The sequence below is a fragment of the Anas acuta genome, chromosome 13, assembly GCF_963932015.1.
Source record: "Anas acuta chromosome 13, bAnaAcu1.1, whole genome shotgun sequence".
Classification (NCBI taxonomy): Eukaryota; Metazoa; Chordata; class Aves; order Anseriformes; family Anatidae; genus Anas; species Anas acuta.
In genome coordinates this window covers 4,136,195-4,248,418 of record NC_088991.1, presented here as the reverse complement: position 1 = coordinate 4,248,418, position 112,224 = coordinate 4,136,195, and the positions used below count along the sequence as shown (strand labels likewise).

Below are 112,224 nucleotides of genomic sequence, written 5' to 3'. Positions count from 1 at the left end.
TGGATCACTCAGGCCAGAGTCCCATAAATACCGCTCTTCATGGGACCCCAATTCATCTTTGCCTCACATTGAGCTGGTCTCACATGGAGACAGGAGGTTTGGTGGGCAGATCCTGCTGCACTGGGGAACAGCGTGGGAAGGGGCCGTAAGATGGTACTTCTAGCCTAAAGGAGCAAGATGTAAGAGATCCTTTGTGCTGTACAGACATGTCCATTGACCACTAAATTTAGGCATAATCAGTCTTTGTCTCTGCTGGGTCTGTTGTCATGTAGAAAGCTGAGTTTGGATCCCAGTCTTTCCATGACTGAAAATTTTGCTTTCAATTAAGATCCAACACTGTAATTTAGTCATCTTGGACTGGCTCCTGTTGGCCTAATACTCTCCGGCAGGTGTGGAAGCCTCCAGGTTTTTCGCCCCTGTGGTTTTGAAAATACATGCTTGTTGCACAGAAATAGTAACCAAAACATTTAGGTCTGTTTTATTTACATCTGCAGTTATTTTGGGTAAGAGAGCATGTGAATTTTCCTGTTTCAATTTGAACAACCTTTTTTTTTTAGCTATGGCTGAATTTATTTATGCATTTTAAGAAAAGATTAACAAGGCCACTTTCTTTGGCACTTATGTCCAGCTGCTGTTTTGCAGCAAATTGTTTAGTGAAGTGGATCAAAAGCACCTCAGTCCGCATCCTCAGGCTTCTGTCCCTGTGCCCAGGATGGATACAACACCACATCACTGGTGTGGGAGTGTTTGACTAAAGCCACAGCCAGTCTCCCAAGGTATAAAACATATCTCAACTGCATTTAGGGTAAGATCAAACATTTTTTTACCACTTTTTGTCATTCAGGAGGTTTTACAGACAAAGCCAAAAGGGAATAACATAAGCTATATTGGTGAAATTGTGTCTTGAAGTCTGGAAAATCTTAATCTTTCCAATCCCACAGAAACAATCTCATTCTCATGAGCCAGTCCAGCTTCACTGTACAGACCACCCTAGCTACAGTATCACCATAAGAGGATCACATCAGTAAAATCACCCTTTATACCTGCTGCAAAATTTGAACTTGCCTACAACCATATATCCACATTGCCCCATGTCTCTGTAAGCGCTAAATATCTTGGACAATTAAGTTTTAAATTAGCTCCTACAACTGTTTGCTGCAGCAGCTTCTTACCTGCCTCACACCTGCAGGTGCTTGCTGCCACCATGGGGAGCGAGTGGTAAGGAAAACCCTGATATTCAGGATTGCTGCTTTATTGAAAACAGGCAATTTATTTGGATCAAATGTTGTTTTGTTTTACCCTGTATGAAATCAGTGGAACAAATATCCATTTGTAGAGCTCTGATGGGAAAAAATATATAATAAATAGCACTAGGAGTAATATTCTTCTAAAGCTTTGTTGTTTGGCATTACAGAGATGTGCAGAAATACTGTACTTCGGCAGCCTGCCATCGTCGGGTAGTCCACTGGTAAATTCCGGATCCTATGCAGCTGCTGCCTGAAACATCATATTTTCAGGTTTGATGGAGTCCATTTTACCAGCACACAGTTCCTGCATAGATTTTTTTATTAACCCCTGCTTAGGTACTTTCAATATGGATAAATATTCTTTAAATATGTTCTTCCCACCACCCCTTTTTTTTAATTAATGTGTTTAGGAAGCGTTCCTCGCTGAGTGCCACAAAGAGCTCGTCATTGTCCCATGCAGGAAGGCGGAAAGCCTGGCAAGGTATTGGCAGATCATTTCCCAGTGAGCTCTCGCCCACCTTCCCCTAGAGGGCCCTGTTTCGTAAAAAGTCAGGAAACTGCATCTGCTTCGGAAAAAGTATGGGTGCTCGGATCACTTCCTGGGCTTGGGCAAGAGCCTGGGAGGCTCCTGCTGCTGCTGCTTTATTCTGGCTGCTGGGTCACTGGGTTTGGTTATGTTCGTCCACTGTGGTCAGTGACAAGCCTATGGGGAAGGATGTAACTGGGGATTTGTCTTTTTATTTAGTGACTGTTAAGTTAAACTCATTTGTTACACACACACAATTTTTGTTGTTGTGTTTTTTTTGTTGTTGTTGTTTTGTTTAGTAGTAATGGTCTAGAGCAAAAGATAGCAGCTGGTTGAATTAAAATAGATAAATGTGTAGTTAAGATTGATGAGGGCAGTATGTCTGTTATTTAGGTTGTACATAAAAATACATGCCCAGACACCATCAGCATTGAGAATCCAAGAAATTCTGCTTTAAATCAATTAAAGAGGTTTCAAAACTTAAATAAATAAATAATGTTATTAAACTGGTATTGAAGGTTAAAACCACAAAGCAAGCTACACGCTACACGTGTAAAAGCCTTTCAGTATAAGTGATCTTTCTTCACATTTCTTCTGTGATGCTTCATGTCTAAAACCTAGGCTGAAACCAAGCTTAATGTTTGAAAGCCAGTATTATTTAGAAAGGAAGGATTTTCTGTTTTTTTCCTGTCTCCTTTCATCTTCCATTTCAAGGACAGAGAGATAGAGAAAAACAAAAATACCATCATCACATTCTTTAAAAATATATATGCTTTTGAATATTGCACTACTGCAAGCGGGGGGGAACAAAAAAAAAAAAAAAAAAAAAAAAAAAAAAAAAAACCACTTTGTAGACTGTGCCAAAGCTTGTTTTTAAGTAGAAACTTAGAATGCAGACAGCAGTTATAAAAGCAGGAAGTTTTTGAAGACTGGATCATGTGATCCAGATGAAGATGCAGATTATTGGTCTCCAAGCCACAACCCTTCAGTTTATTTAATATAAATATGTAGGCCAGTGTACCAAAGCCCGTGATCTGTGATCTGTCTAAACTTGCCACAGTCTTATTCCTTTTTGCCAGGCAGAGCAGGAAGGATCATGCAGATGATGGCTGTGTCAGTCTAAAGTACAGCTTCTGTTTTGTATTTCTAGAAATTAGTTCCTAGGTGGTCACAGTCTAATACCAGGGTTTTTTTCTTCATTTATCAGTCCTTTGCCCTCCTGTCTTTGTTGTATTGGTTAATGTAAAAGTGCAGGTTTTGAACTGTTTGCATGGGCTTTTTTTCTTTAAATATTTGCAGTATATTCGAGATATTTCACAACAGGCAGGAAGGACAGAAAGGTGACTCAAACGTGGAAATGAGCTTTGAGTCTCCAACACGTGTCTGCAGTACTTTTCCTTTCTTTATATTTTAAATTATATTCTGTCACTCCCACATTCTTGTGTGACTTTCTCTCTCTTCTCCTACCTTCTTCTTAAAAACCAGAGAAAAAACAAGCAAACATAAAACCTGAGTACACCTCACAAACTAAGGCTGCTGTTACGCCCCAAATTATAGATCCCTAAAGCTGTACTAAGCTTCCAATTTTGAATTATTAAAGACATATCACAGTACTAGCCTGTTATATGCATATATTTTTCTGTGGAGTTATTCCTATTGAGTGGCATGTTGCTGGTTATTTTTAAATATAAACCCTTTGGGGGTTTGATTATGCCCGACCTCGTAGGACTGGAAGTGCATGGGCAGTACCCCGCAAGTTCCTGTATCTCAGGTATTTTTACAATTTGATTATTTATGAATTCATTCAGAATGACTTGTGTAGTCCTGAGCACCTTCTACTGACTGCGGATTAGTGCGTGTCCCCCTGTCCCCTCTCCTCGAGCAGCCCTGGTGTGGGAGTGCCGGGCATCTTGTGTTACTCTGGGTGCTCGGGTTACCGGCTGCCTGCCGCGCTCCGTGACATTTCTCCTCCAGCCTTTTTTACCTCGAGGAGATGGCACGCAAGCTTTTTAAAAGAAACTCTTGTACTACTGAATGACTCCATTTACAGGGGAAAGCAACTCCAGGCTCTGAGAAGGCTGTGTTTGTGACCAGTTTAGGATTTGATGCTGATATTTTTTTATTCGGGCAGTGGGAGGAGGCCAGCGGCATCCCAGTTTGTGTCAGGAATAGTGATAGGATCCGCAGCTAGTGATAGGACTGGAGGGAATGGCCTCAAGTTGTGCCAGGAGAGGTTCAGGTTGGAAATGAGGAGAAATTTCTATCAGAAAGTGTGGTTAGGCGTGGGGACGGGTTGCCCAGGGAGGTGGTGGCGCCACCGTCCCTGGGGGTGTTCAAGGAGAGGTTGGTGCTCGGGGACATGGCTCTTAGTGGGTGACACTGGTGGTAGGGGATGGTTGGACCAGGTGATCTTGGAGGGCTTTTCCAGCCCTAATGATTCCGTGATTCCAGCTTAACTTTTAGCAAATATCAAGACCAGCACCAGCTGTATTTAATATAAACCCTGACCACAGGATTTGCAGCCACGTGCGGACAAACTGAGGCAATGTGCGTGCCTGCCCTTCTCCATCCTAAGGGGGGATTTCAGGACCGAGCTTTTTACAGCCTCACGGATGTCAGCGGGAGCTGTGAGGCTGAGGGGAGCGGGGGCAGAGCGGCCCCACACCCCAACGGCCCCATAGCGGCCCCATAGCGGCGGCCTTGGCTGCCCTCAGGCGGCCCCGCCCCCGCCGGCTCCGTGCGGGACGTGACCAGGCCCTGCCGCAGCCAGGCCTGACGGCGGGGCTGAACGGCTCGGCTGACGGGCGGGCGGCTCGTCCAATGGGAGCGCGCGGCGGGCGGCGCGGCCCAATGGGGCGCGGGCAGGGGCGGGCCGAGCGTGAGGCCGGCGGGGCGGGCCGGGCAGCGCCTCAGAAGGCGGGTGGCAGGCGGAGGGTGCGGATCGCAGCGGCTGCAGCCATGTCTCTCTCCAACAAACTCACCCTGGATAAGGTGGACGTGAAGGGGAAGAGGGTTGTTATGAGGTGAGGAGCTGGGCGGGGGGGAGCGGCTCTCCCCAGGCCCTGCCCGCGGCTCTCAGCGCCGTCAGGGGGCTGTGTGTGTGTGGGGGGGGTGCACCCGCTGCTGTGGGCTCCTTGTGGGAGAGGGCTCCAGAAAAGGCCCTTCCAGAAGAATCTCTCCCCCAGCTCCATTTCCCTTAGCGCAGAGCTGAAATGAGTGAGGGTAAGGTGAGAGCACAGCCGGGAATGGCTCTGCTCCTCGGGCCGGGGGCCGGGCTGCAGGCATCCCCTGCTTCCTGAGGCAGAATTGGCTGCAACACTGCGGCTGTGCTCAAAGCCTGGGCGGAACGGCGGCCAGGTGCTGGCAGGTGAGGTATGGAGTTCCTCTAACCCTGGGTTTCTTTCTCCAAGGTCACCTTACTGCCACCCGTTTGTATCAGCCGCCCTGTGTGGTGAGGAGGCTGCAGCTTGCCTCCCCCGTCTCGTTATTTTGTCTCTCTTGTCTTATTTTGATGTAGTTCCCTCAAAGTTAGGTGGCTAAAAATCAGCTCCCATAGCGAGAAGCTAGCTTGGGATTTGCACGTGTTTCCTAAATCTGGTACAAAAAAAAAGACCTTTATCTCTATAACAACATACTTTTTTTTTTTTTTTTTTTTTAATCAGGGGATGGGTTAGCCAGCTTGTGGGGGCGCAGATAGTGGGCATAACCCGCCTGCAGGCCCGTGCCTGGCTGCAAAGGCGGAGTGAAGCAGCAGTTGGTGCTAATTCGTGAGTTTCCTGCCTGCACCTCATCTCCCCCTAAAGTCGCCACGTGCTCTCAGTGCTACTAAAATCGATACCCTTCTTCTTTCTCTTCATGTTCATTGTACTTTTGGTATGTTCATGACGTTACCTTCCAGGCCTAGTGCCCAAGGCAGAACAAGGTAGATGTTAGGACTGGGGCAGAGAAAAGGTTCAGGGAGAGCTCAGATTTCACTGGCCATAGCTGTGGTGGGGAGAAAGGGTGAGCCTGGTCTTTTGTAGCTCTGATGGCTCTGTAAAGCAAACTGTTCTCTTATTCCCCCATTTTCAGAAAAGCAGCACGATGATGATGCTTTCCTGTCCCCTTTATGGAATTAGTCCACTGTACCATGGGCTGCCAGTTCAATTTTTTCCGCTCAGTTACTCCTGCTTTGCTGGCAGCTTTTGCCAGCCTTCCCATATGGTTCTAGTGCTGAGCAGGCTACAAGGAAACTCGAGCAACTTCCAGAATTTCAGTGTTGTGTGTATAGACGTGGAGTGATGAAGGATAAAGGTGAACAGAGCACTTCACATTCCTCATTCTGATGCGCTGTTACAGTCAGTTAGACGCTCCCTTCCTCCCCGGAAGAAAAAGATCTTGCTCATCCATGGTCACGCCGTGGCCACGCTTTCTCTGAGCGAGACAGGGAGGAAGAAGGCGGCTGGGTGAGTAATTTCTGCCCGTGGCTGTTACGAAACAGCCTCCTGCTGCAGCTGGTCACCACGTGGGCACAAGGTGTGCTAGAGAAACTGATAAAATTCCTCCCTGCCATCCCTTCCTCTGGTGTGTGAGGGAAGTGACCCTTGGATCTAGTCAGGTCTTCCCACGGGCATGTGGTAGCTGCAGTATTCGGCTCTGGAGAGATCAGAGCTGCTGAGAGCAGAAGCTCAGAGCTGTAAGCAGTAATTGGGCAGCTTCTGTGAGCTTGCTTGCCTGCCATAGTAGTCCAGCTGGGTATTTCAGAAGCCTCTTTGGAGAGCACGGTGTTGCCTTTCATTATTTGCTTCCTTTCCCTTGGAACCTGGTAGGCAGTGATCTGGGAGCATGGCTTTAAAAATGGAAAAATCAAGCAGGAGCTTGTTCAATCCCAGCTTTGTTTTCTGTTTCAGCATCATCACTCCTACGGCCACGGGAGTTGGGTTGGATTGACAGTGTAGCTTCATAAAGTCACACAACCTGATGTTTTTCTCCAGTTGTATTCATCACAAGCACAAACGGCTGAGAAGATACCGATTTGAAATGCACAAGACAGCTAAAAATCTTACCCTAACCTTAACTGCAACATGGCTTTTCTAGGCAGCTCCCTTCCTGCAGGTTACCTTGCTCTTTGTAAAAACAACTTTTAAGTATTTAAACTTTTTCTGCTTTTTTTTAGGGTTGACTTCAATGTTCCAATGAAGGATCACAAAATAACCAACAACCAAAGGTGAGCCTTTGATTTCTGTTTTTTGATTTGAGGCCTGGTTCTCTTAGCAGTACCTGCAGTGCTGCTGTGGTTAAGCTGTCCCTGCCTAATCGCTGAGTATTAGGTGTCTCAGAGAAGGTCTGACAGCTGATAGTTAAAACTCCTGCAGCTATTTGCAAACTGTAGTTACTACGAGAGTTGCTACTAGCTTACTCTCACTGTAGCTGCTGTGGAAAGCATGTAGAAAACAAGACTGAACTGTACAGATCCTGAAACTTCATTCCTTAAACACGGTTGCAGCATTACGGCTGTGTCACAACCACGCGTTTGTTCAGCTGTGTTTGCTGTTCTTGATGGTAGCACCAGAAGATGTCCTGGCTCCTTACCCTGGGGCTGTGTTCACTTGTCTAACATTAACACACTCAAGCAGCATGCAGAGACAGAGGGTTTAGGAGCAACGATACCAGATGTCTCATTTAGCTTCTCCAGCGTTTGTGGGCGGGTGCCAGTTTTGTTCACCACTGGTCATCCCTTTTTTTGGCTCAGGATCGCTAAATAAGGAAGCCTGGTTATGTTCAGATGTTTCCTGGCATTTCATAGCTACAAACAATCAGCAGAATTTGGATGACAAGATAAATTGTACTTTTCTCTCCTACATATTGCAGAAGATAATAGTAGAACACGTGAAAACATGCCGGGACAGAGGACTTAGCTGATGCATGGTGTGTGATGGCTGTGCTTTGGGGATTGTCACAGTCCTTGGGAAAGAAATAGGCTGAGTTAGCTCTGCAGGGAAAGATGCCCTCTGTGGGGTGTGATTAGGCTTCGAGGTGTTTATCCTAGACTAAGTTTTGAAGTCCAGTGTCCCTTTTAGGGGGTCCTGGTGGCAGTGCCCTGCTGTCTGTGAGGGGGAGGCTGAGCAGTGTGGAACCATTAATGACAGTTAAACAATCATTCTGCCCAGCTCTGTGCTTTCTCTGTCCCTTTTTGAGGGACAACTTCCCTCCCTTTGAGGGGCTCTTGTGTAAGTGCTCGGACAGCCTGCTTCTATAGCAAACACTCCTTGAATCCTTTTTCACTAGCTTTTTCCTTGTCCCTACAGAATCAAGGCGGCCGTTCCTACCATCAAGCACTGCCTGGACCATGGAGCCAAGTCCGTGGTCTTGATGAGTCACCTGGGTCGCCCCGACGGTGTCCCCATGCCTGACAAGTTCTCCTTGGCCCCGGTTGCTGTGGAGCTTAAAGCGCTCATGGGCAGGTGAAGTAGAAGAGCAGCTCAGCGTGCGTCAGGCCCGCCCTGTGCGTGGACCTGGGTGCTCTCCTTTCAGAAAGGAAGAGTCAGTTGTAGGGTAACGGGGTGTGTGTCTTCTGTTTGCAGAGAGGTGACTTTCCTGAAGGACTGTGTTGGTCCTGATGTGGAGAAGGCCTGCGCTAATCCTGCAACTGGCTCCATCATCCTGCTGGAGAACCTCCGCTTCCACGTAGAAGAAGAAGGGAAGGGGAAGGATGCTTCAGGGAACAAGGTGAAGCATCAAGTCTAGTTTTGTGTGTGCCTAATGCTTTAAACTGATGCTTACGTGTTCTGCAGTGCTGAGATTGTCAAACCCATTAGAAGCCTGCCTGCTCTCAGAGCAGCCGTCGAGAGCCAGGCTGCCTTGCACCTCTGACATTTTCTTGAAGGTCATGAAGAAGGCTTGCTCCAGACAGCTGCTTTTCTTAGCCATGGTGACCTGGTGACTTTCTGCAGGCCTTGGCTCCTCACAGATTTGGTGCGTGGAGGGGAATGCTGACATCGTGCGCTGCCCTTTAGGGGCTGACACAGGACTCCTGGCGCTTAGGAAAATGGCCCAGAGAACCAGTGAGCCTTTGCAGCTCCAGGTGACAATGAGAAATTGAGCTGGTCTGGAATTACCACAGCCTCATGCCACTGAAAGCCAATGTGGTGGCTGGGGGAAGAGTGGGATGAGAATTAAATTGGCTTTGGGAACTGATTTTATGCGCTTGTATGCGTACAGAAGCATGCAAAGCAGTTGGGCACGACAGGAGAGCTGCAGCTGGCAGACCAGCTTCTCATCTTACCAGGTGAAAGTCAGTGCAGTGGGAATGGAGATACAGTGCAAGACCGTGGGTTGTTAGCTGGTGCTTGAGAGGGGTCTTTCCAAGGCAAATCAGGTGGTAGGGGAGATCTTCATTCAGAGCCTCTGCGTTCAGCTTCCAGATGTTCCGGGATTTGATCGGAGCACTTCATCTCTTTGTGTAAAGCCAGGACATTTAGCAAGTGAAGGAGGAGTTGACAGCATTATTTTAGAGTCTGTGTAGTCCCTTTGGCTAGGCTGTGTGAATAAAAGGGCCCCCAAAGCTGTGCTGAACCTGTCTGGCCTGTCTTAGAGTGCCTTGCTGCCATCGTCCCTGAATTAGAATTAGAGCTGTGTGCTAGCAGAGGCAGCAGCAGAGCCCTCGTTCGGGGGGGAGCTGATAAAGCTGTAAGGCAGTCAGTCAGGGATCGCCCAACTGCCAGTCCAGGAGGTTCTTTAACAGCAAGAGGCAGTGAACTCGCTCTGAGCAGTCGCTGTTAGAGAGCTCTGCTGTTTTTCTCAAGGTGGGAAGAAAAATGGAACAACTTGAGCCATCCCGTGAGGACTTGGAGGGTGGAGAAGGCCTCTCAGCAGAAACGCTTCTGGTTTTGCCCACTGCCCGCTCAACCTGTCCCCAGCTTTCCTTTGCTGGCTGTTAAGGCTGTGGCCTGTAGTAGCGTGCGGGCTATTTATAAGTTAATCCTCAGAGCAGACACTAAATGAATCCCTCAGGAGCTTAGATACCACGCTTTCTCTGGTCAGTAGGTGGGCATGAGCAAGTTTGCTTTCATCTCATTAGCACCTTGTCTCTGCACACCCTTCCTGTGTTACCTGGGATCGCCCCACAAACAGAGATCTGTTAGCAGACCAAGAGGTTGGTTGTGGTGCAGCTCCTTCGTACCTTGTTGGTGTACCAAGATCCTGCAACGGGAACAGTCCTCAGGGATGTAGGAGCAGGCTCGGAGGGATTAAAGTGGAGTTTAAACCATTTAAACGTTTTTGTGGCTTCTGCTGGACTGGAAAAGAGCATATGAAATGCAGTGACGCCCAGGATAAACAGATGAATTTCTCCAGCTGATTTTTCTTTGCTTTGGGGTTATGAATCAATTGCTTGTTAATTGCTGAATTTGACTTCAGCTTCAGTATCTACTCTGTGACTTGAATAGCGCAAGCTTGTCATTTTTTCCCTTTAGATCAAGGCTGATTCTGCGAAAGTGGATGCTTTCAGAGCCTCTCTTTCTAAACTGGGAGATGTTTATGTTAACGATGCTTTTGGAACTGCCCATCGCGCTCACAGGTATGTATCCCTTTTCTGTCCACAGGCAGAACTGCAGAATGATGCCGAGGTTTGCTCCCAGTTAAAAATACACACAGTTAAAAGCCCTTAGTTAAAATTAACTTATTTTGGAGCTTATCCCATTATTGTTCTGCTGTGTTTATTCCTGAGTGACATATTTAGTGAAGACAGTTCTCTATAGCATATGCTATCTAATGCTTACCTCTGAGAACAGGCAACAGTTGAAGCTCTTAGGACTTGAATTAACATTTTAGGCTTTGAAGATACAAAATTACTTGCTTAGGACTCTTATTAATTGTCCTGCAATTCCAGCAGACTTATTTTCCTGAAGATGAATAGCTCCAGATGGGTTATTCTCATGGAGCATGGTTAGATATATGTGTTTGAGACTCTGCAGTGCTCATCTCGGAGCTCGATTCCCTAATCAGTGTTACTGGAGGAAGACGTGTCTGTTCCTCCTACGCTTTTGTCCCTCATCGCTTTGGGTTACTAATTGATGCTATAAACATATCACATAGCAAAAAGGCTGTGCAAAAGCAATGCTGGAAAGTCAACTTTACAGCTGGCTTATCAAACCAGGAAAAGAAAATCCCCATGTTTGTTTCCATGCAGGTAGGAGCTGCGTTCCTTGCTGTAGCTGACTAAAGAATTTTAGTGCTGTGAGACACATGGGAGACACATGGATGTTTGGACCTTCACTGATAGAACATTTTTCCTTTCCTCACTCTTATCTTCATTCTACAGTTCCATGGTAGGTGTCAATCTTCCTCAGAAGGCTGCAGGATTCCTGATGAAGAAAGAACTGGATTATTTTGCGAAGGCCCTTGAGAGCCCAGAGAGACCCTTCTTAGCAATTCTGGGAGGGTAAGACTCAAGAGCATACCAACTTCTTATTCCTCTTCACCGCCTCTGTCATAACTGAAGGGTTGTTTTGGCTTGCTTCAAACAAGTGCTTTCCTTTGAGCTGTACCTGCAGTTCAGATTTGCAGATAATTCTTGAGATCTCTGTAAGATGTGGGTTAGGTGGGAGCTACCTTACCCCGTCCAGGCCTGTGGTGATACTGTCGGGGTCTGCTCATACCTCGTGGCCTCTCGCATCCCCCTGAGACAGCCCAGGGCAGCTCGCTGGGCGGCTGACCCAGAACTGACACACATGCTGGCCCTGAAATGTTGTCAGTGACCTTTCCTCTGTGGTTCAGAGTACAAGCATCCTGCAAGCTCAGCGCTGTGTAAGTTGACACGGTCGGTCATTATGCAACCGTGGCCTACTGTAGTTGCCTGGGTCTCCGTTCTCCAGCAGCAGCTAGCGTGCAAAGAGGTGCAAAAGCAAATGACTGCTTGTGTGTAGAAATAAATTCTCATTGCTGCCAGTTTTTGTCACATGCACACTTCTATGGAAGTGTTTCAGTTTGTCAGGTGAATTAAAATACGTCATAAAATACAGTGACACAGAGCTTGGACATGGCAACGTCCCCGTGCTGATAAAATTATGTGGCTTATTCCTGTTCTTTGAACCCAAAAACATTCTCTGCAAGAAGTAGTACTCAGTTCTCATTTTATACTTTTTCTGTGATCTTGATTATAATGAGCAGTGCTTTCTTTTTATTAGCACCCTTCCAAGATTTAGAGCTGCAGGTGACCCACACTTGCAGGCTGTGTGGTTCAGCTGCAGGCTGGCTATTGCTTATCTGTAACGAAACTGGACCAGGAATCTGTACTGAGAACAACTGTACTAAGGAGGTGGAAATAAAATGTGTTGGCAAAGAAAGACCACGTGCAGGAAAGTAACTTCAGTGCCAGGAGCAGGATGTGCATAGAAGAAAGAAACAAAAATCTTAATTTACCTTGAGGCTGGTGGCTGGTTTGCACCAGAGCTCTCTGCAATCACTGAGGCTGGAATTGTAGAGGCATTGCCTATTTATTCAGATGAGGTCTGAAAGCATTTCATTAATGAGATCTGTATCATTATCACTGTTTTAGAGATAAGGTAACTGAAGGAAGAAAAGGAAAGGGTCTTATCTAACGTCTTGAAGCAGGGCATAGCCATACAGATACCAATGCAAGTCTCTGGAGTGTCAGCCTAGGTAATTTTCTAGGGTCTTTATGAAGCTCTTTAAGTAACAACCACACGGGGCGTAGAGGGGGAGGGTGAAAGATTTGTCTATTTACTGTTACTTCCTGCCATTCCCATATGAAGTAATTTTGGCATTGTTATCCCAGATGGTGGGATGCTGGGGCTACGAGCGTGATGGGGTGCTGGGCCTGGGCTGGTTACAGGAGCTGGGCGTATGGAAGCTGGTGCAGTGGATCTGGGGTCAGGCCATGGTTGTGAGTGGTGGAGGTCTGAGATCTGATCTCTGCTCTGCTTGGATGGGCAGTCAGGGGAACCAGCCTTTAAAGTGCCTAATTAATTTTATATTTCAGTAGGTGAAAAACAGAGGGCTAATAACGCTCTTGTAAGTTGCTGTTTAATACTGACCTGCTGATTTCCCAAATTCCATTTCTGCCCATTCCCCATAACTTTTCTGTTAAACTATTCTCTCAGAAAAACCTTGAGGTATCAGAGAATTGCCAGTACTGACTAGCAGTTGGATAGTTCTGCTTCAAACTCTTATCCAAGAAGTCCTTGTTGAGGCTTCCTGCTTAGTTCAAGATAGTGAAGTCTGTCTGAGAATTCTGGGCAGTGACTGCACTGTTCATTCTCTTTCCTTCTCTCCTTCACCAGAGCGAAAGTTCAGGATAAGATCCAGCTGATCAATAACATGTTGGATAAGGTCAATGAGATGATCATCGGTGGTGGAATGGCATTCACCTTCCTTAAAGTGCTCAACAACATGCAGGTATGAAAAGAGCAAGTCTGCTCCTAAGAAAAAAAATATGGTCAGTATATATGGTGGGATTGGAAATGAGGTGTGTCAGCTCCCCGCGAGAGCAGGGAGCACTCAGAACTGATTGCTTGACAATCAGCTTGCAAAAATTGGATTGCAGAATGTGTCTTAGTGCTCTAAGAAAACTTCCCAGAACTGCTGAATGGTGTGGCCTGACTGCTGCTGTGCTTTGCTGTCCCAACCAGTAGCTAAACAAATGCCTTTCATTTTTTCCAAATAACTTCTGCAGATTGGCAACTCTTTGTTTGATGAAGAGGGATCAAAAATTGTCAAGGACCTGATGGCCAAGGCAGAGAAGAACGGTGTGAAGATTACTCTGCCTGTTGACTTCATCACTGCAGACAAATTCGATGAGCATGCACAGACTGGGGAAGCCACGGTGGCTTCGGGCATTCCTGCTGGCTGGATGGTAGGTTTCGATGGGCTAGGGAGAACAACAGGGAGCACTGGGGTGGGAAAGGCATGCCTTAAAGGAATAAAAAGAGTAATTGAGATCCATTGCTATTGTTTCTGAAGGCAGCCTAGCTGCGTGGAGTTCTTGGGCTTAATAAAAAGAAAGCCCTGTGGCTTGTCCTGATTTTTTTTTTAAGTGTAAAATAGCTTTTGTAGAGATTTGGATTAAAACAGCAAAAATCCTCTAAAACCTTCAGATCTGAATGCAGTAGGAGTCCCTTTTATTTGACTCGAATTTAATTAGTTGGCAAAAGCTTCTAACTAAGACTTTATGCTTCTGACATTGATTTTAAAAATGAGTTCTTCATACTAGGAATACAAATACCACTCCAGACTCCATCCTGCAGCAGCAGCTGCTGGCAAGTCACTTTGTTCCTTAGCATTCAGTCCATACAGAGAAACTCTTGCTTCATGTCTGGTCTGCTGTATCTAAGTCAGTGGCAAGTTTGATGCCATGAAAACAGCACCACCAAGCCCTGCAAGGCCTGTGGCTATAGGCTTTGGACTTGTCAGGTGTTTGACATGTGGCGTGAATAGCAGGGTTGTTAGCTTGGACCTTTAATGAAAGGGGGGGGAGCTTTTGAGGATCCCACCAAAAAGGCATTGGTGATTTAAGCTGAGGCTTGGCAGGAGGTATATCTGAATTCTCTTGTTTGTTTTAGGGCTTGGACTGTGGCCCTGAAAGCGTGAAGAAGTTTGTTGAAGTTGTGGGAAGGGCCAAGCAAATAGTGTGGAACGGTCCCGTGGGTGTCTTCGAGTGGGACAAGTTTTCCAAAGGAACCAAAGCTCTGATGGACAAAGTGGTGGAAGTCACTGGCAAGGGCTGCATCACCATTATTGGTAAGGAGTTGCACATGTTCTTGTTTTTCTAAATGTGACAAAGAGGTTTGTTTCCTAGCACCACATTAAAAATGTGGTCAAATTATTTCTCTTCATAATGCTTTCAGTTTTCCTTCAGTGTGCAGATGTGACTTTAAAAATTGCTGTATGTACTGAGGATCTGGGAACAGAACCAGCCTGCAGCAAGGCTTTTGTGCCTTAAGCTGAAGAAAATCTTAATTTCTTCTGTCTCATTGCATTTTCTTGTGCTACAGGTGGTGGGGATACAGCTACTTGCTGTGCCAAGTGGAATACTGAGGATAAAGTTAGCCATGTCAGCACTGGAGGTGGCGCCAGCCTGGAACTGCTGGAGGGTAATTGTTCTTTTCTCTTGTTTGAGCAAATCGGGCAGTTCTGGGTGCTCTGCCTTGCTTTGATAGTCAGAAAAGCACAACAACAGGGTGCATGTCTTCTCTGTTTCACCAAGTGGAGTTGCAGGTAGCTTTTGAACAATGAGAGCAATGAGATCCTCATAGCTCTTTTTGTCTTCCTCCTAGAGGAAGAGGAAAGAAAATGGAGTATTCCTGCAAATAGCATAGACTGCCACTCCCAGGCAGCAAAAATGCTGGAATAGAAAGTAAAACAGCCTTGAGAGCGGGCTCTTTATTTATAGATGATTCCCTGAGACACGTTAACCAGGCTGTTCATAGTTTCCAGTTTCTGTTAGGGAAATCTCATCAGAATAGTCCGGAATTCTGGTTTACAAGCTTCCTTTTGGGAGCATTGTTTAAAATCTCCTGGTTTTGGGGAGCCCTCTAGTGATCACTTCACAAATCTGCACAAGAATACTCGGAATCCAAAATGGTGAGAATTTACAGGATTCTTCTAATGAGTCGCATTGTACTCTAAATGAGTTTTTATTTCCTCTGGTAATTAGCTGTTTCCCAATATGTGTAAATTATCTAATGCTGTCAGCTTCTCTGTAGAAGAGAAACTGCAATAAACTGCATTGCAGCTGTTGGTTTCCAGCAGTTCTGTGTGAGACAGAGCTTTTGTTTCTGTTGCCTAGGGAGTGATGGGAAAGGGAAAGAATGCAGATGGCTAGAATGAAACTGTGCAACTGATTTATTCGCAAGGACAAAGTTGGCTAAGTTTTGGCCCAAAATGTGGGTTTGTGTGTGTGATCTTTTAAATGTAACGGAAGTCTAGCTAATTAGAAAAGCCTCTGAAGATTATTTAAAAAAGAAAAAATAGTTGGTTGGTTGTGAACAGTGTTAAAATTCAGTGCTGCCACACAGCTTGTGCAGTCGAAGGTAGGTTGGGGGGGAGCAGAAAGCTCTCCATTATTAAAGTAAGACAATAAGCTAAGAAGATGCTTTCAAAAGTGTTGCACTTAAAAATAAAATAAAAATGCGGGGCCCCCCGTACCCAAAAAGGAGCGTGTTCCTTACTCCCCTCCATTGGAATGAGGTGTGCAGATATCTGGACCTGGGTGTTTCAGTCCCAAGAAAAGACTCAAGTCTTATAGCAGGCTCCGTTCCTTTTTCTTAATTCATTCTTAAAATTTCCACAACACGCTCCAAAATACTCTTTACATGCCATTAGGGATTGAAGAAAGTATGCAGCAACTCCCTAGGTCCGATCAAAAAATCTGTTTGCCATCAAGCTGCATGGAAAAATATCTTAGGTGTTTGGATCTGCCCCTAGCAGGAACTTGGATAGAAACTCAACATTATTGTTAATTGAGCATTGACAACTGTGGGCCGTTAATCTGCTGCTGACACACGAGTGCAGCTGTGCTCTGGATACTCACCACAGCCCCAAAATGTATTTGGTGCATGGAGCAGTTTAAATGTAACCCATATGCCTTCATAGCCACAGATGTCAATGGGAATGCACGTAGAGCCATCTTTAACCTCTAGTTTGTTTTTTTTTTTTTATCTGTGTAAATGTTGCAGTTGTAAGCTTAAAGCAAAGTACAGTTGGAGGGTCCTTAACTTCATTGGGATTTTTTTTCCCCTAACAGGTAAAGTTCTTCCTGGCGTGGATGCCTTGAGCAACGTGTAGAGAACGGTGTATCACCCCAGCTCCTGGTCCCGTGCACAGCCCCTGAGATTCAACACTTCAGCGCTTCTGTATTTCATCTCTGCGATAGGCAGATCACAGAATGTAAACCGAAACTGGGCAGGGTTGGAGGAGAAGACAGGAGAGAGACGATGTGACTGCAGTTTACATGATGTGGATTTGTCCACTCTTATCCCACTTGAATTAATGTAGTACATTTAAACCGTTGTTGTGGATTTAGAGTGTATATATTTATATTTTGCCTTTTCAAAGAGATTAAACCCTAGTAGCCATGTCTGTTTCTCAGAAAGGAGTGCACTGTGTAGCTTCTTCAATGTTCCTAGCAGGCATTTTCATCACTTGCCACAGTTCAGAAACAAGAGGGGACTCCAGTTTTTTGGAGGCTGATTGTAATAGCTGCTGAATAAACATATTTAAAATGCCAACAACTTGTATGTGGTCCTTCTTTCACATTTTTTGGAACAGGTTATGTTACAATACCATTGTCCTAAGCGTCAGGAGTCAGATCTCTTTTCTTTTTGTGCTAATTGCAGTATTTGTAAATATCCTTTTGTTTTTATCTATGGATTTGTAATCATCCAGTCATCAACAAAGTGAACTTTGTTAGTAAGGAAGTTGTTGCAGATACACTGTTATGTCAAAACTTTCATACCATCAAGTAAGAAAGATGAATTTTTGAATGTGCAATAATAGTTAAATTTGCAGTTTTTTTTTTTTTTAAAGCATGGTTCTCTCCAGAGAACTTGCTGTGTAGTAGGCATCTAACGTATGTAATCTGAGAACTCGAACCTCTGAAGACATGGGTAAAAAAGAAGATTCTTACCTCTTTTATATGCAAGGAGAACCACAGCACTCCTTTGCTTGGCACTACTTTGCTTAGCAAAGCACCCGCTTTGGACAATCGGGCTTGTGTTTGGGGACTAAGCACACTGCAGACTCACAAGGACTGTTAGTGGAGGAGCACCAGCACAGGATGCAGGTGGAATTCCCATTTTGGCTGTCAGGGGTTGGCTCCTATCCTTGCTCCAGAACACAAATGAAAGCACAGGGTGGCTCTAAACCAAAACCAGGGCTGTGCTGAACTTTAGATTGGTTTGAAGTCAGCCAGAAGTGTGGTTTGGATTGAGCCATAGCTCTGCTCACAAGAACTGCAAGAGAACTCTGGTCCAGCTGAACTGCCTGTGCATCTTCTATCTGGATCACAACAGAAACTACTGTAAAGCAGCACTGCCTGCTCTGTCAGGGCGCCATCTGGGGTGTTCTGCGTGGTCTGAGTTGAACAAAGCAGCTGGGATGAACCATGGAGAGAGTCTTTGAGGTAAGCAGCAAGCCACAACAGAGCATGCTTTTCTCTTAATTGGTGTATACATGCACAGTATTACCAAGACAAAATGAAGGTATGTGCTGGAAACAGACACGGCCAATCTGCCAAATTTTGCTAGGTCTCAGTGGGATGTGAATCAAAGCCCAAGAAAGTTAAAGCACATATAAAGTTGCATATGAAACTTCATGCATTTTATACCTAAAAGTAGCTCTTGCAAAGAAACTAGAAATCACGCAAATGTCTGCAGCGCTGTGGTTTTCTCCTCCTCCCTTCCTTTGTAAGTCTCCCAAGCATTGTCTGATTACGCATGAATGATGCAGATTTTTGCTAGGATTGCTTTCTAGCTGTTACTCATGTTTTCCAGGCAGGGGTGCAGACCTCCGACAGCTGCGGTAACGAGGCAAAGAAAAGAGTGAGCTTGTCGGCCACAAAAAGACTATGGATTTTGGAAATCCAGTACTACAAAAACAAACATTCCACCATGTTTTATAACAGACCATTCTTGTCTGGCTCTGGCAAACAAGGCCTCATGACAGCACGGCCCATTTTAGTGTCACTCTTATACCCGTGTTGCTGGATTCCCATGGAGCAAAAACAAGACTTTCCCTCCATAGTTCCTTTCTTGGTGTTTACAGTGAAGGTCGGTGTGTGGCCACTACCTCACTTTTTTCCCCCTCCCCTCCTTCATCACAAGCAACAAAACAAAGCTGTCTGTAATCGAATATAGCAAGGAGTCACAAGGCTCCACAAACACAGACATCTGCGCTTAAAAACATCTTTTCACCTGACTTTGGATGCTTGCTATTTCGTGTTTAAAATGGTGGTGGTGGTGGTGTTTGTTTTCGTGTGTTTATTTTAACTATTACAACTTTCAGGTCTGTGTGCTCACCCTGACAGACGCTTGGTTTTAAGGGTTTTAAAGTGAAGGGGATGAAGCATAGACTGCGGGAGCTGTACACTTGATGACCAGCAGTTGATTAAAGACAACTTCGTTATGTAAGCTTTACCTATTAAGTGTTTGTTTTAGTAACCACTACTGAAATTATAAAATATTTTGAGGCACCTAGAGGTGCTTCCATTGTTACATTTTACCTCCTCTGGAGTCACACTGTTCTTTCTGGATTCTTTTTGTGTATGTTTGGAGATAATTCTAGACACACATCCCCGACAGTTCTGCCTTTGGGTGCCTTTTGTTGCGAGTGGTTTGAGGGCAATGATGCTAGTTAGAAATGTGGAAGAGAGGTTAAAAGATGAAGCAGTTGCAGAAAGCTTGCCAGGTGCAGATTTAGCTTTTCAATGGGCTGATAACCAAGTGAGATAAAAAAAAATAAATAAATTGTGAAGAACTTAGGTCCTCATAGCTGAGATCATAAAATGTTGATGTGAAAGCATAAGTTTGCAGTCAGGAAAGTAAAATAAGCTTCTCTTAGGCAGAAAATACATGGGCTTTCTTAGGGGTGTCTCCTTGTATAAATTACAGTCTACTGTAAACGGCAGGAGGTAGAGAAAGTGTTTCCACGTAGTAAAAAGCGTAATTGATGGCAGTTTTTCAAGTTACTCAGTACTGAAAATTGCAGTCACAGGTAGCACTGGTGACTCAAGGCCACAGGCAGAGCCATCAGCCTTGGTGTGCCGGAGGCAGGGCAAAATATCTTTAATAATTGCAGATTTGGCCAGCCAGGAGGCCAACTGCGGTGCAAATGTGCCTTTGTACATCGGAAACATCAAAACTTTACGCTCCAGCGCTGCCTTTCCACAGAGGGGGCCTCGGGTGGGCAGCAGCCATTTTGTGAGGCGCATCCCGCTCCCTCGGCGGTAAAACCACCTCCGTCTTTTGATTTTATTTTTGGACACCGGGCTCTGTTGCGTAGTGCACAGCCTGGAGGGTGTTTCTGAAAAGGACTTGAGCGCTTTTAGCCCCTCAGTTGCCTGCTGCCGAGGAGCTGCGGGGGGACCCAGCAGAGCCTGACCGGGCAGCTCCGTCCCGCCCATTGCCGCCTCCCCTCAGCCGGGCGAGGCGGAGCCGGCCGTGAGGAGGAGAAGGAGGAGGAGGAAGAGGAGGGCGGACTACGCCTCCCGGCAGTCTCCACAGCGCCCGACCCAACGAGGGATGCCGGGTGCCGTAGTCGGGGCCGCCTGGTGAAAGTTAATAACCGAAGGCGCCTCCCCGAGCTCCGCGGCGCCTCTCGTTGCCATGCCGGCTTTGTCGCCTCGGCGGGGGCAGCGGCACGATGGATGAACGGGCGGCCGCCGGGGCAGGCGCCCGCCGGGTAAGAAGCGGGAGGGGAGGAGAAGGGGAGGCTCTGGCCGCCGCTCTGAGGCCGGCTCCGGGAGGGGAAGGCGGCTTCGTGGTGCCCCGGGTAGGGCCCTGCCCGCCGGGCTCGGGGGCAGGTGCGGCGGGGAGCGGGGGGACGCGGCCCCGGCCCTCCCCTCGGAGCCCCCCGGCCGCTCGCCCAGCCTGAGGGAAAAGCCGGCCTCGGACACGAACTCCAGCTGCCCCCCGGCTCCCCGCTGCCCCCGCAGAGAGGGAAAAGTCCCTTCGTGGGAGGGGAGAGGGCTGCGAGGGTTTGCTGTGGGTATCTGCCGCAGAGGAGAGAGCGGAGCTGTCCCGACCCTCCCCGGCTCCGTTTCCCAGCCCGGGGGTGTTTGTGCTGCCCGCAGCCCTGCAGGACAGGTCCCTGCCCTGCCTGCTGCCTCCCGACCCTGCTGGCCCCCAGCACCCGCAGCAGCCCAGTCCCCAGGTGGAGCGGAGGTGACTCCAAGTCCTCCAGCTCTGCGAGGGGAAAGCCTCAGCGTGTGGGTGATAAGCCCACAGTGCTGAAAAGCTCTGCTTTTGGGGCCTTGCCCTGTACAGAATGGGGTCCCACCAGCCCCCTCAGGGCTGGGTTTAGCTGTCCATGCTGCTGCTTGGCGGTCTGCCCTCAGGTGCGAAGATTGTGCCTTTTGTTGGCAGACCGATTCAGGTAGGCCTGTAAATAAATGTTCGCCATCGGACTTGCCATATGGTTGAGGCAGAACCACAGTTCCATCTGTCTCTCTCCCAGGATATCTTTTTGATAAAGGTAAGGGCTGGAAGGCTGAATCTTTGGTCAAACAAGAACCTGGTAGGTGACCTTAAACGTCTACTGCTTTTGCTTGGTGCTGTAAATAGCCCGAAATAATGAAATAATCACCAGCATATGGTAGGACGCCCTAGCATTTCCATGGCACAGGCTCCTGGGGAGCTGCTCTCACTTTTCACAACGCTTGGGCACAGGTTCCTTGCCTGGGATCCTCCCCTGTGCAAAGCATACAGATCCCCATTCGATATTCAGGTTAAAAGTTTCTGCGTGTCACCTCTAATAAATGATCTTCAGTTCAGCCCTAATGCGATAGAAAATAACAAGTTCCATTTTAATTCTCTCCTCATCTTTATTCCACTTTTTAATAATATTTTTTCATTAAGCCACTAATCCTGTCCTAGCACTTCTAATCAGGAAGGCTCAAGGTGCTTTACAAAAGAAGTAAGAATATAATTATTCCAATTATCCTCATTAAGGCCGATATTCTTAACTTTTCAGCAGCTTCCACAGATAATATAGGCCATAAATAATTAAGAGTACAATCTAATTAAAAGAAATCCCCAGTTGTAAACCAGAGGGCTGCACTGAAGTAGCCAGCCTTCAAAGGCATGGCCTTGTAACCTAATCTCCCTGATCAGAACAGCAGCTCATTAACCTGCGACTCCTCACTCTCCTGACCTCGCTGCCCCCGCAGCAGGTACATCCAGGTGCCTGTGCAGGACCCCACAGAGGGAGAGGGTTGTGACAGAAGGCATTCTTGAGAGCCTCCTCCTATAGGAGCCCCTTATCTGGTCGTTTGAATAAAGGTCTGGTGTTCAGAGGGTTATCAAAACCTACAGTCGGAACTGAGCGGAGGTAGGCATGGAACTAGTTCAGTTTGTTAGCGGAAGAGAACTAGTTACTGCAAACTAGAAATGTTGCTCAAACTGGATTCCAGAAGATACAGAGAAGGTTGTGTCCTGGGTCAAGTTCCTATGCGACCTAAATAATGTTCTGACCCACAAAACACAAAACTCCCCACACGCCAACTTCCTCAAAGTCAGTGCGAACTGTCACGGCTGGGAGCTCGGGCTCTAAACTGCTCCTACTGCAGTGGGTCTCTGTATTGTAACACCCGGGTGTCCCCGCTGGAAGCTGACTGTCTCAGGACTGCTGTTTATCTACAGAATTCACCAGCAGGGCTGCATGGGTGAAATCCTTGCTCTCATTCCAAATACCTGCTGTCACACATTAGTTACTCCGTGGGAATGTTTGTGCTCTGATTTGTGGTTACGCAGCGTTCGGTGATGACCTAATTGCAACATTCTCGTTAGGCAGAGAAATTTGAGTTTGGCTTTATGGTTCGCCTCACTAAGGCAGCCAGTGCTCTCGAATATGTCTACATCAGTACTGCCACTTCAGCCCCATGTTTTGTGGGGGATCACAAGGCTGAAATGTGTGCATCTAACAGCATCTCACACTGCCATTGTAATGTGTAACAGCAAGCACGGACCATCTTGTAGGTAGAAATGGCTGGATCTGATGAGCTTCAGCAGCTTTCTTACCACTGAGGAAACCACCTGTGTTAGTGTGGCATTGGGAAATTTCCTTGGAAGTTGGCAATACGCGAAAAGAGCTGCGAACAAAGCTGGGAATGGCCAGCATGCCTTTCTGACCCTCTCGTGAAGAGGCTTAGTCTTGGTTCCGGGATGTCAGTGTAGTTTTCAGAGGTAACTTGAAGGGATGCTGACTGCATGTCCTATTAAAACAAGTCCCTGAGACCCATGGGGTCTGGCAGAGGCCTGATTTTGATCCATCTGTGCTGTAATTTCTTCATTTGTGAAACTCAAATGTATTGCGTTAAACTGTAATTGGCTGGTGTGCTGGGGTATCTGAATAGCAAGGCACGACTTGGGGTGCCAAGAAATGCTGGTGGCACTGGAAATGTGCTGTGAGTGAGCGGGGAACCCGTGGAAGTGAGGCGGCAGGGAGTGCAGACACCTTGAGCTGCAGAAAGAGGGTGAGAATGGGAGAAAGGGCCAAAGAACTTAAAATAGAAAAGAAAAAATAGTGTGTGGGGCAGACGGCGCACGGAGAAACATGGAAGAGCAGGTCTGGAAGGACATGGGGACAGAAGGAAACCACCGGTGTTCACAAGCAAATTGGTGTGGTGTGGACGAGGCTTTGCAGTTGCGTATTGTAATGGTCTCAGGGAAACGTGGTGCCGCTTCTGGGAGGGAGGAGGGAAGAGGATTCCTGGAAAAGTGCGCGCACACACAAAGAAGCCTTTGGTTTCTTCCCTTGCACATTTGTAGAGAGCTCACGTCTTTCCCTTACCCCAGGAGACATTCCCATTTCCTTTCATTTACCGGTGTTTGGAAGGCGGAAGGAGATCAGGCACTGTTGGGCTCCCTTATTAACTTAATCTGTGGGAAGCCCTACATAAATCACTGAATTTCCTCGTCTTGATAGGACGAGATATTTGTACAGTGAAGTCAAACAGAAGATGGAGGTTCCTGCGCAGGGAGGCTTTGACACTGTTCCAGTCCTGTGCCTGTGACTCTTACGCGTGTGTTTCTTTGAAGTCTGAAGCTTAGGAGTCTGCATTAATGATCAAGGGACTGAGCTGAATATGGAATTCGAATGGTACGAAGGTAAAGGTGTGGGCATGAATGTGGGAAGAGAATGTTTAAGAGTAGTCTGGCATGTATAGTTAATAATAATATTACAAAAAAAGAAGTCAGCGTGTTAATTTCCTACAGTTCTTCAAGTTCTCAGGGCTTCCAGCATCTTCGTGTTTCATGCAGATCAGTGATCTTCTATCATGTCTGAAATTCTAACTTCCTTAACCAGTGGAAAACTCAAAGTTTGAAGCCTTTTGCTGTTTCTTATGATGGGAAACTCGCTCTGATCCCTTAGGCAGGAATCTCTGTTCCCCACATAGTGTTTTAGAGCCCCGTGCTTGGCACTTGGCTGTTGCTCTCCGTCCCACTCTGCCAAGTGTCAGTGATCCCTGGATGCTTACCGAGTTCCTTAGGGCTCCCAGCAGATGCGAAGCGCTTCTGAAGTTGAGATTTGTCAGGAACAGAATGCATTAGAACATTTATTTCTGACTTTGACTTACGACTAGGGTAAAACTTACCTATTTTTACCACTGTGTTTTTTCTCTGTAGGGCTCTCAGCTGTTTCTCTAATTCAGGAGCTCTTCTTCCTGTTTTTTTTCACTTCATAAGTAAAATAGTTAAAGGAAAATGCGGCACGTCTGGCTAAACTTAATATACAACTTTCTCCCGACTGAAACAGTGAGATAGGCCCTTGGGTTCAATTTTTGACCCCCCAGTTTTAACCGATTTTTCCAGAGCTCCACCCTAACTGCTGCTTTTTCTTAGTTGAAAATAATTCCCCTATAAGGATCACTTGAATTCAGCTTTCTGGGAGAGCCTGAGCACAGATTTCTAGGCTTGATTTTCAATTCTCGTGTTATGTAGGGCTCTTATCGGGCAGACTGCAAGGTGAGGTGGTATTGATGTCCTTCGGGACATGGAGCAGCTCCCTGGGGGACCTGCAGAGCAGGGCAGCTCGGAGCTTGGCAGCCGCTCTCCAAAACTGGCTTTACCCTGACAGGACTGCATTATAAATCCTCATTTTTTTTTTTTGTGCACGAGATTTCTTTATGTGGGTATTTAATACCATAAATGAATATTTATGGCGGTGCTTGAGGTCTTTGGATTAGGTATGTCATACAAAGCTCTGACCCAAAGCCCACTGTCGCCCAGCAGAAAACCTCATCTCTCACATTGCTCTCCCCTCGCGCCCCCAGGGATTTAAAAATACAAATTATTTTAAGCAGTTCAACATGTACGGAGCCTTAGTTTGTTAGCTTGAGCAGAATGTCTTTCCACAGCGATGTTCAAAATGAAAGAACAAAAAGCTACCTTGAAAAATAGCCATTGGGAAGCAGAGCAGCAAAAGCCAAGAAACTTGAGCCCTTTGCTAATGAATGCTCTGTCCTTAACTCACATTGTCTCTTTTGTTTCCCACACTTTCATGAGCTGCACATGGATTCAATTTGCCAGTCTTTAACCCTTCTTGCCAATGCCTGATCTGTGTGTAGTTTGGAAACTGGGACAGCTGTCACTTAGGTACTTGGCTTTGGGTTCATTTTATTTTATTTTGCTGCCGATCTGTTTGTCCCTGCTCTGTCTGCGGCATGGATGCAGTGAAATAACCCACAGGGGTGTGGACGAGGCTTGGGTACAGGCTGGACAGAAGGAGACGAGGCTTTGGCAGCCTCCTGGGAAAGGGTGTAACAGAGAGGGCTGGGGGCAGGTTGGCTTTGATGAAAGCATCGCAGCGTTTCCACCGCGACTGCCGTCGGGGAAGATGTTGGTGCTGCACTAAGACTTTTTGATGAAGAGCTGTTTTTCTTGGCGTAGCTCTAAAATTGATGGAAAGTCAGAGTGGAGCCAAGGGATTTGGCATCACGGGAACTTCTCACACCAGCTTGCCTTTGTGCTGCAGCACAGCAGAAGTGCTTTCTGCAGAGCGAAGCATTAAACATCAGATGTTTATTTGCACCAGTGAATGATGATTGCCTGTAGTAAATACACTTCTTAGCGATGACTGTATTGTTTCCAAAAACATAACTAGCTCTTAGTTGCTGTTTGCTAAATTGACAGGGTTCTAATTAATCATCCCTTTAAAACAAAAACGGCATTGCATGTTAAAAAACATAATGCATTTTCTTTTTTCCTCTAGATAACTCCTGAACAAAGATCACCAGCAGAGAGTGCTGGTGCTCTTCCAGAATCTGCAGCAGATTCTGAAGTAGATTGTAAAATCAAATCCGACTTTGTTCCGTAATTCTATTTTTAGTTTTTCTTTTATTTTTTTTTAAATAAAATGTTAATCAGCTATCTGTTACTTGATTATCTTGCTGCCTCTAATTATCAATCTTTGCAGCTCACTACAGGAGAAAGACAGCTTTTAGGAGAACAACTATGTACACAGAAAATCCCTAATTGCCACTTTTTCAAGCAATTACAACAGAATTTCATATATCTTGTTCTAATGCATTTGCTCTTTTTTATGCATAACATCTCTCCTTTCATTCCTCCTCTTTAATTTCATGTTAATGAAATTAAGTAATCTGTTTACTATTCAGTACAGCTCCTCTCTAGTGGGAGAAGGTGGCTGTGCTCCTACAATCTGTAGAGCTCTAGCATCTGTGTGGTGCTCGCTCTATCACCAAGATCCTTTTTTGACCTGCTGAGGCAGTGGGAGATGGCTTTTGGTTGGGCCTCTCCCAGATCTCAGTCTGATTTTGACATTAGGATCAAAAAAGAGCTGCAGAAGCTTTACATCAAAAAGGAGCGCTGGCCCTGTCCCCGTGGTGTTTGTCAGTGTGTTGGCACCATTACTAGTCCTGGAGACATGATGGTGGTGAAGCTTTTTGGTGTTAAATCAGACGTGTTTTTCCCCTCATAGTATTTGTGGTCGGATCAGGGTCATTAAATCTGTTTTTGCTGCAGAACCTGCTGTAATCTCACTCTCATGTGATTTCATACATTCTTTAGTCATCGAGAGCAAACAAAGGCTGAGTTGAAGTGTAGGGCCTTTGTGCCGTGCTTCGCTCTGATCCAGACCTGTTGGGAGCTTAGGGAATCTCCTAGTTCATTTCAGCAAAATCTGAAGGGAGATCTTAGAAAAAAGAGGTGTGAGAAGCAACGAGTGCAGAGGGCCGAGGGAAATGGTCAACTTTCACACGTTAAGGACCTTACTATACAGTAGACATCAGTTAAAGGCTTACAGCCCTTCTGAGGGAGAACAAGCATCTTGTAAGGAAATCTCTGTGTCCAAACTGACCCCGCTGGCCTTATTTTGCCAAAACTGCATTTAAGTACAGGACTGGGCTGTGAATTCACGTAGAGCTAAGCTGAAACGTCTCGTTTGTTTTTTACAAAGTTGGCAGTTGTTTACCACTCTTCCAGCGACACCGCCTGCTTCCAAAATGCTTCATAAAAAGGGGGGCAAGGTTCACCGGTTAGAATAATTCTCTTTACAGGTGGTACCTGATCAATCAACTCACGGCTGACACATCTCTGCTGACCTCTGCATTGCTTCTCTCTGCAGTGAGCTGTCCCTTTTCTCCCCCTTCCTGTGCAGGCCCTTTCTTCACCCGAGGAACCATGCCGAACTTGAGTTACACTCCTTGAGAGGTACCGGCCCGACTGAAATAATTTAAGAAATCTTCACACGCAGCAGCACGCACAGCCCTAGATGAGCAGAGCTGTGGGATGGTGCAAAGCTCAGCAGAGACGTGGGGTTGTCCGTGCAAAAGCCTCTGTATCAGCTGCTTCCCTCCCAGGAGTTATGTGGTTGTTACAGTTTCATTATATAGAATCGGTAGAATAATTAACTTATATAGAAGGACACAGTAAGTGCTTAGAGAAGGACGGAAGAATAGGTAGTGAGTCACTATTCCTGCTGCTCTTGTGTTTTGAAGAGTATTTTTCTAGCATCTTTTCTATTTTTTTTTCCTAGCAATTCTACAAATGTTGTTTTATGGTGGTAATTTCTAGTGGTGTTGGCATATGAATGTTTGTCATTGCCATCTGTTGGTGAACGTTAACTGGTTTTACATATAATTCATGCCTCAGTCTCATCTCTGCCAGATTGATTTCTGTGTTTCTTCCTCTTCAGAAGACGTAGCTGGTCTCCAGCTGCACCCAGTGGCAGGACCTGAGGGAATTTTTCAGGGTTAGTTACAGCTCAGGCCTGACAGCAGCAATGTCAGATCCTCTGAACATGACTTAAAGCTGGCTGTGCCTGCCCTGGTGCTGGCTAAACGGCAGCAAAAGCTGTGACGCTGCAGCAGAGCCGTGTGTCCGAGGTCACTGCGTGTGCAGGTCCAGTGGCCTCCAAAAACCCCACATCTAAACTGAACGCCCAGCCCAACCGCTTCACCCTCCTCTTCTTTGATGCCTTCTCCACATGTTCCTTGTGATTATGTGATTTTGGAGTCTTCTGATTTTACTTTAATCTGTACGCCCTGGCATATTTGTTCACTTTTTTTTTTTCGTATTTGTTCGTTTACCTGCTTTTCTTCTTCCTTATCTGCCAAACTATTTGACTTCCGTGGCAGGAGAGAGAAAGAAATCTCCCTTGTCACAGTTACCCGTTCATAGCTCCTGCTCACCTAATAAACTTAGCCTCATCTCCTCTTCTGAGTCTTTTTTACTGTCGCTTGCATTGCTGTTTGTTTACTGTGAGGCCATTATTTCACTTAGCAGTGTATTTACAGACTAGACAAAGAATTCCCAGCCTGGAGGGGTGTGGGGGGAGTACTGTCTGGCCCCACGAGCTAAATGGCACTTCTGAGCCCTGTGAAGGGTTTATTTTTTTACATGCCAGAAGAAAAGCGCTGTTAAACTGGCGCGGGATCAGAGATGTACCGAAATTAATTTCCCCCCCTCTCAGGCGCGCTGAATGGACGCAGGAGCGAGTGGCGATTCCTCCCCGTACATGAGGGATAATATCAGCAGCTTCCTGAGCTCCAGCTGCTGAGGACAAAGGACGGCAGAGCTGCAGCGATTCCTGGAGGGAGGAACTTTAAGATGGAGGAATTTTAAAGAATGCCAAGGACAACCTCTTAAAAAAAAAAAAAAAAAAAAAAATTGTAGGTGGAGCAATTCCAGGTCATCCGAATGCTTTGTAAGCTCAGGATTTATTTTCCTCCTTTGAAATAGTTGCCGTTGTGGCATTTATCTTTTGCGCTTTTTAACACACCGCCTGTGACCTTTGTATGATTGCATAAATTGGCCCGAGGACGCTGGAACAGTTATTAGGAACCCCTTTCTTATGTTGTTTCCTGAATTCCCACATTGTGGCGTGATGTGTGTATGGAAACTGCTCGCTTCCTCCCCTGGCAGCTGTTCAGACAGCCCTTGTGTGCTGCAGCTCCTGAGTGCTGGGCTGGGCGCGAGCTGGGTGCAGGGGGGAGAGCATTTGAAGAGAGAGAATTTGGATTTCGTGCATCTTTGTTCTTTTCCAGTTCCGATAAAGCTGTTATCTCAATTGTGTGGGTTAAACACGAGCAGCGCTAGCCTTCTGTAGAATAAACAGCGGCAGATGACTTGAGGTTAATGTGCCTCGGGCACGGCTAGCTGCTTTTCAGAGTCTGAATGAAGCAATATTTTCACTTTCCGTATGACTCTACCTTCTTCTCTCTTTACTCCCCACTCTATTTTCTTACAGCATGTGGGAGGGAGACGGGATGTGTGATTGAAGCTTGCTTTCTAACTCTTTAATTCACTGTAGCTATATATTTCCCTTACAACTCCACCCCACAGCATCTAGGAAATATGTGCTTCATTAACTTGTTCTGTCGTCTTTTTTTTTTTTTTTTTACATTTGCAAACTGTAAGGTTATGGGATGTTAATGAATTGTTTACATGTGCTTCTACATTTGTTCCACTGAATAGTTCCAATGCATGAATATCAATTACAGGGGAAAAAATAGATGTTTATATACGCTGCGTTTGGGATTTCTGAAGTTTGACTTCCTGAAATCTTTTCCAGATCCTTCTTTTAAATGGGAAGAGCTGCGAGTGTTGGAAAGGAGTCATTTCCTCAGAGCAGCTGAGGGGTAGATGGCTGAATCAAATTCTCTCATCTCGCACGAGGAGCCCAAAGGCACTCAAGTCAGTGGGCCAGGTCCCACCGTGCGAGGATTTGATGTGTGGCCAGTTGTGGCACTTCTCATTCTTTCGGAAATGGATGTTGAATCTTACCAAGCGTGTACCACTTAATGGGCTTAATATTTACGTGGTCAGGCCATAGTACTGTACTCAGCCTGCTGGTGACTGCTTCTTGTTCACTCTTCTGTCTCGAAGCCGCCCGTCGGTGCTCGTCCTGCAGCACGGGCAGCAGTGGCCCCAGCGGGAGGGCTCAGGCACGTTGTGTGACAATGTGGCGGTGAGTTGTGAGCGAGGCAGGGGACCGAGGTTTGTACACAAATTCTCCCCTGTTGAAGGACCAGCTTGTTACCTGGGGCCTTGTTTAGGCTGGGGACTTGCCCTGGTTGTGGCGTGGGTCTGGGAGAGGTGAGAGCCGCCTACCCCATCTCGCAAGCAGGGTGCTGCCCCTTGTAAGCTGAGGTTTGCAGCCTGCTGGTGCCCCACTTGCTGCCATTACCCTGCTGCTTGCGTGTTCCGAAGCAGGGAGACCGGACCGAGGCTCTTTTATGGATGCAGCATTTTGGGATCCTTTGTGGGGAGATGGGTGCAGAGGACGTGCGTGTTTTTTGTTGTTGTGTGGAGGTTATTACATGTTTAAGGCCAAACTGCTTTTCAAGTTGAAATTCCGTGGTGGCTGCGTGATCCCAGGCGCTGAATCCTTCATCAGAAACCCCTCTGAGTGCAGTTACTGCCTCTTAGCAAGTGACAAAGTGCCAAAAAAACAAAACATTGCCCACAGGGCGGCAGGCAGCGCCCGCTCCCCCTGACGGGGCGGCGGGACCCGCGCCTCAGGGGCGCGTCATGGCGGGGCCGGCGGCTGTGGGGCTGCGGCTGTGGGGCTGGGGCTGGGCTTGGGGTTGGGGTGGTTGGGGTTGGGTTTGGGGCTGGCGTTGGGGCTGGAGCCGGGGGCGGGGGCGCTTCCTGCCCGCCCTGGCGGAGCCCCGGCCCGCGGGGCGCCTCAGAGGGAGGCGGAAGGAGGCGGAGGAGCGGAGCAGCCCGGCCCCGGCTCTCTGTCTGTCTGTCCGTCCTTCTGGCCGTCTGTCCGGCCGGCCCCGCGGCTCCTCCGTGCTCAGGTACCGGCGGGGAAGGAGGCGAGGAGCGGCCGCAGCCCGGCTGCCAGCCCCGGCCGCGATGCTGAGGGCTGCTGCCCGCTGCTGACAGCGCCAGGCTCCGCTCCCTGCCGCCCCCCTTCCCCTTCCCTGCCCGCCTCGGGTTCCCACCCAGCACAAGGCGGATTTTTTTTTATTTTTTTTTAATAAAAGTCGAGCCGCTCATCCGGCCCTCGCAGAGCGCGGCTTGGTGCTGCGGTTGACAAAGTTTGTGCCCTCCCCTCCGCTGGCGTTGACACTGAGGATGAAGAAGGATTTGCAAGCGAAAGCGCCCTGAAACGCCACATCTTGTGCGGGGAGCCCTGCCGCTGGCTGCTCGGGTCCCAACCTCCACCCTTTGCCCCCGCGGCACCCACCGCTGCCCTTTGGTCCCGGGGGTAAAAAACCCCAACGGCAACAGCAAAAAACCCGAGGAGAAGAACCGCCTCTGGCAGCAGGGAAGCTTTGTGTGACCGACCCAAGGAGCTGCCGGTGTCCAGTTGCTGAAAGGCAGAAACCCCTTTTGTCTGCAGCGGATCTGGAGGTAAGAGCCCTGCTCGTGGCGCGAGGCTCTCGGCGTGCCTTCCCGCAGCCCCGGGCGTTTGGCCATCCTTGCCGGCTCCGTCCTGCAAAGATTGCTCGCCACCTTGCAACACCGACACAGGGAAACTACGCTCACCTGCCCGTTCCACCACTAGCAGCGAATATTAGCTAAAATTAATACTTGTGTGTAATCAGTGTAAAATCGGGTGCAAGTCAGGGAGTGGGTTTGCGTCGGGCTGTGTTTGAAAGCAGAAGTGTTTCTCGCGATGCTCTTTTCAGAAAATAATCGCAGGCATTGTGCTTGTAATCCACGTGTCAAGGTTGTCTTCGCTCGTCATGCTTCACGGAGAAGTATGCATGTGTGTTTACATATGCGTGCGTGCACATAGGGCTCCCACGACCAGCTGAGACTCCCTGCTTCAGACTGGAGTTTGTTTTACATTAAGTGCTTTATTCCTGGTGTCACAAGGTGTAGAAGCGTTGAGCCCGTAATTAAGGTGTATGCACGTCTTAGCAGATTATCAAAGGTGGCTGGTAACATGCTTGGTGCTGTGCAGTGAATGTGAAGATGTGTTTTCTTTGGGTTTTGTGTTTTTAAAGTAAGGCTGGGAACGCAGCAAGGACATGTGCACATAATAATTGGATGGAGGCCCGAGCTCTGTGCAGGGAAACACATTTTGCAGCATACTCCTTTCTCAAGGGGCCAAGTGCTGGATGTGTTCTGCTTTATAAATGATAATACCACTGTGAATTTCTGATTTTTTTCCTTCTCTCCCAGCTCTGTGTCCATACCCACTTCCTCTAGGCCAACATTTCATCACCACCAGGCTTTTGTGCAAGCGAAGGACCTGTGGAATTTCGTGTGGCTCGTAGCCGGACTCCTCCTTTGCAGGGAGGATTACATTGTTCCCTGTGGAAACACACAGCATCCATCCCCCAGCAGGAGGATCTGGCTGTTTGTGTAGTGGAACCAGCCTTGACATCACGCTCTTCCCCACTGCGTGGGTTTTTCCTGTGGATGATACAGGAAATGCTAAATACTGCTCCGTCGCAGTCCCTGTGCCTCTTTCTTTTTTTTTCTTTTTTTTTTCTTTTTTCTTTCCCTCCTCTTCCTCTCCCCTTGGAGGGATTTCTTTGGGGAAAAGTAAGTGGAAAAGGTGTTCTGTTCCCCCTGCAGAGGGAGGGCAGAAAGTCAGCAGGTGCTCAGCTGAGGGACCCTCGGCTCGGCTCGGCTCTGAGGGTCTGAGCAGGATCTGACAGAGGACGTGATACAGGTTTTTGGCTGCTGTCTCACCACCTTTGGCTGCCCGTGACCAGGTCTCCCCACCAAATCAAGGGTGGGAATGCAAGAACCATCTTCTTGAGCTTGTGCTGCAGCTGTGGAGTGCTGGCAACGCTGCACTGGTTCAGGACTGATACAGAACTATGAACCCTATCGTCAAGACCATGCTCTGTTAAATCTTTGGGTCAGATTTGCTCCAGGGCTGTCTCGCTGCCTTCTCCTAGCAGTAGGGTCATGAGCTGACCTTGGAGAAATCAGTCCCCTGGGAGAAGTCTCAGTTGCAGGTTCATCTTGGGCACTTGGTCTTCCCTCTCTTTTTCTCCAGGACGCTGGTTTGCAGCATAACCTCAGCCCTTAAAACATTCCTGGGAGCCACAAGCACAAGGCAGAATGATTTGTTTCCTCTTCACTGAGGAAAGGGGAGGATTTTCAGGAGGGAAAGGGGTGCCAGCTCTCCTCACGAGCTCTCTGTTTCTGCGGGCAGCGCTGCCTGCCCTATTGAGCTGGGCAGTGCAGGTAGGCAGAACGGGCCATACGGGGGGACACGGGGTTGTAAATCCCTCGGTGGTGCCGGCACCTCATCACTTTGGACATGTCTGATCCAACACATATTTGAGTTTTGCTGGCTGGGCCATACACTGATAGCAGGGCTGATTATTCTACCTGCTTACGGTGACGCATGGCATCGGCTTGTGCTGTGAGCGTTGCAGAGTCAGTGTTGCTCTTTCGCAAGGCAGGCTTGAGCGCCTCTGGACTAATGTATGGCCCGCTTTGTGCTGCAGAGCGCCGCAGCGGGGCCACAAGGTTTTCATATGCCTGCAATAAGAATGTATAAAAAATCCCTGCAGTCTGTAATACAGCTCAAAGGGCAGCTGATTTAGATGTGCTTGAGTGTTAAGGTCAGGAGATCACATTCCACAGGTTGCTAGATGAAAGTTCTTGAAGAGGGTAGAGCATAAATATTTGATTCGTGTAGAAGGGATTGGTGCAAATCCTTTTGTCCCTGCTCCAAAGATATTTTATAGGCAAAGCACAGGGCAAAAAAAAAAAAAAGAACCAAGAAAAACTTACAGCTGCTTTGTGCTGGAGGAAGTGGAATGGTAACACAGAGGATTGTTGTTGAATTCCACTGAAATTCCTCTCGGATACCCCATCTTCAATAACAGTGAAGAGAACCGATGTTTTTAAACTTAAAATGACTCATAATGCATGGGCTCTCGAAGTTGGGTTTAACATTGTATGCAAACATTGCCAGCTGGTGGGGATCTTTCTGGATAAATAAGAACTATATTTGTACAAGAAGGCTTGAAGGATATATTTCAGATGCATCCTGATTAGCATAAGCCATTCACTTTGTAGAAGAATAGCAAGAATCTCAGAAGTGGCGATAATTTAATAGTCCACTGTTCTCTTTCTTCTGTCCTTCATTGGCAAACTGACCGATTTTTTTATTTGGGAAGAAGGTTGCGTTGCCTAACCGCCACATTTTCCCAATTGTGACGGTGAAACTGAGCACTTGCAACCCCCAAGTTCTCAAAACACAAACCCTTCTCCCTCTTTTATCCCTTCATCTCCAGCTGAGTATAATGTAGGGCTGGTTTTGTGTGTGGTTGGTTTTATTTTGGAAGGAACACCTTGCACTATTTAACTGTACAGCATCCAGCACAATGCTGTCTTGGTCCGTGGCTTGGACTCACTGTCACTGTAATGAATGACAAGCCAAAGTGCAATTTCAGCTCATTAAAGGCTTTCTGTTATTAACGTAGAGCGAAATCTGGTGTAGCTGTAGGTTGTTGCCCTGTCGGTGTATATCCAGAATTAAGTCTTTAATTCCAGAATTACCAACAGTCCCAGTGTATGTTAATGTGAAATCCTTTTAGCTGTGAATGAATCTATCTGCTCGTACCTCTCCTGGGGCAGGACTCCAGTCTGCAGTTCCTGCTTCATTCATCCTGACAGCTCCTAAAGAGCTGCAGAGCCGTAACCCTTTGCAAAGACAAAGCCCACGACGAGAAAGTCCCTACGTGGTAAGATTCACATTAAACTCACTAAAGCCTGGCTCCAAACACCTGTACATTATGAGACTGAGCAGGGCAAAATAGGGCGTACATGAGGCTCTGTGCTGAATTAGAAAACCGACCTTGTTCTTGGCAGAGGCTTCTTGGCTTATTAGACGTTCCCACGTTGGGGTGAAGTGCAAACGCTTTCTGAATTCAGGAAGATGCCTGTCTTTTCCCATCCAACTTTTGTTGCGCAGTCCCATATTTCAAGGTATTTCCAGACACTTGCTTTTGAAGAAGTCTCCTGAAAGGTTTCCGAACTGCGACAGCCTTGTGGATTTTTTTTTTCCCCTGCTATTGTGGGCGATACAGTGGAGTGGAATGTCCTTGGTTGCCAATGTTTGCTGCTAGGTATCCCCCTTCCATGGAGACCAAATGTTTATAATAGGGTGAGAACAGCCATTTGTGGGGGTTGGCAATACGGCTGAAGGCTCTCTTTCTCCTCTTCTCTCCACTGAAACACGAGGGAGGACTTGGATCTCTCGGGCCTTCAGAGCAGTGTTCCAAGTGCCCATTGTAAAGGTTCAGGAAGCACCCGAGGATTTGTCAAAATGCTTTAGCCCGTTGTGTTGAATCTGGGCCACAACTGAGTTCTGTAAGCTCGTTTTCTGCTTTTGGGAACCCGTTGCTCGTCTTGCTCTTTGATGTGTGTTTGTTTTCTAGATTGGACTTTTGTCTACCTGCTCTGCTCAATCTTCTCTTTGTACATGCCCATTTATCACATCGTAGGCTTTAAATCATTGTATGAGCGAGCAGGCACACAGCTGCCCTCGGAGTCCAGCGTGGCTGCAGGAGCTTCTCAGCTGTTAAACCCTGTTGGACAGGAGAGCAGATTCCCAACACCTGCAAGGCGGTGCCAGCCGCAGGAAGTCGCCGTACCGCAGCCTCCGCACCATGGCTGCGTCTTCAGCTCCTGCAAAAGTTTTTGGCTCGTGCTTGGACCAGATCTGAAGTTGTGTCCACGTGAAAGCATTGTACTGCATGGCAGGAGAGCTCCAAGTCAGCAAATATCCAGCTCTTGCATGTTGCTCGGCTCTCCTGAGTAGTCTTGAAATGTAATCTTCAAGGCAAAAGGAAATAAATCACAACAGCTTTGGAGAATGCTGGTGTGAAGGAGGCCCTAGGAGCGATGCATTTCTAAATATGCAGCATAATGCTTGTCTGCCTTGCCTATTACGCCTTCAGGTGAAAGGAGTTTTTCAGGGTTGCTGTAATTTGTATTTACCTAGACACTCAGACATAATTTTCTAGCTAATGTAGCTAATGATATATTTGAAACTTATCTGTGTATAAATGGGCATGCAGGGCAAACCAGCCACCTGATTTCAGTGGGAGATGGAGTGAGGAATGAATGGGCGAGTGAACAGGAATAGGAGGATGAGAAGAAAGTCCTGAACAAAACAGAAAACTGAGCCCAAATTAAAAAAACAATGTGGAAGTTCTTAGAGCCCTCTGACCCTGTCCTAGGAGAGCAGCGGTTCCGTGCGAGTGCTCAGCTTAAGCAAGGGAAGGACGAGTGTTGGAGCCTCCTGCAAGGCTCAGGGGTCCTGGGTTGTGCTCGTGGATTTTAAGGGTGTCCGACGTGCTGTGCCTTGCTGGGAGCAGCTCCGCTACTGCTGGCCTAGTGCTGGGAAAGCAGGGGCTCTCCCCTCTCCCCACGAGCTGAAGCCTTAGTTCAAATGAAGAGAAGCGCCCTGATCTGATTAAATTGGTCTGATACACATAAAAGCAAGGCCTTCAGTACAGCCCTTATATATCCGGTTGTAGATGGAGATTTTGCTGAGCAATTCTATTCTACGAATGCCTATGAATTATGCCAATTTAAGTTTTAGTTTAATTAATTAGCTTTCGTAAGGCTCTCGTCTGCGTAGGAGCTGTGTCGCAGGAACTGTTGTTTGCTTTAAAAAGCTTTGTTTTTCTACACAACTTGGTTTTTTAACAGATTGCTTAACCTTTTAGGATTATTTACTGCAACCCCCAAGGAAAGTAATTCCACATTTCAGTGACTTTGTTCTCTTCAGGCTTTGGTGAACGTTTCTTCCTCTTCTAATTTGGGCAGTTGTGTGTCCAGCTGAAGCGAATTGCACAGCTCCATGCTAGGACGAGCCTGTGCTGTCGTAGGGCTTGGGAAAAACAGGGTGGGAAAACAGCTCCCTGGTTTGGCTTTTTTTTTTTTTTCTTAGAAAAGAAACAAAACTAAAACCTCTTGCATATTTCTGGAGACACGGAACATAAAAGCAGTGTGAGACAGCTCGCGGCGCTGTACGAGGATTTGGTAATCTGAAGTTTACCGAAATCATCACAGCCAAATGCTCACATGGGCTGCACCTAATCGCTGTTAGGTTAAAAAAAACACCACTCTTTTACTGCAGAATGACAAAAGTTTAAGAGACCAAGAGCGATCACAGAGTCTATTCCACCCTTCCCTTGGGTAAGAGCAGGGGACTGTGGAGGGCAGGCGGAAAAACCCTCCCAAGGTGCCTGAAAATACCTGGCTTCTCCTGGTGGTGGCTGTGGGTTGGGCATGGAGCACTCGGATCTTGTTTAAAAAGGAGCAAAATAATAAAAAAAACGCTGGCATCCATGGGGAGGAGAATAGATTTACCACCTGGAGAACAACCAGTGCCTTTCTGGTTTGGGAAGCAGGAGACAAGAGAACAAGTGGTGTGGGAAGCCCTGGGCCCCGTCCCAACCTGCTCCCATGGCATTTTGGAGGGATGGTGCCGTGGAGCATCACAGAAGGCTGAAGGGGCGACCCAAGGCTCACAAGACATCGCTTGTGGGAGGCAGCCAGCCCCGAGGCAGCAGCCCAGCTTCCCCTTGTCTCAAGAGGTCGGGGTGCCAGCTTTTCCAGGCTCCGCGAGGCCCTGCGTCACGTCCCCTGCCCGTGAAAACAGGAGAGCTCCGCGTGCGGCCTGCTGCTGCCATCGCCTGCAGCCTGGAGTGGTGCCAGGGACACCCCGAGTTGTTTTGGGGTGGCTTCTGCACCTTCAGCAAGGTTAATTGCAGCACATCTCTGCTTCTGTGGCATAAGATCCTGGTGTGCTCTTCGTTCCTAGCCCTGCACCATCAAAACCCAAACGTGCAGATGTCCTCCAGCGGGGGAATATGACAGCTCCAGCTTCTTGTTACCCCAGCTGCTGGGGATACCTCGCAGGAGCATCTCCTCCAGCTGCACAAGATATTTAGAAAACTGCCCTGCCTCCTGCTTGCAGAGGTGCTGGGATGCCTGCACCCTCAGTCAAAGCCGTTTCGGCAGAATCTGTGCTTAAAAATACTTGCTGCTTCAGTCATTATGGAAACTCCTCCTAGTCGTGATGAAGTTTATATTAGCAAGGACATAGTTTTGCTGGTATGGTTTACACAAGGCTTCCTGAGTAATATACCTAAACCCAATTATTTCCTGGTGTAGCCGCTTTAGAGTGGTTGCTGGAATAGTTGCAGTGAAAAAAATCAATTCCCCGAATGACATAGTTGTGGCAGCAGGAACATGGACGGAGCTGCGTTGAAACGAGCATCCTAATGCCTTCCTCCCAGTGTGGGGCTGAGGCTTAATTAATCATCTTACAAGTAATTAAAGGTTTTTTACAAGGTGCACGTGAAAAACCCAGGTGGTTATGATAAAGAATGACACCAAAACCACTTGGAAAACATCCTTGCCTTCTAAAAATTTGGTGGTCTGGATCTCCTCTTGGGTTTTACTTTAAAAAAAAATAATGCAGATCCATCTTTTTAACCTGTGCTGCCCGACTTGGATCACAAAATGGGCTCGGGTTGTCCAAGCCCTGCAGTGGGGTTTGTTCCCTTTCTTGGGCTGTGGCATCTCTGAAAGAGCACTGCCAGGTCTGCGGGGATGAGTTCGCTGTTTTAGCTGGTTCCCTTTACAAAGAAAGGAAAAAAAAAGGAGCCTTGTGGAAAAGGAGGGCCCGTGGCCGACTGCTTGCCTTGCTCTGTGACTAGTCCCATTGAATTCTGTGCGACTGCTCTGTGCAACGAGAAGAGCTCCTCCTTATGAAAAAGGGCTTAAAATAGTTTAGATTGTGGTAATGCTGGAAAAAGCCAGAAAATTCCCTGCTAGCGTTAGGCCGTAGCGATTGCTTCCCTACACCCATCTCTGCCTGCAAGTTTTATTTGTGTCAACTTCTTATGCACATTTTCAGGACGCCGGGGCTGGCGGCGCGCTGCCTTAAGGTTTCAGCAGACCCCTCCAGCTGCCTGGGGAGTGGATCGCCCTTGTTTTTAGGACTTCAGCTTTTGGGCTCGGATTTTGACTTTATTTTTAATGCAGATGCCGATTGTAATCTTTTTTTTTTTTTTTATCTCCTCAGCAATTAAAAGAGCCCGATGCTATCAGTAGGGACAAATGATGCACTGTCAACGTTCTGCTCCCTTCTGATAATGCACATGAAACTGGTTTGCATGTTTGAAGATTACATTTTCCTCTCACATGGTTTTCATTATCTGAGAGCCCCGAGGAGAGGCCTGGATTAAATCAGTGGAGGAATGGCGAAACCACACAATGCAATGAAAATGGTGCTGAGGCATACTTGGGATACTTGCGGGACAGGGGCTGCTGACGACAGAAGCAGGGCGCTGCCTGAGTGCTAGCAGCAGCAAGAAGCCGAGCTCTCTGAAAAGACAAAACAAAGCCCTATGCCGAATTCACGTTGCGGCTTGGGCTTACAGCAATTCCTGAATTCTGCGAGGATAATTACTGGAAATCTGTGAAGCTTGGAGCAGATGAATCTCGCTCGGTACGCACTGGGAGGCAACCCTCCGCAATGAGCCGTGGGGTGACTCGAACCGGATCGAGCTCACGCGGGTTTCTCGAGGCGGCGTCTGAGAGGTGAGAGCTGGGCCTTCGGGAGTGCAGAGCGCTCCTCTGGCTCGTGTTGGAGCCGGGGCTCTGTGAAACGTGCAGAAATCGCAGCACAGGCCCCAGAGCTGTCTCTGCACAGATCTGTGCGTGTGCCTGCTGGTGCTGCCTAAAGCGAGCGGTGCGGTGCATTGGGAGCAATGTCCCTCAGAGTAACGCTTTGGGGCTCGGTTCTGAGATGCTGTGGAGGAGCTTGAAATTCCAGAGCTTTCTCCCCAAAACGCCTGAAGTCCGGAAGCATTCCTGTTTATACCAGCCTCTGCAGGGCTGTCTTCTTTTCCTTTTTTCTTCTTTTTTTTTTAATGCACAATCTAAATTACGTTGGGTAAGCTTATAGGTACCTCCCTGGGAAGAACTTGGCACTTAGCAAGGGAACAGGAATTCTGAGGTCTTCTGAGCTTTCCCTCGGAGCTGTTATTCAGAGGGCTGGGTTCTTCCCATGTTGCTGTCTTGACTTCTTGTTCGAAGCCGAGCAACTTGCTGCTTTTTCGTGCAGCCTGCCAGGCTTCCTCGGGCTTCTCTGTGCCCCATTCCTGGTACTGGGAGCACTGGAGGATGGTCGGTGGCTCGTGGCACAGCTTCTTGGCCAAGGGGGGCTCGCTCAGAGCCATGCTGGATCCGCGGGTGTTGCGCTGGCCTCCCGCTGTGATTGCCAGGTGATGTCATCTCAGGGCTATGCGTATTATTTGCACCCCTCCGGGTGACATTGTTCTTGTTTTTAGTGAAAAGGAGGAAGTTTTTCTTGTTTGCCCGGTGACTCTGTCCCTCTGGTATGAAGATGAGTAACGCTGGCGCCGCTCCATGCACCTGCTCGGTGCCACCCTCCACGATCACCTGAGCCAGTCAGCAGATCCAGGCGAGCAGGGCCGGGATGCTTGAGCCAGGGGAGTGCTTATGGCTGGAGGCTGAAACCCACTTTGGTTGGGAGCAGGTGCCGGGGCGCTGTCAGGATGCCGTGTGCCTCATGTGCCGCCTTGTGGCTTTGGGAGCTGGCGCCAGAGCTTGGGAACCTTTATCCTCACGGGCTGTTGCAGCGCCTGCTTCTCCTTCCCTCCTCCTTGGGTAGGGCTGGAAGGAATGGAGAGCGCTCGGCGATAGCCTGCAAGACGCATTAAAGAATTTTTGGACCCCACCCTCGTGAGCCCAGTGCTCGCAGCCACTTCAAAGCCAGCGTGTGTGCAGAGCAGCTGTTTCTAGCCCTTTCACCGGTGCTCACGCGGAGCCAATGGTGCAGGATCAGGCAGAGTGCAGGCTGGGCTCTGCACAGGCCATGTAGCAGCGGCGTGTTTCCATGAAGCTCCGGGTGACTCAGCATGTGAGCTGGGCTCTGCGATAGCCCCGGGGGTTCCCAGCCTGTCCTCGCTGTGCTGTCTCTGTTCTGTGCTCCCCTGCTCTACCCCAGCGCGCAGGTATGTCTGAAGGTAACTCTGCACCTAAAAACCAACCTGAGACTTCAGCCAGCTGATAAGCATCCCGTCACCTGTTGCCAACCAGGCTAAGTAGTAATAGATATGTGTGTTTTAAAAAAAAAACAAAAACAAAACACAGAATTACTTGGCACAACCTTCAGGTCACTGCCTGACGAAGCTGCGTTTACCGAGCTTTGGCAACCTGTCTCTGGATTGCTCTGTGTGCGACCGACCCAAAACTTGGTAGCAAAACTGAAAGTGCTTAACTGTACTCCAGCCCTTCGGAGGCGGTGAACCTGTTCCCATCCCACCTGATGCGTAAGCTAATTAGCTTCTTGACTAAGCACTCATCCTGGGCAAGTATGCACAGGCTGCCCTCGCAGGGACTCTTGCATTCCTCCCGGTTTCACAAGCTGAAGAAAGATGCTTCTCTTCACTTGTGAAGTCGTTATTGCTCCACGCAGGTTAATTGAGCCCTAGCGTTATAGCCACTCATCAAGCAGTGGTGAGTAGCTCACTTGTCTAAGCTTGTTTATTTTTATAATGCTGCAAAATATTTGCATGCTGCACAGAAATGTGCTGCTTTAGTTCCTTGCAGCCTGGCGGTATTATCATTTTAAATTCTTCATGAATCTCTCTTCCTCATGAGGGGCTGGCGAGGCTCCAGCGCATAATTGCACGGTGTTGGAGACAGGAGCCTTGCTTGCTGCAGCTTTACACAATGCCCTGCAAACACGGCCCTTGTCTTCCTTACGTAGCGCTGGAGCTCCCTCCCCTTTACGTCCACCTGATCTCAGCATGGCTGCGTGCAGCACCTTGCAGTTCCTGGGTTAGTTCTGCCAGCTCTGGACTCGGGAACGTACAGGTACGATCTTACGAGAGACAATTTCAGGCTGGAGGTTAGGCTAAGGCGGTGAGATGATAGAGCCATGATGCCTGGGAACAATCTGCCGCATCTGTTCCGCCTGGGAAACGTACCTCACGGTGCTTCCTTGGGGCAGAATTGTTCTGAAGCTGTTTTCCACTCGGAAAGCAGGGTTTTTTGCTAGGCTTTGTGGTTACGAAGAATGCACTGTGCAGTGCAAAAGCCAGGACAGTTTCACAGAGTTTTTGGTAGTCTGAAATGAACCGAGTGCAGTTAACTATCCGTCTTAATAGATTTAGGCTAAACCCCAAAAGATGTCTGTTTAAAATGTTTACAGAACCTGTTCCAATTTCCTTCCAGCTCTATCATAACAACTTTTCCAGTGCACCTCACTAATTTCAGTCTTTGGCACGCTGGAAACTGAAATTGCTGGAAGAGCCTAACACAAACAGAATTTGGTGTCCAAATAAATAACACATGGGCTACAGTACCGATTGTACTGTTCATTTTTTTGTCTTTCATTGCATAAAATAGTTCGACTAACTGGTTCTGCCATGAGTTCCCAGCTTGCCCAGAAAGCAGATTCCAGGAATGCTGCCACCCAAGTTAGTTGCACAAGATTTTCTTTGTTAATTAAAAAAAAAAAAAAAAAAAAGGATAGAATAGGGGAAAAAAAAAAAAAAAAAAAGGCTTAATGGGTTTAATGCTAACAGATTTCCAGTTGGGACAAAAGTCATCTTTGGGTGGAAAGGCAGCATCGTACTGAATATTTAAAGAAACTGGATTTGTTGCCCAGACTATCTCCATGTTGGACCTCCATCCACCTCTTGTTCTGGATTTCCAGGCTGATTCCTAGTTTGCACCCCCACTCAGATGAATTTATTCAGCCCCAGCAGATCCTTTCAGCGTGCCCCCCTGTCTTTAGATGGCAATGTGAGCGTGTGGGGCTGCGCAGTGGAGCTGGGTGTGTGAAATGGTTGCACGCAGCGTTGCCTCCTTGAACGTTTCAAGGAGTCAGGCGTGCACAGATTGAATTTGTCTGCGGAGAAAATCTTCGAGGCAGGATCTCAAGCTGGGATGTATCTTTGTATTAAAAAAAAAATAAACACACACACACCCCTTGCATTTTTCCAGTTGAGACAAAAGAAATCTTTGGGTGGAAAGGCAGCACCATATTGCATAATAAAAGCCTTTTTATGCTCTAATAAAAAGGGTTGCTCAGGGCAACTTTGTTTAAAAAAGAAAAGAAAAAGCGGAGTGGATGATAGCGGTGTGAGGGGTACGAGGAGTCCTCCTCTGCTGTTGTGCAACACTGGGGAAAGAAGCTAGAAACTGCTCTGGTTATCTGCTATCTTAATGCCTGCTTTAAAGGTTCTTTGCTGCATATTTGCTGGCAGCTGTTTTCAATATATCCCGCTCCAGCTAAGTCACCAGTTAAGAATTTGACATTAGATGTTTTTTTCAACCACCATCTTGAAGTACCACACCACACAACACAGCCTTGTTCCCTGCTCAAATATTGTTCATGTGCCTTGAAATTGCTGTTGACACCTCCGGTATTTAACGTGCAGATCGGAGATAACGTGTGCTGGGTGTGGATATGTGCCCTAACGAGGCAGAGACCAGCATCCCCGGCTGCGTTCCTTTGCCACATCTGCTCGTTTTGTTTTCTGCTACATTCCAGGAAAGTAACCTAAATGATCCATCCCAATCACTAGTTGTAATTTCACTATTTTTGTGCTTTTTACCCTTAAAACACAAGCGCACCATGGGCACACACAAGCACGCTCCCCTTCTTTTGCGTCGTTTGCCTTTTTCTTACACCTCCAGCAGTAGATTTAAGCTCTCGAATAACACACCGAACTGCACGTTTCCCTGTGTTCTCCTCATTCTCCCCTCAATGGTTAAAGTTTCTTTAGTGCTTTCTATTCTGAAAGGGAAAAGTAGCGTAATTAAAGAATGTTTGGGGAATTGGAGCTGGGCTCTGCAGTATGTTTCTGGCATATACTTTGGCAGTGTCCTTTTCTTTCCCTCGCTTTCCCAGTCAGTAAAATAAAGCTAATGCTCATATACTGATCATTCTCACAGTCATTTCCGAGGCATGATTCGTGGAAGTTAATAAAGTGCTTAACCATAGCACCTTTCAGCAAGGACTTTCTGCTGATACAATTTGCGATATACATATACAGTACCCCTGAAAAGGGAGCTGGAAGCACAGGGTATCATCATCTGTGCTGCAGCTTTCATTCTTAGCAAAAACAACCCCCAAAAAATCAACAACAAAAAAAAAAACAACGACAATGGAGTTAAAGAATTAGAATTCACGGGTTTTAATCACTGTTTCACTAGGAGGCACAGATGGGACAGAGCATTACTTGGCAACATTTAATCTTGGAGCAGAAATTGTCATGATTAAAGCAGCAGCTGGAGTAGATTGTTAGGGACAGGGGAGTTCATTCATCCTAAAGGGATCAGAATTGCTGGGCTCTGGGAGAAAACAAGAAGCTACAAAAGGAATATGTGAAATACGGGCCAAGGTTTGTTATTTCTAGGGTCTCGTCAGCCAATTAAAACGATGTTTTCAATGCTTTCCTCAGAATTACTTTGGAAGCGAGGAGAGCATCAAGTGATCTGGCCTGCTGAAGAGGACACTGAAGCCATCTCTGAGCGGAGATCTTGGACTTGCAGGAGGAAGGCTGTGTCCCCCCATGAGCCAGAACTGCTCCTCCTTACCAAGGAAGTCCAAGTGAAGGACATAGGTACGTGCTGCTTCGCCTGGGGGTTCAGAAGTATCACATTGCAGGGCCTGAATTCCAGGCTTGGTGAGGCAGCCTGGGAAGAGGGGGATTTTAATGTTCTCTTCATTAACGTTTGCAGAAGGTTTGTCTGCCTGACACATCAAGGCCTTGTGGTACAGGGGTAGGCTCGTGGGGCAGGCTGTCCTGGTGGAGGAAACGGGGTGGCTGTGCAGACATGGAACAAAGCAGACCCTCCAGGTCTCCAGACCCCAGCGGTCAGTCCCTGGTTCTGCCACAGCACAAGCTGGTGTGAGCAAGCTGCCTCTTCCTAGGGGACAGAAAAATGGTGTCAGAATGAAGTGCTGGAATGCCAGCAGGAGCTTGTAAAGCATACTCTGTCCTGCGCTGTTCTAGCTCAAAAGTAGCTCTGCTTTTACTTAAGCGTCTCGGAGGTGTCATTCAATTCGAATATTTTGGCTCATGCAAGGCCAACGGGTATGAGTTTCCTCATCAAATTCCTGCCTCCACTGGGAGACGGAGTGAGGTATAATTGCTGTTGGTCACTGGTTGTTGAGTCTTTTCGTAAGATGTGCTTGGCACTGGCTCTTTGTGTTTCTCTCCTTGGTACGCCGTGTTTTTCCCTGTCACTTCCAAGTCTTTGCCTTAGATCAGACAACTCTTTTTCCTCCTCTCACATTTGCATGCATTCAGGTGATGACATATGTGTGAGGATTTGGTTGCCTTTGTGTAGTAGGAAGTCAGGCGTCCTCACTTGCACCAGTGCGTGGTATTTTCTGCAGCAGGGAGACGAGGAACTAATCTCTCCCTGGGTATTTATTAACTCTAAAAATCTGCTGGCTAACCAGGTATTCATACTTGCTTAAAATGTTCTAAACTGAGAGATTTCTTTGCTTCTGCGAACCATATCTCAGCAGAACTCTTCTTTTCCCCTGCTCTTCCTTAAAGCTGACAAATTGCTGATTTCACCCTTTTATCCTTGTCTGCCTTTAAATATGGGAAACATATTTCACTGTTGGTAGCCCTAAGTGTAAAACAAACAGGGCTCAGGCATTTTTACCATCATCCTGTGAATTATAGGTCTCCTTTCAGCCTGAAAGCAGCCTTGCTGTCTGAGGTATTCAGCACGTATCTCTTCAGCTTGCAGTCGATTGATATTCCTATAAACTTGCGAGTCACCTTTCATCACCTTTTGAGGCTTTGCCCCCTAGCATGCAAGTCCTTCTTAGGTCGAAGGGCCTTGACGACCCCCATTGTTATGGGAACCTTTGGTAATCTAACCTGCCTTCTTTCTGTATTTCCAGCCATTGCTCTTAAACGTTGTCTGCTTGATCCACTCAGGCGCTAATAGCCGTGTCTCCTTTCCTTAGGTCAAGGGCAGCTTTTACATTCCACCCAAAAGGCACCACGGTTTGAGATGAGGAATTCAGAAGAGCAAGCAGCTACGACAGTTTTACAGCGCCTGCTGCAGGAGCAGCTCAGATACGGAAACCCAAATGACAACCGTAACCTCCTCGCCTTACACCAGCAAGCCACGGGAAATGCCCCCCCTTTCAACAGCAGCGGGAACCCAGCGCCGCAGAACGAGGGGCTGAGCTCCCAGGACCACCAGCTCGTGACTCATGCTGCCCGGCAGGAGCCCCAGGGCCAGGAGATCCAGGTGGACAACAGCATCATGGAGAAGCAGCTCTCCCCGCGGCTCCAGAACAGCGAAGACCTCCCCACCTACGAGGAAGCCAAAGTCCAGTCGCAGTACTTCAGGGGCCAGCCGCACGCCAGCGTCGGGGCAGCGTTTTACGTGACGGGGGTGACCAACCAAAAGATGAGGACTGAAGGGCGGCCCACGGTTCAGCGGGTGAGCCCGGGGAAGGTCCACCAGGACGAAGGACTGAAGGACCTCAAGCAAGGCCACGTCCGCTCCCTGAGCGAGAGGCTGATGCAGCTGTCCCTGGCCACCAGCGGTGTCAAGGCGCACGCGCCTGTCACGAGCGCGCCGCTCTCCCCCCTCTCCCCGCTCTCCCCTCAGCAGTCGAGCGACCCTTACAAAAATTCGGGCTCCAATGAGTTCTACAAGAACTCGGTGCAGCCCCCTTCCCAGCCCAGCATGAAGGGGATGGAGCAGCGGGGGCCTCCTCCGGAGTATCCCTACAAAAACGTGTCCACCCCATCCATGAACTGCAAAGCTCAGGACTCGGGGCATTTCTATAGCGAGCACCGCGTCAGCCAGCAGGGGAGATCCGACGGGCCTATGATGAGGTATCAGCATCCCCCTGAGTATGGGTCGGTCAGGTAAGCATGGTCCTAAAATGACAGCCCGATAAGGAAAGAACCTATAAAACAGCCCCCTGGCACTCCCGAGGCAGGTTATCTTTCAGCAAAAATCCCCTCTCTATTGTGTGAGACTGCATCTTGTGTTCAGCTGCAGACGGTGTCTAGAAGGCCCGTGAGCTGTTTCACTGGCTTACCTAGAGAGGCCTGACACATTTCAGAGAAGAAAAAAACACAAAACCAAAGCAGAAAAAAGGCCAGTTCAGGTTTTCTGGCACAAGGAAGTTCAGTGCAGCTCCAGAGCCTTGCAGAAGGTTTGTAAAGGAAAAAAAAAAAAAAAAAAAAAAAAAAGCCAAAGTTGCAGTGCAATTCGTTTTAGGAGCTTGCAGTTACTTATTGCAATACTTGTGCTTTAATTATATCTGCCAAGAAAAAAGATATTTTGTTTTAGGTTTAAGCTGCACCCGAATGCCCTGTGGGAAAGGAGAAAGTGAACGAAAGCAGTAATGGTGAGGGGAATAAACATCACTGGAGCTTTTTTTAGGGTTTTCCAGAGTTTTCAGTGGACCGAAGCATGGGAGTGGAGAGCGGTGTGTGCTTTGTGCCTCATCCCAGGCTTGCTGGCTTAGCTTTTGTTAATTTTCCTTGCATCATTTGAAATCCCAGCCTGTTCTGGTTTCCTCCAGATTAGAAGCTAGATTTGGCTAGAGCCGATGTCCACGTGGGTGAAGATGAAGCTTTATCCAGGTGGGCTGAAAATCTTGGCTCTGCCTTCCTTGTTTCCTTATCTCAGCCCTGTCCTAGACCCAGGGGGGGCTTTGGTGTGATGATTTTGGCCTGGCTTTGAAGCTGAAAGGGTAACACCGAGCAGCAACAGGAGGGCATCGCTGCGTGAGTAAACGGTGAGCTCTGTGTGCGGTGCTGTGTGCGCTGGCTTGAGGGGAGCGGGAGGAAGAAACCAGGCTGCAGTTGGGCACGGAGGCTGAGCCGGGGGGGAATTTGAGTCTGCTCAGAGCCGTCTTAGGCCTATGGGGAGCTATTTTCAGAGTTTGTCCACCATTGTTTGTGATCTGAAATGACTTCAGCAGCATACAAGCCTGATGAAAAGGCCCTTTGATCTGGCTAAATAAATAATAAAGAGGCCAGGAAGAGGGGAAGTAAAGGGTTTGTGGGGGGGTGGCAATGATTGTCGAGGCTCGTTGCAAATCTTTTTGAGAATTCAAAGGCCTCAAATCTTCTGCATGCAGGAAAGGAAACAGATCCTTAATGGTGCTGCTGCATCAGAAATACTCGGGGCATTAAATATAGCGAGGCTGAGACACAGCCTGCTTGCTGTGTAAGGGAGAGGTATTTGAAAACATGCCAGCAGCCAGCTCCTCTAGACAGGGTGATTTTTGTCTGTATGGGATGGATCCTGGCTGCCTCGAAAGAAAAGCGGGGGGAGGAGGAGAAAGGTTCAGCTGGCAAGGTTTCCAGTAGGGGAAGCAACCGAAATTTGTCTTCAAAGCACTGGGAATCTAATGAGGTTACTTTTTAACCTAAATAGCTGCGCCGAGAAGAGGTTTCCTTTGCAAGCAAATGCTGAAGCAGGGGAACAATTGCAAGGCTAATCCATAAATTACAGAGCAGCGGAGCAAGGGAAAGCAGCGAGTCCTCTATTCCCCTCCCTCTCCCACGGGCTCGGAGAGGAGCTGTCATCTGGACAAGAAACCTTCTGTGCTACCAAAGGTGCAGCTGGGTGATGGGGCAGGACTTTGAAGCCATCCAGCTTGCAGGAGGGCATTTGCCTCGCGCCGGGCCGTGTGAGGGAGCCTCTTTGCAGCCTCTCCGGGGCGATGAAGCATTTTCAGGCACTGAAGCTGCCCTGCGCTGCGGCCCTGGCCCTGCGTTTATCGGGATTAATTTGGATTGGGAAACGTGCGCGCATTTTTCCAAGCGTGTGTCAAGGAAACAAAGCCCCTTCTTTCTGCTGGGGAAGCCCCACCCTTCTCTGCGGGTTTTTCCCCTCATTGTTCGGGGGAATTTGAGGGTGACCTAACGATGCGGTTAAATAAAAACTCGTTGAGCAAGATAAACATTGGGGAATTCACAGCATTCTCATGCTTCACCCTCCCCGGGCTGGGAAAGGAATGGGCCGGGTGGTAAGTCTAAACCAGTCGGCAAACATTTTGCCTCACCTGCTCCTGGGCGGTGTAAGTTTGGGAACACATACATGTTCCTAACCAGGTTGGTTTAATGTAAATACCAGGCATGCCGGAGGCGTCTGCGCTCTTTGGAAATTGTACAGTTCAGAAGAGGGCTGGCTGCGTGCGGAGCTCCAAAGCCCCTGCTCGCTGCCTAAAATCTGCCCCGCAGCACCGGCGATGGAAGCAAACCTTCGGGTGGCAGAGGAAGAGCTGGGGAGAAGGGGCTGCCACGGCGCAGAGGGAGCTGCCGGTGTCGGATCCCAGCACCATCCTGTGCTCAGAGCCCAAATCACCGAGCGCTTGCTGCAGGGATAAATCCCATGTTCGACAGGGAGGCCTGCAGAATGTGCCCCGTAATTAGTAAATCACCCGCGTGCCTCCGGGCTCCCGATGGCTGGGTTTGCTCACGGGGCTGCCCTTACGCCATATCCCCTTCCCAAAAGCTGACGTGACCCCGGGAGCTGTGGAGCCATAAATCCCCGCTTGTGCTCGGCCCCGGCGCTGCGCTGCGTGCCGGGGGCCGTCAGGGAAGCGGAGATTCTTGTGTGATGCTCTTCAGAATGAAGTGGCCCTTAAAGCTGTGCTATCAAGCTTAAACATTTCTAGGAATTATTGCAGGGGTGTGTTTTTTTTTCTTTTTCTGTTTTTGAGATTTTTACGTCTTTACAACGCTGAGGCAAATTGAAAGATATTGAGTAATTTTATCTTCCACGTATTTTAAGAGTCTGTCTGCATTCTTGCCTGAAGTGGTTAGTTGGAAATAATTGGAATTACTGCTGCAGGGTTACCTGAGGACTGAGCTCACAGGGAGGAAAGCTCCTATCACCATTCTGTCAGCGGTTCTGGTAGGTGACCCCAACATACCTGAACATTTCGGAGCTTTAAAGCCCTCCAGTAGTACAGTTGGGTTCCTCTAGCTTTCTAAAGCCTCTGGGTCCCAGATCAGGTTACCAGAGAAATAAACTCCACGATTCTCTTGTTAATCTGAGGGATCTCTGAGCCAGCTCATGTGAGCCCATGAAATACATGTAGGTATTTTGGGAGACAAAACTGAAAGTCGTGGGGGTGCTGAAAAGTCCTTTGAACATGCATGGGGAAGTTTGCATACAGGATCCGAAAAGGTTTAGATGGCACCGAGGTTACTAGGAAATACCTATCTCGTATTCTTATTATATTTTTATTATTTTTCTTTCTATTATATTGATTTTCCAGCAAAACACGATCCCCAGTTGGATGACCTTGTGTCACAGGGAATGCAGCAGCATATGTGAGGCTTGTGAGGCTGCAGCGCAGCAGCACGAGAGGCTCCAGCCTCGTGTTGCAGCCTGAGCCCCCCCGCTGGTGGATTTTCAAGATGTGCGAGGCTTTGGGGGTGCGTGCCAAAATGCTGGGGCTCTTGGAAATGGATCCGGGTTAGCAGTACTCGGCCATGACTTCCTAGAGCGCTCCTTTACAATAAGTCTTAAAAAATGTAAGTATCGGGCATCTGCTGCTTTTCTTTGCCTGTTTTGGCATTCTCTTCACTGGGGCTCAAGTCCTGGGGGAACAGCAAGGTTCTGCCCGTGGGTCTCTGATGATAACGGGGTGCCTTGAGTCAAACAGCTCGAGCTGGTAACGTCGGCACCCAAATAGGCCTTGTGAGGCTTCCAGTATTAGCACATGGCCATCAGTGGAGTTGGTTCTCTCTGAATCACTGCTTCAGGTTGTTTCCAGACTCGGAGGGGGTATTTTGCGCGTTCAGGAGGGGGAAGGGTTGGGGTGATGTTTGTTTTGAGCTAGGAGGCAGACTGGCACCGTAACTATTTTGGTCTGACCTCTGCAGGTCATCGGAAATTAATTGTCACAGCAGAGTTGTTCCTTAATTGATTACAACAGCCAACACAGGAGCGTGACAGCCTGTAAAGAAAAAGCTTGAGGAGCTGGGGGGCTTCTGAAGATGCAGGGTTTCAACTTTGTGTGTACCCCGGGTGAGCTGGGGAGGTTTATCTCGGGTAGTTTCCAGCCCCTAGGTGATGCTGGGCAGGTCCTGTGGTGCCTTCCCTTCGCTGTGAGAACTGGCACAGAGAAGTAAGGAGCTCGGTGCAGTGATGAGTGGAGCTGACCTCCCAGGGAAGGGAGAACCAGGCTGCTAAGCTGAACGTGCCTGAGGAAATCAGTTGCACGTCTCTCTTCTGCATGACCCTCGGGATCCCCACCCTGCATACAGTCGTTCCTGGGGAAACAGCTCCTGAAATGCTGCTGCTGACAGGGACCGCAGCAACTAGCTGTGTTTCCCCTAAGTGGAGGCTAGATTTGTTTCCCCGTTAAGGAACCCGAGCGTCAGCTGGGAGGTTTCCAAGCACCTTCTCTGCTGTAGAGCAGGGAAGATGAGGCACGGGACGCACAGCACTGAAACAGTGAACCCCGCGCCGGCCTGGGAACCTCCAGCCTCCTGCGGGTGCTGGCAGCCAGATGTGAGTAGCGCAGGCGTTTCCTCTCTGGCCGGCTCCGAGGAGTTGGAGGAGTTGATGCGTTCGCTCTGCACAGCACAGGAAGGACGATGCCGAGTGCTTGCACATCGGCCCAGGAGCCCTTTGTGTAACCCTTCAGCTCCCAGTTCAGCTCTGGCACGCTGCTAACTCTCCTGGTACGGTGGCAGAGCTGTGCCGGGGGCTCCTTTGTACGTCCAGCACCCCCTGAGCACAGCAGAGCGAGCCCCTAGGGTCCCTCCTGGGAATGCAGACAACTGCGGGGCTGTCAGAGGTTGAATATCTTTGGGGGAGGAAGCAAAGCCTGCCTCCTGAGGTCATCCAAGCACGATAAAGCCACGCAATCTGCTAAGAAAAGTCTGCTCCTTGGCTAGCACAGCGGAGTGTAAGCTGGGGATCTCCAGAGATCAAACTCTTGATTGACCAGGCTGCAGCCTGTTGGGTGATAGTTAGAACTTGTACCAGGGTGCTGACGTAGTAACAGAGCTTAGCCAGTTCCTATAACTTCGTATCCTAATTGCAGAGGATTCATTGTTTTCTCCACGAGAGATCGCATGTTTCAGCGGGGAACAAAATAACCCGTTCCCAGCAGTCCTCAGTCGAGCTGTTTTATCCACAAAGCGTGGAAAAAAGTTACAAATAATTTTGGTCAGTGGTTGTTGCTGGAGTTTCTCTTGGTGTCTCTGTACAAAGTAAACCCATGAGGATGACCGTCATGTACTTAGTATTTATTTCCTGGTAACTATTTGATTTTAAAACAGTTTTTAAACAAATGTTAAAAAAATAAACACGAGTTTTTTGTGCAGGAATACCTGTGGCTAGGAGCTACACGCATCGTCTCCTGCCGTCTCGGTTGGTTGACCCATCGCCTTCTGCATGACTTTGACAGGGCCTCTTCTCTCGGTTTTCCAGGCAGAACCCAGACGTGCAGCTGCAGCTACAACAGAGACCACCTCACCACCACAGTCCGACGTCGTCCTTGACGTCCTTGGGATCTTTGACCCTGCTCCAGTCTCCGCCGCCATCCAGGCTGTCCCCTTCCCAGCACCAGCAGCCCCTGACTCCGAGCCAGGGAGATCCTGGCCTCCTGCCACGGACCCAGCAGCCCTTCTTGTCAAACCAAGTGCATCAGGGAGATCTCTACCGACTATGCCAGCCTTTTCTGGGCCCGCAGCAGCAAGGCGATTCCTATTCCGTAATGTCCAGGGCTCAGCAGATACCTTCCCCGTACCAACAGATGCAAGTAGATCCTTTTTCCATAGTTTCCAGGGCCCAGCAAATGGTGGAAATCCTGTCAGAAGAGAACAGGTCGCTACGACAGGAGCTAGATGGGTGTTACGAGAAGGTGGCCCGGTTGCAGAAGGTGGGTATTTTGTGTCTGGTGTCATCCATAATTGAGTGATCTCATCTGCAGTTGTTACACTGCTTGCTTAAGGCTTTGATTTATTGACTTTAGAGTCTTTTTTATGTAGATTGATTAGTTGTATCCTGTGCCTTTGGGGGCAGCAGCTTAACTTCATCAGAAGATAGAATCAAATCCTTCAGTTTAATTCTAACAGCTAATTGACTGTGCTTAAAGGAGCATCCTCATCAGCTGTCTCCAAGAGGCTGGCTGTTTGGCTTGCTTGATTAAAGCCAATGTTCCTGTTCCCAGGATAGCAGCAGGCTTCCTTTCCCCATCAGTCTGAAAGAGTTTAAAGACCGTGGGCAGGGCTCGTCTGAATCATTACAAGGAGGTGGTCGCTCAAGTAGGCAACAGGGGGCATGGCTGCCAAACTGGCTGGCAGGACAGTGTGAGGAATACTGCTGCTCTGGCTGCGTTAGAGGCATTTGGGCTGCAGGGCTGAAACCAACAGTTCTGTACTGAAGTCACGTAAAAACACCTCCCTTGATACCACACAACTTCCACAAAAACTGACTGTCCTCTTTTGGATCAAGCTGTTGGCCACCTTTGGCTTTATAAAAAGAGAGAAAAACGAACCAGTGGTGATAAAGCCCTCCTCCCACACATTTAAAAAAAATAAATAAATAAATCCAGTGAGAGCCATCAGCAATAGGCATGTGTGCGGATATTTTCACCACAGCCTCATAGAAATAACTTCTTGATGAGCAGTGGCTTAAAGTCGTGCAGCAGGTCAGCCTTGCTGCGCCGTGCAGCTGCGAAGAGGCTGACGCTGCTTGCAGTTCAGGACTTCAGCGGCCTTGCAGTGCTCTTTGCACTGAGCAGTCTCCCGGGACAGAAAAATGTGTGGCTGATTAAAACGCTGGAGTTCAGATGACCAGTGTGGCTTCCCACGCTGATTTATTTCCTACGTTACCTCTTTCCAGGGACATATGTTCATTGTGTTGTATTTTTTTTGGAAGGTTCCTGGCCAGGAAATGCTTTAGAGAAATGTTTGACAGCTTCCTGATAATGAAAGAAGGATAAAAATGAGCTCCCCTCCGTCCCCCAGTTGATGGCTTACCGATGGGGTTTGCCATTACATGAATCCACACTTCAGCAGTGCAAAACTGTGCCTGGCAAGGAGAGTCAGCAGTGAATCTCCTCCTGCTCCAGGTGATCAGCTGCTTGCCTAAGCTCAAACCAAGAAGCTTTATGCTGAAGGCTACTAGCAGGAAGGAGAGAAACTCCTTTCCTACAAATGTTCCCCCCACTGAAGGAAATTGAACATTTAAAAACACAACCAAATTGTGGGAGTGCAAGCAAAGAACATCAGGAGGTTTTGTTGTGAATTTTGGACCAGAACAATTACACAGCTACCGGGTTCAGCAGCAGTGCAGGGGCTGACACTTGCATTTTTTCACATAGTTTTGTTCACCTTTCTCATTTAGTTTTACTGACCCAACGCAGTATCACATTATCTGCTTATCTCATTGTTTTTTGCCCAACTTGACCAAAGCAGTGCCCAGCTCAGTAAGGAACAGAAGGCATTTGCCTCCTTCGGTTCACTGTCTGTGCTCTGATCGTGGTGGAGAAATAGTGCTGGAGTCTGGAAGGAGAGCCCAGATCTTCATTTCAACCGTTGTTGTTCCTAATGTAAAAGGATCCCTCAGGAACTGAGATTCTGTCATTTTATTTGATATATAGGCGTAGGTGGATTTTATCTCAACAAAGAAAACAAGAGAAAGTAATCTCCTTTCTGAGGCTAAGTGAAAAGAATTGTTAGTGATAAAATAGTAAGCGCTTGTTTTCACTTTCACCACAGCTGGAAACAGAAATTCAACAAGTTTCAGAGGCATACAAAAACCTGGAGAAGTCATCCTCGAAGCGGGATGCCCTGGAAAAGGCCATGAGAAACAAGCTGGAAGGGGAAATTCGTAGGCTTCATGATTTCAACAGGGATCTGAGAGGTAAATGAACCAAAACTTCTTTTCTTCACTGTGATCTTTTTACTGCTGTGCTTACTCACCAGTCCAGCGTGGTGCTGCAGGAGTGTTTGCTGAGACAGTTGGGATATATTCAGTGCATTCAGGTATATTCAGTAGGCTGGGATTTTAAGTGCTTGCTGGGAGCGTGGAAAAGACATGTTTAGGAGCGTGCTGTTGTCTCTCATTCCCAGCCTGTTTCTCATTGAGGAGAAGCATGTGATAAGCCAAATACCATAAACCAGATGCAAGCCTGGAATTTTCTCGTCTTATATCCTAGACTCAATTTGTACAATTTGTTCAGTTTATACAAAAGGAGAGACCTTTTGCTGACTGCCTAATCCCACACCAGGCATGTTCACTTTATTTCCTGTCCAGTGACCCCTCTGCACTGACATACAAACTGCAGGCTGTCTGTTCTTCCTGAAGGCCTTGTCATTCCTTATCAATGCAGGCATCTGGTTTTTTGGATCCCCCTTTCTCTTGCAGAGATGTTGTTAGTGTCTGCTTCTTGCTAAGAGACTGAGGGAGTGCGATGGCTGGCGAGGGAGGGCGGTGTCAAATAGTATTTGACCTGAACGTGGGTCAAAGTGTAAGCAGTAGTTTGAAAGGCAAAAACCATCTGCAAAGCTAGATATGTAAAAGTGTGTAATCAGTCTTTTAAAATGTAAGTTTAATTTTTTATGAAAGCTGTCTGATTGTCCTGCGAGTCATCTGCTTTCTGTGCCCTGAGTCTCGTACTGTGCTCCCAGAAGCTGTTTTGCATCCAAGCAGTAAGGCCGTGCAGTGCTCGGTGCTATCAAGAAGGACAGCACACAAAGGCCTGCATTAAGTAATCTTACTCATAATAAAACACAGCATAAACATTTCATTTTTATTTTTATAGACTGATATAAATTTCTAGTAGCCTGCAGCAGCAGAACACTTAAGCTATCCCTGGAATTGTATGTTTTTCCCTGAAGTCAGGTCATTAGACAACAGCGATTTAATCTTCTAGCTATTAAGATTTAGTGGAGGATTATAAGGGAATCTTTTAATTGCATGGTGAGATTTATTTGGGTGGGAAAAATAAGTTTATGTGGAGAGGGTTCTGAAACCATTCTTAATAAAACTCGTGATACAAAGACTGAAATGTCTCCGCTTCTCACACTGAAGTCTGTGAGGAGTCTTAACATTTACAAAAATAGAAAAAAACAAACTTATAAATTATGTTATAATCGTTTAAAGTAATTTCTTTGGAACTCCAGTCTGTTCTGTCTCCTTGGGAATATTTTTTCAAGGACATAATTAGAAACATTTCAAAAGTGAGTGACAGCTGCTGGTAGGCTTTTGACTTTGGTCTGTGTAGAAGGAGGAGATCCGTTCCCCTAGCTTGCATGTCCTGTGCAGATGCGAGTTTAACGCTTAAAAGTTTTTGATTCTTCAGCGTTTCTTTTCTTGAACAATTCTGCAGAACGTATGGAGACAGCCAACAAGCAGCTTGCGGAGAAGGAATTTGAGGGTTCTGAAGACAATCGGAAAACCATCTCTCAACTCTTTGCACAAAGTGAGTTACGCAGTCGTTATGGGTCGGGAGAAGCGCTCCGGTCATCCTGGATAGGATAAAAATGAGCAGGGTGGCACGGTTCAGATCTGTCAGTTTTCTACTGGGACAGAAATCAGGGCAGTGGCAGTCCAACACTGGCAGTGGAGGAAGGAGGACACGTTCAGTAATTCTTTCTGTATGCATGTATGGTCCATCTGACAGCGTTTACTAGGGATTTTGGAGCAAACAGAGCGTGTAGTTGCATTATAAAATTAGTGTTTGCTTCATAATGTGTAGGATAATTTGAGCAACTGTTTTGCTCCCTGAGAGCTTTGGAATTAAACCTTTCCAGGCTGGCAGGAGTCCTGGCATGAGTTAGGGCCGGTGGGACTGGAACGCTGTAGGTCTCGTATCTCTTTCCTCTTTAATTTGCTGCTGCACTATCCAGTTCGGCACAAATAAGGGGGATTAATCCTGCCTGCAGTATGCTGTTCTGCGTAAGGTCATGAATTTTGTCTGCAGCCGTGGATTTATCACAGGGCAAACCGAAACGACAGATGTGAAATGCTGCTTTTCCTTTGTGCTAAAATGTCTTGAGGCTGACGGCAGCGAGCCAACTTTCCTCTCATCCCATAGCGTGCTCCGCCCTTCTGACAATGCTCGCTTTTCTCCAATTGTTATATAAAAAGGTAATGCAATAAAATTGCAAAAGAGAGATTTTTCTGTGATGTAACACGTACTGCTGCTGCTCTGACAAGTGCTGCTCTCCCTCTCTTGGGTTGCCTTCAGCTTATTCCTCGTGGCTTACGCTGCAAGCAGGTGGCTGCCAGGGGGTGAACCCAGCTCTCCTGGTGGCAGTGGGCGGTCTGTGAGCTCCGTCTGGCTTTTGAGATCCATAGATCTGCCCAGGGAGGTGGGGAGGCCAAAGCTCAGAAGCTTCAGGTGCCGTTCCTACTTTTGGATGCATGTGGAAACCTTTGAGCTGCGTTTTGGCAGTCCCAGCATTTCTAGGGGGTGCCGCAGGCGCTTGTCAACGGAGCGGTACTCGTTTGGGGAAAAGTCTGGAGCAGAACCTCCAAAAGCCTGGCTGCAAGCAGTGACAGATTAACAAACAGCCTGCTGCTGCTGATTGATACCTTCTGGCGTAATGCCACCCTGCATCAGCCCTGCCCATCTTCTGCAATGCATTGTAACGTGCTGACGCTGGCAGCAGCTCATTTCCTGGGTGGAGGAGAAATGCTGGGACAGGAGAGATGGGGAAAAGAGCAGGCTGGGGGTGCCTCGAGCCTTTATCCCCGTGCCTTCTGTCAAAGGCTAGCTCGTGGCAGTGGGGGTTCGCCCTGCAGAGTTCAGAGGTGCTGTTGGTGGATGGGTTTCTTCTGCAACCTGCGTGTGGGCTGCGCTGATTCCCTAGCAGAAGGGAATCTTCAGCTGCTCCATGGTGCTAAAGCTTTGCTCTTGGCTCTCTGCTGGCAGAAGAAAGGGAATAATTGTGGTCCTGTAAATATAGCTATGCACATGCTTGCACAAACGGGCCTGTGTACTCCATATGCAGTCTGTCCTAACGCCCAGGATCTAGTTCCTGTTTTTCAAGCCTTCCACTCCTTGTCCTCATTCCTTTGTCGTGGGATATTAGTTTCTGGAATGCAGTTTCTCTGGTGTCATCAGTGCTGGGTGTAGATCACTTGAGGGAGTATTCTGTGGTTATGTATATCCAGTGAGTGTGTTAATGTTATCATTGTGGCTGGTTGGCTTGAGCTGGGAATGACAACATATGCAGAGGACATCAGCTCTGTGTTGTGGCTTTGCTTTACACCCTTCTGTGATAAGTTCTGCAGTCCCCAGTTATTTCATCCTGTTTAGTTTTTTTTACGAAGGCAGTTAACCTGTTCCGTGAGCACAGAGCACAGGGCAAAAAGCTTTCCTGAACTGCAGGTTTGCTTTGAGTAGCTGCAGAACAGATACAGGTGCCTGGGTCCCGGCCCAGAAGGTCGTTTTTAAGGGCAGCAGAGGAAGACCAAGGAATTTTACTGCTCTGTCCTTTGGTGAAACCGCCAGCCAAGCGGGACAAATGGGTGTTTGGGCAGGAGGGCAGCTGCCCAAGGCAGAACAACCTTCCTGTTCGGAGGGTCAGCGTGAAGAAAAGGAGCACAAGTTTTTCAGGCACAAAAGCTCGCTACCTCCCTTCCCCAACCTGGGACATTAAAATCACCCAGTTTGTTTTCCAGGGCTGAAAGCTCAGAGGTGAAGAGGTGCCAAGCTTTGCAAACCATCTGTATAATCAGAGCAAATTACCTAACTGTACTGAGTGATGCACCTTCTCGCTTAGCACTGAGGCATATTGTTACTTGAAGGTGCCGTGCTTGTTTTTCAGGGCTATCAATCCTTCTCTTCCTTCAAAGCCACATGCTTTTTTTTCCCCATAGCTACAGATTTGCATTCTCTGTCTTGTGAGAAGTCCCAGCACGAGGTGCCCCATCTTTCCTCCACCTCTGGAGGGAAGGACTCCTAAAAGCTGGGTAGAGAGAAGTGCTGTCCATTGCTAACTCTCACCTTGTTTTGGTAGACAAGGAAACGCAGCGGGAAAAGGAGAAACTGGAAATAGAACTGGCTGCTGCACGCTCCACCAACGAGGACCAGCGGAGACACATTGAGATCCGAGACCAGGCCTTGAACAACGCTCAGGCCAAGGTGGTGAAACTGGAGGAGGAGGTAAGGCAGCCGGGGGGGAGAAGCTGGGGTAGCTTGCATTCCAGTGAAAGCGACTGTGGGAATAAGTTCGTCTTGTGCAAATTACAAGGAAATCTGCTTGCTTCAAAGCTGTTTATATCGGCTTAGCTTTGTGTTGGTTAGCTAAGCCACTGAACGGCGCGCAGATAAGCCACAAGTCTGTATTTCCTTGCAAGTGATTTCGTCTAGGCAGCCATGTTTCATTTTCTTTTTGTTTTAACTGATAAAAGTGGGCTGGGGCTGAAATCCCAGCCCTGGCAATTTCCTGAACTTGGCAGAAATTCAGATCGGAATGGACTTTTTAACTCATGGCAAATGAATGCAGCTTGTCCCCTTGCCAGGTGTTCCACTCACACCAGGTTGTGGTACACGGTGCAGATCACTGCGTGTGCCCGGCCTGCGTAATAAGCTGGGCATGACAATGACCTTGCTTGTTTTCTGTCCCTTTCCTCCCAGGAGAGGATAATGAATTTGAGCTGCTTAGCAGGGCAGCTTTCACAGCAGTTTCTTTTGTAGCCTTGTCTCTGCCATTCGTACGTGGCTCTCACCTTGCTGCCCTTCTGCGTCATAGCGGCCGTCCTCTTTCCTCCCGCCTACTCCTTTCCTCTCCAAGGCTCCATTTCCCCCTCCCAGACCCTGCTTCCTTTACTCCTACTCTTCCTCCATAGAGAGCCCCCAGAGGAAATCTCATGGCCAGGCAGACTTCCTCCAGGGCAGGTTTGTTCTCTCCTTCAGTTCTGCCATCTTCCTGCCTCCTGGTGCTCATCATCCCCCTCAGCTGAGCACTGCCTGCACCCACCTGCATCTTGTGTTTTGGAGACGTTCTTTAAACCTTCCCTTTGTCATAAACCCTCCCTTTATCAGCTTCTACTCCTCTTTCTGCTTAGGATCCCGGTGTGCCAGCAGAGGGGGGATGGTCAAATACAGAGTGAGCAACCTCCTGTCTCATCTTGCCTGCCTTCTTTCTCTCCCAGGTACAGATGCGGCTGCCTTCTTAATTTTAGTCTGCTCTTCTCTGAGCTTTTACTTGCTTCAGTAGCTCTTCTGTACTTTCTCCTGGACTGCCCTCACGGTCACTGCAAGTGCTGCTGAGGCCATTTGGAGCATCCGCTGGCCGTGGTTCCTCACTGGGGAGCCAGCTTCCCTGCAATACAAATTATAACAATGAAGAGAGGAGAGCAGATTCAAAGGGACATTCAAGTATCACTGTCCCCATTCAGCCCCGCACACATCTGACAAGCCCATTGATTTCACGAGGACTGCAGCATTTCCTGGCAGGGCTGACTTGCACCTTGGCTGCTTTGGAGGAGCATTAGGTCTAGGGGAACTTAAACAGAACCACGATCAGATCTCCTGTTTGGCTCTCTCTCAGACTGTTCTGTCATTTGATTCTGCAGTGTATGGCAGCTCCTTGCCTCTCATTCAGATTTTTCAGTGCCTTAATGATTCTAAAAGTCTCACGTGTGACCAGCTTTAAGTACACAGGACATCCTGGTGGCTTCCCTGGGGTCATTCACATGCTTGGAGCTGGCTTTATAAAGATGCTGCGGTCAGCCGGGGCCAGCACGCACAGCACTTGGCTAGGTCAGGCTTCTGTGCAAAGTTGAAGCCTTCAGAGGCGATCATAATTGTATGTTTTCTTTTCAAAAGACCTCTCATTTTACTAGGAGAATTGTTTTCAGTGCTGTTGCAAAGTATTTCTGCTCAGGTAGAATAGGAAAATGGGTAAGTAAATGTGGCCAGATTTGCATGACCCAAACACGCCTGTGCCGATAGAGAGCGAAATGCCCTGCTCTAGATTGCACGAAGGTTTCTGGTCATTTGCATCCAACCTTTGCTCGAATCCCAGGGCGTGCAGGAAGTGCCACCCTTCCTGTTGTAGATAAATATGGAAGCGTCTCAGTGAGGGAGCAGGAATTAACTCTGCTTTTTCCTAGAGGTGAGGGGGAACAAGGAAAAAAAAAAAAGAAGGGGTGAAGAGTCACTTCTGCATGTTTCCCAAATCACTTTTTAATGAAATGCTTAGGATTATGAAGCATTTGTTGCCTCATTAGCATTAAGTTGTGGGAACTTCAGAAATCCCCGAGCTCTTTGGTAGCTTTCCGAAAGACAGCCAGGCGAGCTGTTTGGTGCTCAGGGCACTGTTCAGAAGCGAGTCTAAATGTCAGCCTGAGCTTCTGACATTCAGTGACAAAGATATAGGAACAATTTGTCAATTACTTCTTTTATTCCTGCCAGCCTCATCTGGGTTGCTAGTCCCTGTAATTGTCAGGAATTTCCAAACTAGTCCTGCAGAAGAGGGTGGAGTTTCTTACGTTAAGGTTTGGCAGCCGCTCTGGCTCAAGGCCTGAGGGGGGTGTGCATATTTCAGTTGTTGCATCCTGTAATGTGAGTTTTCAGCTTTTTTTTTTCCCTTTCCGTTTTGACTTCCTATTGAGCGGAGCTACCCTGCCTTGTATTTACCAGATCCTTTATAAAAAGAATATTTTATTTCTGTTATAATGAGACCTGTAAGCCATATGTCACCACCATGGCTGGATTTACATGTTGCATTGGAACTGGAACGTACACATTCTTTTTAAAATCCTTGGCCTGAATTGCCAGTTTGGGCAAAACCACCCATCTGTAAAATGCAGGTACTTGTCTCCTCCTCTGGAGCTTGGGGAGTTTTATACGGACTGGATTTTAGCATCCAAGTTGGAGGGAAGGAAGAGATAAAGGCATGGTAAATGTGATAGAGAAAGGAATGATCTTAGGTGCCTTTGCTTTTGGAAGCAAAAGCAGGTATTGAGAATACTTTCCCATCTCTGTCAGAAGTGGTGAAATGACTCCTTGGGTTTAGAACGAGTTGCCATTAAAATTAGATAGTGTGGAGTTTATTTCTGCAAAGTGCTAAAAAGAGTGAGTGATGGTGGGTATTTAAAACAAACTTAAATATGCTCGCAGACAGGCTTGCAGAGTATGTGTATGTTCTACGTGTAATATTTAAACTTTACTACTTCTCTACCAGCCATAAAGATACCCAGTAATTAACCCCTGTTTTCACGACTCTATTTTCATCCTTCCCTTTAATAGATGTTGCACAGGAATGCTTAAGTCAGCAGCTTATTAAAATCATTTCTAGTGAAGTATATGATTTTTTTTAAATCAAAACTTAAGATTATTTTCATTACATGCAATAATTTTGAGATAAATTGTGTACCTTTGAGGTGAAATGCACGTTGGCTTAAACCCACGTATCCCAGAAATGGGCAGTGCCAATATTTGCAGCGGGAGCATCCGGAGTCCCTGACGCTGAAGCACGGAGTGCCACGGGGGTCCCAGCTGCAGGCAGCCACCTCATTTGCTAGCAAACACCTCGAGAGCAAGCAGGACAGGTGGTTAAACTTCACTTTGCTCACAGGCAGAACTGCAGGGGGACACAGCAAGGTCCATGAGTCCTTACGAGGCTCGTGATACTGCACCAGGGGGCTCTGCGCCGTTGGCCCAACCACAACTACGAGGTGGAAAGGCTACAAGTGCTGCTGCTTTTAAGCTCTTTGTAAACAGGATTTTTCAGAAGCTTTAATGAACTTGGTCATTCCTGCTTGCTCTAGTTAATTTGTACCATGTAAGACCATGGTTCAAAAAAAAAAAAAAAAAGTAGTAATTTTTTTTGGTTGTGGTTTAACTTGTACTCCTTTGCTTCACTGCTTTACAAAGCCACCGTTTTAACAAGGGCCTGAAGGAGACAGCTTTGAAAACTAGTGACTACCATTAAGCAGATATAATTATCTACTGTGCCATCCTCGTGTGCACACCTTGCAATAGAAAGCAAAGCCTGACAGCCTGTGGTGGGTGTGAATTAGGGGCTGGGGGAAGGGAAGGAGCTTGAGTGAAATATCTCCTCTAGAAGCAGCTTGTAGTTGGGGGCTATAGGATCTTCCAGCCATCAGAGTTCAACACAAACCAGATACCAGAGCTAGGATGTTATATTCATTTCCCACTCAGCTATTGTGGGGAGAAATTGTGTGCTATTTCTGATAACACTGGGGGTTCTGTCTGGGGGGAAATGTAGAAACATGCGTTTCCAAATGACTTCTATTGTACTTCACATACTGTATCCGAGATGATTTCAGAACAGAGCTCTGGCTTGTAGGGAAGAGACCCAAAGGAGAGTTTGTGTGCTTGAAGGCTTGTCTGTTTTTTTCCAATCACTTCTGGGTCTATAAAAAGATATTCCTAGTCTCCAGCAGCTTTCCCTCTTGTGTGCTTAGGCTCTGAGCTACATAACTGCTCCTTTCAGGACAGAGCTGTTCGTGGATGGGCAGGGTGGACAGGAGACAAAACTCCCCCCCCTTGCCTCTGTTAATGACCTGTGTTCGTGTAATGGTGCAGAACTGGCTTTTTATTGCTTTGTCTCTACCTCGTGTTCTGCCTGTTAGTGCTTTTCCAGGGCTGGCTTTGAGAGTTTTCACTTATTGGAAGGCAAACGAACGGCGAGGCGACGTTATGGCATTCCCATGCAGCAAGCACTGCTCTGCAGGAGGATAGCGTTACCAAATTGCTTCAGCATGCATTCTTGCTGAAGCCAGTGGCGCCTTCTTGGGCCTGAATTCAAACAAACTGAGGGTTCAAAGGCATCCTAGAGCAATACATCCCCGCTGCAAGAGGCAGAGGTGGTTTAAACGTGCTTGCTGCCTTCTTTCTTTACTGCATTTCTGCCATAGCAGGCACATTCTTGTGGGGAAGCACATTTTCAGCTGCATATGAATGGCTTCAGCTTTAGGAGAAGCCCAGAATGTAATGAAAACACCCTGAATATATTAAACAAAGGACTTTGAAGCCATCAGAAATAGTGGGTGGGAGACAGGCAGATGCTGACGAGTGTTACCAATTTGCTGAAATAGGAGCTGTCCAAGATGAAGAGGGTAATCGTGGGGTTTGTCAAAATGCCTGGGAGGGTTTCTGAATCATTGCTAGCGAGGCAGGAAGTCCTCTCTTCTTCCCCAGAAAAACTCTGTGCTGAGTAACCCATCTGGAAGCGATGAATCTCCACAAAAGAAGAGCCTTCCTTCCCCCTCACCTGCTATGCCAGGACCACACTTCTCCTGCAGAGGTAGCTCTGGTCCTGAGGGTATTGCAGCCTCTTGTCTCCATGCAATTTCCCACGGGAAGCTCCTCATCTCTGCCTGCCACTGCTCCTGCACCATGCGCATGAAACCTCCGTGCCTTCTGAGCCTTCAGCCTGCAGGGACTGAGACCCCTGGCAGAAGTTGCACGGTTTGTCAAAGATGTGGCTGAGAAACCTAAATCAAACGAAGTGACACCATTTGTTTGGTTTCTAGAATATTAATCCCTCTTCTGCTGGGCAGTCAGGGTAATAACAAAGTGTCCCTGTCCTGATAGGAACGCTTTGTCCTTGGCCATTGCTTTGAGACCATGCAAAGCTCTCTGGAGCAGAGGAACCTTCAGATTAGCAGCTGCCAGGCATTACAGTGTCTCAGGGAATCTTACCAGAATCCTTTCACTGAAGAAAAGTTTCAGTTTTCTAGGTTTTGTGTGTGCCTTTGTTTAATCATTTTGTTCTTGTCTGTTAAGGGCGGTTAGGTTAGTCGTTCTGCATTGCTGGAAGCCCTGCAGTTGGGGGATATGGGTGTGCAGGCATTATCAGAGCGTAAATCTTCCTGGCTAACTTGGAAACAGCTTGCTCTCCGGGTCAGCTGCGCTCGGAGCAGGGAAGCCTCTGAATCCCAAGTGCATCTGCTTGGCTCAGCTGGCTCTCAACTGCAGAAAGCAATCCTGACATGGGAAAGAGGAAAGGAAGACTGAAATTCTTGCTCAGGAGGCCAGGGAATCTTTTTAGGGGTATTACCTGCAGCACTTCAGGCTTTTGTGTGCTAGATTTCTACAGAGCCTGTCCTCACCTTGCCTGTTTTGCTCAGTTCTTTTGCAGAGATTTTGTAAACATCGTGGGGAATGTGAATGGGAGTTTTAACTGCTTTAATTAGAAAATCCTGCTGATGAAGCCCAACCTCTGATACCTGGCTAGGACATTTCCCGATGCAGTCAGGGATGACCTGGAGAAGTTGTGTGTGTTCACTGAAGCTGTGCCATGTGCAGGGAATGCCGAGGAGGAATGCAGCCATGCTGCAGTGCTCTGATGGGCTTCCAGACGTGCACCACAGCTAGCTGAGATCATACGGGCTTACAGAGATCTTATAACACAGATAGCAATGTAAGTTGAAGGCTCTGCGTTTTCAGAGCACCCTTCAAGGCCAAATAGCTGCATTACGTGAGCATGAGCCTAGTGACACGCAGCACCATCCGGAGGAAAATGACCATCTTGTCACATTGCTGTAAGCCCGCAGACGGAGGGGCGTGACTGCATCCTCGTAAAGCTTCAGGAATGAGCTCTTATCTGGAGCACGTGTTCCCTGTGAGGCCTCTTGCAGAGGAAGGAGTTCCAGCATCCTTTGATGCCATCTCCCCCGTGGTAGATGTTGCTGCGGCCTTTGGCACGGAGCAGCCAGGTTTGGTTCTTTGCTGGGCGAGAGAGGGTGGGGGATCCGTGGCAGCCAACCAAGAACAAGCCTCAGCATGCTGCCTTTTTTCCTTCCTCCCATCTCACTGAGGGCTGCAGCACACTGGCAACACTCAGGAAACTGCTTCCAATTCCTGTCTTAGGAAAACTTAATCACACTCTCCGTTTATGGTAATGAAGTCCCTCTGTGCTTGGGAGAATTATTTCTGGGCCTCTTTACATCCAGAGGTCAGAACAAGTCAGAAATACTACCTATAAATGTAATAATAATAAAATCAGCCTTCGCTAGTACCTCTTCTGCAGAGAATCCTGGTTCACAGAAGGTAAACTTCCTCACAAGTCCTCACTGTGGCAGAGCTGGCAATGAATGGCACTGCCAGAAGAAGCAGTGGACTGAGTCAGTGCAGCAAGTGCATGAAATAAAACAATTTCCTATGTAAAGGATAATTATGGCAAGACACCTTAGGAAAGCTGAGTTGTCTGGAGCACATACATGCCTTTAAAGCTCGCTGAACATCTGGGTACTGCAAAATTGAAGATGATTTGAAGGATTTCTGCATTAATTCTGTTTAAACCCTAAGTTTTTAAACATAGTTATTTTTTTACTGATGCAGGAAAATGAAGTGTGCTTTGTGGAGAGGAAAAACAAAACTCCGTGTGAAAAGCCACTGAGCAAGCCGTGCCTGTGCTTTAGGTCTGGTGCATGCGTTAGGCATGTGCAGGCAGTGCTGTGAAGTTGGGCAACAGCTCGTGTTGCAACGCTTCACCTGCAGGTTGGGCTGATGGGAGCGCTTTCAAAGTGAACGTTTCAGCGGAATTTCTCTGTCCTAATTCTCTTTCGGCTGGGCACTTGGCATTCTTTGAGTGCAGGCCAGAAAGTTAATCCACACATACACGTTCTCAGATTTATTAATTATGAAACCAATAAAACCTTGTTGTCAGCTGCCTTTTGGAAGAAGAGCATTGCCTGCCTTAGAAAACTTTTCAGAGATTTCAGTGCTTCGCAGCAGGTAATGAGAAACCAAAGGTCTGGCCTTCCTGCCTCAATCCTGCACACAGAAGAGGGGGAGAGATCAGATTTTCAGGAGGATTTCTGTATTAAATGCATTTTTTGGAGTCTGACAGAGCTTAAATTGGTGCTATTGAGCATTATGACCCGGAATAAAAAGATCTATTAATTACAACATTTTTTTTCCCTGCAGAGTAGCAGCTGAATATTAAGTTGTTTTAAAATGTTCTTGTCCCTCCCATTCCAAACAAGTTGGAAATCTTGAGCAATCAAAGCATGAAAATACCTTTCTGCTGTACATGCACTGGTGGGAAGGCCTTTGGCTGGATTACTCACTCGTTACTGTAACTTTTATTATAAAATACTTGTTTGGGGAAAATCCTCTAGGGCAGCGACATTCACGCTGTGAGGTTAGGTGCCTGCTGACTTTATGAAGAGAAGAAAGGGATGCCACGTCTGGCATTAATAGCGTTTGGAGACTTCTCTCTGGTGCTCACTTTGCAGTCTCTGGGTTGCCTCAAGGAACAGGAATATGAAAAGGGAGACGTTTGAAGCATCACGTGGCGGGACCTTTTGGGAAGGACGGCGTGGTGCAGGGATGGCTCGATTCACTCAGATCCAAGTCCCGCAGGCCTGCTCTCCTGGCTGCCCCGTAACTACGAGCAGATTCCCGGGGAGCACTGGGAGAACAGGACCACCAAACAGCGGTACTTTCCCAGACCCCTTTCCGCTTCCGAGAAGGACTTCCTGAGCCCAAACAGCGTCTTTTGTCCTCGATACCCCTCAATGGACTTTTCTTCCATGAAGCTCCAGAGTAGCTCTTTGAACTCGCATAAGGGAGCCTGTGTTTTGCATTGTGGTGCTTCTCTAGGCTTTGGCTCTGACTTGGGAAAAGTTGCCTCCTTCCTACTATGTTGTATTTCAGAGTTTACAACAACCACAGCTAAAAATGCAGTGCCCCGGCGTTGCTGTGTGAGGCCAGCCAGCTGTGATTGTTACGGACAGTCACGTCTGTGAGTGCAGCACTCTCTGGGTTAGAATAGGCTTGTGCTTTATTTATTCTGACCTTTTTAATTTGGTATTTTAGTTTGGTTTTATTCTGTCTAAAGTGTGCTAAGATGGTTACTGGGAGGAGAGCTCCAGGCTGTGTCTAGTGTACACCTTGAGCCTGTTTTTGCAGTGGGACTGGAATGGGATCCTGCCAGCAGCTTTCTATACTGCACTGAAAAACAAACCCTGTTCTTAGCTGGTGGGCTGGATCTAATCCTTGTCTTTGCTACAGTTACCTCGGTAACAGGCACCAAGTCACATAAATGCCCTCTGGTACCAACCCACCTTGGTACATTTGCAACAAATACCTGCCTCGGTTTCCCTGTCACTACCACGGGGATGCTGAGGACGGCAAGAACAAACAAACCTAGCAGGACAGTGGAGATGGGGAAGAGCTGTAACCTGCAGAGTGTCTGGAGCCCAGGCTGGAGTCTGAAGCCCCCTGACGGCTCCAACTGGCTGCTTAACTCCTGGCTGCCGTTGCAGCGTTCTGCAATGCGTACGAGGCCAGAAGTTGACTCCCTTGTTCTCCTTACCTAACTTCAGTTACATTTTCCCTTTTGTTTCAGCTCAAAAAGAAGCAAGTCTACGTTGAGAAGGTGGAGAAGATGCAGCAGGCCCTGGTTCAGCTGCAGGCAGCGTGTGAGAAGCGGGAGCAGCTGGAGCACAGGCTGCGGACGCGGCTGGAGCGAGAGCTGGAATCTCTGCGGATGCAGCAGGTATCCTTCCTCCCTGTCCTGCCCGGCTCCTGTTAGGATTGTATGCTACACCACGCACGAGAGAAGGGCAGTGGTTTTTCTCCATCATGCAAAATGAGCACATTTTTCTTTTGTTAGCTACCTTCCTGCTGGCCACGTAAAATGAGCAAATTTTTCTTTTGGTAGTTATCATCACGCTGGCCTTCCTGTTGGTTTTTACTTGATTTAATTATTCCATTCTAACCAGAAAACATAGGTAAGGTAGCAATAAGGGATCCATCCCCTGACAATATTCAGACATAGACATCTAGCTGCATGGTGTTCTATCTTTGAGTAACCTGGTTATATTTACTTTTGTATTATTTTAAAAATATTGCTCACAGTTGAAATTTATATAAAATTCATTAACAGCTGGTCTGAAAAAGAGGCCCTTCATAAAACTTCCATATTGGAAAAAAAAAAAAAAGCCTACCAAAACCACAAAACCAGTTCCGTAAAGGTAGCTGATGGAAACAGGCAGAAGCTTCCCATAGAGCATATTGGAATTGTAATGTGAGTCTTTTTCAGTGGAATGAATGAGTGAGAAGTAGATTGTGCAGGGTGTTATGATGTGAGGTTTTAGGCGGTGTTACAGTGTGATGCATTTCAACAAGCATCAGATACAGGCCTGCATCCTCTTTCCAGAAAAATTTACAAACCTGACAGTTTATACCTGTGTCCTAAATCACATTCAGTTCCAGCCTATGTTTAGTCCTTGACTGCCGTATCTGTGTAGGAACGGATATTTAAATATTAATTGTATTTTGTATTGGTTTGCTAGGAGTTACAGTAATTTGATAAGCTTTCTTCCACGTTACCATGCAAGATTACTTGCCCTGAACCCCACAGCTTTTAACTGCAAACCTGATACAAAGCAAAAAAATAATTTCTTGTCATGGTTTCAGAATTCTGAGCTGGACACGAAACAGTTTGCCTGCCCAATTTCTTTCTTTTCTTTTAAAGTAACTTTTTTATTTTTAAGTCAAATATCATGCCAATCGCAGATGAGACTTCCATGTAAAACTGTGAAGTTTGCACTTTGAAATTTTAGCACAGCAAATCTCTGCTCTTTCTTGATTTGAGAGAAGAGGAGCAGTCTGTCTTCAAGTCTTGCTTTAGAACTAAATTATTTTTAACTCCCGGCTACTTAATCCACAGGTGTACACTGATGGGAGTGATTTAGTAATCGAATCCTAATATATCCTAATATATACTATATATCCTAAAACATTATATATCCTAATATTTTGGATTTCTTTTTAAAGCTGTTGAAATTCTTGTGCTTTGTTGGAGCGGTGCTGGAAATAAGTTTGAGTTACTTCAGGCAGTATGGATGAGCTGCAGGCATCAGACCTGAGTAGTGTGATCCAGCTCTCTGGCGCTCACTTGGGGCTTTGCACATGGAAAAAAGCTGTAAGGAGCGTTTTCCATCGCAGATATTTGCCTGTTAGTACCCACCAGCTGTGGAGTGGCATGAGGAAGCACTCTAGCATGAGTACAGCTGTCTTTCTGAGGAGTGTTTCTTGGCATGTTATGACTTTTGAGCTTCACCATTTGGAAAAGAGAAGCCTGGCTTTGCCAGGTTTGGACAGAGCGAGGCTGAAAATGTGCCTGCAGGTGTTTCAGGTTAAACTCTAAAGGAGACCGTGACCATCACCCAGTGTGCCCAGCACAGCTCAGGCTGCTGCGTTTCCCTCTGGGGGGCTCCTGCATCGAGCCAGCGCTGCTCCTGCCCAGCCTCTGTCTTTCAGCCCAAAGCAAACAAAGCAACCCTGAGCCTTACAGGTGCATCCTGCGACTTCTTTTTGTTTTGTTTTTGGGAACCAGCGTCAGGGTACATCTCAGGCTGCCAACGTGTCGGAGTACAACGCCACAGCGCTTATGGAGCTCCTGCGTGAGAAGGAAGAAAGGATTCTTGCTCTGGAAGCCGACATGACCAAGTGGGAGCAGAAATACCTGGAGGAGAGCGTGATGAGACAGTTCGCTTTGGATGCAGCTGCGACCGTGGCTGCTCAGAGGTAAATGAGACTATTCATAGCACAGGGATTATTTTCTTTTTCCAGTTGAATGTTGAATTTCCCACCGAGGAATGTTGTCATACCACCTTCCCATGATACCTTTCCTTGTGGTCTGAACGGCTTCACAAACTTCTGCGTGCAAGTGGAGCTTGGCAGCTTTTTCCTGGGAGCTGCACGATTGCCAACAAATAAAAACTTTCTGCCAGGGGAAGATTCCCCCACGTGTAAGAACCATTTCCAGACTAGAATTGTTCTGAGCCGTTCCTCGAAGCTGTTGCTTCAAAAATAGATGTATGAGGAGGGTTGCTGTTGCTTTTTGTTGTTTGTTTTCTAAACAGGAGTCAGTCCTTGCTGAAGTCATGTGGGATGGGGTAAGCTTGGTGAATCACATCGCTCACCCTGAATGGCTTGCTTGTTCTCCAGAATGTTTTTGCAAATTACTTTGTGGTACTGTCCTCAACATGGTTACTAACCAGAAACGTCTACTAGGAAATTCTGCTCAAAACCTTCTGCTGTGTGTAGAGAGGAGTGCTTGTGGGGGTGGGAGGGAAAGGGTGTCTGAAATTTGGTAACAAGGTCACATTCCAAGATGGCTCTTCAGAAGCACATAATAAATACGGTTGCAAACAGGCCCAAGTGCTTCGGCTAGTTGGCAAGCAAGAGCTGTTATTGGAGTGCAATTCTTTAATGTCAGGTAGTGCTTACATGTAATTTCATTGATCACTGGTTTCTGCTTCTTGACAGCAGATTTTATGTTAGATTGTTTCAGGAACCAGATTCAAATTGGGATGTTATCGCAGCTGGCTTCCTAGCACATCAGATCATACTCGAATTACAGGGGGAAGTCACAGATCTGCTGTGTTAGCATTTAAAGGCTTATCTTATCTTGCTCCAAAAGCTGGCTGTTATTTTGGGGTATTGATGTTTCTTGTGCACTGTTCTCTGCCTCCCCAGAGATTCTCTAAAGGCTCTCGCTACTGCTTGTCCCAAAAGGCTGTGTTATATTTTCAGCACGTGCTGATAAACAGGAGTCTGGTCTATTGTTTGTCATGGAATGAGAGGGGCTGTGTTAGGCCTGTTCGGGTTTGGTAAATGAACAAGAACGCTTTCCAGGCAGGAAAGAGCCAACCCCTGGTTTTCCATTTCCTTCTAGCGCCCTCAGAAGAGGCTGTTCCATCAGCACCAGGGCTTCTGCAGGTTTCTGTGCAGTTGGTACCTGCAGTGTAGCCTTCTCAAAAACAGGCTGTGAGGGATTTCGTTCATTTCAGTGGTAACCTCACCCGTGCTGTGCACAACTTTGCTTTCCTTTTTCTTTGGTAGTGGAAAACAGCAGCCCTTAGGAAGCTGAGGTAGCAGGAAGGCTGCTTTACAGCACAGGCTGTACCTGGGGCAGGTTAGGTTTCTTTGATGATGAGTTTCTTGTGCCCATCACGTTGGTGCTTTGCCATTCCTGATCTGAACTTTTGTAGGGTTAAATGCACATTTCCAGACAGTTCTTAGGCCTTGTTCTTTTTTGAGGGAACAAATTTCTTATCACAATGAATTGGAGCTATTGGTAACGAACTTTTTTAAAAAAAATTAATGCATAGCTATGGCAGTAACATGCTCTTATGCTGTGCATGTGACATAAAGCATTGCACAGTGACTTCGTCCTGACTATACAGCAACAAGTAGGATGAAATAGTCGTTAGGTTTTGGTTAATGGACTGAACACCCATCACAGCGTTAACATCAGGCACTGTGTGGAGTCCATCTAAAACTGTTTTCAGTTCATTCCAAGTATTTTGGACCAAGGTGCTTAGAATTGCTTTAAAATTTTCGTGACTATCTCCCTTCAGTGGATACTTAGATACCCTGTTTTGGAGGGAGAAGGGAAAAAACTGCGTGTCAAGTGCAGGTAGCATTCTTTCAGTTGAAACAGTGGATTCACAGTGAATCCGCTAGATCACAGCCTGGCCTGGGGTGGACAGTAGATTGACCATTGCTACAATTATTGCATGTGTTTGTAATCCTTCCTGCGTTAGGACTGGGAGGTGGAATTCTGGAAGACACTGAGACAGCTTAAACTCAAAAAAGAAGTGAATGCTCCTGTTTGTTACTTTTGAGCAATCATTTTGTGCTGCTAGGAGGAAAGGAGCATATTCAGCTGGTCCTTCATCTGCTCTGCTGCTTCTTCCCAGGGACACGACGGTGATCAGCCACTCACCTAACCCGAGCTACGACACCTCGCTGGAAGCTCGCATTCAGAAGGAGGAGGAAGAGATCCTGCTTGCCAACAGGAGGTGTCTCGACATGGAGGGAAGGTAAAATGTAGTTTTGATCCCATCTGTCTTTAGGATGGGGATTTTAAATTAATTATCTGGGTAGATGCCTCAGAATAGAAATCCTCAGGTTTTCACCAGTAGCAACAACGTAGGATGCCAGATGATCGTTTGGCCAAGGAAGTAACTGCACAGCAATCCAAAAGCCATCTTAGATTTTTGTATCTAGCTTATTCCTCTTCTCTTGTCAGGGCATCTTCATCAGACCTCCAGCCACCTGTTAACACTTTCACAGACCTGCTTTCCCCAGCATTTTTGCAGTGCAAACTCCCCGGTCTATAAATACATTTTTTTTTTCTGTTGGTCTCATGCCCAGCCCATAACTCTCAGCCTTGCCTCAAAGCCTCTTCCATGCCTGATGGGAGCAGCTTCCAGCACCCAGAGGTGGGTGGGCATCTCAGGGAAGCTCTGTTCGTGTACGTACAGGAAGTCTGACGCATCATCTGCTGTGGTGGGGCCGTGAGCAGGCAGTGCTTGGGGTGATAAGCTCACCGGTGTCCTCTCTGTGCCTCTCTGAATGCCATGGGGAGTTCAGGTCATAGCCACGGGGAGCTGAGGTCTCAGTCTGAGGCCACAGGAGTTCAAAAATGTTGTTATTTGTTCTTCTCGACAAGGATCAAGACTCTGCACGCTCAGATCATTGAGAAGGACGCCATGATCAAGGTGCTGCAGCAGCGCTCCCGCAAGGAGCCCGGGAAGACCGACCAGCTCTCCTCGATGAGGCCTGCCAAGTCGCTCATGTCCATCTCCAACGCGGGCTCGGGCTTGCTGTCCCATTCGTCCACGCTGAGCAGCACTCCCATCCTGGAGGAGAAGAGGGAGGACAAGAGCTGGAAAGGCAGTCTAGGTAATTTTTAAATAACTGTGGCCCTTCAGATAGGCGAGTCGCTGCTTAGAGGGGAGGCAGGAGCAGCAGCAGGACGAAGGTGTTTGACAGCCGGATTGACTGGCCTAGCACGCAGCAAAACTGACTGCAAGCAAGGTGGGACAGACTTGGCACAACTCTTGTTTGAATCACATGTGGGGAAACGGTGACTTCTGATCTCAGGCTCTGTCATTAAAATATTTCAGCCTTAATTCTCACTCGGTTCGGTGCCTGACCTTAGGGATAGTTGGGATCTCGTTTTCAGAGTTTCCCAAGCAGGTGCTTTCAGGTGGGTTGTTACAGCTGTCTGAAGCTGTAAAGCCTCCTTCAGCAAGCAGCCAGCACAGATAGAAATCGGGATTGCTATCCTCTGGTGTTGTGCCTGCGCCAACATGACTTCTGTCTGGAATGGCTCAGCACCATCGTTTAGAGAACAGGAGTCATATCAAAGCAAATCTTAGATTATGTCTTTCTTCCTGGAAAGAAATTAGGCCCACAGGTCCTCCCTGCGAGACCAAATGGCCCTGAGAGGTGAATGAGGTCTCTTTCAGCTGATTTCAGGGTGTGCAGATTTACCCAGCTGTAGCTGGGCAAGTGCTTAGAGTCAGGGAAGCCTGGTGTTAGTGCTGACTTACGTATCTTTGCATGCAGCAACACGATGCTGCTTTTCTTCAGCTACTTCAGCACCCAGTGGTGAAAGGTGCTCGAGAAAGGTGAATTAGAGCTGGTTGCTGAAGCACAGAGTGCCTTCCAGACCCTGGGAAAACCGCTACAGAGAGGGGCAGAACGGATTCCAGTTGGTTTTCTGGGACTGTGAAATTTCCTTCCTTTTCTCCACAAAGGTGTTCTGCTGGGAACAGAATATCGCTCGGAATCCATCCCCTCCACGCCCTCTCCTGTCCTTCCTTCCACCCCGTTGCTGTCAGCCCACTCGAAAACGGGCAGCAGAGACTGCAGCACCCAGACTGACCGGGGGAGCGATCAAAGCAAAGCTGCTCCTCCTGCTGCAGCTCCCACACCAGGACGGCTCCCCAGTACCAGCCTGGGCTACAGCGCGGACAAAACAGGTGAGGAACCTCAGCTGAAACCCGGAGGGGCCCCTGCCACTCACTCAGTGTCAGCTCTGCTCCACGGGGCAGGCTCCTGAGCTTTATCTGTTCAGGAAAACTGGGTTTGCTTTTGGGGAGGGCAGATGGTTCTCAGAGACAGGTTTTTGGGCTGACGAGTCTCAAAATTGAAAAAGAAAAAAGCTTTAAGAGTGGCAGGATAAGCATGGGCACACCGGGCAGGGAGGTATAGCAGGGTTGCAGAACTGGAGCAGGTATGTGCAAATCCTGGGACAGTCTCTGAGTCAATCTGCTCTGAAATAAGTTGTGAGCAGCACGTGGGGTTGAAGCAGGTTATGAAAATGGGCCGTAGAAACTGGCCGTTGTGTTTCAGTGGGTATTCAAAGCAAAGGGGACTTAGGTAGGGAGGACGGAGAAGAAGGGAAGGTAGCTACCATGATAAAACTGTCTCATTCATGCCCTGTCCCAGCCGTGGGACCGATTTCAGCCTTGCCGTAAGCAGATCCACCTGACAGTGGCTATCCCAGGGGCTGGATTTGCTTCCCACAGAGCTCCGAGCTGGCAGGAGCTGCTCATTTTCCAGCCCGCTCTGCCAAATCGATGCAGATTACACAACCTTGCCTCTTCTACTTACAGACACATTACAGTTGTGTTGTTCTTTATGGAAGAGTGAATTTGGCTGGTCTGCTGTGCATCTTGCCCATGCTATACTATTTAATAGGTATTGAGGGAGACAGGAACAGGTTTTGTGGTGAAAGCCTACCCTGACTGCATTGGTTTAAATGTAGTTGTGCCAGTTTTATAGGCTGGTGTGTATCAACAGGAGATACCCGGGGGGAATTTGAGAAAATATCTTCATTTGTCTGGCTACATACATGCAGAATTGCTTTTTTTTTTTTTTTAATGCTATTAAATAATAAGTTGTTAACTGTTTTTTGGCCAGTGACAGAAGGTGACTTTTAAAATATTAACCTCATTTTTCTAATCGTGTGCTCACGGTTGTTGCCTGTGATTGACATTACAGCTGTGATTGTCTGTCTCTTGTTTTTCCTCGTTGCATAGATGGGCCACTCTTCCACTCCAGCACCCTTGAAAGAAAAGCCCCTGTTCAGACCATGGGTCAGGACCTCCCAGATGGAGAGATGGTAGAATACCTCATCTGAAAGGCTGTGCCAGGATCTGAGCTGGGATACAATAGCAAGAATTTTTTTAAAAGACATTTTTATTGGGAAAAAATTTGTAGTACCTGAGTAATAAAAGAAAACTCAGCTGTTTGCTCTTGTATATTATGTCTCAAAAGTATGAACAGGTTAATTTATAATTTGTTCTAAATTATAAAAAAAAAAAGTCCATAACGCTTGTTCTTTGAAAGTTTCCCCCTTTATTTTTTAATTACTGGATCTGGTAACGTCTGGAGAAAAAAACAAGAACTTAGGCGCACTGCATCTTGTATTTCATTTCAGTATTTTGAAAGTCTTAAACAGAAGTACCTGCTCTCACAGCTGGTGGCTAATTGTCTACTTTTAACACAGTACGATGGGCATGAAGGCCTCGTAATGATCAGAACCAGGGACTTAGTTGTCAGCACCACTTAATGGTTTCAGATCACAGGTGTTCAGAAGAAGCTGAGATGAGGTATGATCAAGGGAGATTTCTCTTTGCAGTCAGAGTGAGAACTCAGAACAGGTACTTCACAGTCATAGGCTGGAAAGATTTGCATTTTCAGTAGGGTATTATTTTTCCCAATTCGTGTTATTTCTATGAAAAAAAGGAACAGACAAGACTCCGGTGATCAATGTCACATTTCATGTTTTCAGTTGCATCGAAAGATTTGCCATGCTTTTATACTTTTTCAGTAATTTATACAGTGGATAGTAATTAATATATTGCATTCATGTTTTACGTAAATTAAAAAGGACGTTCTGCAGGCTAGGTCCTGCTTTGTTAGGTCAGATTTCTGCCACTGCAATTCCATGGGCTTTAGTGGAACTGCTCCCACTTCACAGCAATGCAAGCGGCGAGCGCTGTTGCTTTTCAGTGTTAGCAACTTCATCTCTGGAGAACTTCCTCTTTACAGGTTTCTCTGTATTTCACATGCCTTCCTTTGTATGTCCTGCCTTCTGGGAGATCGTAGATGCTTTTTCACATAGCGAAGCCTCGGAGGTAGAGGTTTAAACAGGAGCTCTGTGTAAAGTTTCAGATGGTGAATTCTGTCCTTTCAGATTATTTTTTTTCTTTATCTAACTGGAGAGAGCAGCTTAAATAACCCCCCCGAGGCATTACAGAAGGAAGTTACGCGTTCTAGTTGTCAGGTTCTCTTTCAGATCCGTGGAAACTGCCACAAATGCAGCAATGCTTCAGTCGCAGGTGCTGTAAGGAGATACTAAGACCAGTAGAAGTAAATGTTCGAGTTTTTTTTGTTACTGTCTTTGCATTTTATTAAAACAGTTCAATGTTAATTTCTGTTAAAAACCTTTTTTTACTTGAATGCTTAAATGTTTAATTAGCTCGTAGTCATGTGTCAGGAGCCTGGCTAGCCTCAGCTTTCTGGGCAACGTTAGAGTAGCCAGACTTTAATTTCGGATCACTCCAGAAATTAGAAAAAATAGCCGTTAATCATCCAACAGCTAGTGAATGTCCTCAATTCTTACTTGGTTGACACTGGTGATAAGGTGTCCCCTTGAAATGGCCTTACCAGATCAACAAATATAATGTGAAGTTTGCAGTGGAGGGCTGGGAGATGGAGGGAGGTGCCTTCTCTCACCTTAGCAGTGCCTAAAGATCAGCTCCAAGTTGGATCCTGCTCGTCTTCTAGTGGTCATCGCTTAGAAAAGCAAGGCAAGCAGTTCCCAGCATCCCTGGCAAATTTACTGCTTGCTAGTACTCTCCAGCCAATATTCCTGGACCCACAGAAGTTCGAGATGGTAGAATGTGTATGTTGTGAGATAGGGACTGAGCCTAAATAGCCTGACCTTACTGCAAGATGCGACTAAGGCTAAATAGCCTGACTTTGCCTAGTGACCTCTCCAACAGGCTGCACAGCCTTCAGCACGCTGCGTCAGCCACTCCAGAGCTGCACTTTAAGGCTTGGACAGTCTCTGCCATATGGGACAATGTTCTGGAGTACAGCAAACCTTTTCTAAAGGTATTCTAAGAATTTGATTTAGTTCTCCACCCTCTTCTAGACAAACTATTCCCAGCCTCTTTGTTCTTACCCCTTGCATTTATTTCTGTTGACTTAATTCCATCCTGTTACATGAAGTTATGCCCACTCGGGGTGATGTTAAGTGGTTTCCCTTCCTCTTCCCCAGTTGCTGGAAATGCAGAAGAAGCTTTTCTCATTAGGTCACTATGTCCATCCTTCTGCCCTTTCAGCTTCATTTTCTGTATTAGATTTTGTGGTTTGGGCTTAGAATGAACCATAAGGGAGATCAAATGCCACTGGGGTGTGCGAGAGAGAGGAGAGAGGTCTGAGTACTTTTCTGCTCTTCTAAAGTCAGAAAAAAAAATATTCCATCTTTACAAGTGCTTCTCAGCAGTAGGAAAGAAGTTTTGCAGCTGTAGGGCTCTGGATAAACCATTCCAGCTCACTTGATTCACTTTAATTCTGAAGTGCCTAGGACATTTTTGATCTTTTACAGATAAAATCTATTTCAGAAAACTGATTTTCCCCCGTCGGTATTGGCTGTTAGCTGGACTAGGTAAAAACAATTTGTTTATCCTCCTTGCAACTCATTGTTTTCAAACTGGGCTCCGCTGCAATCTATTTTTGTATTCTTTGTAGAGAAAAGGACACAATAGTCTTATGTGAATGTAATGCAGACGATGCACAGCAGCTGCCTCCTCAGAAAGTGGCAGCCAGGTGGTCTCTGACGGAGCGAGCCGTCAGGATCGCAGTAGCCTTACTGTTTCTGTGCCAAGAGAGGTGAATTTGGAAGCCAGTGATGCATTTTCACAGTCCTTAGGTCAAGTTCTTTGCCCTGTTGTACAGTTTTGATTTCTCCCAAAAGCAAAGCCCCTGAAATTTTTGACAGGGAAGTTTGAGGTGATCTTCCTGTGCTGATAAACTAGGAACTGTCAGGAATGTAGTCTTCCCCTCGAGCTTCCTCAGAGCCATCCTGATGTGAATGTAAACGAGCTGCTTGCTTTGAGGAAGGTGCGTACTATAGTCTTCAGCCTCCCTGTACAGATTTTTATTTTGTTTTTAAACAAACTGCTTTAAGGAGACAAACTGCACACCTAGTTCCTTCTGTAGAGCTTATTCCTAGTAGAAGGTGATTTTTAACAGGTTGATTGCAATGACCTTCTTTGCAAACCAAAATTTTAGACTAAGAGTTTTTCTTAAACTCGGGTATTAGAAGCAGATTTGTAGCTTTTATTAAAAATAATTAAAAAAAGGCCACATATCCTTCTTTGTAGAGCAAAACAAGAAAATCAAGTGTAGTTACTTCTCCTCTTTCCTTTCACTGCGTACAGATTGGCCAAACTCCCAAGCCCTTTCCGTGGGCAGTTCCTGTGGGATTTGAAGGCTCAGGGCACTGCCTGAGATCTGGAGGTTTTTGTTCCCATCCGACCCGGTGTTGTCATTAACTGAACTGCTCCTGCCTGGCAGCTCCTGCGGGGTCCAGAGCTGTAATTCTCTGGTCTCAGCACCCCTGGGGATCTGAGTTGCTCCTCAGGAGTCTGCCAAGGGTGGCTAAGGTAAGCAAGTGCAGTCAGGGAGCTTCAATTCTTTCCCTTTTGTAGCAACCACAAAATGTGAGGCACAAAGCTGGCGTTAGCTTTGCTTCGTTTCTTTGGCTGCCTGAGTGAGGGGACTTGCAGGGCTTTCGGCCAGGACCATTTCCAAGGATGCCTCCTGCTACACGAGCCCGCGGCGGCGTGTTAAGGTGTGTGACAGCCACATCCCGTGAGCCAGCCGTGATCCCGCTGCAGGAGCTGCGCTTTTCCACCTCTAAAGTGACCACGTAAACTCGGGGCAGCGAGGACAGCGACACCCCGGGGGTGTTTGGGCTCCTCTGCCTTCCCCGGAGGCTGGCGGCTCTGCTCCGTGCCAGGGCCGGGGGCTGTGGGCAGGGGGTTCTCTTTCCATGTATTTGTATAGGAACTTTTTTTTTTAAAAAAAGCTAGCGTTTTCATGTCTAGAAAGTTAAAAGACGTTGTAAAATGTAATTGTACTGTATTTATGAAGAAAATACATTTCTTTTCAAAAAGATCTTATTCTAAGTTTGTTTTAGAGTCTGACTTCCAACAGCATCGCCTCTCAGGCTTTCAGGAGCATTCAGACCCATCCATTTCGCACCGCTGTGTCCGACACTGTTAGGGCCACGCTAAACTATTGAGAGCCAAGAGAAAGAAGCCCACCTGCCCTGCAAACTCAAGCAGAATCCGTGTTACCCCAAATTCAGAGGTATTTGAACACTCGCTTTCATTCAGCGTGGTCTCTGCTCAGGCTCAGCAGTGGGGATGCTGAAATACCTGGAGCCCAGCGTGGAGCGGGGCAGCTTCCACACCCTGCCCCTGCAGGGAGCCAGCAAGCGGCTGCCTCTTGGCTCCCTGAGCCAGCCCCACAGCTCCTGCTGCCTGCAGAGCTCTGCACTCCTGCCTCCTTGTTCGGGTCTCTGCCAGCTGCAGAGTCACAGCTTTGCAGGGCACGGGGCTTGAACCCAGTTTCCCTTTCAGCACGCTCGTGGTCCAAAGTGCCAGGGACTAGTGAGCTGCTTCACGCTGCGGTCCAAACCATCCAAGCACAGGCTGAAATATTAAAAGTTTGCCATTTCACCACCTTAGAAAATGTATCAAGAGAAAGCCCTTTTCTATATAAATCTATATTGAAGTGAACCTTGTGGATTATTTTCTCCTCCTTATTTAAACTAAGTTTATTTTGTAATTTGTGAATTAGCTCTTTTGTAATTCAGCTGTTGAAACAGCCCTAAAGTCTTTGAAGATTATGGCAGCTTTAATTCTAGGAAAGAAAACAAAAAGTAAGTGTAAATATGCACTAAGATACCTTGTAAATGTCTATCGTTATGTTTGTAGCTAGCTATAAAAGTATTCTGTGTGTTTTTAAAGAACGAATCCTGTGTTTTGGGTTGTTTTTTTCCACCGATCTGCTGGTCTTGTGATAATTTTTCCAAGTATGAAAACCTTACTGACCATAACACAGAAAGAATCTTGATCTCATCTAACCCTTGCTGCCGTTTGGCCTCTGTCTTTAAGCTTCCAACCCCCTGATCAGAGGTTTTGCAGGACAGAGGAGTTGTTACCCCAGTCTCTCCCCTCACCCATCGCTGTCGGATTGTTCTCTGACCCTCCTCTGACCAACAGCACCCGCTCGCTGCCACTCCAGCTGCGGGGACCCTGCTGGTCATCTCTGATGGCTGGACTCCTTGGGGCTGCCTCAATGTCCCGCTGCACGTCAGCAGCCTGAAGTCAGGTGAGTATTTCTACAGCGCAGCCTTCAGCAGCCCAACGCGCCGTCTGTTCTTGTCATCTTGCTGTGTTTCCTTGCCTCCAGTTTATTTTTCTTCTCTCTTTGTGCTGTCAGAGGGAAGGAGCGGGGACCATGCTCACTGGAACTGGTCGGCCTTGATGCAGTTTTCACCGCTGGCTTTTGGAATTGATCTTAACGTAGTTGTAACCTCCCCCGGTAGCCAGTGCTTTCATAAATACCAGCATGACAAATCTGGAGGCTGCTGGTCAGCTTAGCACAGGCATCCCCTACACTTTCAGGGCTTTTGATGTTGATTCTATAAATCTCTCTGGCATGCCAGAGCAGAAACAACAAGACGGGAGGAAAAAAAAAAAAAAAAGAAGAGAAAAAACAGCTACAGAAGCTTGCTAATAGCTGCCTTAGTTAACAAACCGATCTGCAGGCAGCTGTGAGCAGAGCTGGGACACTGAGCAGCACCCCGGGAGCACACCGGGCCCTTGGCACGGCTCCGCCCCAGGAGGCTGCAGCGAAATGCAGCGAAAAAAGATTAAAAGGTTGGTTGGTTGGTTGGTTGGTTGGTTGGCAGAACCTTTAAAAGGAAAAAAAAAACATTGCTCCAACCCCTCACTCCTTACCACCCTCATCTCTTTGCCTCCCATTGCTTTAAAATGCCTGTGAAGGAAAGCAAAACTCAAGAATAACACAAGACCTCTGCTGGAACATGTGAGAGCCCTCCTGTACTACGCGAACTTTTTTCTCCCCGGTCATTTTTTAAAGCATACATTTGGGCAGTTCTGCAACTTAGGTGTTTTTCCTACTCTCCTATTTTCTGTGGCTGCATTTTAGAACCAGAAAATAACAAGAAGCCCTCTGGTCTGCAGCATTTCAGCTCCTCATTTTGTATTTTGGGGCGGTGCTTTGCTTGCTCTTCGTGCTGATGCCCAAGAGGCCGGGGCAGGGATTTGGGCGGTGCTGGAGGGGTGAGGGCAGAGCGAGCCTCGGCCGCCCGTGTGCTGAGCAGGGTCTGGGGCTCGTCCTCAGCACCCAGAGCAAAGGGGCTTGGTGGTGTCCGCTTCTGTCCTCCTTGGGGTTCAGTGCTAGCAGCGCGCCCCCAGGCTGCTCTTTTGCTCTGCCCTAGCCCTCACATGGCATCGCTGCGAGCACCCAGCACGGGCTGTCGGGGTGAAATGCTTCCACTCTACTCGTGTTGAAAGGCATCGCGTTCAGACCATGCGAGCTAGCAGTGATTTTTGGTAAATTCCCATTTTTGGAGGTTGGCAGGAGGGTGCTGCACGTTGGGGTGCCCGGGGCTGTGACACGGCCCCGCCAGCTGCTGCTCCACGGGGCAGAGAGGGCAGCAACCCCCAAGGGACCCAACCCAGCCACTGAGAGCTTTTTTGTTTCCTTTGTTGGAAAGTTTGGGGGCTTCGTGAGCACCGCACACCGAGAGCTGTCCCCAGCATGGGGAGAGGAGCTGCCCAGCTCCCAGCTTTGCCAGAGCTCTGCGTGTGGCCCTGAGTAGCTCCCCAGCCGTGGGTTTCATCACCGCTCCCTTTCCTTGCCCTCCCTGCCCTGAGCCCGGCTCCAGGAGCAAGCAGCCGCCGCTGCTCTCCTCCTGCACCAAACACCCGCGGCCAGGCGGCCTCCAGCCTCCTCCAGGACTGCAAACCTGCCCGGAGCTTTCCCCACAGGATGTGTTCTTCCCGGCAGCTCAGCAGGACGCCGGAGCCTGTCAGGAGCATGGTTCTGGCTCACACAGGCTTCTAAAAAACGAAAAACACAACAAAAAACACACTGAATGGCTCCAGGAATGTCACTTCTTGGGGGAAAAAAAGCCGTTCCCTGGGCCTGCCCTGCCCCGCTGCCAGCCCCGGCCCCAAGGCAGCGACAGCTGAGGGGGCACCGGGGGCTTTGAGAGAACCGGAGAAAACAGAAGGATTGGGAATTGCTTAATTAGAAACAGTTTTCTCCTTTAATGTTCTGCAATTACTTTGAGGTCAGCAGAATTATTAGTATTATTAATCACCGAATTTCCCGAGAACTGAAGTTAATAGCAGCATAATTGGGCCGTGCCGTACAGCAGTAATTGCCGAGTGCCAGCAGCCAGCTAATTAAGTCTTCCAGCCCTTCTCTCGAGGCAGATCTCTTATTTCTTCCAATTCTGCACCATGGATAACCCAGCCGCGGAGGGTTAACATTTGGGGAGGGATCGGGGTGACCACGACCTGAGGTCCACTTGTCCCCGTGCCCGGGGTCTGTGGGGCACGAGGGGGGCCGGGGACTGAGATGCGGCCGCGCTCTGAGGACGGTGGAACTGACGGGGAAGCAGCAGGTGCAGAAATGGGGGATTGCAGCCCTTCGGGGAGCTCCTGCTGCACGTGGTGATCCTTGGCAGGGTGGACGAGCCTCGGCCACGAGCGGGTGCTGGCTGCAGCTCGGCACCTTCCAGCGCAGAAGCGCGGCTCGGCCTGGCATGCCGCTGGGGATGCACGGCTGCAGCCGATTTGCCTTTTTCTGCCTCTTTTTTGGTGTGTGTTTGTGTGAAGGAAGGGAGAAACAAAGCCATATGCCTGGGGAGGCCGGGGACGGACTCCAGGAAGGTTTTGTTCTTGGGTAACCTTAAAGATTTCGCTGGCACTTTTTTCCCCGTACGTGTGCGCGGTGCTGGCCTTTGTTTCAAGCAGGCCATCGTAGCCGTCCCCCGGCGCCCAGAGCAAATAAGCCCCAAACAAAGCATTTCAGCAGCTCTCGGAGCTCCTCTCAGCCTCCTGCCTCTTTTTTTTCTTTGCACAGGGGCCACTGGGGAAAGAAAGCAATGTTTATCTTTGAGGCACAGAGCAGGGCTGGAATCATCTGTATTTTTTTAATTATGGGGGTTTCAAGCCTGATCCCAAACATCGCCGGAGAGCTGGAGCTCCTCTGGCCACCTTTCCTGCAGCCACTGGCACAGAGCTCGGGGGCCCCGGAGCTGCAGCGTCCCCAGGAGCACACCGGGGCAGGGGGCCTGTCCCCAGCACACTGCACAAAACGCCTCCTGGTCATCACAGAAGAGCCTCATTTAGAAGGAAAAATCTCCAGCCTGGCACGAGGTGATGTAAAAAGTGGCCATCCTGCCCAAATGGGGGGCTGGCTGATTCAGAGCATCGCTACCAGAGCCTGTCCCCAGGTGACAACGTCTCTGTGCCACCATGGGGCACTCACGGGGTGGCACAGCCGAGGGCCAGCTCTGTGGGGACGCTCCTTGAGGTGCCGCTGCCGTTTTGTCTGCTCTGGTTATTTGTCCTGCAGTCGGGTGAGCCTCTGGCTTCACCTCAAAGCCAGCCCCATCCCGTCCTCTGTGCCTGCCTGTCACCTCCGGGTCCCCAGCACTGCAGCCACCGCAGGGCACTGAGCTTCGTCCACATGCACCGGGGCACGGGTGCAGAGGAACCTTGGGGGTTTGAAAAGCAGCCTCTGCTTCCCCGCAGGTTTTTGGAAAGCGAGGTCTGTCCCAGAGAGGTTCTCCCAAAGCTCCGGGTTAACCCTGCGGCACCGCTCGGTTTCACACGGGCGTCTCCACCTGGAGCTCAGCAGAGCTGCTCCCACCCCCAGCTGGGAGCAGGCAGGGCCTGGCTGCTGCCTTTCCTGTCGGTGCTTTACAGGGTGAGTATTTCATGCTCCATAAAGATGCTGAACGAGGGGTGCATCCCATCTGTCACCCTGGGGCACTCTGGGTGCCCGCTCGGTGCTGCAGGCTGGCTGTGGTGTGGTGATGGACGGCGCTCTCAGCACAGTGATAAACAGATCGATAGCAAAGCATGCCCGGGGGCTGTGGGTGCGGCAAGGCAGCCGTGGCCTCAAAGTCTCGCTGGGACCCTTCTTAAATTCATTCGTACTTCTGCAAACAATCGGAGCCTTGCTGGTAGCTGAGACACACTGGGCTGAGCAAGGTGCAGGAGGTGCCCAGGGGAGCGCGCTGCTCGGGAGCAGCCGGTGCTCCTTGGGAAGAGCAGGAAGCAGGGAAGCCTCAAACACAATTAACTTCCAGCCCTAATGAAGCACGCCATCCCAGCAAGCACACCAAGCCCGGAGAACGGGAGGCAGGACCGATGGAGGAGGATGGACACAGGCTTGCCCTGGTGTTGCCCAAGCACCCCTGGAGGGCGGGTGCCACAGAGGGTCACTGAGGACGAGCCCCCAGTCGCCCCCTCCAGCAGCCAGGTGACAAATTTCCATGAGCCCAGGGCCAGGTTTCTTAAGCAGGGGCCGGGGCTTGTTCTGCACCGCGGCTGCATCCACTCATCACCCCCAGAAACCACCTGCAGGTGCGGGTTTGGGTTTCCCTGCTGTGCAAGGGCTGATGCCCCCGGGGCTGGAAGGCTGTTGCTCCAGGAGGACAAGGCATGCTAAACAAGGCAGGCAGCAGTAATTAATTACCTGTATTGACACTGAGCAGCCTGCTCATTGAGTTGCCCTCAGCCTAAGCAGCCCTGGCTCCCGGGGACCTGCCTGGTTTCCCACCTTCCCCAACCCCCACGGGGACCTGTCCCACCCGGCTCCGTGCAGCTCGGGCTGTGGGATGGACAGACCCCCCCGGGGGAGGCCTGGCAGCCAGGCACCCACATGGTTGTGTCCCTCGCTGGTGCCGTGATGTCAGAGACACCAGATGTCCCGGTTACTGCCCAATTTAACAGCGCCTAAATGAGGTCACTGCCATCAGCCAGGCAATTATGTCCTGGGAGCCATTTGCTAACGTGATTAAGCCAGCTCTCCTGCCTGGTTTGAGCGACTGGCTGAGAGCAGCGCCCTTGGAAAAAGCAAAGCAAGGAGGGAGTGGTGCTGGACCCACCACCGAGCTGTGCCAATCCACCCCACTCAGCAGCTTTTTGGCTCGGCTGTGCCAGGAACGGCTCAGTTTGTCTCCAGGAGTGCCAGCACGAGGAATTGGGAGCAGAGACGTGGAGCATCGCCGTGTGCGGTACCTGCGAGCTCAGCTTGGCCAGCTCACGTTCGTCCGTGGCTGCAGCTGCTGCTGCTCGCTGATTTTTATTTCCCACCCTGTTTCACTCCAGAAGCGACAGAAAGGCCGTTCTGGAGCCACACCACGTGCCCTGTCATTTGTAAGCAGAAAAGATGGGGCTTAATGACGTGTCAGATCTGCTGTGTTGGAGGCAGTGGAGCCTGGGGGAATTTCTTTGCTGCCTTTTTATTTTTTTTTTTGGAAAATCGTCTTATTACAGATGTCACTCTGAGTATTCTCATTGCAGTAAATAAGAAAATGCCACCACAACGGGCTGTGCCCCAGGGGCCACCCCCACCCCGCTCCCCTTTCCCAGCCTGGGGGTGGTATGACCACGACCAGGAGCATCTGCTGGGGAAGCCACAGCCCTTCCCCTTCCAGCTCCAGCACAGCCTTAATTAAAAAATAAACTGTGAGACACCATAAAAAAATTAACACTTAAATATGCTCCTGGGGAAGCCTTTGTGCAGGGCATCAGGCAAAACCCCGCCGGCTGCGGCCAGGGGCAGGGCATGGGACACCATCTGCCGAAATGTGGTGCTGCTTCCCTGCCAGGCTGCTGCTACATCATTTAACCTCTTCTGAAATGCCAGCCCGCTGTGTGTCGTGCAGGGAGCCCCCCGAGCCCTGCCTGCAGCCTCAGGCTCGCTTTTTACAGCGCTTTTTTTGCATTCAGCTGCATTTTGCTACTGAAGCTCCCGGGCAAAGGCAGCCGTCCCCTCGCCCAGCACGCATGGGGCTGATCAAACTCGCCCAGCTCCAGGCGTGCCGCCGCTCACGTGCGATGATTGCTGTTAATTACAGCTCTCAGCAGCCAGATTCCAAGCCATGGGCTCCGGGCACCTCTCGGTGCTTGCCCAGGGATGCTCCCCATGGCTAAGCCCAGCCCTGCTAGGGGCCTCACCCCCAGCCCTGGTCCCTGAGCAGAGCTGGCTGCAACCCCCCGCTATTTCTGGAGAAGAAATCTCTCTCCCAGATGCCTCCAGGCTCTTTGGAAAGCATCATCTCAGTGCTGTCAAAGAAGCAGGGGGCGGCATCCCCAAATATTCCACTTCTGATCTGGGTGTTTGGGTGTCAGAGAGCAGGGACATGTTGGCTGGGGGATGGAGGAGCAGAGGTGATGGCTGGTACCAACCCCATCACACCAACCCCACAATGTTTTGTTGTTTTCTGGAGAAAAGGCAGGCTTTTGTGCAAGCTGACACGACCCGGGCAGAGGTGGGGTGCCCGCAGCTTCTCCTGGCACCTGCTGAGATTTCGGGTTGAGATTTGGGCTCAGCCTCCCCGTCCCCTGCCCGCTGGGTGCAGAGGGCTCAGACACGGCTCCTGCTCCCGGGTCTGCCCCATGGCGCCGCTCCCCCGCCTCGCACAGCCTGGTACCGCGTTAATTACTGCACGGGGAAGGCTAAGATGTAAATTACAGCCCGATGAGTTCTAATTGCACGTTCTGAACACACGGGCCTCGTTGCTAATTATCCCTGTTCTCCCAAGCAGCTTAAAAAAAAAAAAAAATCAGAAGCCTTGAACTGTGGCTTCCGAGGAGCACGGCTGCCGAGGCAGGAGCACGAATGAGAATTAGGGAATGAAATCATTGACCCGTGGAGCCACAGAGTCATCGGGGCTGGAAAAGGCCTCCAAGCCCATCAGTGCAACCATCAGCCTGACCTTCTGAGTCCCACCACTAACCATGGATGTCCCTTAGTGCCACATCCACACGCCTCCTGGATACCTCCGGGGATGGGGACTCCACCACCACCTCCCTGGCACCCCGGCCCGATGCCTGACCACCCTTTTTTTTTTTTTTTTTTTTCCTTGTGACACGGACAACAGCTTCATCAAACTGAGCCTCGCACCTGTCCGTAAAAACACCTGCAGGTGTTAATTGCACACGGCCACAGCTCCGCATGGTCCTGCCGAAACCTCAGGTAACATGGGACCGAGCAGGTAACACACGGCCATCGCACGGATTGCTGGAGACCGAGGATTTGATGCTGTTGGCAGGATTTTTAGGACAGAGTCCACAATTTGCCCAAAGTGTCACTGAGCCACTTGGATTTTCTGCATGTGTGGTGCGAGGACTTGCTGTAAACACGATTGCTTTTGTTCCTAGCTGACTGGAGGAAACATTTCTGATGACGCAGCTTTTGCAGAGCCCTGCCGGGGCATTTTTTTCCCCCTTTTTCCTGAATTTCTGCAGGGGAGCCGCCGTCCCCGAGGTCTGAGCACCAAGTACTGGCCTTTGGACGCCAGGGGCCGGTGCTGAGCTTGCACCAGGCTCGTTCCTGCTGCCGGAGCGGTGCCGGCAGCGGTGATGGATGGCCCCGAGCCCGCTGCTTAACTGCGGGAAGTGCCCCAGAAGAGAGGTTAACTAATCCGCCTGTGATTTATACTGGAGCTACCTCGGCAAAACGGACGCAGGTTTTATGTGGCTTTTTTTTTTCCTCTCGAAAGGAACGTGACATCCATTTCTCACAGGCTGGTAATTTAACCAAGCGACTTTGCCTTTTGGAAGGTGCTGAGGAGGGCAGCGCTGCGGGCAGGGCCTGCTTTGAGCCGTCGCTGCTCCGCGGCGCCTGCCAGGCCTTGCCTTTGCCCTGGGCTCGCGGCGTGGCTCAGAGGTGGTTTCATTCAGCTCCACACCTTCACAGCAGCTGGCAGGATGGTTGGAAAGACGTCTGCATCCCCGCAACTTGTCCAGGCCTTGTGATGATCGGGCATCGGGCTGGGCTGCCCAGGGAGGTGGTGGAGCCCCCGTCCCCGGAGGTGTTCAGAGGTGTGGGGATGTGGCACCAAGGGACACGGCTGGTGGTGGGGCTCAGAAGGTCGGGCTGAGGGCTGGGCTTGATGGTCTTGAAGGTCTTTCCCAGCCCAGGTGGTGCCTTGGTTCTATGCTGTGGGTTCTGCTCCATGGGCATCGCCCAATGTGCCTGGGAAAGGAGACACAAAGCGCGGCATCCGAGCAGGGGGGGCAGAGCTCAGAATCCAAACTACTGGGAAATGAGAGCAGCACGAGTACAGGATAAGAACAGCTCCCCCGCCCTGCCTGGGCCAGCAGCCCCCAGCAGCTCCAGCCCTGTCCCGTCTCATCCAGGTGAAACCCAGGCTCCAAAATGCCTCTTTGAAAGAAATTCTGTGAGCATGAACCTGGAATGGAAAGAGTGCAGTGGGGCTCGGTTTTGTGCACACACGAACTAAAACAGTTTTTTTTTTAGTGGGATTTCTGAATTCCAAACACCGATTTGTTCAGGAGAAGCCCAAACCGTGGTGCAGAGACTGCGGCGCCTCACCTGCGGTGCGGGCAGGGCTCCTCAGGAGCGAGCCTCGTTAAACTGCCTAATTAATTTTTCATGTTAACAACCTTTTCTCCGCGGCGCACGGCGGCTCGTCCAGGCAGCGAAGGCACCTCACCTGCCCTAGCGCTGCCCTGTAGCAGCTCACACGTGGGGGTGATTTTCCCTGCGTTATCGCCCTGCCCCGCAGTCTCAGGAGGCGACATTTTCCACCAAAAACGGGGTTCAGCTTTCGCTCCAACACCGTTTCCTTTGCCAGTAGGTTTTTTCCCAGTGGCATATGGCAGGCAACGTTACATCTGCTCCGATTTCCAAGAGATCCGCTCCCCTTTGTTGAATTTTCACAAACGCTATCAGTCTAAATAATCCAGGAGGCTGCTATGGCAACAACACGAGAACTCGCTTTCTCTCTCTCCCTTTTTTTGTGTGTGTGTGTTTAACCCTGGAGCACAAGGGAGAGGGATGCTGCCTTCCCTCTTCATGCCTCGCTGGGGCTTGGGCATGGGACAGACCACAGGAGCAGCTTCCGCTAACCTGGAAGGGCTGAGCTTGTCTAGAAGAGTTCACCGAGTGTGTCCAAAGCCTGGAAAGCCCCTTGGCCAGCTTTTCCTTTCCTGCTTCCCCAATGCTCTGACAAATTCGCTTAATTTCTGCTAGAAAAAGCAGCCAGAGCTCCAATTCCCAGCTAGGGCCCATTTTGAAGCAGTCCCAACCTGTTCATGGCACTGCCGATGCCACGTCCCAAAAGCTCCTGAGAGTTTGCCCTTGCCTGTGGGCTCTGCAGCTTTTGAAGTCCCCGCTGCGAGGGACAATTGAGGCACGTGGAACCGGCCAAGAGTCGGCTCCGGCACTGAGGCAGGTTTCTGTGTTAAATATTTACCACCAATGCTGTTAACTGCTATTTTTTAAAATTATTATTTTTTTTTTCTTGTGAATGCAGGCAAATGAGCCTGGGACAAGTGAGGGATAACGCTTGTCTTTGCTGGGAGCTCCTGCTGGGCTCGATGCTGCTCTCTTTCATCCCTTACCTGGTTCTTGTTAGCAAAGCTCCAGCACATGCTACAGCCAGGAGCGTGGAGGCCCCATCTCACCACCCAGCCCCTAAAGCAGGCTGTCCTGAAACAGCCCCGCAGAGGTTAATTTGGGTGATTGTACAGATGTCTCTGCACAAGGTGTGGGTTTCATTTAAAAGACTGAAAACACACCAAATAGCCTCGATTTCCCTGCAGCAGTTTGGGCAACCGTCTCCCTTGCACTGTCCCTGCTGACCTTCTCTGAAATGTCCCCATGCAAGTGCATTTTGGGCGGCAGCAGATGCCCAAGCAAGCCCAGGGTGCCTCTATACATATGTGCACACACACACACACACACACACAAGGCACGATCGGGCTCCTGCCTGGCTCCTGCCAGGCTCCCCTGCACTCGCTCAGTCCTGTCAGCCCCACGGCACCAACTGGCTGCTGCAGACTGGTCTGCTCGGAAGGGATGGTGATTAACCACTTGTTGCAATCAAGAAGCAGTTGTTCTGGAAGGGCACGGGGCAGTCTCATCGCAGGCCTTCTCCCATTCAGAAAGGGGCGTTGGGTAGGAGGCGGCGGCACTGGGTTTGCAGTGACCTCCCTGTAGCTGTGTGCAGTGTGCGAAGGAAAAAGAGCAAAGCCCGATTCCTGGCCCAGCGAGCTCAGACCCCCGCAGGAATCCCAGAGACGTGGGGCAGAGCCTCGCTGATGTCCTGCATCCAAATCCTGCTGCCTCCAAATTTTCACCCGTTGCGAGATCCAAAAATATCACTATCCCACTGTGAATTTTTGCATCCAGTGTTTGAAAACCTGTTAATCATAGGCAAAAGCTGAGCTGATCACACACCTTTAACTACAAGGATGCCTGCACCATTGGGGCTGTTCTGCTAAAAGCAGTGGCGGCTGCGAACTCAAACCAGAGATAATTAAAAACTAGCGGGCAAGCTGGCTTAGCTGGTGATGCTGAAGGACCGTCACGGCCGCCAGCGGGTGGGCAGGCACGGGGAAAATGCCATCCTGTGCTACAAATGGCATCCCAGTGGCCGCCATCACTTTATGGTCGATTTTTACTCAAACTTATGGACAGGGCCTGGCTGAGTCTGTTCCTAGCCAGAAGGCGGCTTGACCTCTGTGAGCACTGGTGTGGTACAAGTGACAGCCCCGCGACTGCTGTGCCTGCATGCATTGGCTTCTCTGCAGAGCAAAGATCTGCTCGTAGATAAGACAGAGAAGTTTGTAAAGCAGAATAATTGATAACCCGCTACATTACCGCCTCACCATCCCTCCTGCCAGCCTGGAATGGGCCCAAATAAATGGCAATCGCTCAAGAAAATAACACGGAAAGATGGCTCCAGCGTTGCTCCAGCAAGTGCTAATGCCTTTTAAAAAGTTCAGGGTTATTTGGCAACTCCAAGTGGCTTGGTGGTGCGAGTTACTTGCGTTCCTGCAAATAACCATGCGTGGTCGTCTGCTTGAGCAGGTTTTGCTGGTGACTTCTGCAGTTTGTGTGCAAGGCAGCGACAACCCAGATGGAATACCCTTAATTTTGTGTCCAGTTTAGTAGTTTATTTCAGTCATTTCCCCTTCTGTTTCTAGCAGGCAACCAACATTTGTTTTGGTCTTGGGTTCTCCTAAAGCAATGCCTTGATTTGGGGCAAAGCAGCCCCAATGGTGCTGTGGTGATCCCCCAGCAAAGTGAGCATCCCACAGCTCTTAAAAGAGAAGAAATTAATCTTTACAATAAATTCCAGAGCAGTGGTACTTTCCAGGTAAGATGAGGGAGCGATCGCCAGCGTCAGCTCTCAGCACGGAGAACAAAGCGGCGTTTTATTTTCGCTGCAGCTATGAGTAAGAACATTGATGCAATTACCTGCAACGCAGGACGGAAAACAAGGAGGAGGCAGCAAGTGTAATGAGACCTCGGGCAAGGAAGAAAATCTGATTTTGAAGAATGAGGCTCCAGGGGATGCTGCGTTTTCTGATAAAACGCTCGTCCGGAGCTGGGAGCGCAGCCTGAAGCTATTCAGCCCCTCCTGCTGGGGAGCTGCCGAGGGAACGAAGGCAAAGTCAAAGTCTGGAGTTCACTGGGGAGGAAAAAAACGTGAGGGACAGAAGGCAGGGGCACGGGGTGGGGTGCTGGGGTTTCATCCAGGGTTCCCCATCCCCGTGTTTGTGCCCATGGGCTCCAGCCGGCACCCACGGGTGGCAGGAGGGGACAGCACAGAGAAGGCAGCACCCAGGGGGAGATGGCCCAGACACCCTCGTCACTCAGCAGTTATTGACAAGACTAATTCCTTCCCAAGTGCTGCAATAAAGCGACTCCCAGAATAGTGCAGCTGTATGATTAGGGAGAAAGTAATAATTAGAGCGTATTTGTTGGTGCTCGTACACACGCATGCGGCTGTGCGTGCCGTGCTGAGCTTTACCAACGTCCCCACACCTGTCCTCGGAAATGTCTCACCGTCAGGTGGGTGCTTTGGGTCACCACAGCGTGGGCCCATCGGGGGTTGCCTGTTCCAAGCCCCGGTCTCATTTTCTGTGCTCTGTCAAGTACCTGCAGGGTTCAGGCCTCCTGAATCCCTTGCTCCGTCCCACAGCCCTCCGTCCCTGGAAAAACGTGAAACAAAAGCCTTGGGTGTTGTTGTTTTCTGACCCGGAATAAATGATAGCTCAGAATAAACGCTGTAATGCTTCATGACTTATTGTTCTTTAAAAAATCATTAAGTCAACCACTGTTAGTGCTGCCTCCTGGGAGCAAACTCGGGAATGCCATTAATATTAAAGTCCAGGACATCTGTCAGTGCAGGCTGTGCCTTTCCAGCTCCTTATATGCAGGTCGAAAATCATTTCTGCCATCAATACGTATTTGAGTCACACTCGTAGAAGGGTGGAAAATTCTCCCGGTCTGTTGGTGTCAGATTCTCTGCTGGAGACCTGTGCTGATGTAAGGAATATTTAACTTTGAGGGAAAATTAAATTCCATTTGCTGTGCCCTATAGACAGCTATTTTTAAAGAAATTAGGGTGCCAATGGGTGTAATTTCGTGTCTCTCACGTGCCTAATAAAGCACGGTGAAAAATAAGAGGTGCTCCAGCCTGCTCAATGCCTGCAGAAAACGCAGTGTGAATTATTCAGGGGTGGTTGTCTCATCGCCGCTGTGCGCTGAGCGCCTCTATCAATCCTCAGTCCTTGGCGTGGGCTCTGAGCACCCCCAGCACCGCCCCCCGGGTGCCTAATTGGGATTTTGGGGATCACACTACCCGGTGGCCACTCTACTTCTCTCCCTGTGCCACCCAGCAAAGAAATTCCTGCTTGGATTTAGCCTTGGGAGCATGTTATATGGAGCCCCAGGCTGTGCTCCAGCCCCACCGGCCTCCAGGAAGGAGGAAAGAAGTCCGAAAATCCTTGCATTAATGTCAGGCTTCATATTTTTGGATGCAGAGGGAAAAAGTGTGGTGCTGCTGCTGTGGCAGGGAGGAAGCTGGCACTGCCTGCAAGGACGTGTCCTCCAGCATCCCCTGATCCTGTCCCTGCACTGACCCCAACAGTGCTGGTTGTTCAGAGGCTGAGAAGAAGTCCATAAATATTCTCCTCCTGATGAAATCCGCTTGATTGGCTTGACGAGGGGATGTGGTGGTGTGCTCTGTCTCCTCTCTGGGCATTTTTCAGGCTATGTATAGTTGTTGTAAAGCCAGGTTTTATGATCCTCCCTTGGTGAAATAATGAAATAACATCCCTGACATCCTATGTACCAGGCACTGTAATTCATAGGTGAAACAAGAGCTTGTGCTTGGGGGACAGAACAGGATAGAAGGCAGATTTTATTTAGGATTTAGAGTTTTTTTTTTTTTTTTCTTTTTTCTTTTTTTTTTTTTTTTCTGCTGTACTTTATCATGTAGCCTCTCACACTACATTCAATTCTAATTCGTGGGGCATTATTTGAAATTTATAATATAAAGCCAGTGAACTGTGTAGGGGATGAATGTTTTATGTGTGTGCACAATTACTCTTCTGAAACTGTTTTATCTGCTTTCAACTGCCTCTTTTCTTATATCCCAATGTTTTAAATCACATTTTTATTTGACTGTTTAGAGTTTAAGTAGATCAAACTATTGTGAGTGATGCTTTGTGGGGATCTCTGGCATTTAAGAAGCTAAAGCAGTGTGTCTGAGCTGGCTTAGCTCTTTCTGCTCTACACACAGCAGCACAATGCCTGGCTGGGCTGCTGCAGGTTTGCCCCATCCTCAGCAATTAATTCCCAAACGAGCGTGCATGGGATGCACTCAGCACTTCTCTTGTGCTCCTTGCACCATCAGATGCCTCTGCCCCTTGTATTTCACATCAGTGGCTTGCAAATAAGCTTCCTGGAATAGGGTTTGCTCTTGCTTTACATGTTATTAGCTTTTTTTCTGCTGTTTTATGGTGTCTGCCACAATATGCGTCAGCCCCTAATGCTCTGGGAATTGCCATATATTAATATCACATTCCGGATTTCCTGCATCTTCATCTGTACAGATTAGAGAGGCTGCAGCTCAGCAGTGACAGAGTAATTTTAAAGATGAAAAAAGAAAATATATGGGAAATATTACGCACGCAGGAGCTTCAAACAGAAATTATTCTTATGGTGTGTATTATTTTACCTCCATGAAATAGATCAGTGCAGAAAACTGTAGCTTTCTAGTTGGTGGTGTACACACAAATCTTGTTCCCAGACAGAGACACGAACAAGGCTGAGGAAGGACAATTGTGTTTCGGCAATCGTGGTAAGGAGGCATTGGCCAGCTTGGCCAGATGGGGACAAACGTGACACTTGGTGACAGATGATTGTCGTTGTGTGTGTTTTCAGAACCCCCAAACCTTGCCAGGCTTCTTTTGTTCTGGGGGAATACAAACACCAGCATCTTGTGAGCCAGAAAATCTTCTTAAAGACACGGTTTGGCAAAGGCTGTAGGCTTGCGAGACACCTCAGCCCTGCTCGCTGCAGCACTTAAGCCACTTTGGAGACGTATTTAACTGTAAGCTTGGCCATAAATCCCGAGATGAGGAGATGGGATCCACCTTCATACAGCTAAGCAGGTGCTTATGAGCTTTGCTGAACAAGACACTCAGGAGCTGGAACAGATGTGCACCTTTGATGCTAAGAGCAGGATCAGGCCTTCCACCTGGATCAAATCTGCCTTTAAAAGGTGGCAAGCCCACTCCTCCTGTTACACCTGGGAGGCCTCCTGCTGCCATCAGATTTTTCAGCTGTGGCAACAAACCCAAAAGGACGCCTGGGGCTTGTAGGCTGAATGTCTGCCTATAAAAGCATGCCTGCAAGAAGAGCATGGTGGTGGGCTGTGCTGCTCAGGACAGCACATGGCCATGGGGTTTTGTGTTTTGGAGCAAGTTGTCTCTGGGGTGCAGCTGGAAGCCCCAGCCTTGGGGACATGCTGTGGCACTGTCCCCACCTGCAGGGACATGGACATGGGCTTGGAGCCCACCAGAGATGTACCCCAACCAGAGCTGCATTGCCTGCACCACAATTTGAGGTAGAGTAAGGTCTGCTGTGTGAATAGGGGGTGGGGGTCTTTCTCTCCAAACAAATCGTCTGAACTTCTGTGCTTGTGCCCATTGCATACAATGCTTTGCAGACAGGAGAAGAAAAAAATGATAGATGCATGTGGTTGCAGAGGACAAATATCATACTGTGAAGTTTTGATAGGTACTGAAAGCCCATTTTGGTTTTCAGCCAACTGTAACTTCATTTTGTGGCAGACAGACTGTTAGAAGATGAGAAAGGAAAAAATAATCCAACACCCTTTTCTGGAGCAGCTGGGGCAACTTCTCACATCACTTGGAAACTCCCAGGAATGGTTTGGGTTGTTTCATGTGGCCACTTAGGCTTCCAATGCGTGAGATGTAGAGATGTGCTTCCCTTAGCAAACATGTGCAGCACAGCGGCCAAGTCCCATTAATCCTTATTTAATCTGCTAACTGTATTGTCAAATCATATTACGCCACTGATAACTGTTAATGTTGTACTTCACATCGGGCCCTTCCTCCACCTTGGCGTTGCTGGAGCCACATTTATCACCGTGCCAGCTGAGCTAAAGGAAAAGCTGGTGCCGAGGAGCTGCTGAAGGATGCTCCTCATTGAGGGGCCCTGGTGCTAAGGAGCAGAAGGAGGCAGCTAATGAACAAGGCTCAGTAATTGAACTCCCAAATAGTCCTGAGGAGAAGGAGAGTCACAGATCCCATGGCCCTCATCCCCCGTGGTTGAAAAGCTCACCACGTTCTTCCAGCAGCGTGGGTTGGGCTCCCTGCATCTGGAGGTGTGCAGTGCCCTCACATGCTGTGCTGTCAGGTCATTAACAAATGGATCACCCCCAAGACAGACATACTGCCAGGTCTGCTACTCTGAATCCATAGTGCTTCAATCAAAATGCAGTGATACAGCATTTATCCTCCCCTTGTTTATTATTTCTGAGTTGTCTTTAAGCATATATCTCATTTAGGGCAAACCAAGTCACAGCTAGATTAGATTACAGCAAGGAAATTGGATTATTTTAAGTAGATAATATAAAACATGTCTATGGAAACTCCATGATAATTGCATTATCTTTGGTACATTGTGAGAGAATTATCTGTATTGTATTAGGTGGGGGAAGCATGCCAAAATGCTATTTAAAATGTGAGTGGGTTATGACAACGAGCCAGCCATTGGTCACAAGTAAATTAAAAGGCAGGAGATGTTTATGTCCATCATTTCTGGCTTTCAGTTTGCCCCCCCCACCCCCGTGGCCATAGCAAGCACCATGTACTGACAGCCAAAACACAGGGTGAAGCTCCTCAAGTTGTGTCTGCTGTCAGACAACACTTGGACTCAGAGGGGAGGGGAAGGATCACCTCCCTCAGCCTGCTGGTGATACGTTGCCTAATGCAGTCAAAAATACCGTCAGCCTCCTTGGTGTTGAGGGCACGTTGCTGATTCATGTTCAGCTTGGTGTCCACCAGGACTCCTCGGTCCTTTTCTGCAACTTTTCTCCTCTCCATGCTGTTTGGAAAACCTCTGGTATGGCTACAATGAGCACAGAAAGCAAGCGCCAGCAAAAGCCACTTGTAGCCAACACTTCTGTTTTCACGAAACATTAAAGTTTCCATCCTAATTTGCCCAATCTGGACTGAATGACAGTGACAAAATCTGTAATGATTTTTTTTTTCTCCTGCTGACAACTGGCTGGGAATAACACAGGCAGCAGTCCTCAGCACCGTGGTGTGTTGGGAGCTGGAGCACAACCAAGCATCATCAGCGGGATGGGAGACAATTTATGTGACAGGCTACTAATGGACCTAAATATGACAACAGAAATTACTTTCTAACCTGACGGAGAGTTTAGAAACTGAAGAATCTGCTTGGCCTCTCAGTCTGGGGGAGTCATGCTACCCTTGCCCCCCCCCCCAGTCATCATCAGTGAAGATTCAGAAGAAAATGTTAAAAATTACTGAATCACCAGCAATTTGGCTGAGGCAGCTGGGAGTCAGGCTGTGGCACTGTCAGCCCAGCTCCCTCATCTGTTGCCATCTCTGCCAAGTCTCACCGTGCAGCGCTGGACAATTGACCTCCATTTTCTCCTGAAGGTGGATAAAAGCAATTTCTTCCTAAATAAAGCCTCATTTGAACAAAAAGTCATATTATCATTACAGCAGGAGATTTCACATTGCAGTGGTGGTGGGGAGTGAAGGTTGTACCTGGGTCCTGCAGGTAATGACATCTTGCTCAAAAGGCAGATTGTTTTTTCTCACTCATTATTTCCTTCACTATCATAATTATCCAGGTCCTCAGAAAAGGAGCCTCAAATATTCAGCCTTTCTCTGTGTTTTGACAACCACCCGAAACAATACATGCAGAGTGGTTAGGGGATGTTATGAAAGGCTGGTGTCATCGAGGAATGCTGGTAACAGGCACTTCTTGAATTCAGGCAGTGAAGAAGCCCCTGACTCACTTGGGACGTTGCCTGCAGGCCGGTCACGTCACTGCTGAATTTTGTATCCTCTCTGGATGTGTCTGCCTTCAGGTTGCCATCACACCAGGTGTCCCTGTGCCCAGTTGTCATTGTAGTATCCCAAACTGGAGCCCTGGGTTGGTATTTGTGGACTGCAACTGAGCTTCCCACTGATGCTACGGCATCACACCAGCCAGGAAAACCACAGGAGCAGAGGAGACTGCTGCCCGCAGTGCCTCCCGCCAGCAGCTCACATGTGCCAGAGCCACTGCCAAATTTACAGCACTGCTCATGTCTCGCCACTGCTTCAGCCCCAAATGACAGCTACAACCCAGCACTAGTAACTTAAAAGCTCTTCTGCTGTTGGTAAACCTGGCAACCTGCTGGGAATGTACTTGGGGCTATTTACTCTTAAAATGTTTTTTTGGGTGTTGATTTCTGTCCCAGTGTGGCTCTGGAGAGTTTATGAAACACAGGGACTGAAGCCTGTGCAAAGAGCCTTTTCCTGCACCTGACGAGATGAAAAGAAATGCAGTTTTCTCTGTTGTACTGGGTCTGGCTGGGATGTTAACTTTCCCTGCAGCAGCCCATCCAGCGCTGTGCTCTGCACTTACAGCTAGAACAGCAGTGGGATCACACCAGGATTGTGTCTGCTGCTGAGCAGTGCTGGCACAGCATCAGGACCCTCTCTAACCCTCCTAGGGGGTGGGCAAAAAAGTGAGAAAAGAAACATCACTAGGGCAGCTGACCTAAACCAGCCAAAGGGCTATTCCATACCATGCGGTGTCACACTCAGCAATGAAAGATGGAAAAAGGAAGAAGAGGGGAGGGGTGGGCTCTCATTGCGAAAACATCTGTCCTCCCAAACACCAGCTACATGCGTTGAGGCCCTGCTTCAACATGTAGTCAAGCATTGCTCATTTGTGGAAAGCAGAGAGTAATTTCTTTCCTCTGCACTTCCACATAGCCTTTACTTGTGTTTTTTTTTTGTTTGTTTGTTTGTTTTGTTTTTGTTTTGTTTTCTTTCCCCCTCCCTTTTCCCCTTTCCCTTTTTTGTTTTTATTTCCTTTAGTTAAATTGTTTAATTAATAATAACCTTTCCTTAATAATTATTTTCTAAATTATCCTTATCTCAACCCGTGAGTTGTTCTTTCCTTTACCTCTTCCCCTCCTCTTCTAAGGAGGGGGAGTGAGAGAGCAGTTGTGGTGTTCAGCTGCCTAGCATGGTAAAACCACTACATCTAACACAATGCTCACACTCTCCTTCTGTGACTCGAATGCTCCAAAGACCCCCAGCATTGGCAGGGCAATGGGACACCTCAGTAGCCCAAAAAGCATGGTACTGGCAGGGCAGCACTGCTGAGTAAAGGGCGAACTTCAAGTCTTCAGTGTTCTTAATAAGGATGGGGATAGTGTTCACGAGCAGTTATTTTAATGCACTGTGGTGTAAATCATGGTATAACTACCAGAAGCTATTGGTTTCTGCTTGTCTGATTCCTTGCTTTGGTCTCACCTAGAGCCAGGAGAAATTCAGTGGTAAATTTGTTCGTCATAAAGAATAGCTCAGAGGACTAACGTTGGTGGATGTCATTCAGTGCATATAATAACTCTAGCTTGGAGGAAGGGATATGGGAAATTTCTTTTTTTTTTTTTTCTTTTTTTTTTTTTTTTTTTGAAGGAGGTCAAAACCTTCAAGATTTTCATTATCAAAATCACATTGTTTTACAGTCTTGAGTTGTGTCAGGGGAAGTTTATATTGGACACGAGGAAGAAATTCATTATGGAGAGGTGGTCAAGCATTGGACTGGCCTGCCCAGGGAAGTGGGGGAGTCCCCATCCCTCAAAGTATTTCAGAGATGTGTGTACGTGGCACTAAGGGATGAAGTTTAATGACGGGGCTCGGTAAGTCAGGTTGATGGTTGGACTTGACGATCTTGAAGGTCTTTTCCAACCCAGATAATTTTTTGATTCTACAGAAAACTGTCCCTCTTACTTTTCAGAAAGACCAAAGAAAGCAATATCAACTAATCTCTTTAACCCTGTGGAAATAGAATCACAGAATTGTCTAGGTTGGAAGAGACCTCAAGATCATCGAGTCCAACCTCTGACCTAAATACCTCAGGTCATTCTGTTCTTCATCCTCCAAAGCCCTCTGCAGCTCTGAGCTCCACAGCGATGTTTCCCTGCCTCACCCCCATTTTCACACTGGGGGCCCCCCTCAGGGCCGGGACAACCTCAAAACATCAAAGCAGCTCCGCGAGCTGGCTCCTTGTCCCCGCAAGGCGTCCGTGCTGCCATGCTCTGCTGGGAGATGGCTGGCAGGCACAATTAAACTGGGCTTCCCAGGAAATCTTTGCCAGTGCTGCCCAGGCTGCTCCCAGGCCTCATGCATTAATTATTCCTCTTTCCATGCTCTTCAGCGGGCCTGTTACAAAAAGATGCAAAATTAAAAGCACATTTCCCTGATGAAATCCCTGTTTTAATCTGATTTGTGGCAGTTGTTCTGTGGAGTTTTCCACTGAGGCCTAGGCTGGGTGGGGAAGGCCAGGCTGTGCCGCAGCGGGGCCTGCACGTGTGGGGCCCTGCAGGGATATATGGGATGTTCCAGCACCTTCCAGAGAAATACTTGGGCACATGGGGTGTTTGCTGGCTGTACAGGGGACATCTGCTGTGAGGAAACAGTTTTGGAAATGTTTGTGCAAAGTTACACGCTTTTTTTTGGGCAAGCTTTTACACGCTGCCACCTACGAGTCTCAGGGAGCAGCGAATTCCTGGTTATGAGCCCGTGAAAATTTCATCTGGTTTTGGTAGATGATGAAATATGAGATTTGATAATGATGACATTGCGTGACAGCTGTTTGTGGAACTTCTCTGGTCTTTAATATTAATCTGCATCTTTTGTCCGTGCTTTAATCAGCAGAGTTTGTTGCAATGCCCTTGCCTTCTAGGAGAAATGATGAGAGAAATAGCCCTAAACTCAGCAAAACATTTCTAAGAGATTTAGGATAACTGGCTGCAATTTATTTATTTATTTATTTATTTATTTGGTTTGAAAAGCTTGTTTTGAAGATAAACTTCCAAAGATTTCAAATTTTCCATTTGAAAACCTGCATGGAAGAATGTCTCCATTTTCTAGTTTATTATAACTAACACAGTGCTATGGAGCTGAGATATTCATCCAATGCCTTAATATCCGTGTATCAAATATCTTGTTTCAAATGTAGAAATCACTCTTTTAAAACTTTGGTTTTCAATAGGAACATGTCATTCCTGGTAAATGAGAATAAAGTCCATTATTTTCCTTTAGCTGTACATGTGGTGTAAAACATTAAAAGCATTTTTAAAATGTTATCGATTTCTCCATAAATGTGACAATTCCAATAAATGGCACTTTCCGAATATACGATGTATCATTACAGCCTTTTCCGGGTAGTGACCCTATTAAAGATATCTGCTGCCATAATGCACATAAAGCACCATCAAGCCAATATTGCCCCCCTACAAATACTCTACAGGCCAGGGATACACATTTGCTGAGCCAGAAAGCCCCTGGCCTCATTAACAAAGTGACAGGAATGCCACAGCATTATCTGCTGCTGCAAGTGCTGGTCTGCAGCACCCAGGAGCTCTCACACCTTCTAGTAACCATGCCCCAGGGCTTCCACTGTTCCCTTAGACAGGCCTGTCCATCTGAAGCCCCCAGCTCGTTAAAAATTGCCACATGGCTGCATGAAGCTGTGTGGCAGATGTCTTCTAGTTGTCCGCCCCAGCTCTTCTGTTATCCTCAGGATGTTCTGGTGAGGATTAATGCACAGCAGGAGCAGCTGGAAAGCCTCGGATGAAGCAGATTGTAGTAACTGGATTGCTTTTGCAAGTGATAGCAAAAATGCTATTTTGTCCCTCACTTTGCCCACGTTGGCCAAGTGCAAGGGTCGCTTTTGTTCCAGATTTTTGGGGTTTTCTGAGGACATCGCTGCAGACGTGTCCTGTCCTCTTGCCTTCTGCCTGGAGATCCTTGGACACAAAACAGTGGAGCCATCTATTTTCTCCACCTTCTTCCCCCTGCACTGTTTTCCTGCAATTCCTTGGGCTGCAGCTGGGCTCATCCACATAGAGCAGGTGGTCCGGGAGAGTACAGATAAAGGATGTGTTTTATATTCAGGTTTTGGGCAAGGGTGATAGCTCTGTGCACTTCAAAGGTTGTCTACCAAGACGTTGGCCTGTTATACGAGTTTAATTAATTTGAAAAATGGGCTTTTGCTTTTCTGTGTTATTATTCTCTTAAACCCATTCTGCTTTTTCCCAGTGAAATATATTTCAAGAACTGCAGCTATTTGCTTGGAGCAAAAAACCTGTTTCCTTCCCTGTTTCTGTTCTTGTTCTCTGTACAACATTAAGAACACAAAGATACAGCTCTGTGACAGTGTTTTCTCTCTACATGCTAATAGACTTAAGCATATGTACATATGTATATACACACACACATATATATATATACACATGCATGCAGTGCTCTGACATTGGGGAAGGGTGGTTTTTTACCACAGACACTCCAGAGACCTTCTGGAGCTCTCAGAGGGATGCTTCCCAATTCCTGTACAAGGAAGCCAGAAGTCTCCAAACAGAGGGAAGAAAGAAGCCAGAAACAGCTGGTGACATAATTTTTCTCCACCAGAGCCTCTTTTTTTTTTTTTTTTTTGTACTGCAAACCGTGCACAAGAGGTTGGATTCCCACCAGAGAAGCTTGCCACTGCCACGTCCTGAGCCAGGTCTCAGAACACCGTAAGCCTCATCCCTCTTCTTCCAATAGCCTCATGAGTGTGCATCCTCTCTTGAGTGCTCAAAATACTGCACACATCTGGTCTTCCTGGTATCATTTACATTTTACCTTCATCAACATCATCCCCAGAATTTAAAATGAATAAAATCGTAAATCAGTCCTTTCTTTTCACCAGTAAACCAACTTTTTCCTTTACTTTACACCTCCACAGTCCACTGCCTTGATACTTGGTACTTATCCCACAGAGTACTCTCAGCTGCAGCCTGTATTACCTGCGCCATACAAATGAGAGCTGAGGTGCAGCAGAAGATTCCTAATGGCACAAACACTGTTTCTGTGGGTACACCAGGGATGGCAAAGACTGCCAGGATGCAAAACCATGTGTTTTGCTCTAAATATGGGCTAGAGACACATTGTTCTCTAGTCTCATAGTAGGGAAGCACAACAATTACAGGATGAATGTGTATATATATGTGTGTGTGTGTATATATATATATATATATATAAATATACACACAGAGCAACGAAGAATGTTTTTATCAAGCAGTACGTTTGACATGAAATTGCAGATGAGGGATCCTCCACTCAGGAGATGTGTGTAATAGCAGCACCCTCTGCGCTGCCCTGCCCAGTGCCTTGGGAATGTGCCAGGCCTGGAGAAATCCAGAGAATACTGTTCAGAGATAGAATGTCAGTCTGCAATTTTTCCTGTTTCTTTCTGCTATGAGTTTACTACATAGGAAATCATCCTCCAAATCGTAGCAAAAATCACTGCTCTGACTGTCAAAATGTCTTCATTGGCATCGTAACACGGGAAACCAGGAAAGGCACTAATATGATAATGACTCATTTACATCCCCACTGACGAGGTGAGGGACTGATGACTTTATCACTGGGAATTTCCTTCTCCTCTCCTCCTCTCCCCATTCCTGCCCCATGCCCAGCTCTGGGACGTTGCTTGCCCACCTCCCCAGGGGCTAAGGCAACAGATTTCCTGTTCTTCTATAGCACCTGCTGGTAAACGCAACGTGGCAGCAATATATTGTAGAGCTTATAATAAATCATTGAGAGTTTTTGGGTCATGAGGCAGTTCTAAAGCTCACTGTTGGTTTACACAGGCATAGGAGAAAGAAATTAAGATTTTTTTAACTGATTGTTGCTATTAAGACACACTGAAAAAAAAAGAGAAACAGAGGGTGTACAGAATTCCAGCAGCTGATGTGGAGTCAAACATGTGATGAACCATCGTACTGTTACATGTCAAAGTGAACTTACTTTCAAAAAGAAGTGAAACTTGTCTTAAAAGCTAAAAAATATATGGATGGCATTCATCCTCAGTGCACTCCTATGAAAAGATTGGGCTCTGTGTGTCTGCTTGTCTTTTGACTTCACATCCACTGAAACATTTCCTCAAACTGATCTCTGAGAATTGTTAGCAGTGCATGCTCATTATGGATTATTTTCCAACGTGTTTTAAAGCCAATGGGCAGAATATTTTCCTTGAGGGTTGAAAGCCTTTAACGTGCCACTGAAAGAAGAGCTGCACCTTGGAAAAAGAGAACTTGACCTGTGGGCATGAGACAGCACTTCTTTGCCAGCAGCATCCGAACTTCAGGCTTGTTTTCTCCTTCTCCACCCCCTGAGCTGCAGAGAAACCTTCTGCCTGGTCTGAGGCTAGGAAAATTCCAGGCTGAGGAATTATTCACCGGTGTGTTCCTGGCTCAGTTTAAGTGGCTCTGCAGCAGGGCCGACACAGGGAGGGTAAATGCTCTTGGCAGGGGTCAGCAGGACCCTGCAGCTTGCCCAGGCTTATCCCAGGACAGGGAGCACTTGGTTTCAGCAGACGTTTGCTGAGGCACCGAGGACTGCAAGAAGCACTGTGAGCAGGCACCGAGCTCCTCCCTGGCTGAAGCAGCCTCAGCAGGGCAGAGCTGCAGCTGCTTCCCCACTGCTGCCCTGGACCCTGTAACAGGAGCACTGCAATTAGCAAACAGAATGAATTCATTCTTGATTCAGCCTTTAATTTCACTGTCCTCCAAGGGGAAACTTTCTGAGATTTAAGACTTGAAAGCAGAGCACAATGCAAGAAAACGAAAACATGTTCAGGATAACTAACGACACAGACGACTTCCTCCCGCAGAAATTATATTATATACAGGAGCTCATTTCATCTTTTGCTCTGAGGGAACGTATTATAAATTCTGTTTACTAGAGCAGCCTGACACAAAGTGCTTGCCTCTCCTGACGTGGAGGAGCCTGACGGGTTCCCGTGTGCTGCTCGCAGCCCTCGCTGTGCCCGCTCACCTCCTGCTTCACCGCTGGAAGTGCCGCGAGAGTGAGACATGCCGAAGGAAAAGCAAAGCTGGAAGCTCAAATGGATTGGTTAATTATCATTAATAACTAATTTATTGGCACGAGAAAAACATGCCTTTCAAGGGCTCCCTGGGTAGTATCATCTAAGAGGTGGAAAACACACCGGAGAATTGCGTGTAGTGGTTGAGTGAGAAAAATTGTCTCTAAATGTTAACCTTGATTTGGGCCAGGAGAGGTCTTTGCAGCTACTTTCAGGCTTTGAGAAACAGAGCAGGGTTTTGCGTTTGCTTGCTGTTCAGGCATGGTGGATTGACAGCACTGGAGCAATTTCTGTATCACAACAAGTTCAGTGCTCGAGGATTAGGGTGAATCACCTCCCATGGACCTCTGCACTGTGACTCTCAACGGTACTGAAAACACTCCTTGAGCAGCAGCTGTGTCCTGGACCACTGCAGAGATCCGGAGGCCATCAAGTGCTTTTGGTGCTCTGGGAGAGGAGCTTGGGTCTGCACAAGATGGTTAAAGCTGTCTTCTGCTTCTTCCCCAGAACTAGCTCCAGAAAAAAACAAAAACCCAGTCTAATTACTTTGTCTGCTGTGGGCAAATTGGCTTAAACTGCGGTTGTCTGGGACATGGTGAAAGCCCTGCACATGTTCCCCACGTTGGGCAGGAAAACAACCCAAAATTTCCCAAAGAGTCCTGGAGGGCCTATTCCCACCCAGCCTTCAGGGAGCATCGCCACGCTGTCCTCTGCTTGGGCACAACGCTGAGCCTCTCCCCTGGCACGGAGGAGTCTGGGAAGTGTTTAAAGCCCTGGCTGCCTCTAATTGTATTTTCAGCTTAAATTGGTTTTGTACCACATGAGGTATGAGAGTCTGTGCTGGTAGGGAAGGCTGGTGCTACTCCGCAGGAAGAGTCTCATCGCCGTACATCCCTCATGCTCATCTTTCAGTCTGGTGACTGCAGAGTCAGACCCCACAGAGAATACATCTTCAGAGAAAACGGCTGCAGCAGCAGCTTTATGAAGGCTTTCTACACGGATTGAGGCAAACAGAGGGAAATAAGTCACAGGGAGAAGGGAGATGGGGAGGTGGGCTCTCCCCGAGGCTCACCAGCAGCAGGATTTCAACTGCTCCCTGCACAGCTGTGTTTTGTTTTCTTTTTTTTGATATAACATTATTTTCACTTGGGTTGGTGGAACTGGTTGTGCTGTACACACAAGATGTGTTTGCTGGGGCTGTGTGTCCAGCTGGCGCGCGTCGCTGCGGGTCCTACGGCAGAGCTGCGTGCTCACTGGTGCAGGGACACTTCTCCATCCCACCTGGGACAGCAGAAAAGAGAGCCCAGCTACTGTGTGCACACAGGCATAGTGTGTTCTAAATACATGCTATAAGCAACACACATCTGATCCGTAAAACACGCCAGGGCAGGCACAACGTGGTGCCTCGCAAAGGTCCAGCTTGCTAAGGGCTCATCCTGCCTCTGCCACCCCAAAGCCCTTCAGCTGCAGGCGGGCCCTGTGAAACAGGAATAATGACTTGTAGCCCCAATATATGAGGCCATAAGGGTTTGGTTTTCATGGCACAGATGCCTGAGGTTTCTGAAGGTGCTGTGCTGTTTGTTTTCTCCAAGCTTGGTGCCCCGGGGTGTGCTCAGCTGGGTTTGCTCCTCGGAGAGCTCTCCGGCAGACACACAGGGTTGCGCCATCTCCCGGGTTATCGGAGCGGCTGTGTCAATACTGGTCAAACTATACTAAACTGTCTCCTTGTTTCCATAGTGACATTTCTGCCTATATGAGTAATTTTGGGCTCTTCCTTGTCACACTCGAAAACACGGAGCAAAAAGGAGAAAAAAACAGGCAACTTTGCTAGCGTGCATCATGCGGATGGCCCAGCTGGGACCGACAGCTCCGTCCATAGGGGACCACACCGTGCAGACCCCTTCCTGGGGCAGTGCAACCACACAGATTTCTGCTCCCTGCTTCCTGGTGTATAAATACCCCAAGGAAACAACGCTCTTCTGCTTTTCATGCCAGCAGATAATGGGATCTGCCCAAAGGACTGGCAGTGTCCTGTGTGAGAGCACCAATACTGAAAATGTGACTCCCAAGTCCTTTGATAGAAGACCTTCTAGTACCACACAGCTTTTTGGAGAAAACCAAGCCTCTCACCAACTACAGCTCTTCTGAGCTCTGATTTCTCTGCTTTTGGGGTTAAGTCCTTACTACTACACTTATCCACGAGCTTTCTGCTACTGGTGGTTCAGTCCCCTGCTCTGCTCCATGTACTACCTTGTATCTATGGTGTGGTCAATGCTTCGCTCCTCTCCTCTTCCCAGCTCAGTGAGATCTGTAGCTATACCCTGCAGCCTTGCTTTATCCTTGAGTAAGTGAAAAACCAGCACCTTGTGGTTAGATGTGTGCTGCCAAATCCACGTCCTCTAATTGCAAAAGAGACCGCAGCGTACGGAGCGAAAGATCAGGGGCTGGTGAGCAACATGATAAATTTGGCCATGTGTGCTCTGTTTGCTCAGTAGAGTACAGTTGTCAAATAATATGCTTCTAGCCTGTGTGGAGCAAATTAATTTTGTATCCTTTAATAAAAAAAAAACATATTTTTCAAAACAATACCCTCTTTTCCTTCCCTGAGGGCCCTGCAGAGCATAAAGCAATGCACAGAAAGGAAAGAAATAGATGGAGAAAATAAACATAGTGACAACATGACAAATCTTTATAATCTGGTAGGATTTTTATTTTATTTTTTTATTTTTTTTATTGCTGCATGAATCTGAGCCTGGAGTTCTGTTATCTGCTGTGGTAAATAAGGATGAATTAATGTGGAAAAAAAAAAAGTGTATTTATAGCATAAATATACTGCTGAGTAATATACTGGGTTTTGCTGCTTGGGAACACAGAGACCAAGTGTTATCCCACTGAAACACTTCTGTAACCCTGCCAGATGCATCCTGCTGACACATCCTGAGTCCACGAATAACCAGGGCCATAGGATGTCCTATGGGGGAGTCAAGCAATGAACTAGGAAGGGATAGCAGGCAGATCTCTCTCATCTCTCTCATCTGGAAACCTTGGAGAAAGCCTGGACCCAGCACTTCAGTGTTTAACACAGGACGAGCCCAGCTTTTACCAAGCCCATCTTTCCCCAGAGTTTTTCATGCGAGCTGTACCGTAGGTGTTTTTTTTTATTTATTTATTCTCTGTGATGAAGCTTTCCTAAGGCTCAGCCAGGTACAATTTTATTGTTAATAGTCTTGCTGCCTCAGCAGTCTCATCTGGATGAAAAAGAAGACGGAACACATCTCTCCTTTTCTCTTATCTCGTCCTGGAGTGTCAGGAGGGAATGGAAATGAGCTGAATTGCCTTTCTACCTATTCCAAACAAATTGCTGTTTTCTCAGGTAAGCGTGGTTGAAAGGAGCTCTTGTTCAGGCTCCCAAGGAACTGCTTAACAGGTAGAGCAAGGGGAAGTGAGCAAAAACGATTACGAACTGTCATTTTCACATTGCTGGCTTTGTATGTTGCCAGTGCATAAAAGGGGCTGGCAAATCTCCCTCTAACCCCAATGGGAGCAGAATCATCGCTGGGTTACACTGCTGCCTGTGTCATTACTCATCCCAACCACTCACCTCATGGCTAAGTAAAGAGAGGGCACGTCTGCACAGGGGAATCACAGCAACGTTTTGGCTTCACTGTTTCCGCAGACCTTAAATCTGATCCAGGTTAGGGGATGCGCTTCGGTAAGTACCCGGTTGTCTGCAACCTCAACTGAGGTGGCTCCAGCGGGACTTTCCGTGTGCTGAGGATCAGGCACGCACCTCAAGGTCTGCACTTTTTTCTTTCTGGAGCAAACACATGCACAGCGATGAAACGCATGCTGCTGAATTAGTGAATTTGAATTAGTGATCAGCATCTTCAGCTATCTCTGCACACGACCTGAAAGGAATATATTTGGCAGCAGAATTTGTAAACCTAGATCTCAAGTGCTGCACAAACATGCGAGGTACTCCAAGGCTTTTTAACACCTCATCTGTTGCCACCAAGGAGCATTTAATAAAAAGCAGCGCGAATGATTCTTGTAAAAGCACAGGCACTGATGAGAAATGCTTGGAGGTGCCTCCCTGGGCCCTTGCCAAAGGTCGGACGGGTGCTGGCTGAGACACCTCAGGTCTGCCACCCACCAGCATCAGGGGGGGGAAGGACCAGGTATTACTCGCTGCAAACACATTCATGCTCAAAATTACGGATTAAAACCTATCCACGAAGTCCACAAAGAATAACGGATAAATTCTGTCTATGCACCACTTTATTTTTTTTTCAGATGGATGTTTCTTTTTATACTAAGCATATGGCACACTAGATTTCAAGTCCCATTGATAAAGACTCTAATCTCCGTAGTCTCTTTATTATATTTTTCCCGTTTCTGCTGAGTTGGAAAAAGGCATTGCATGCCATCTGTCAGCCTGATCACAGTGCAATTTGCAGAAGTTTCAGCCCAGCACAGCGTCGGCAGCAGCTCGCAGTTCTCCTCCAGACTTGGGTTCTCGTGAAGCAACATAGCCCCATTAAACACTTACTTCACAAACAAAAACTCATTTGTGCAGCATGCTAATGACAATAATGCAAATGAATCTGTCATGTTCGTAGCTACTATCCCTAACCGCCGTATTCATGAATATATGGTAATTAAGCTATTACTGCTAATGTAACTGTGTCAGCACTACTAAATTAAGGGCTGTACTGTAAATAAAAATGGGGTCATAAAAAGAAAAGAAGGCAGTAAAAGATAATGGGTAGAAATGCTAAGGGGAGGTAGGACAGGCTTTGCACAAGCAAAGGAATTTATTTTAAAGGCTCCTGCTAAAGGATCTATTTTGATGTCATGGCTTGAAATTGCAACTACAAGCTGATACATGAAACAAGCGGTTCCTTTTGTCCTCAATGCTGTACTAAATCCTATGACACTGGCAGGTTTGTGATAAAACTGTCATAAGAGATCATCAATTTATTACCCCTCCATCGTGGCTCCATCTCTGAGCTCATTAATAAGTGTGCAAGGTATGGAAAGATGGCATAACAGATCCCTTCCATAAAAGCTCACAAAAGAAGTATGAGAGGTTCCTATTCCCAAGGAGTAATTTGTAGTCTTAAGTATGCAAAATTGGGATTTTTTTCTTATTTGGCAAATTCCCTCTCACTGTATACTTTCTGCTCTCTTGTGCTGTCCCCAGTGCAGCTAGTTTTAGCAGCAGAACAAAATTACTCCCATTTGAAGAGCCCTATTTCCATTAAACAAGAGATGAAAGATTGGATATTTGTAGCACAAGCAATTTTGTTACACAAATGAAAATCTCGAGAAGCACCAATGAAATCAATATTTTGCTTAGACTCAGCCTGCATGTAAATGAAATTAGAGTCTGGCTGCAGGTGAGCAAGCCCTGGCATACTGGTGGGCCCTGGGCCACCACTGTCTTGCTTCAGCTCAAAAGGCTGAAGGTTTGAAGATTTGGAAAGAAAACATCCTGAATTAACACATGTCCTTGCTGGGGCGGGGAGAGGGGAAGGGTAGGGAGGGTACAGTTTGGGTGGGAAACACGCAGAGCAAGAGATGGGAAGAGGGATAGATATTCATGAGCCGTGTACTTCATGTTCTGTATTTGCAGCTTTTCCGGATTTTGTGATTTAGCAGAACACAAAGCACAATGATCAAAACTGCAAGACACTGCCCTTAAGGCAGACAAAGGCAGGCAAAGAAAGTCACTGTCCGTAACTGGTCTGAGATCACAGCAGACAGGTAGCCCTGAAGATGGCACGCAGTGAGATTTATCTGTTAAGTGAGAGTTTCCTCCTCTGTATCAGGTAGACGCAGTCTGTATTTTTCTGGGGGGTATAATCCCTTGTGCTTCAGCACAGAAGCCGATTGCAAGCAGGGACTGGAAGATGCCTCCTCTCCAGGCTGTTTATTCCATTTGCATCCACAATGTGGCTTCCTGCCTTTTTCTCTAACTCAGCTCGAGCAAAGCGCTGACAAGGAGAGGGCACTGGATTCGGTGTCCCCAGTATGCAGTTCCTAATTAAACACGGACAGGGATATGCTGCGTCAATTTGCTGGTAGGCTCCCCGGAGATTGATTTATAGAGGGCCAGGCACAGTACACAGCTATGCTGTTCAGCAGCATTTTGAGGTATTGTCTGGGAAGATGCGAGCTGGCTGAACCCTTAAATCCACATCAGCTGGCAGCCACCCCCCGTAGCTGATCCCCTTCACAAACTCTCTGCTGTGACATGCCGAGTGTCTGAACTGGAGCCAAGCATGGATTTTGCAAATGGGCCCTCTATTTCTAAAGCGATGCACATAATGTGTCCGGTGCCGAACAGGTCACCTTCCAGCTTCATAGCTCACCCCAAATCCTGGCTCCTTTCTCACCTCTGGGGTCCCCCTGGGGCTCTCCCTGAGGCTGTGGATAGGGAGCTGCAGGTCGAGCTGCCGGCAAACCTTCCGGCTGCCCTCTCAATCAGGCATTTGACAGTGCTCTCTTTTGCCCAGCTGGCATGGGATGAAAAAAATGACTTTGCCAATTAGTTTCCAATTCTATCTAGAGATTCAGTGTCTTTCTTGAAATGCAGGGTCGCTCAGGGCAGCTGGAGAAAGGAAGCTTGTGAGCCAAGGACAAAACGTAATGATAATAATGTGAGGCAGTGTG

General features: G+C 48.0%; 2 protein-coding genes and 2 long non-coding RNA genes across 8 annotated transcripts; all 4 read left to right on the top strand.

Annotated features, from left to right (window-relative positions):
- The first annotated feature begins 4,638 nt into the window (after positions 1-4,638).
- On the top strand, positions 4,639-17,003 carry PGK1 (phosphoglycerate kinase 1). The gene is made up of 11 exons (XM_068696919.1): positions 4,639-4,796; positions 6,929-6,979; positions 8,061-8,216; positions 8,337-8,481; positions 10,227-10,330; positions 11,075-11,194; positions 13,056-13,170; positions 13,448-13,627; positions 14,334-14,511; positions 14,766-14,864; positions 16,517-17,003. The coding sequence occupies exons 1-11, from the start codon at positions 4,732-4,734 to the stop codon at positions 16,555-16,557; spliced, it is 1,254 nt and encodes a 417-aa protein (XP_068553020.1). The 5' UTR covers positions 4,639-4,731; the 3' UTR covers positions 16,558-17,003.
- A 2,972-nt stretch (positions 17,004-19,975) lies between these two features.
- On the top strand, positions 19,976-79,905 carry AMOT (angiomotin). Of its 5 annotated transcripts, XM_068696541.1 has the most exons (14): positions 30,629-30,751; positions 30,941-31,310; positions 44,399-44,560; positions 45,928-46,846; positions 52,392-52,842; positions 54,686-54,830; positions 56,299-56,391; positions 58,937-59,082; positions 68,252-68,401; positions 70,247-70,437; positions 72,618-72,740; positions 73,373-73,605; positions 74,466-74,690; positions 75,753-79,905. In XM_068696541.1, the coding sequence occupies exons 4-14, from the start codon at positions 45,975-45,977 to the stop codon at positions 75,851-75,853; spliced, it is 2,730 nt and encodes a 909-aa protein (XP_068552642.1). In that variant the 5' UTR covers positions 30,629-30,751; positions 30,941-31,310; positions 44,399-44,560; positions 45,928-45,974; the 3' UTR covers positions 75,854-79,905. The 5 variants fall into 5 exon arrangements, with proteins under 5 accessions (XP_068552640.1, XP_068552639.1, XP_068552642.1 ...); XM_068696539.1 differs by lacking the exons at positions 30,629-30,751; positions 30,941-31,310 and adding an exon at positions 19,976-20,169; XM_068696538.1 differs by having other exon boundaries at positions 30,624-31,310.
- Positions 79,906-84,815: 4,910 nt separating this feature from the next.
- LOC137863811 (uncharacterized) lies at positions 84,816-91,393 on the top strand. The gene is made up of 2 exons (XR_011101160.1): positions 84,816-88,885; positions 90,353-91,393. It is a non-coding gene; the product is annotated as an uncharacterized lncRNA (long non-coding RNA).
- A 3,418-nt stretch (positions 91,394-94,811) lies between these two features.
- LOC137863850 (uncharacterized) lies at positions 94,812-98,852 on the top strand. The gene is made up of 2 exons (XR_011101189.1): positions 94,812-95,962; positions 97,193-98,852. It is a non-coding gene; the product is annotated as an uncharacterized lncRNA (long non-coding RNA).
- The last annotated feature ends 13,372 nt before the right edge of the window (positions 98,853-112,224 follow it).

What these genes read in the sequence shown, in the direction of transcription:
- AMOT (XM_068696537.1), top strand. Translation starts at nt 44,386, where the DNA reads ATGCTTTCCTCAGAATTACTTTGGAAGCGAGGAGAGCATCAAGTGATC. An exon ending in AGTCCAAGTGAAGGACATAG is followed by an intron (nt 44,561 to 45,927) that starts GTACGTGCTGCT and finishes TCCTTTCCTTAG; the next exon opens with GTCAAGGGCAGCTTTTACAT. An exon ending in GAGCTGGAAAGGCAGTCTAG is followed by an intron (nt 73,606 to 74,465) that starts GTAATTTTTAAA and finishes TTCTCCACAAAG; the next exon opens with GTGTTCTGCTGGGAACAGAA.
- PGK1 (XM_068696919.1), top strand. Translation starts at nt 4,732, where the DNA reads ATGTCTCTCTCCAACAAACTCACCCTGGATAAGGTGGACGTGAAGGGG. An exon ending in ACTGCCCATCGCGCTCACAG is followed by an intron (nt 10,331 to 11,074) that starts GTATGTATCCCT and finishes TTCATTCTACAG; the next exon opens with TTCCATGGTAGGTGTCAATC. An exon ending in CAGCCTGGAACTGCTGGAGG is followed by an intron (nt 14,865 to 16,516) that starts GTAATTGTTCTT and finishes TTCCCCTAACAG; the next exon opens with GTAAAGTTCTTCCTGGCGTG.